Raw genomic sequence first — 144179 nt, 5'->3', positions numbered from 1 at the left:
TGTCGGTCACTTTGGTTCTCCTGCGGATCTCCTCATTTCTGATTCGATCACGCAGGGAAACTCCAAGCATGGCCCGCTCCATCGCCCTTTGGGTGACCTTGAGCCTTCTTATGAGGCCCATAGTAAGCGACCACGTTAACGCACGAGATAACTCAGTACATAAATAATATGTTGTAGAGTCAACTATCTAATTGATCTATTTTATACTATTTATAGTATCGATACTTTCGATAATATCGACTATTGAAAGTTCGCCTTCGCTATCGATAGCGATCTATCGCGCGGCGTGAACACCGGCGCGAAGTGGCTTAGAACAATTTTGTCTTTCGCAAAGTTGCGGTTTGGTTTCCGACATAATTAGACTTAGACTTGTGTAAAGTATAATTTCACTTAAATAGATTTCAAGTCAACTCAGTATAGAATATAGAATGATGATAATATTTTGAACAAAGAAGTGATGTAGGTACACTGACACTTTGACTTTAACAAAACGTCAAAAATCTATCAAACTCTATACAAAAAACATCGGATAACGTTATACTCGTAATTAGGTACGGTCGAAGCTAGGTGGTGCAATTCAGCCTGTCTTGTCTAAATTGCCTACTTCATAACTTAACCTTAACTTTTTAAAGAACGAATATCAAACTGAATGTAGGTATTCGTATGTATAGAGATTTCCATAGAATCCATAAGCGTTGAAAAGTTTGAGTCTACATGATTGTTTTAAACATAGTAAAAACATTAACTTATTTCTGAAAATATTTTATTAGGTCTATTTATTCAAGGTTCTAACTTATTTCAAACTTTCGAGAACGGTTCTAAATTATGAACAAATTTTCGAAAACTTTCAAAAGACTTAAAACTTTTAAACTTTAATGTGGAACTTTTGAATTTATTTCGATAAAATAACTTGCATGTTAAAATATCGTAGACTACAAACCAAATGGACCTTATTACAATAAAATTATTATGTCTAAAAACATCTCTATCGCTTGTGACATAGTGGCTATTCTACAGTACCTACCCGATTATTATAAAGGGTGAAATTTAAAATTGTTGACATCCTTTTAAAATAAGACTACTCATGATACATGATTTTTCTCATATTTATGGAATCATGAGTAGTCTTACATTAAAAGGATGTCAATGACTTAAATTTCACCCTGTGTAAATTCCCTTTGGCTACAAACCCACGATGTACAAGTTACACAACCAACATCATGTATTGTGTGGCCATCAACATTTCTTATGAGATTTTCCTAAATACAGCCCTCAAGAAATTTGATATAAAAGTATCGAATTAATTTTTAACAAAGCCGGAGTGCGCAGTAAATACGTTTCGAATTTTTTTCTTTTGTGGCGCCATAACAATGAAAATTCGTTTTTGAAATGCTGTACAGTCAGCTATAGTAAAACTTTGGTGTTTTTTTAGTTTTATTTTATGGCATTATTTTAAAATTACTCACAGGTTTTGAATTTTTCAAAAATGTTCTTGCTACTGTACAAACTGTATTACTTATTTAAGAATCTGGTTTAAGAGTCACAAAAAAATTCAAACAAATTACTTATTCTTATTTATTGCATTATTGAATTAACTGCTTTATTTTCTTAAAATCAAGCATTCTTAAAAATAACATCATCTAGATTCATTATTACGATTTAAATCGGTTTGATGTCAGTCTACATGAGAGAGACACAAAAAAATAGTTAACAGTAAAAGAAAAAATTAAAAAAAAATGTTTTTCAGTACAAAATTACAAAATTACTCAGCCGACTGTACGCTCCGTAAGCAAAGCCGAGGAAAATTATTTATTTATGTCAATGGACTACATCCAGAAGCGTTGTTTTCCCCCAAATTGGTTATTGTTATGCAGTTCTTTTATTACGAGGTTGTTAGTAAAACGAGAGGTCTTTTTAAAATTACCCTCAGTTTTTTATCTTACGATAATAAAGGCTTTAGGGCTAATCCTACTTGTTTATTGAAACGTTTCGCCGGCTGAATTATGGTGTATGGAATTAAAATGTGAAAAATGAAGGGGGCTTTGGCTCATGATTTGGATTTTAATGGTTACAAAACTGGCTTTGAGTTACTAAAGAAATACTTATCGAGTATGAAATTCAGTGTTCAGCAGTCGTTAAGTGAAAATCTTGCTGACAACTTAATAAATGTTCCAATAACTTATTTTAAGATAAGGTCAATTGAGAAATTTCATTTATAAATTTTAAAAAGCTAAAGTAACTAGCACATATTAAAATTACTGGGTTAAGTTCAAAAAGTAGGTAAAACACAAAAGACAGACAAAGTGACCATATCATTTTATCATAAATATCAATCAGGTGTCTATTCCAACACTATCTTATATTTTGAAGACGAATACCTGTCACAACTTATTAAGATAACCTAAAGATAAAAACGCGAGTCTTCTCATCTACAGAATCTCTCATTTTACAATGCTTCATTTCGGTAGTAAGCAAACGTACATCTTTATTTTTGAAGCAATATACTTCAAATGATATTTGTTTACAGCGAGTAATAAAACGTCATATTTTTTACAAGCATCAAAGTGAGTTGTAAATGTAAGCGTTTTCTTCACAAAAGTCATATTCCATGTTACCAGGAGACGAGGCATATTGTTTAACTTTCATGTCCATCGCAATCGCTATGAAGTTATATCTAGTTATATTCATATAATAATTTAAAAAGTAAATAGGTACGTTAAATAGTTCGTTCGTTTGTTCGTTCGTTTCAGCCGAAAGACGTCCACTGCTGGACAAAGGCCTCCCCCAAGGATTTCCACAAAGACAGGTCCTGCGCCGCTCGCATCCAGGCACCTCCTGCGACCTTCACCAGATCGTCGGTCAACCTAGTGAGAGGTTATAATAGTGATATTGAGGAACTTCACTTACATTTCAATCGTTGATTGATGGTAGATGAATACAAGGCCTAGCAGTGGACAAAATTTGATTGTGCAAATATTCAAAAGAATGGAATATTTCAAACCTATCGAAAAGTATAAAAGATTTGTAAGCTTTTTGCTTTGACGTATACGTCTATGCAGAGAGCAGAAATAACAGGAGTGGAACTGACAGGCAATCCCCTCTAGCAATGTAAGTAGACCAGTGGTTCACTCAGTTTATAAAAACTAGTTGCAGCGCCACCAATGACATATTCCAAATGTCACTATTGAAGAGTAACGTGCTGCGATAAAAATGGTGAATTGCAGTGTTTTTAATTGTAAGAAGAGATCTGAAACATCAAATCTTGAAAAGGACAACATTACATTCCATCGGTAAATATTATTTTATTTATTTCACATTAATTAATACACTAAATTTGCAAAAAACTAAATTTCTAGAAGTGTTGCCACTGGAATGACTGGAAAGCAAAAATTCNTTCATGTCAAGCATGTAATCGTAGCACTTTTCATCCTTCCTCTTCTTTCTACTCGCCATTAATTCGTGGATCTCTTTAGTGTTCGTGGTGTCTGGAAATTCTCTGGTTAGCGCCGTTTTCAGGTCATCGTAGGTTTTGAAGGGTTTTTCTGATCGTAGCCACGTTGCCGCCGTGCCAGTGAGCGACCTTCTAGCAATTAGAAGCTGCTGTGTTGACGTCAATCCGAATATTTCAGTATTGTCTTCAATCTCCTGCGCCCATTTTGAGACAGAGTAGGTTTTGTCGGTGCCACAGAATTTCGGTATGGCTTCTTCCACGAACATTAGGTTTACTGCACCTGAATTCATTTTGCTTGGCGTCGTCGTCTGCTTACTAATCGTCGTCTGGTGATCGTCGTAATCGTCGTAACCGTCGTGCGCGTGGTCGTCCTCGTGGTCGGTTTCACTGCTCCGACTTGAAACAGGTTCCTCCTTGCGTTCGTCGTCGTCGTCGTCGTCTTTAATCGTAAGGAAGTCGCCGGATACCCGTCGCAGCAGAAAATCGAGCGTCCTCTTGGTCGCCACGGTGAAAATCTCGCGATGACTCGCACGCACCACGTGCCGGCCGTCGTCGTCGTGCACAAGTTGTTCACGTATTTTTCGTTCACGCTCAAGGAATACCGTCGCCAATATTCTTGAGAGATCCCGGACGAGCCCCCAAAAATGTTGTGGGATCTTGTGAACGAAATATGAACTTGATTTTGGAAAATGAGAGTGCGCCCGCCGCGGCCAGTCGCAAGAATACTGTCTCCGCGTAATTTTCAAGTTTGGTGGCACTTTATACCGCGTTTTGCGCCATTAGTATATGTTGTGGGTGGCAACACTGGGTTGCACATGTATCAATCGTACCAACCGTAAAATAAACAGTTGACTACCAAACTCATGTCTTTAATTACAACATGGTGGCAGCGGTGTTAAAGAAAAAGAATTTAACAGTGTGGATCATAAAAACCTTTCAAATTGAGAATCTTTTGTGTCGTGCAGTCGAGTACTAATTATGGAACACGCTCGGCCACCGCCAGAATTGAGTTTGGAGGGCAGCTCCGTCGGCCGGGCCGACGCGTGGAAACGGTGGAAGACGCAGTTTTTACTGTTTCTGAAGGCATCAGGGGTGCACAAGGAAGATGATGGGGTACAGGCGAGTTTGCTCATCAACTTGGTCGGACCAGAAGGGTTCGACGTATATGAGACTTTTACGTTTGAGAAAAATTCGGACAAGGACGACGTCGCCATCTTGATAAAAAAGTTTGATGATTATTTCGGTGTGAAGCCAAACATAACGTTATCGAGATACAATTTCTTTACAAGAAGTCAAGAAACCGGCGAGTCCATCAATCAATACGTCACTGCATTGAAGTTATTGGCAAAAACTTGTGGATTTCAATCTTTGGAAACTGAACTGATACGTGACCGTATAGTGTGTGGTATAAAAAATACGGTTGTTCGTGATCGCTTGTTGCGAACAGAGGATTTGACATTAGACAAGGCAATAAAAATATGCCAAGTCGACGAGATATCGGTGGATAGCGGCCGTTTGTTGGAGACGCAGGGCGCTGGCGCCGGGCCCTCGCGCGTGGACGCGGTGCGGGCGCGCAGCTCGGGCCGGGGGCGCGGGCGCGGCTGGCGCGGGCGCGGGCGCGGCGGCGGCGCTCCGGGCCGCCAGCTGCCGGTCGACACGGGCGCGAGTTGCCCCAGGTGTGGCGGTCAGTGCGGTGAATCGAAGCAGTGTCCAGCTATTTTTGTGCAGTGTTATGTGTGTGAAAACCATGGTCATTTTGCTAGGATGTGTAAGTTAAAGAAAAATGTGAAGAAGTTATACGACATCGGAATGAGTCAAGAGTTAGATGAAGAAAATGACTGTGAGTCGTTTTATGTATCTATGCTTTATAATGTCTCTGAGGTTAGGTCCTTGTCAGAAGACTGGTGTGAAATACTTAATTGTGACAATGGATCAGAAACATTTAAATTAGACACTGGCGCAGATATCAATGTACTGTCTTATAAACGGTTCTTACAGTNAAATATTATTTTTCGTGATTTTTACGGTATCTGAAATTTTCAAGCACTTTTAGTCAAATGAGATGACTTTTAGTGCGAATCTGGAAGTTTAGTACTGAGATCCGAAGATGTATGTGAACATACACTTATGGGCTACAATTTATACTTGGTGATACAATTTATGGGCTACTGAAATGGAATAACATATTTTATAAATAAATCAAATTGTTACGCTCCCATTTTATGCATTGAGCATACTCATTTTCTTTCATCAGAATTGTGGTAAATTGAAAACCGATGATCAAAACAAATTTATACCCTTCCAGTTTTTAATTTACTTTTAAATTATAAGTAAATACTTGTACTTTGTTAAATAAAAACGGTTGTCATAATTAAAGGCACTAATTAAAAATTATACATAGGAAACTGATTCCTAAATTACAAGAACAACGGAAATTGTGTCTTTTTGTTTTTTTTATGATAAAAAGGTATATACATATTTTCAGCTCAGAGCATTTCTTAAACCTAATTAGCATACGTAAATAATCAATATTAAATATTAAATTCCACCTAAAAAAATGTTGAATGAAAATTTTATCACTTTGTATATTGGGGTGTGTCATACCCCACCTGGTACGGGACGTAACTTTTAGTCACCTCGTACACGGAGGGTTAATTGCGAATGCTGTGGCCAGGCGTAAAAGCTGTTTCGTGTAAATATCTCAATAAGCCAAGGAAGGGCCATGGGAAAAGCTGGCATATGAAACATGTCTGGCACCCGCAGACGTAATAAGCAGCGCTCAACTGAGTCATAAATAAAAGGAGAGCTGGCATAACAGCCGCTTAAGGCACGTCATCGGCAGCTGTCGCAGGCGAATTCTGACGCGATCCGATAAAAATATCTTCATCGATCGACCTGAGCGTTTCCGACTTAGTATGTAGATGCAGCATTTTCCAGATAAGATTGTACAGAGCTATATTTTTAGACACTCTCAATGCAAAACAAACTTTCTTTCTATAATGGTAAATGGCAGACGCTTCTCCAGGGGAGACTATTTTATTTTAGAATTTCACCTCTTTCGCAGATTTCTTAGCAATTTATCAAAAAGATATGTCGGTGGGAGGAAGAGGCGACGATGACGCCGCGCGCGCCCGGTACACGAGCTCTGATAAATCATCACCCTCGAAATGAATTTATCTCTTATCGAAGCGTTATTCTTTTGTCATTTAACGTATAGTCCAGTCAATGAATTCCTTAACGACGGTGTAGAGAGAAATCCATGGAACACAATTTCTGACCTCGGGACTTTCTTTAGCCTAGTTAGGTGGTGAACATAGCAAAAGTCCCCGCCCTTAGCCCTTGAGCCGGCAGGGAGAGGGGGGTTTAAAGGTACCACTTTTCAGTTTTTCGNTTCTTTAGTCGTTCTACAAAATAATACGCTCTCTTCTGCAAGTGTTACGAAGTAAATATTTACACAAAGACCGAAACACACAAAGGCCTTTGCAAAAGCTCATTCATGCAGAAGTTGTTCACAAGAAAATATTTATCGGAAAGAGCTTATGACAAGGATATGATAATGTTTCTAAAGTATTAAAAGTCACTGGACGTCGGGGCCTTCATAAATATTTAAAGAAAACCATAGGGATTTAACTTTCACGACCGAAATATGCTGCGCAAATTAAATATGTATGTAATGTAAATTCAGCGGTTCTAAAATTCATTTCTCTTAAACCCCATAATTATCACGGCTTAATTTGGATGAAGCTTAGATTAAAAGCAAGAAAAAAAAATGTACTTAGGTAGGTACCGACATTTATTATTTTCTCGACATGAGTAAGCAACGATAATAATAAAATAGTTCTAATTTCAAGGTTAGTAGTCAATAAGTTTTCGTGCCGGTTGAAGCCCAGATATTATTTGCTTTATTGTGTTCATAGCCTATTGAAAGACCTTTAAATTATTTTCATTCATAACATTCCTACACTACTTATTTTCCCACTTTTGCCGTCAAAGGGCAATTAACTTTCTCTTCAAAATTGATGTTTTAGGAGTACCTACCTACATACGAGGCGAATGTCTACTGTATTTTTGTCTATTTCATAAAAGAGAAAGAAATATATCAAATAACATAGTTGTACGCAATATGTGGTTCCTTTATAGATACCGCCAAAGAAACTACCGAAGTAATCGGAATTCATAGCCAACAGTTAAAAAGTTTGTTCCAAGACTAAGCACATCAAAGGGCCGTTAAGTCTGAAGTTAGGGTTACATTGATCACGTTTGTTGGCAACACTGAACTGTCATTCACCAAGCGAGTGTCGAACCTATAGCCTTGAGCAATGTCTACCCGGGTCCCAGAAACACCAATTAAAGAGGTTAATTAAGCTGAGCGAAGACCCTTGTTAGTTGCGAAGTCTTAAATGATAACAGCGCATGTACGTCCGCCAGCCGTTCTGATCTTGAGTAATGGAAGCAAACTTACAAACGCTTCTACCATGGATTACACGCGGACGCACGGATCAAATATGGTTTCAAAGTTGATTTGACGAGCCAATCAATTAGTCCGATAGGCTCATTCGACGTCAATTTGGTTATGGTACTTTGTAAACTAAGTATGTAATTATAATGTTTTTACTTACCCTGTTTATTAAACAGAACTTAAGCAGAAAAACATCAATAAACTCTCAATAAGATTTGTTTGAACGGTTTTCAAGATAAATTTTACTTTTAGCAAAACATCTTCGTTTCGGGAAATCTTATTGTCTTCAAATAAAAATATGACGAATACAGAACTGTATTGTTATGATTATTCTATTCTGTTATGTTCAAAGATACACGTGTATTTTTATGACGCGATTCGAGGCTAAAGCTTGTTATTGTTATTAACTAGTTTTAATTAATAATCAAGTAAACAATACGCGAAGCTAGTTTAAGCGGGCGTTTAAGCCTCAGCACGTTTCAATTTTCGAACTTAGTTGGTAGCACATTGAAAGCGCTACAAGAGAACAGTCTTGAGGGGATGATAGAGAACGTAATAATAGATATTTTTATGATCCGATTAGTTAAAAAAGAACTCTCAGATATTCTCAAATTTGAAATGATTCCAGGAATCTTTTCGTTTTCTCTTCTTAAGAAATTTTACCGACTTCATCGAATACCTATTTGAGAAAAAATAGCCAGAAATTCGCAAATGCCAATTTAGAAACTTCCTTACATTTACATTATTTTTTATTTAGAGACAACGCAATTTTCTCTCATTTCTTACCAAAAATGACTGGAACGTATGGAGACCCGTTGTAGTCATCAATCTATTCAATTTCGAAGACGAACTACGTAAAAAAAATACTCCCACATAAATGATGCTGTGTGATTGCTGGTACAAAGATGTAATTACTTCGTGGCCGTGACATTTAGCTAAGTAAGAATCTGTTTAGCAAGAAATTAAGTTACATCTGTCTTTCCAGCCTGTCAAAGGTTATATTTGCCAGCGCTGGTCAAAGCGTATTATTAACAAAACGTCATCTCTACCAACCACGCGCTTCAAGCCCTCTGTTTTACCTTTAATATTTAAGTAATCCAAACTCAACTGTGCCATACTTTATAAGTCGTATCGGATAACCTAACATCTACGTTTTACATAATACCAGACTGAAATGTTGGGCGAATTGAGGCTGCGGACTTTTCTTCAAAGGGTACTCGTATTAACTTCAGCAAACTGTTGACAACCCCAAATATTATGAAAGCTAACATTCGCCTATCGCTCAATTTATTTGTTTCTGCTACAACTCTCAACTCTCTCAAATGAAGACAGATATTTATCAATCTTTACTGTTGTTGTTTAATAAATCTAGACTTTATACACCATTTTGGCGACAAAAGCTTATCGAAGTTTATAACAAGATCAGTTAAATTGTTACTCTATATTGTTATTTCTAAATACGAAGATTTTTAGTTTAAACATTACTATGGATAAAATTAAAGATGACACTTTTTAAGGCAGCTGTCTTATTTTTTATGTACCGAAGTAAGTAAAGTTTATGAAAATAGGTTTAACAAAATAGAAAGAATGGCACCTTTCTCATTTTTAGAATCTCATTTCTTTAAGGGAACAACGAAGGTTAGTAAAATGAGTTTTCTTATTTTGAAAGTTCCCAATGAGGCTTAAATGTATTACTTTTAATACCTAGATGAAATTAAAATGTCAGCATTGATATAAGAATCCTCTCATCTCAAGGCATGTGGCATGCGTGTCTCTGATTATGTTTAAAAGCGTACGCATATGGACAAATGAAGTCTTAACTCGATATACGCGGCTATAAAAAGCTTTTAAAATCAATATTCCCACGACAAAGTGCCTAAATTAATACGATCGATGTCTCCACCTTTCTCGGGTAGATACAGGTACCGGTACTGACACGTTGAATCAATGAAAGGAAGATTTTCAAATAATCGTGAAGAGGTTTCAGAGAATTGTTTGGTGTGTTTGTAAAAGGTAATTAATCTTTGAAATTAATTATCCAATTATGAAAATTTTACCAATGGAATATTATTGGATGNATTGGCTATGTTGTTGCTGCTAATTGTAAATTGCGTTTGCAACCCTTTTGTGGTGTTTTATAATAAATAATTAAAGAGTTTAAGAGAAAATGTTGTTCAAAAAATAGGAAAATTTGTATTCAGAGCAATTACTGATAAAATGTTTGTCTGTTACAACTTACGTACTTTTGTTATAAAACCAAGCTCACAAGTTACTATTTTGTGTCAGCTGTAACTAAAAGTCGAGTTATTAAGCATCAAACATTTTTCGCAGTGACTATCCGAAGCGGGGAAAAGTCTGATCGAAAATTAAGCAAGATAAGTTACACCCGTGCTGAATCGCCAGTAATAAGGATATATCAACGTAGCTTTCGACACGTAATAAAAAGAATCGAGTCTCGATTCTCGATTGCATTAATTGAATGGACATACAAGCTCACCGCCTCATTGCGGAACCATTTCGCTTCAAATTTTATTGGCTTTTAAAAACAGGCTCATAAAAACGGCTCGGACCAATGGGTGAAATAGTAAGGTAAAATGATTACAGAGCAACGTTTTATATTGGTTTTAATCATTTTACCAAAGAGACATTCCAGTTCTGTGATCAAAGCAGATTTAATTAAAAATCTCGCAATAGAGGGCTGTCTAAATTCCTATCAAGGAAGGACGAGATTTTCCTTTTGTAAGCGAAGATTTAATGAAATCCCATTTGGTTTTAGGTGACCTACAGTTACAAGTTTACTGATTCAATCACACTTTGGGCAAATTAAATTAATGCTGCTCCTGCCGTGTAACTTACAAATCAAATAAGTCAATAACGAGTTAACAGCCAGAATTGACAATTTATAAGGTAACCCGTTAAAGTTGCCAGTTTTTGAACTTCTTTTTTTTTTGTTTAAAGTTAATTTATCAGTTACTTAACTAATCCTAATATCATACGAATAACGAATGTTATTTGAAATAATATTAACATTAGAAAAGCAGCAGTACCTAGACCTACACACCAAAACCCCTGATTATACATATTTTACACAATATGGTGTTTTCGTAACCCCGTCGAGTTTGGAAGAAATTTTACTGAATGAGCCGTTAACCAATTTCAATATTTTGTATATATCTTTAGAATTAGGGTTGTATTCACCGATTGAATCCAATTTATTCAAGGTATATATAACTTAACAAATACGCATATATTCTCGCAATTTCTTCAACGAAGCCGCATATTAAATTAGTCTGGACTGAAAGGAATGAAATAAAATGTAGGGGTGAATCTGTAAGAAAGTAAAGGCGAAAAAGTCTTGTCTCGCGCGAGCCAGATCTTTAGCCCCGTTACCAAATTTAGATTATTTTTGAAATTATAAATAAATTGTATTTTGTATTTGAATTAGCTGTAAATCCACAAAGCTAGCGAACTTATAATCCGTTACACTTCTCAGAATAATCAGATTCAAACAATAAACCCGAAAGTTTGGTAAAGCTAAATATGTAGGAGGGAACCAAAACCAGTAAACCCAAGTTATAATGGTCATTGTTCTGCCTTTCCTATCTAGTTTTAATCTCACTGGTAGGTACTAATTCTAGGTAAAGATTAAGCCACTTCAATATTATATCACCCAGAACCCTCCTCAGTATTCTTCGAGTCAGGGCAATTTATTAATTTCAAATCCGAGGACTTCTATTGCTCTGAACATTTTTTCACTCACAAGTCTTATTTTTTTAAATTAATCTTATAAAGCTTTTCTTAAAGAAAATACACTTCCGAAATTACTGTAGGAAAACACAACTCAATAAACTTTTGCATGGTGTAGGCGTCACGTATAATGTATCCGACTCTTGTAATGATTTCAATGAAACTAATTTTATTGTAGAGACGCGTTTACAGAGAAATGTGGACAAATAACAATTCCCAGAAGGGATGAACAATGGCAAATAACTGACGACTATCACTAGGTTTAGTTCCTAACAAAACAGTCAAACTGCTAATAAAACCCCAAAGACCCTTCTAACACATAATTGGCTTAGTATACCTAGTATAATGGCATGAATATTATCTTTTACGTAGTACTCTGTACTTTTACTGCTAGCTATTTGTATAATTAGATACATTCTAACTTTTACGTATAAGAATCGCAGACTTCTCTTTTGTAAAAAAAATACATTACACTGTAACTCTAATAGCTCTGGAACGGCGCTCCACAAACGACATGCACGAGGTCCATTTTATATTACCCAGCGATCGAGAATAAAAGATAAAACATCGATATCATAAACGATGGCAAAGAAACTATCCATTTGTAATATCGATACATTTTTATTACGGAATATGATAGAGTGAGCTGCATGTGCAAGCACAGGCGTGTCCGTGTAAGATAGGAGGCATTGTGCCTTATTTACGAGGGCCTTTCCTTGGCAGCGATGTCAACCGTTCACGGGTAGACGACGTTAGTGGGCGTGAACTGCCAACGCAAATTTATCGCGTGCACCCATACCGAGTGTTGAACAGCCAGATACTGGTGTCCGAGTAATAAAACACCACTTCAATGCGTACAATACCGTACCAACCTCGAACCAATCTCGAAGATGCGCCGCGAAAACTCGTAAACTTCCCACTTTTAATCGAATGGACAGGTAATGCCGACAGTCTCCCGGGTAATATTGCAGCTTTATGTTTGGGGACAGTAATAAATACCAGTAAGTAATAGTGTTTGGCTTTGGCTTTTCTTTTTTATGCGCTAACGCCCGCAATAATTTACTGCAAACAGCTGCTACTCGAACCTTTATTAGGAGTAAAAGAAATACATTGTTTACTCTCTGTACTAAATCCCTTGAGACTGTTTCCAGGGTAATGGAGTTCAAGCGATTCTTTGAAGATGTAATCTCAAGTTCAAGAGCGTATTCTTTCTTAATCTTTATAGTGGAAATCTTTACGGTTATTTGAGATCACTTTGTAGATGATAAAAAGTGTAAATAAAAGACATGGTGAACTAATACCCTTTAAGATTGTGTTCTTTCCGATCACGCAATTTATTTAATCAGATTCACCTACAGATTAATTTATCCCTCAATAAACTTCAGCTTTAAATCTCTTTAACTTTAAGATCTTTATCGTGCTCTTTAGTAAGCCAATGGCCCGGCTTAAAATTAAGCATTCGCCTAACGGCTAAAGGAGTCCTATTTTACTTAGCTACAAATAAATTAAGAACATATTTAACACAGTTAAGTAAAATACAAAAGCGCCTGCAACGTTTATCTCAGGCGTATATACGTCTTCCTTAAGTGTCTTCTATTACAAATAACAATGGTTCACGCAGAATTGCACTCCTAAGAACCAATTAAACTATGATCTTCAAATTAATTAATGTCTTTCTAAGAGTTTGAGATAATAACCTTCCAGTGGCGCCAGATGTTGACGGGTATAATAGCCAAGTTATGAATTTTAATGTCTGCTCGACGAAAATCGGAATGAATATTGAACACAGTAAAAAAAGGAAATAATTAAGCCAGAAAAGGATGTTTCCGCCACGGAATGGCTCAGCAGCGCTCCAGAGAGAAATTTACGAGGAACACTGAAAAATAATTAAGATAGAATCTCATTAGGGAGGTACAGTGTCCGTGCGCCACGTTAGACGAACGGCATTACAGTAGTCCAACGCATCCTGGGAAATCAATGCAGACTCTATAAATTGCTCCCGTTTCCAACGGAGACAGAAATAAAAATGCAAAATTCCTCTTTTGAAAATTTAATAAATCTACCTAAGACAAATGCAAACACAGCTTTAATGTTATCGGAGAGAAAAAACAGTATATTCCACTTTGGACTTTATCCAAATAGGAAAAAGGAATGTGCACTCGAAACAATAGTAACACTAAGTATAAATGCGGAATGCTATTAATTTTTATTAAGATCTTGAACCGTGAAAGAAAAACTGCTCTATGCGGGTTATTATAATTTACTCGATCAGAGGCCTTGAACACAGGAATTGTACATAAACAGTATTATGTATTTAGACGGTAGGATATGTTTTATTTACTTAAGACGGAATGCTAAGGAGATAATCCTTTGGGACGCAAACTGCCGGAGGGCAGCATCACACGGCCGGGTGACGTTCTCTCAAAGGGACTTCCGAGATCACCAACTAACAGTCAGCATATTCAGAAGGACGCAAGATACCGTCGAATTTCCCTCATGCACGCTTCAACAAATACCTTGTTAGCTCAATGAATGCGCAGTAGGCAACAAACGTATTTGCTACAATCGTTGCAGGTGAGGCATGTGGGCACACAAACAGGCGACCGTGTACCTGTATAGTTCTGCAACACGTTTATACTTTTGTTGAAGGAATTACTAATTTTGAAATAGGTAACGTCCATGTCGTTTTACGTAGAAAAGCCGCACAGAGTATGAATCCATTGTTTGATACAGTAGCACTTAACAAAATCGCCAATGCTCGCGCGAGCACGGTAATTTGACATGTGGGATGCGCGGAATGCACGTAACAAAGTACCCTCCCCCGAGTGCGCCGGTGCAAGCATTACCAATGGATAGCAACGCCTTTGTGTACTCATTCGAATGCCGCTCATATCGGCCGCTGCCACACCGCGATGCCCCAATAGCACCAACAACACTCCATATTAAAGGCCCCAAATTGCAGTTTAATTTATTCCGGGCGTGTCTCGGCAACGGAATCGCAATAACCGGGAAAACAATACCACCATTTATTGAGGGGCGCTTTGATTGCACTCATTGCTAGCTCAAATACTGGAGCATCAACGGTCGGAGGCTCGCCCGCGGCGGCTGATCCAATTTTTGTTGTAGCTCCCGCGAGCTCCTTAGCCTGCCTTAGCCTCGTGAGAATTAGGCGCTGAATATGAACCTATAGATAAAAGGTTACAGCTCAGCACTATCGACCGCGCCGGCTTTTCTCCAATTTCGGAACGTGGAGAATGGACAGTAAAGGAAAATATAGATCCATTGCATATCGTATTCGAGCCGAGTCGTCGTAAAAATTGCGAGTCGGAATTGATTGAATACCCTCCTCGCTTAATCACACCTATTTCAGTATAACTGGAGAGGTTTCAACAGTTTATACAGAGGTACGGTGTATGACTTTTCAGTCATATTAATTTTAATCAGAGATTCTCGCGCTTGGATAATAATTATTCATTACTTTAAGGAAACATTTACTGTACATAATATCTAAATTCAAAACTACATTAAGCAGAATAATCAATAATAAAACTTATCGTACAAATATTAATTTTTGCTCACTTCTCTGACCAACGTAAGTATGTAATTACAACAGGGCGTTAATTATATTTTCCGCCCTTGACTTGTTAGTGCTCTTCATTTTCTAAAGCTAAACCCAGCTGAATATTTACTGCCAGTACATTATCAAATCAATGAATAATGTATGACTATGTTTCAGTTTACATAAAGGTATAACAAAGTTACTGGCTCTTATCGAGTCTCTAATTAAAGAGCTTTTTGTTGTTTCCCCTTTCACAGATTGGACCTTACTTAGAACAGGAATATTCAAAGAGCAAAAAAGCGAACCTTTCCCAGAACTGTAGAGTTTAATTAAACAACATAGTAGACAACTTAAATATTTAACTGCGCGTTATTGGTAATGAATTACCAACACACTAACAACAAAAGATACAAAAGGAGTGATAAATTCATTTCATTAATGGCCGGATACATTTTTCCATTATTGCATTAAGTACATATTAAATTCCATAATGAATATTCATGGTGAAAATATTCAAACTATATTACACGTTACCTATGTTATAAAAAGGGGTTAAGAACTAATGGTACCCGTCCTTTGGTAATAAATCTTTGCTGTCTATCGTAATCTGGATTAGAAGTGTCTTCAAATTTTAAGGGCGCCATACAGGAAATACTGACATTATGTATGGAACATAGATCAGCAATAGAGATTAGATGGCCTTAGATTTTCCTCTAACAAAAATCTATTTTTAAGGATGCCTTTGAAACAATGTATCACTAGTAGACTTCTTTCTGGAATTTAATAATCGTTCTCAATATTGGAACATTGGAATGTTCCATTAGAATTAGAATGTTGGAACATTACCCTAAGCTCGAGAAACAATAGAAACACCAGTTGTGGCCCACAGAAACATTAACAAAAGGCAACTGATACCAGAAAACATTTTTCAGCATATACGCAACTCCTTTCTGCTCGCACTTTGCTGGTTATTGTGCAAAGTCATTACCCACTTACCAGAACCATCTGCAGAACAAAATGCCATAATGGGAATAATAGGATTCCCGTTTTAGAGAAAGTACAATACAGTCGCGAAAATTATGTGAGTTTGCATGCAAAATAGCAGGGCCGCATTAACGGAGGCCGGCGGGCGCAGGAGTGCCCGCCACACCGCCTCGCTGCCGAACTAAAACTTCCAACCATTGTTCCCAACAACCTACCTATAGCCAGAATCTTGTGTGCACTTGGCAAATGTTTCACACTTCATAAATTCTGTCTCGCCTGAAACTTGTATCGAAAGTTTTAAAGTTTACAAACTGATACAATGTAGGCGAGCCCTAAATGCATTCCGGCGCATTTAAGGCCTTTGTCGTATTTTGACGGCGGAAAGACGAAGAAAATATGTAACAGATCGTGGGAGGGATAACGAGTGAGTCTATAAAGGCTTTAACTTAATATTTTAAAGAGATTATGGGTCTTGTGTGGTTCCCGATTTATCTTCTTAACGACTTCCGTTTGTCGCGGGCTTCGGAGCGAGCGGCCGGGAGGCGAGGCGCGGCGGCGCGGGCCGGCTGATCGCGCGACCTATCCATCCACACAACCACTCACGCGTTTGTCGTCATTTTTCATCCCCGACATGCATATTCAACACAACAATAAATCATCCCGAGCCATCCCCGCGCAGCCAAACGAAATGACCTACTGTACTGTCGCTAGCTGGGAAAATATCGCACAAAAAGTGTAAGTAAACAAACGAAACCACCGAAATATAACGTTAATAATTACCCACCCTTTCGAGTCGTTGATAAATAGCGTCATTATTATCACCAGCACGGTGAAAAATGGTTCCCTCTTGATATTTATTCAAATAGCTAGCCCACGAATATTCTTTTTATGAAGCTCATGATTTTTTTCCTGCTTTTCCCTTTTCAGTTCTACAATCGCTATTGGGAGTTTATCAAATAATGTGGGATAATGCGGATTGTCACGATCTTATTGAATTCTGTCTATCTGTCTGTCTGTCGCATTAGTATCGAAATTTTGTCAGTGGCTTTATTAGTTACAATAGTAAACGAGTACTTATTACAATTAGTTTTCTCGTTTCCTTTATTCACTTGTCTTTGTTATCTTCGATTGGTTAAACTTAAACCAACCTTCTGAAGTTTTTTAAAATACAAACTCTATAGATATTTTGAGTTTCTGAATATTCTGCTGCGATGTAACACGTACCTAAATCTTTTTGACTGTAACTTTTTGCAGTTATTGAAAAATATTTTATACATTTATAGGCCCAAAATACACGCGCAGAGTTAGTGAAAATGATAGTTTCGGAGAACGTGCCACTAGTGGAGTAAACATGGGTCCATCAAAAACCAATCGGATGGCTCTTGAAAATCCGCAAAAACGTGTTTCTATTTCACGATCCTCCGGGACGATATACGCTTTCAGAATGGCCTATGCCATGTTTTTATTGTATTGTTATTTGTTTCAATATATCAATCCCATGAATATTGACATAATGGAATAAGTCATATACCCTTTTACAAAAAAACTAGCCATTTTTGGTGAGGGATCAGTGATTTGATGGATATGGTTGATGTTAGATAATAAAAAATAGCTATAATAGCCGCTGATAGGTACCAGTATATGGTAGTAGACTTTTTTGACAGCAGTTGTACCTTACACCCAAAAACTAGCCTTTTAGTTTTGGAATTTCATTAACAAATACATGAAAAATTCTTTCCCAGCATGTATTTCACAGTCTGGTGATAAATATAGTGTTATCTATGCGCGGACGGGTTAGCTGCGGAATAATTCTAAATTGGCCATGTGTCATAGAGCAGCGAGTGCGCGGCGCAGAACGGACGTGCTCTCGTTAAATCCGCACATTACTGTATGTGACGTATTCCATCGACGTAGGCCACCGCGCCCGAATTTCCTATTTACATAATTATTGTCATACGCGTTCAGGACACAAGCACGAATAATTTCACTAGCCATCATTTTAACAGCAGCTACAAAAGTAATAGCACACTCATTTACTTTTAAAAGCTTTTCAACTAATGCCGTTACATTTTTCACAAGTAAAACGTCAGACAATATTAGGCACGTAATGGCCTCAAGCTGCGTTTACGATTTCAAATTTTACAGTGACGAAGCTTGTAACTACCGAACAATTTTACTGCAGTAGTTGACGAATTTGATTACGCTCTATATTTCATAATTTCCTTTCTGCTCACTATTCCAATGGATGTCGACTTTTTTCTTAAAACTTCAACCCGACGACACGATACGGACCGGGAAAAGTTTAAATTATTCGAAAACAAAGAGTCCAGAATAACAGAGATTGCTTGTTTAAAGAAGTTTTTCCGCAACGAATTATTTTATGTAGGCATGTTGAGGAACCTGGATAAAGCATATTTAAACCGAGGCTTGTGTGGGTCTGCCATAATCTACGTGAAGAATATCCGAAAATATTTTATTTACCTACGTAAAACTATGTAAAGTGTTTTTTTTTCCTTTCGTCTACATCGCAAAAATATTATAGTAAATCAGATTTCAGTACTATTTTTAAAAGTAAATTTTAGTAAGAATTTGATAAACATTATTTACATGTAAGTAGGTAGGTACTACATTAACTCAAAGCTTTCATGGTTTAAAAAACATTTTATAAAGATTACTCAAATTTAAGCAAACTCGTAATTTGGGTTTTAAACATTTACTTACCAATAATTTAGATGTATTTTCGTTTGTGGAGATCAAGGCCTGGCTGAAATGTCGCGAATATTATTAGGTACTTTGTCGTTATGACAGTATTTTTTCAGGTTGAGGTGATTCTTCGAATTCATTGTGATCGTAGGATATCACTTTGCTGGGATTTGAATATTTTATTTCAACATTGATCTTGGTATTCGAACAACTTTGTCCGTTTCTTTGGACCCAAATCTATTATCAGGGCTATTTGTCATGCCATGGCTTTTGTTTTTGACGCTTTCAATAATAATCGAATACTAAGGACAGAGCCTTACTTTTTATCTTTGTTCTGGTAATTTATCATTTGATCCAGTATTCTAGAATACAACTATGTCGTCTACGAGACTTGAATACCTACTCTGAGGCTGAGTTGCACCACCGAAATTTAACAGTAACTATGACCACAGTAGATAAATTATATATATACTGTGCTATGACGATAACTGGTGCATTTTGAAATGTTTATTATACTTTTTCTTTGACTTTACTTACATAAGCTAGGCACACCTCCTAGATTGAACTATCGTAATTCGATTTAATCCTATTCAGGCGTCTACGAGACAAAATATACAGCAAATCTCTATATCTAGTAGCACGATACATCATTTTCATTATACGAATCATATCAATAACATTATGACTATAAATGTTACGGATTAGCGACAGCATGAATACATTTGATACGGACGAAACATTGAACACAATATTATGTTATTTTAATCCGAACATTTAGCATTAACGTTTTCGTGCTAATTAACAATTATAAAACCATGTCACGAATGATGTGAGCTTTATCATTATTTTTTAAAGTGGTGTGAAAACGCAAAGCTTATTACGGACCTTCGTGTATGTTTAAATACCGTGTGGCCGTCATGCACCTACTGAAGTGACATTACGTGTTGTATATTCATGACACCTGGGAGTGATTTCACGAACGTAAACCAACAGTAATGAGTCGTGACACTACCTGCGTGCTGTCAGGGTTACCCATATCCACAGAATAAGTAACTTTGTCACGAAAAACTATTTGTACGATTCATTTCTCTCAAATCAGGCACTAGAATTTTAACGTAACTTGCTGAAAGCTCAATAACAAATTATCCTTAGGAGTTGCTAACATAAGAATTCCAGCGATAAAGTGTGCCGTTTTGCCAAATATTCTATATCAAAATATACATTCTAAATGTGGCAAGCATAATTCATATTTGCGCAGAGAGCTTTCTTGAAAAACGATAGCTGGTCAATACTATTTCCGACTACATTAAAAACTTTATTGTAAGCCAACCAAGACTTGGTTGGGTATTTTACTTCCCCATTGAAAATGAGCACGATGACAAAAGCTGAGTGGGGTACATTTTTGGCACAATATTTATTTTTTTGTTATTTGTATTATTCTTTTTTTCTTAGGCCAAATACATTATTTCTATTTCTCCAAGTTGAAGTGGCAAATCTGGCAGCCCTGTTCTGGCTCTGTGGGCAGACGATTTGTTACTCGGATCTCGGCAGGGGCGCTGCTCTCCCCGCGGCTCTAACATTAAGTAAGCGATGGACGATTTAACGGCTTACCTGCGATTACACAAATAAAGCAGACTCTACAAGTGCTTAGACACGCCTGTTTGGATTATGACTAATTCAGAAACGAGATTCCGTTTGGTGCGACGATTCGCGCGGATTATGAGGGTGTTGATAACTTAATGAAAGTGGGAGTGTGAGTGATGCTCAACTAACTGTTAGGCACGTACCAGGGATATGTGGGACTAGACCAGAAATGTGGGGAACTATTCTGGAATAAGTCTAATGGGTTAATAAAGTTCAATCTTCATTTGTTTGTATTTATTTAGTAAAATAATTGATAGTGAAATGACAAACCATTTTCAAAGGCCTGCATTTTTGTCCTTTGGGACTATGAAAATCAAAACGTATTAATTATCCGATTTTCCTTTTATCTCATTTTCAGACGACCTTTGTCGTGTGGGCCTTAATAAATTTAATTATTATCTTCAATTAATCTTCATTTTGTGATGTTGCGGCGTTAATATCATTACAACAATTAATTAAGTCTCCTAATTGTAGTTTTATAATAATAATCCTTGGACATTTTTACACTGCGCCGCTAGCCCCAAACTAAGCAAAGCTTGTACTATGGGTACTAGACAACGGATATAAACATACTTAAATACTTTTTTTTTGTAAATATATAGGTACATATTATACATAGAAAACACCCAGACCCGTCACAGAAATTAAAATTCATCAGTTCAATTTCTGCCCGGCCGGGAATCGAACCCGGGACCTCTCGGCATAGTAGTCCGTTCTGAACCACTACACCAAACGGCCGACAAAGGCCGACTTTTAGATAAAGACAATGTCTGCCAATGCTTGAATTTTCTTGCCACGAATACACAGACAAAACGTGACGCGTGGTAAAAATTCTTATATTGGTGGTGGGTATAAATTCTTATATTTTTTTGTTTTGGGTTTCTGCCGACCCAATTCTGGCTCAACGTATAAATTAAAAAACATTATGTAAGTTTAGTCTGAAGTACCTAATAGGTTATAGAATTTTAGTAAGATTTTGAAAGTCAAGTCAACCTTGTTATTTTTATCAACTAGTCCGTTACTTGACGTAATTTCGTGAGTTCCGATCAGTAAAAAAGGTTTGAGATCGTTTTTGGGAATACATGTTCATAAGTAAGTTAACCAGTAGTTGTACAATAAGGTAAATTCGGAGAACTTCGTGACTGTGAGAGACTCTTACCAAGTTCAACTAATGAAACGAAAATACACAAAACGAGGTATATTTTCCCTCGGGGCTCGTTAATGGGCCGCAAAATGAATCGTCACAATAAGATTAAATAGAAAAAGTTGGGGTTGTTCCTAATTAGTTTAACAGTGAAGTAGAAGCGGCCGTCAAGGGTTATCCGGAACGAGAGAGACGTCGAGTCCGCAGCTCACAACTTTGTTGACCCGAGGTACAAATGCTCGATAGCCCGTCTGTCGACACTACTAATGACATTAAGGTTCGACAATCATATTAAGCTATTCGCCGATCTGTAACTTTCGAGGGAAAACACGGAGTGACACGGACTTGAGTCGTGACATGCCCGCAAACCGCGTACATTATTGAACGCGCCAATACCCGTAGCGAATATTTTATCGATATTTTGAATACTAAATTGTGCCCGAAAAGACGTTTCGTATAATAACACAGTATTTTTGTCTTGGCGCCACTTTAATATTCGTAATAAAATCACGGCTAAAATGTTATTTTTACTGTACAAATACGACATATTCTTAGCATTTGAGAGCTTTCTTAGCTATTTCGATTCGTTTACCTTCAACTATACTTTACTTTGCACTATAATAACAAATGTTATTTTTATTTGATTCAAAGCTTCTTTACATACTTGTGTGGGTTCTAAATTACTTGTAAAAATATTTTTCAAAGAGCCGTCTTGAAAAGACTAGACCCAAACAACAACATTTCGCCAGATATTTACAGATAAGATTTGGAAGCATTTTAATGAGGTAAGTATCACGTTCAGTTCTTGACTACGTTATCAAGTTCTTTATGTAAAGTATTTTTAATATATAATATATTTATTTCTTCCCAACAACTCCGATTATGTAACGCTCATACCGTTTTGTCTCCTAATTCACGTTAAAGACACTAGTAATTTAAAAAATGAGTCATCGTACTACGCATTAAAGCTTTATTTACAGTTACAGAACTGGTCACCTAAAATTGAAATAACTTAAACGAGAATTTAGTCCAGTAATTAAATGCTAAAAGTCCTGCAAATACTTTAATGCTAGCGTTACAATGAAAGCGTCCCTTAAATTAATCTGTCATAGTTGTTTCGGAGCAAGAATCTGCAGCTCGGCTACTGGAGCGGGCGATGGTCTGACACAAACATTTAAACAAACTTGAACAGTTTTAATTGAAGCGCCCTCGTCACGGGTCGCCGAGACGGTACGCCCAAAGTGGTTACAATGTATAACTATTTACTACTTCACACTACTCCCGGCCCGACTGTACCTACGTAGATCTCACGTTTTCCATTAAACCAAAATTGCCTCAACTTTACTCACGCATTAATGAACTCATAACAAACGTTTGTCGTAATTACCTCCGCCGGGTTGAAGAAAATCAAACTTAGCTTGTTTAGTGAGCTCGAAATTCTAACCAGTTTTGAAACAACGCGCGGTCGCGTCTATGGTAAATAAGTATGGTAGAAATAATTAATTAGCGCGCTCTATGTTTCGGAGTCTTATAAAGTTGAGATATTTCATAGAAAAAGTAAGTTGGAGGGTTTTGGGAGTTGCAAAGTTTTGTGCTAACTAATGGAGAGGCGTCAACACGCAACTGTGCCCGGTGGACGCTGATTAATTATGTAAATTAGTCAAAGGGGCTGCAGCTGTCGATAGGCCTGCCGCGGGGCCAACAAAACGTCGCGCGCCAACTTCCAAATACGACTTCGACTTGGTTTCAATGGTCAGAGATCGATCTTGTAGGAACCATTGAGTTTGCAAATTCGCACATGTCATATTAATGGAGGGTAAACAATATTGTTCAAATACAAAAGGATCACATTTGGATTAACGGTACATTGTAGTGATGATTGGAGCCATTTTCAACAAAAATGCAGCCTAGTAGGCTGTTGACTGCCCGAGCACTGTGCGATGGATTTTTTCAAATATTTCAGTGCTCCTGAAGAGCACTCGTTCATTTAGTTGGAACGAGTATCTACTATTCATTTTAATATTTTATTTTATAAAAAATCTCGAAAAGCTCTGCGACTAACCTATTTACAGTGTGCTACAAAATTACCTCGTTATACATATATTCATTTTTATGTCCCAAAGTGAACAAAAGAGACCGATAAATACAGGAGCGGTCAAAATTGCAACTTTTCTCGACTAAATTTATTCATTGTTATTAAACATGCAAGCTAAGATAAGAATATTCGTTAAAAATTCAGGTTCTGCGGACTTTGCAAGTGCGGGGTTCTATTGGAACTTTTCAAGTTTTTAGGAAAAGTTTTTAATAAAAGTGATGTTATTTTTATTGCTGCTCCGGCTAGAGAAAATATAAGTTCTTTCATATCGGGGACGGTTAAAAATGTTGAGTCGTTATACCATTGAAGTTTACCGTTTTGGTTTACATTTCAAAATGGCATGTATTTTTGGGAGCAATAAAAATAATTTATTAGCATGGATGTTGGAGCTCAGGGCCTTTCGGGGATCACGTCGCGGGCACACGATGTTTGTTATCAACAGGCAACAGCCAGAGACAGTCACGTAAGGCGCACGGACGGAACAGTTGCCGGCCCAACTGTTCCCGACGATCTAACACGGCTAAATATTGTGCCTTCAGATGGCTTATATTAGTGGAACACCTATTTTGTTCCTAAAACCTAACAATGCTTGTAAGTGTTGTAACAATACAGCCGAAATTTAAAGCTGTAATTATAACACATGCACGTAATTAAAGTCGCATTTAAAAGATAGAAGTAATAATAAAATAAATTAACAAGTTATTTCAAAAACAGTTGTCAATGACATCATGATACAGAAATGGTTAATAGGTTAAATTATCTCAAAGGCCATAATAACAAGAAACATATCGAGATTATAGATAAAAGCGCAACTAAGTAAATACAATATTTTCAATACGAGGGCCGACAGCGGCGAGGTCTGGTGAAAGGCTTTTCCATATTTTTTCGGTATCATCAATCAATCTCCTTGGAGACTTTGGTAGAGATCTTAAAAAATACAAATGATAAAGATATAAATAGCACTAAAGAAAACCGCCGAGCCTTTGTGTTACAATAAGATTTCCCTGTAGGCCAAATTTTGATTTGGAAAATACATTTATACTCGTACAATACAATCAGGGCATTAATTGTTTTGTACTAAATAACCTAGTGACATGAAAATTTAAAATTCAATGTAAAGTATCCCAGTCACATTTTGCCTATCCAAGCTACCTGAGGGATAGATGAGGGTCCAAGTGGAAGTGTTCGAAGGTCCATTATGAGATTTGCTTAGGAAATACAAACACAAAGTGCCATTATTTTGTTTGCATCTGTAGATTACGTGCTCGAATTGGAACTATAGTGGTTGTTAAGAAAACGTAGGTACCTTAAAATGGGGTGAATAACAACAATAATTGTGGTAATTGACTAGTTCATATTCTTGTCAATTTGTATTGAATTTTAAAGATATAGTTCCAAAATACTGGACTGTCCTGTCGATGACATTGACAGTGGGGCGCCACCGTCAATACCGGATCGCTGCCTGGTTCAGATTTTAGCCATGTTGGAAACCATATAGTTGAACGATGGTAGCGCCCTCCTGTCATTGAGTTTGGTGGGACAGTTCAGCGTGGTTCATCTATAATACAAAGATCCTTCTTTCTTCCACTGGCAGCTTAGAAACACGAATAAAAAAGAAAATCATCTGTCAAAACACTAGTAGGCCATGGACGCTATTGAACTGATCTTCAATTGTTATCAACGTTTTAAAAATAGTAATAAACTCGTACATTATGACTGTGGCCTGTTTTTTTTTACTGGCAAGGGCAACTAAGAATCATGAAAGAAAAGAAAGTCAGCTGTCACTTTTTCTAGTAGGTAGGTCGTATTCTGAATGAAATTCCGTAATTGATGAAAACAATTGAAAATCATTTTTCCGGGGTGTTAAAAAATCTGTAATTCCAATCAAACAATGACCAGTAAAAATATTACTGATAAAAAAAGATATTAAAACGCAATAACTGGACTTATTCTTAAACTCGAACTGGTAAAATGAAATTTTATTTAAAAAGTGTTCGTAGCTAAAACCTGTCGCTTGCATGACCACAATAACAAGTAGTCTATTATACGTTTCCAGCCATAATCTCAGGAATGTGGAGCAGCTCGGAATTCGTGAGGTCAACCAAGGAATGCCGAGGCGAACCGAGGTGGCCATCCATGTATCAATTAACATTATTATTGATGACGTAACGGTAAGTATCCCTCGCAGTATAATTTCCAGTATTTAGACAGACCAAAGCGAAGGTTTGCGGCAGTAAAAATAAAGTGGATCCGTGGAAGGGACCCAAACACTTAACACGTGCCTACGGTAAACATTCGAGTAGACTTTGCGAATTTCATTCCGGTCGGAAGAGTCGCAAAAGGGTCCACTTCTCACACTTCAATTTAGGAAATAGATGAAGTAATCAAAATAAGAAGAGTCCTTACAAAATTAATACTGATACGGAAACACTTTAACTGATAAGGGTCTCATGAGCAAGTATCTTCAATGAAATTGCGATAAATAACTAAGGTGAAGATTATGTTAAAGCACAGATAGACGTCAAATTAAATATAGTGGCTTCTCAGTGCTCTTTTGTACCGAAAATATAAAATTTGATCTGTTGTAGCTACTACAAATTGTAAGATTTTGTTTCCGAGCAAGCGCTACAAAATAACCGGACGTCGACGCGTCGCCCCTAGAGACCCTATTCGATCGAGTAAAACTATTCGATCAATGGTTAATGGTGTAAAGTAAAACCCATTTGTAACCTAAGTAGCTGGCACAGTTAATTTGATATGGCATAGAGGTCTATCAATCATTGACGCAAGCTCTGTTCCGCTCGGGGCGCCGACGCCCGCGCCGCGCTCATTCATCACACTTCGAATACTTAAGTGCTCCTCCTGCAACCAACCCTTACGCCCAGTTTTACATTCGATACAAATAATATCGCGAGATTGATACACACTCGTTACCCACTCGAGCGATCCCAAGTCTTTATCGACTCAACGTAACTCTTGAACACGAGCGAAGCATTTGTTTCTTGAACGATCCGATAATACGTCACTCCATCCAAATTATTGAAAATGAAAAATCATTTTCCCACATGACAATACTTTATTTTTTACATAAATAATAGCATTTGAAATGAAAATTGGTTATCAACAGAAAAGCACTCCGAAAAGCTTTCAAATAAACGGTAATCAATTCACTAGGTGGTTGGCAAATAAATCTCAATTTCGTAATCATCGTTAACCGCAACCGGCTTGTACGCAGGTTGTACTGAACAGAGGGCGTCGTAAACTAGTGGTGATCAAATTTCAGCACTTCGACAAGGAGCCGATGGGATCGTCATAAAAGTTAGCGAAGAGGAAAACTTACCCATAGCGGCGATGGATACGCCCTCATTCCGCCTTCTTTACACTTGACTCGGGCGCGAACGCGGCCGCCATTGTTCGGACGCCGCTACAGTTTATGCTTGGACAACGCGCACCGGAAAAGTTATTGCAAAATCTATTCCCCAAAGCAAAATCACGACACAATTCCAGCGAAAACATTTCATCTGGCACTACCTGTTTTATACTAGCTAACTTTACGACATCGATAAATGTAAGGGCATTCTTTTAACGATGATAATATCATTTTCTTTTACGGCTATAAATATTAGCGTTACGCCTTGATAACTTTTGTCGCGAGCGGGAATTAAAGGCGGGAATGTTTATTAAAAATGTAGATTTATACAACCTCGTGATGTGGTATGTAAACTATGTTATCCCTATGAATGTTCCCTGCGGTAGGGAAGATGACGTAAATCCCTTATTTGCAGCAGACAGCGGCCGATGTGAGCGCGACGAGGGCAGCCAAATTAAGGCATTCATCCGACCCGAGCGGATACACGTCTTTATCAAACACGTTATTAAACTCGGCAGCTGTGAGATATCCCGAATCGATCTGCTAAATGGACATGTCAATGAAAATTTCCAATATTATATTAGTTACAAACAATGACGTGTAAAAGTTTTATTCACCTTCATTAGCGTCATTCGAACCTTTTATACGAATTCCAAGTAACCTTTCTAGATTTCAGAAAATATTCCTCCGTCATACCTATCTAAAGATGGAGGCGGAGCACCTAACGTGTGCATGGAAATGTAATATCTCGCCTGCAGCTGACTCATGCCTCCACTAAGATGTCGATGTGAGAGATTACTAACAATGGAATCTTTTTGAATGAGCCCTCCAAAGCAGTTGTTCAAGTCAGATATGGAGCGCAGCAACTCTATTTGATCGCAATTTGGGCTAAGCCCGGTGATTGCCACATAAGCTGGCGAGCGGGGGTCGAGAGTCTGCGGCCAAAACACTGCATCGCGGAGTGCACTATCTGCGAGTGGTATTTAGTATTTCATACAGCAACTTAACAATTTGCAACATGGCAAACCTCTCGACTATTGGCCGCCCGAACACCCGAAATTCACTTTACGGCATGTGAAACATTAGTGCCGTAAAAGGAAATTGGTAACGTATTTTAGCTTAAGAAACTTTGGAATATTAACTTACATTAAAACGTAGGTAAATGTGCTCATGGGATAATATTGTGATGCACATTGTTTAAATCATAAAGTTAGAGAAAGAATTTTCGATGGCACAGGACGTGTAAATGGGAAGACGCATTAGGGTAGGGTTAGGCTCAGAGGAATGCTATTATCGCCATAGTGTAGGTACCTATTCTAAATTTCTGTTTGCACTCCAATACGGGAAAAATAACTTTTCATTTTTAATTTCGTAATTTCATGTTGATGTAATGATTGCGTGATCATAAAAAATATAATCACGTTTTTATATTATACTTTATTATTCATCTGGTGCCAACAAGACTGCATTGTCAAATTCAGCACCATTATTTTTATCCCACAAGCGGTAATGTCGTATATAAAAGACATAATAACAGCGCGTTTCATAACCCCCAGATGCGACAGCCCTGCGCGGTAACGACCCACGATTAATGCTAGTTGACTCCTCCGCCCCACTGGCAAAATGAATTCTATCAAACCTAGCAAATAAAATAGAGGACCGGAAACAATATCCAAGCAATAAATCATTCTCGTGCGATGTAATTTTCCTAAATAAACAGCCTTGTCTGAAGCATAAAGTGTAATGCCACATGGTGAGAAATTTACCATACGTCGCGTCGTGGGGGTGTCGATTTGACTTGGCCGTTAGGCACGTCCACCTTATAGATATGTACCTTGCAGGTCGTACTGATCTTCTGTTATAACTCTTATACCGACCAGCTCTACCTCTTCACAAACTTAACCCTTAATGAGGCAATGGCAATATAACTCATGATCCAAAAAAATTGGACTATCGAGTATAACGATGATCCATTGTTTCAGAAATTGTCAATGCGACGCAGCAATATAACCGGTCCGGTCGCTCTTGACAAACGTCCTGCAGAGATTATTCAACCAATCACTCAACTAACCTCGAGCATGCTCGATTGGTCCGTGTTCGACATAACGCGGTCAGTAAAATTTGTTCAGACATTTTAAAAAAATTGTCTATTGCATTTCAAACTCTATTGTATTTCAATATTATTATATTACCTACACTGTACACTTTACACGACTTTATGTAATGTCAATATACTTTTCAATAACCTTATATGACCGTGACATTCATGGTCGACAGACTTCACTGCACCGTTTACAAATTCGAAATGTTGTGTTGAAAACNTTCTATCAAACCTAGCAAATAAAATTAGTCCAGTCAATGAATGCTTTAACGACGGTGTAGAGAGAAATCCGTAGAACACAATTTCTGACCTTGGGACTTTATTTAGACTAGTTAGGAGGTGAACATAGCAAAAGTCCCCGCCCTTAGCCCTTGAGCCGGCGGAGAGAGGAGGATTTAAAGGTACTACTTTTCGGTTTTTCGCTTAATCCTCGGAAACTATGCGTCCTAGTGACATGACTGCTATGAACCAAAAAAAGCTTATTCAATTTGCTACAGGTGAGACAGTCAAGTTTTTCTATTTCTTTTATAGTTTTCACGGCATCTGCTCAAGAAGGTCTGTAATATTGGAAATTTTATTTTTGTCTTACATGTTCCTATCAGGAGAAAATCGACTAAATCAACATTAAACAAACATTTTAGACATGCGGGAGCATGTTAAGCCTAGTTCCAGTGAGGGAACTGCACCGTGTGTATATTTAGACGACCCAATTGGAGCCACTTTTGACTCCTCATCACTCAAAAACTACTGTGCATTAACACTTCAAATTTGGCTCATGTGTTGAGACTTGCAAGATAAAGATCAGCTTCAAATTTCATAAATATACCTCGAAAGGTTATTTAGGTATTGACGTCCAACAACACACGTCCACAACCGGTTATATTAACCGGTCCGGTCGCTCTTGACAACCGTCCTGCAGAGATTATTCAACCAATCACTCAACTAACCTCGAGCATGCTCGATTGGTCCGTGTTCGACATAACGGGGTCAGTAAAATTTGTTCAGACATTTTTAAAAAATTGTCTATTGCATTTCAAACTCTATTGTATTTCAATATTATTATATTACCTACACTGTACACTTTACACGACTTTATGTAATGTCAATATACTTTTCAATAACCTTATATGACCGTGACATTCATGGTCGACAGACTTCACTGCACCGTTTACAAATTCGAAATGTTGTGTTGAAAAGAAGTAGAAAAAGATAACAATAAAGTTCAAATATAAAATAAAGTAAAATCATACGAGATTTAAAATACAGAAGATAGTAATTGCACGTATGGAACGTAACACAGGAGTAATTTACCTAATTCATCGGCAATTGAATTCAATTTTCACTTAGCGGAAACTAAAATGAGTTTGATTTGAATACGAAAATTATTACATTACACATTAATCAAACACCATAATGGCAGGATATTAGTTTGGGAATAACGCAATTTAAAACGTAATTGCGCAAACTGTTACTAAAATAAAAATGACAAAGTTACTCTTTGCTTTGACTAGGACAGACGTTTGTTTATACATTAAGAGGAACATGGGTTTAATTGTGTTGGTTGTGCTCATATTGTGTCAGTTTAATTGCTTATTAAGTCAAATTAATAAGAACAACTTCGTAAGTACTCTTATTAAATTACATGAACATTTTACTGTCAAATATTACAAAACAAAAATACTTTTTCTAATAATAATTTCTCTTAGGGCCCGTATGTACTTTACTGGGAGGTGTTCAAAACATGCAAGGGGCCAAAACCGGGCAATTGTGGCCTAGCCCAAATTGCAGATGCAAAAAACATGTCGGATGTGGTCTTTCATTTGGAACTAGCTAAAGAATGCCCTATCACAATGGTAAATAATGGTATTAAACCCATATAATAAAACTTTAGAAAGTGCAACTGTACATTGATTAGAAAAAAACAGTAGGAATGGCTTTAATAACGAGTTATAATTTAATTTGTAAGGTCTGTTTAAATGTTAGATCTTAAAAAGTATCGAGAATATTTATGCAGATATTTTTCATTAATTGAAATATAATGTATTCTTGTAATATATTAATTCACGAATATGAGACCTAAATCAGTAAAACTATTCCTACACGTACGGAGAAACACAATTAATAGTAGGTATGAATAGCCCAAATTGCCGTCACACTGACCGCTATCAACTATTTTTCTATTGTAGTTTGACATTATTTCAAAGTTATATTTATAATAGTGTATTTGTCAAATGACAAAGTCCAATTTAATAACCTTTATTACATGACTCGAATACATATATCATTAAATTCAAATTAATGGTACATTCAAATTTCAAATTCTGTGTTAACTTAACGTGTCGTTTCAATTTAACGAATTTCAATTTAATGTTTCATAACGTTCATTTAACTAATCAGAAATTGATCAGTAAAATATAATTTTGTAACGATTTCATGCAATGGTAATGTGAGTTTGACACAAAATAAATTAATGGAAATTCAAAATTTGTATTTTACGGTTTACCGCGTCATTCCACAGTGTAGCGATTAACAACAACTGTGTAATTTACTCACAGGTATGTAGATTGTCGAAGCTTTAGTTAATATTACCTAAATCACAATAGAATCGAAACTGAAAATTTGTTGGACCAAATAATACTCGTATTAAATACGTGAAAGTGTCGAGGTTAGATGGATGAGTGTGTGTTATAGCACACAAAAACTACTAAACAATTTTTGATGGACTACAGTTACGTCGCAAGTCTATAATAACCCATACATGCAGACAACAATGATTAAAACTATATTATTGAACTTCACTGATATTATCTTTTCTTTTGTATAGTTAATGTACAGAATGACATTTTATACAGTTTTATTATACGATGTATAGAACAAAGCTACAACGAGAATTCAAATTAAATAAACAGTGAAAGATTAATAACAAGTTGTTTTTTCCCAGGCTAGAGTCACTATAAGCTCTCTGCAACCGAGTAATAAAACTAAAAAGTTATTCAACTACGGTCTGGATAAGCCCTGCCAGCATTTTGTCTTGGGGCCAATACTTATTAGTTCTTTTAATTTGAACAACAACTGCAAGATTAATAAGGTAAGTCCTTTTTTATACTGCAAAATCTGATTTAACAAGATAATTAAGATGACACGACAATATCACAAAATCTTAATGACAATGGTGTGAGTGAGTAAGCTACTTAATTAAAGCGCCCATAGGCGGACTGATTTTTAATTATTTTTAGGATTCCGTACCTCAAAAGGAAAAATCGGAACCCTTACGTTTTTGATCTCCATTTATCCTACCTTGTTATCGTTTTATGCAAGGTAAGATAAATGGAGATCAAAAACTGATCACAGACAACAACTTACCAATAAAACTCAGAAAATGACAGCTAAAATGTACCAGTGTTCACAAAACCGCTAACTGCAACATGGCCAAAAAAAAAATAGGCAATGACTATAAAAATTCATCAGTGTCCCAGAATAAATACTAGTACTCCGTCAGTGTGCGTGATACCTTAAATTGTTTAATGGCTTTTACAAAGAAAAGTGTAACACCCATCCACTATTCTACACAAACGTGCTCAAACAGTTACACAAACAGAATCGTAGCCAAGTTTAAATTGGAATAATTTATAGAACTAATTTTATACTGGTCGTATCGAATTCCGAATAAATAGGACCATGCCAAGTTATTATATCACTTGAATTTAGATTAGTGTTACTCCAGTAACTTTACTAAAATGTAAATACAAAGCCAATAATCTTAATAATTGATATAAATCTAATTTTAGCCTCGTATTATGACGAAGCAATTAAACGAAGTTCTATACAAACACAGGCATAAATTGATATCATTGATTACCTTATTTTAATTTGGCTTTGGTTCTATTCTTGGTTTGGTTTTATTCATAAGGTGGGTAATAATAATTAGATACTTTTTGTTCACAGGGTGATTACGATATTCATCTTGATATGTTGGAGAAATCAACAATGTTCCTGGGCCCGAGTTTTTTCTACGGCACCTATGAGTTCAAATTCATGGCGTTCAATAAAGTGAACAATTTCTTATGTGTCGAATCTTTGATAAGGATTGAAAAAGCTGACAAATCTAAAATATAATGTCGTTTGATGATTTTCTTTACCTAATATATTGCTTCTAATCTTGAATAAACTTATACTACCTATAGTATGTCACAGAAAAGTACGATACGTATTAAACTTTAGCCGTAACATGAGCAAAAGCAAACTAAACGGGAGGGAATGGTGAATTTGATAGAAAAATCCTCAATTGAAAACCGAACAGTAATTCGTTCGGAGCGCTGTCCCCGGCGGGAATGTTATTTTAGAGATGCATCTTCCTATCCCCAAACCGAGTTTCGAAATACAGCACCTATTACAGAATATTTGACTGTCTATTTCTCAACACAACGTTCTAGCAAACTTTATTATGAACGTAAGGTGCCCGCTAACAAATGGCTTTAAACTGATACTGAATCTCAGCTCGCTCGCTGCCCGAATTGCGGCGAATCTCTCATAAACGTACATTCGCCGCTGCTGTTGAAATCATTATGATGGTTATCATTCATTCCTATCCGTTCTATTCCCTCGGCATCCGCGAGTGTCGTCAGAGTTAATAACCATATAATGTAGTCGGCGAGGCGGATAGACGCGTAATATAACTAATTTCCGTGTCGCGATTAAAACTCGTTATAAATGGTCGCCGGGGAGAGCGCGGAGCCTGTCACCATTACCGCAAAAAGAGGAAAGGGATTCCACGTTAAAACGCGCTGAATTTTTACGGAACAAGCGCCCAGTATGCACAAAATAGCGGCGGCCACAGACTCTTTTTATGAAGCTTTATTTAGATAAAAAATAAACGGTACATACGACATGTTGCAAAACTTTTTGCTGTTCCTCATTTTTAGCAAGACAAAAATGTTATTATCTCCGAAACTCATTTTGACGTGGAACTAGCTTGCTAAAACTATGGAGTTAGAGTGAAATTGTAAATAACAACTTCCGCCGTAATAATACAAAGCGGTGCGATTACATTTCAACGTTACTTTTTTGGGAAATTAATAGCCCGTGTAGAGTTTTCCTTTTCATTTTGTCCGTAAATGTTATTAAAATTGGTGAGAAAAAATTAAATAACGTGTTTATTAGAGTCGAAGGTTTTAATTAAAATGGGTCAACATTTTCTGATGAATTGAAATAATTACTCTCATTACGAGTATATCATTTACAACGAAAAGCATTTAAATATAACTTTACTTAAAAGCCCAAAAATAATATCATATTAAATTATTAAGTATGTGTGTAGCTGAAAAAGTGAAAAAAGGCTAATTGGGTTATTATTAATCTTAGAAGCCAAACTTTATTGTGCTACATCAAATATTTTATGATAAAACATCTCACACGTTCAAAAATCTTAGGCGAAAGGCTAATTAAGTTAAGCCGACTTACCGTCACTAATTATTCAATTATCCATGTTTATCGTAACGAGCATTTCATTTCAATGAACGAGCTTTTCGCCGACGCTTAAGACCCATTCGACAACAAAGTAAGCGTGAAATTGGATGGATTTTCCCAGTTTACAGCAAAAAGGGCTTAGTAAATACATTTTTAATGAGCTGTAATAATTACGTAACAGATGACTCGTCTTAGAGTAAATCTGGGAGGTAATGGGGCTCGGTGGCACCTGAGCTTACCGCGGCGGCGCTAATTACGCAAAGCACAATATAAATTACCTCCAAACAATGACGCCCTCCCGCCCCCTCCCGGCCAACGCACTCGCTAAAAGGTTGGCCAACATTATATAAATGGCGCTAACGCCTGTTTACGCCTGTCCGCAACAGATCACAAGAAACAGCCCAGTTATGGTAACAAACTTCTGCTACCCCACGGACTTGGTAATTACGAAAAAATAACTTCAGCCTAAAGTGACATATAACGACATTTTCAGTTTTATCTTCCCGTTTGAGGTTATTTAGGGAGGAATATTGGCGACGGGTTAGAAATAACTTTAAGGTAAGAGCGGAGGAAACGGTGTTGACTTAGTAACAAATTCACCTTCCTGAAACGTTTTTAAAGAGAAAAATATTACACGGACCAGATAATTTACGGAGGAAATGATAACTTCAATGAAAATAAAATTAGGGAAATGGAGATTCATTCGCAATCATGGCTGACATAACGTTTATAAAGACTTCTGATAGTATTAAATATATCTGATCCTACTTCACCGAGATTTTTAATTTACAAACAAAATGAAACAGAAACCAAAACCAAAAAGTGACTGTGCAAATTATTAGTAAAATCTTATAGACCCTTACAATCTTCTAACTTAAGATGCCTCGATTTATGTCGAGTCAGGAAGTTAATTATTTTTAACGGACAATGAGTTGCCGAAATTGCCTCATTATCTCGAAATGAATTGCCATTTTTCAAGATGTAGGTTTTAAAATGGACTGAAAGGTAGGGATCATTTACCTACACCTTTTCCTCTGCTTGTTTTGAGCGTACATAGTTATAACGAACCATTTCATTAAATACGAAGATCTATGCGAATATAAGCGTAATAAATTGATTTAAGTGTATTCAGTAACGTTGCTCAAAACTTAATTTAAATACGAATATAGAATCAACTTCATTCAGTCATATCGTAATTTGAATTAATGCTTGAATCAGTGTACCTACCATGAGTTTACGTTAGGTGTGCTCGCTAGCGAGTACGTCAAAAATCTCTGAAGATTTTGTTTCTTGAAAGTAGCCGCTAGGGGCGCTGCACAATATGTCATACAATTAATGTCATTTTTTTACGCAGTCGCTAGCGAGCACACCTAACGTAAACTCATGGCACTATTACTTATTCTGTGCTCATGGTAAGCACACTGATTCAGAATGCGAGCCTACATCATCCAGGCACAAACACTATCGACGTAAATAAGTATGTTTATCATACAACATTAAACGGGTCGGCCGCCATATTTGCATGACGTACCCACTGCAACTTGTTCCAGCTTTGTTAGAGCCATGTTCCATTCTGTTAGCATTTTGGCAAGACGCCTACACTATTTACAAAACGTATTAAACTTCACCGCGACATTAACTAATGGTTTCTCATAACATGCCGTTAGAGGCCACTATAAAAGACGTTTCGGAAAATGTCGTACGTCTGCGGGATAGGTAACTCGCTTGTTTATTCACATCGGCTACAATTGGAAACGAGGGAAGCGGTAACGCGTACCGACATAAAATACTAAGTAAAAGCGTATATCGCTGCATTACGGTTGCCGGTAATGTTGTTATGCATGTTTGGAATAAATCAGCTCTTCGCTTGCTGGAATTCTTAAAGCGACGAAATGCGAAAGAATGAATTTCATGGGAATAAACCGATAACCGATTGGTTTGGAAGCAGGTCATTTAAATGCGTGACCCATCATTAGGTCCGCGTGGTGGGCCGGGCGGACCCGATGGGCTCGCATAATCGACCTGTTAACATTTCGTCGTCTGCATAGGCAGGCACACGCCGGCAAGCGTATTTGCAGCAGTTTATTTTTACTGCGCACCTACTCGAATTTGGGTCTACGTGACCGCTCCTGGAAATTGAAATTGGTAAATGGATTTCCAGTTATGCCAGGTGCGTGATGCAATGCGTGAATGTAAAGGTGGTCACTCACTGTGATTATTCGCGTGTAATGTAACAATGCTGAATATGATTTTGGGCGTTATGGCAAAGGTTTACGCCGAAAATCGAATTTTGCTTTGTGCTCATGGTGAGTGAGCAACTGAATATGATAAGACTATTCAACCATTATACGAGTAGGTATATATTTAACCCTTTCAAACTGATTGAAACTTAAAATATCAATTTCACTAAAATAAAACGTAATATTTTTTTTTAATTAAGTTAATGTAAACTTACTGTTTCAGGAGCAACGAACATTTTACATACCTGAAAAAAAGCAAACAGACCACTGTAATGGTTATAAAAACAAACAACAGTAAAAATCATAGCAATGACTCGTACAATAAAAATTCAGAGCCTCTGCTTTTGTTAGTTTTCAAAATAGTTGTTATGTTGTACACTGTCAATTTATATTTGCTGTTGGTATTGCATGCATGTAAATAAACAGAATTTACAGAAAACTACCAGATAGTAAGGTAAGTTAAATTTGTGTAATTATAGGAAACAATTAGCGAAACGCGTTCCTAACGACCAAAAACATATTTTAATTTACGCGAGCTCACAAGAGAGGGTTTGCCCGTAATGAGACAAGCTCTACTTTATATTTCCTTGAGTGATGAATGAAAATCAGCAGCGTTCCCGCTTTCAGAAAACACGCCGTTAATTAGTCCATTCCAATCTTTTCATTTTGAAAGCACTCAGAAAATACTCGACTAAAATACAAAACGGTCTGGGTCCGTGCTCCGTGTCACTGATAAATAGCTGGTGGGTGAGTGCCCTTTTTAAACTTGTACCCCTCTTAAAATCCTCTCATGCCAAACTATGGTGCTATACGACTTGGCTACTCCAATTGTTTGCCTTAAAGATCCACTGTTCGAGACCGTTGATTGACTCGTTATCTTACGCAACCATCAACTAGAGTTGTGAGCTTTATGTCCATTCCGCACTTTCCAAATTAAAAAAGTATATTTGCACTCGGCTAACAGAAATACGACCGTAATAAAATGTTTTTTCGTGGCAATAAGCGAGCATTTTACAGCACATGTCTAATGAGTTTTTCGTCAAAGCTGAGGGATCATAAATACACAAAAATCTAGTAATTCTTCTTTGTACACGTTACATTCTCATAAGTTCTTCGAGCCGGATATTTTTTCTTAGTTTAAAGTTCTCATTACTAGATAATGATCATAGACACTTACAAATAGTAATTTATCAAAAAGTATTTATTCAAAAGCAATTCTTAGGGTAATTCCAGGATACATGCCCCAGTGGGATAGGTGCCGCGATTTTAAGTACACTATGTTACAAGCAACTTAGCCCAAAGTTATAGTACGTATAATAGGAAGGGACCTCCCCGTACCACTTTTCGCCTCGCAACCCATCAAAGAGGGCGTTCGTTTAGCCAGTGAGAGCAAAAATCTTCCGCGGCCAGACCTTAGCGAGCGTCAAAATAATATTGGTAAGTATTTTTTAACGGATTATTTTTTTGTCAGCTGTAAAATGAAGCAGATTTTTATATAATTTGATAGACTATCTTATAAATTATACGGGATAGATATGTTTAATTCGATTTTTAGTGTTATTATATTTTTTATTAAAAACGGCACCTATCCTATGCTAAAAGGATAGTTGCCTAATTTTTTTTGGGTATAGATGCCCTTAGGGCCATGTACCATGCACCTAGGGGCATCTATCCTAACCTACTCTTTTTGTCACAGGTAGCAAGTAAGAAGAAAAAAAGAATGTAGTACCGCTAACTTTAGGAAAGTAATAAATAGGGTGCCCTTCTGATCAAATTACCTTTTTACCCGACTGCGTTAAAAGGAGTAGTATTATTTTTAATAAAAATATTAAATTTCATTTTTAATTCATTTAATAACAAACAATCTTAAATAATAATACTTGGCTAGTTTGATTTCAAAATGCATTTGATCCTTAGAATTCAAAAACTGTATTAACGAGTCATCTATCCCTGCATCAGGCATCTATCCTTTGAAGCAATCATACAGTGAGTCTTCTATCCCCCACATTAGGCGTCTATCCCACTTTTTAGAGGTCAATTAAAATGGTATTTACTCAGAATCGGTATAACTTAAACTAAAATAATTATAGGAATATCATAGACGAAAGACCAAACTTTAAAGATACTAAGGTCAAATTGTTGATAAAAACTTACTGACTGAGTTACAGAGCTGTTTCAAAAAGTGGGGCATCTATCCTGGACTTACCCTATACACACTCACGATATTAACAAATAGCATTTGGTGCTTGTTTGCAACAATCAAGCGAAGTGTAGTCCATTAACCATTATCATCATTAACAGTTAAACAAAAACCTATTATTGAGTGCAACCCTTAACAGTAGTGAAAGATTATTTAGAATCATAAATAATAAATAAATGCCGCATGGCAAATACCCTCATTGATAATTCAAAGGTATAAAGGTAGTATTTTACTCGTAAATATTCTACCCGGTGAGGTATTATTCCTTAAGCCCTTCCTTTGCTTTTATTTGTTATTTGAAACTACATTTTCGATTCAGTTCAAAATACAAATTGATGTTTATTTTATTTCGTAAGCCTCAGGGATTAATGGACACGTTTGCTTTTTTAAAATTTCATCGAGGCAGATATCGATATATAAGTTTATAAAAAGACTAAAAAGATAAACTGTAACAATATTCAAGTACTTTCAAAGAACGAAGAACAATACCTTGAAGAAATAACTAAGGTAAAGGTATAGACGAATGGAAATATAATCCGCTCTTCTGATTCGGATTGTGCTCGCAGCCAGGATGGAACTTAATGATTCGGTGGACCAGTAATCTCGATCGGCAAGAAAATAACCGTCTGCTTCGATCTAGCAAAGCTATTGAGATCAGATAGACGAGCAATTGTATTGAAATTATTTGGAACATTTCAATGCTTAATAAATAAACGGTCTAGCAATCAATATTCAAGCTCCGTAGCTAGTATTTACTGGAGCGTAGGGCGTGAGACTAGCCCAAAAGTACGCAAATTGGCTAACCCTTGTCTTAAACGGATGGGTGAAACGAATGGAACTATTACCTAACTTCAATAAAGACGCGTGTTTCAAAGACCAGTGAATATATCTTATCGAGCATTTTAACATTAGCCATCTACGTTATGTATAGGTACTAACAATTTATCAGTTTTTTTTTTTCAGTTTTAACAATTTTTTACATTTGGCCTTGAACTAGGATATTAGGCTACCTTTTCAACCGACTTCAAAAAAGGAGGAGGTTCTCAATTTCGACCCGTATGTTTTTTTTTTCTATGTTTGTTACGCGATAACTCCGCCAATTATGAACCGATTTGAACAAATCTTTTTTCGGCGTATAGGTAATACCTCAAGGGTGGTCCCATTTAAATTTAATAATAGAAAACACAACCCCCAAGGGTGGAAAATTGGGGATGAACTTTTTTATACGCAATATCTCCGCCGATTATGAACCAATTTGAACGATTATTTTTTTGTTGAATAGGTATTATCAAAAGGGTGGTATCATGCGAATTTAAAGAAAATATTTCACCCTATTTTTTAATTTTTAGTTTTTTTTTTGTGTTTACGCATTTGAAGTCGGTTTTATTTTTTTTAAAAAGTTATCTCGTAAAAATCTTTGAAGAGGGTGAAGTAGGAGATGAAAGTTTGTGTATGGCGAACCCATCATTCCTCAAGTTAGAAATATGAAAATTCATATTTATGCTTTTGGTAACAAGTAAAGAGTGCTTCAGAATAGTTTAGATTTTACGAGCATGTTTTAATAGCGGTTCGTGCGATAGACTTTCTAGGACACAACGAAATCCACTCAGGCGAAGACGTGGGCAAAAGCAAGGATATAATAAATAAGACTATCTTACTATCTAATTTTGTTATGTTGTCACTTTAGCTTATTACGAGAAGACTCTATCGATATTTTGCTCTAAAGGCCTGGTGCACTTCNTGCACTCCGCTTGTAGTCACTATTTTATCCCTGGAAATGATATTAGTATTCGATACGCCATAAACCCGTACTCGTCGTAGCCTACAGAAAATGGAACTGAGAAAACTTGAAGACTACCGAACTAATAAAGAAAAGAAAAGTAGTTAGGTACCATTGCCATATAAAATAAGTCTTTCAAGTATTCAGAAAGTAAGCCATTAAAATAGTATATAAATATTTCTGTACTTGACAACGTAGACGCCTCAAACACCAAAGCCTAATTATTATAATAAGGACTTCAGATTGTAATTGGTCGGTCTATTCAAATTACAGTTCGCCTCAGTTCGGTCAAGTTATTTCAAGGCCCAATTCACTCTTTGTAATCTGAGAGGAAAACAAACTAATTAAAAAATATAGACTTCAATAATAAGATATTCCGACATTGCTCGGCCAATATTGGCCTGATTTCAGCAATTTATGTGGGTACCGCTTTTATGCGTCAAAGTAAGAATATCCCTGACATCTGCGCAAAGTGGTAAAAGCTCGTCATAAAAATAAGTACATAGCCACTTGCTTCGGTTACTTACGTAAGTACTATATAAAAAAATATAAGACAGCGGCCGTTCAGCCTGTAGGGGCGATTGCCAATTCCTATACAATTTCAGAAACGTTGTACTTTCTTGGGTCCCCACATAAATCACGGAGCGAACCGCTTGTTGCATCAATACTGTCTGCGAAGAGGATTTTTCTTTATACGGTTTGGATAAACGGCGGGCAATTGAAGCCATATATTCGGTAAATGATATTTGGACAATTGCTGCCAATTTAATAATTGCGGCTACATTACTGCAGTAATATAGGGATGTTTGGAATAATGTCACACTATGAATAACACATTTTATAATGACGCATTCATGAACACACACATACGAACTTTGTGTAATGAAGCTGACACAATTCTGTAACCAACTTCCAGGTACACCAGCAGAATGAAACGCGTTGACATGGGTCACAAACAAACAATTGATTGTAGTTTAACCCCGCTAACACCGGATCTCAAAAGGTAGGTACTATAAACTAGACTTACTTTCAGTTCTAGCCTAGTTCAACATGAAATACTAACTAATAGCACAGTGTAGATTAGCAAAGGCTTCGGTATTAACGGACTGCGCATTAAACACAATCCATTATGACCTAATATTGTTATGAAGGATTTATTTCGCTGGTTGTTTCATCTCAGCACGACACGGGTCGGATTTATAATGACCCACTTTTGGAGATTTGTACCGCGTTTAGCATGCAAGACCGCGATAACGAAATAAGACGAACTTTTATAATTCAGCCTGACTTTTCTCGGTTTATTAATATAGCTCGCTAGATGTGAAAGGGATGAATTTTTCTAAAAATGCGATGTCAAATGTAACTTATTTGCACAGTAGGTACCTTATATGTTTACTGTGGATGTTTTTTGACAAAAATACGGGGCAATGAGGCAAGTAAGAAGAAGCGAAGCGAAGCCCCTAATTCTTGTAACTACTAGTATAAGGACACAACACAAAAGAAATCAAAATTCATCAAGAAGATTTCGGTTTCGAAGACATTTAACGAATCGCCTTTGTTTTAAAGGTAACGAAAGAAGTATTTCAACGAAATCATAGTTATTAAATAACTAATATGCCTAGTTTAAAAATAAAAGTTACAAAATTCATCATAAACGTGCTGGTTTTTCAACCATGTAAAAGAAGCTATTTTTGTGCTGTTTGTCCTAAGAGGCGGTCATGTCCCGCCCGCGAATAATTCCGTGATATTTCGCTCGGTTAAGGCGCCGATGTCCATTTTGTGGAAAGCGATTACGCGAAGGCCACCATTCTCCACGAAAACGCCATTTTTACCGCACGATTAGTTTCTACCAAATCCCAGTACTACTATAAATAAGGTTACGGTTAATACTTACAAAAAACTTATCAAGGGAGAATGGTACTTTAGAGATCAGTGTACCGAGAAGCCAATATGTCAAATAACCGGTGGTCATATGTTAACGTAAATTTAATTAATAATTTTCTACTTCAAGCTTCTCACTCAGCATCACTTCTCAAGTAATTTAATTTAACATTCCGAAATATAATACTCGTAAATACTCTCTAAAATCTTGAAGCTTGTGACATGGTATTGAAATTCCCTCCTCGGCTAGTCATTTCGAATGTCTGGAAAAATGCTTGTACCGTGACAGACAGACGTACTACTCTAGTGTTACAGTATTTTAAATACGCGACGGCGTCAAACGATCGCGGTAAGAATTCTGCAACGCGAGAACGAACAAGAGCTTTAAAAGTGAAAATCGCACAAACGCTTAAAGAAAGGAAAAGCACATAAACACAGTATTACGATCGTACTCGTGGCAATAAGTAATCATAAAGGCCGTATCTCATATAAGCAAAGTGCCTCGCCGTTACGACTTGCGAGAACGTGAGCAGAAAGAACGCGACACGCGCTTATTGGCACACCTGCTTACTCGCAGCGTTTAACTGCGTGTTAAAATAAAAATATTTGGGTACCATTTTGAGAGAAAATATTTCTATTGATTCAGCGCTAACCCTGCCTGCCTTGTATTCATAGCAATAAAATAAGACGAAAAGACCAGCAAGAAACGTTTAAAGCAATCCGATGAACCACAAAAATAAAACTCATTGAAGACGGAAAATAAAAACTCAAGAGCCGCTGCGATATTTATTTGATACCCAACCCAGCTTTCACCCGACGATCCAATTCCTTAGGCGTTAGAGGAGGACACAGACATTTTTTATTTCTTATTTTATACCTACTAGTGTTTTAGAGTCCCGGAGAAAATCTCGTCGAAATTTCGGGAGATTACGGTACCTTTTCTCAAAGTAAAACCCACCCTCGGAAGTAATAGGTTCGTAGCTACTCGTATCAACATAACATATCGCATTTCAGATTCAAACACGACCGGGAAACTATTTCAACTTATACTATATCTGTTACGTAGTACATTACAAGTGCACGTGAGCTGAAAATGGTAGTGGAAAAGTGGGTAAATTGAAGACGGCTAGTTGTCCTATATATTCTAACACCTGCTGCGGTGAAACTGCGAATTTCAACGAAATTAACCGGAATCTTCGGGAGATAGCGAAACGTACCATTTTACGATCCAGATAAATTAATGAACAACTTTACCGACGCAGACATTCCTCACAGATTTAATCCGGATGCTTTCCGTGATTAGATTCCTCTAGTTTTTACATGGTAATTAGTTTTGGCAAAACAATAAAACAATTTTGCGCAGTATCTGCATATCCTGACGGATATTTATTTTGAGAAAGTTTTATAAAAAGGATAGGAAAGGATTATAACCAGCCATTATTTGCGAAGCAAAAAGATGAACAAAGCAGAATTAACAGTAACTGAACAATCCAACTAATTAGTATTCCCGGGCGACACCACGATGCGACTTCATAATTTTCCTGCAAAACTTCAAGCAGTTCCACTCCACTTTCAACGGTAAGAATTTAAACAATCCCCTAATTTTACTTTCAACAATCTTATAACTTGACTCACCCTTCCGGGCTCTATTAAATATTATCGACTGGGCGATCTGGAGCATTGTGGACATAAAAAACACGCTGCCAAAGCGAAAATTTCTTAAACCAAAGTACAAATTTAGCGATTCAGAGAGTAGGTAGGACCTAAGTATGGTTGCAAGTTATATTATGTATTAGGTATATGTAACACTGTAACAGTAATTCAGATAAATAATTCACATTCATACATATTACCAATAAAAAGAACGGGTATTGACTAACGTCCACACATGAACACAGTTTATAAAAGTTCATGACTGATATTGGAAATTCTTTTCAACAAGCGAAAAAACCGTTCAACTGAACTCAAAACTTTCGACACCGATGATGTTAGCACATTTGCTGTACCGGCCATCCGAACAATTCCATGAATGTGAAGCAGTCAGCTTGACAAATTCCATTTTGAAACAATAAAGAGCTTCAGTGGGTTTATTCTCGGATAGACAGTTGAGCAAACTTAGCTGGTGATGGTACAACAATACTTCGGTGAGATATAGATGTAAGGAAACTTTGGTAAAGTCGACGCCAATAGAATCTGCCACGAATATTGAAAACAAAAACGATTGAAACATTAACACCGGTATGTTCTGCTATTATAGCTAAAGCAACTGGAGTCTGACTAACCTTAGTACCGAATGTGCCGAAATTTGGCACAGGCCGAAAGCAAAGTATAGTTATTTCTGAACTTTATGAGATCATTGATAAAGGTTAATTTCTATTTCAGGAAGTTTTTATTATATCATGTTTGTAACATGTTTTAATAAAATCTATTGGCGGCGACTGTACATTTAACTGTACAGAGGATGTGTATGTGTTTGTATGTATAGATGTTTCTTCCGTCCTTCTTCACAAGCCATTACGTAGCTCCGCGTTCATCGGTCCTTTCTCCCGTAATTAACCCAGCCTTGAAAACTTTAAACATTAGCTAATTTACCCGACGGGACCGCGATCCTGCTCGGTTTACATGCACATAGGGATAGCATCTGTTCTGATTTTACTGGATATATCAGGACTATGACTTCCAACTTTTTGCTTAACATGACTTACTTGCGTGTGGACGAGCTCTATGTAGTCAAGTGAAGATTTGTTGTGGTTTTTCTAAAATGGCAGGGTTTTGTCATGCTTTATAAAATGTATATATGGTATTGGTAGCCCTACATGCACATAATGTACGTATACCATGGCTTACGGTCGCAGAAAAAACTTAATCTGCCACCTAATCTAACAATTTATCTGCACTAGCTTTTTTCACCTTGCGTTTTAATTACCACGTTTATTTCCTGGTATAGTTAACGGCATGCAGAGATTACCTTTGTTGTTGGCCGTTTTTATTAAAAACATGTTTGTTTTATAGCGTTTTTCATAAAGTACCTGTTTACGAGTGCATAAACAGCGTACGGTGCTTTAAACAGCTAGCTTCTGATCGCGGTTTCACGTGAGAGGTTTTCAGTTAGTTTCAGATATATTTTTTAACAATTTGTGTTAATAAAACTGTTGTGTGTCAATGATAGGTATTATATTATTGGTGAACTCATTTCAATGAGATAATTATGGCGTTAGGTATTCGAATTTCACAACAGATTATCTGCTGATATCGTTCAACAATAAAGTAATTAGGTATTGCAGATACAAACGATAATTTCGCACGACAAAGCGATTGCTTGGCGACAGGTAATTACATAGAAATTACTGAACCACAATCAGCTATCAGGTTGTCATTGTGCCAGACAACTTAAGTAAAATGTCTGCAAACAATATTCGAGTCTACAAAATTAGATTAGTTTAAAAATATCAGTTTCATACAATACTTTGTTTAAAAGCTCCAGTAGATTTTGTGCGCTACTTTTGCTCTAAATAGTGAACCAGTTTAATCCTTAGCAAAAGTTTGCCGGAGTATTTTCTCCAAAATGTTTTGTTCGATCAAGACAAAAAGTAGCTCGGGCTAACCCCGATGTCTATCACTGCCAAACAGTTCAGCGTTCATAGACATTTCAAGATCAAAGATTTATTCTCGTGTAGATCGACCGGGGCTAGAATATCTGTCAACTCCTAAATAGATTTGGTATGATAGGAATAAGATAGATTGTTCTCGTAACATATGCCCGGGATCTTTGTTTCTAAGATGAAAATAATAATAGGTCTGAGACGTAAATATTGCCCATTAAGTGTAAGCGAACAATGGCGGAGTGTTTTTACTGGTGGAACATTATCAATCATAGCATTCCGTGTGACATAAGTGGACCCTCTTCATGCGAGCTCAAACTTCCATTACTCACGAGGCCACACCCACTTCTGATACGTCATATACGTTGATAATGACATACTAAAGCTGCATCCACAGTCACATCACCTGCTTGAGGCAATGCAGCAGATTCAAAACTAACAAATACCTACACATAATTAAGTAATAGAGAACAACTCTGAAGCGACATAATACCAACATCTGAAGCTTCTGCGTTAATAACAATTTCTATGCAAAAGCATAATTATTTCAAAGCGCCATTTATTCGGCAGAGCAGTCCGGGTTTTAATTATTTTTACCTTATCATCTCTCCCAGGTTGTGTTCTTTTTGACGCGTTACTTCCACCGCATTCATATGCAATTTATCGTTGCTTATTACACATGCAGTTATAAGTATCGCTACATTTCAGTTTTATGGATCTGATTAATACCCTCAATCCATTAAAGAGCTCTAGCGATGCGAGCACGCACATTTTTTAAACTGTTACTATCTAATGGGCCAAAAGGAGTCGATCGAAGCTATTTCAACGGCTTAAGTACTCATAAAATATCATTCGGCTGCTAATATTTCAAAAGAGCGTATAGATTTATCACAATTGATGTAATGAAAAATCTCTTCTTTCTTTCCATTAACCTCTATTATGTCTATGGTTTGTGGAAGAAAATAGATTTAAATAGGGCCAAATGCTGCAGTTAAAGAAATGAACTAAGAATCAAATCGCAGACGGTGATGGTTTTTCTAACAAAGTATCTAAGAACAGCAACAAAAGATGTTGTCATAACAACAAACAAAGCAATTTAGTCGTTAACACGGATGTTGCAAATTAATTATTAGTGTTTTTAATTAGGGGCCTTATTGAACGGTCCGTTGGTGGGATGATGGCGAAGTGGCGCTCACCCGACTAACGATGGTTTGTTTTAATTAAACGCGGCTGGCCTTCCAGTGCGGACTCGGTCTTTCTTTTATAGCGTCGATCCGATGCGAAAAAGTATTTAGGGCGACTAAATTCATTAATGGCGGGAAGTATTCGGTTGTATACAGGGTGACAGGTGTAAAGGACGGGTTGCCAAAAACATTAACATGCAAATGTGTATTTTTCAGGACCTTATACTTAATATAAATTAAGTATCTTGTATGAGACATAATATTATTTCTGAAATTCCTACCTCAGAAATGGCTTTCATTATAATTTTAGAAATAATTAAACGCATTGTTTAAAAAATAGGGTAGATTCACGAAGACGATGCGCATCGTTACGTCACCCTACGAAAATGAAACGAGGTAGAAAAAATGCGGCAATATTGTAAATTTTCCGGGATGAAAATTCACAGATTTGCAACTTAGACGCATGAATACATTGTTGAAGTTTTTACCAACCTGTTTTTACACCCGATATTTAAGTGCAAATGTGCGGGCGTGTGAAGGGGGTAGTTGATTTTTATGGCGGCCGAAGGGGGTGATTCCTGTTGCTTATGGCGCATATAAACCCCCTCGCGTCGGTTTAGCAACTCCGCGAATACTCCAGTCGCGCTTGAGCCAGATCGCCTCGGAAAGCTTTCAAATTACCGAGATTCGTCTCGTGAATAGCTGTCGTAATGACGAGGAAAATTCTCGTACAAACGATGTAATATTATAAATAGCATTATTTAACGACGCAACATTAATTCCGCCCGATCCGGATTTCTGACTATTGACATAGAAATTCAAATTAACAAGAGCTGCCTGTGCAATTACTTTGGTGTCGAGCTTATTACAATACAATTTAATAATGGATGTCTTGGATAGGTCATTGGGTTTAACAAATATTTGTGGTGTAAATATTTCTTTACGTTAAAAAACACCTATTGCATAAAATAAATATTATTGTCTTTCATGATCTTCTAAACAAAAGCACATTGTTTCAAAATGACACAATCCTATTTTAAACATCCTAACTAGAATAACATTATTATACACTTATTTCAATGTACTCTACATTAGAGATCTCAACAGATAATCATACAGCTGATACAGCCAATTGCATCTTTGCCAAGCAAGAACTCCCCAAATGTAAATACTTATATTATGACAATTTAAAAGCACGTAAAAGTAAAAAGCGGAGAACGCGAAATCTTGCGAATTCTCATGTTAAGGCGATTAGAGTCCTCAATCCGCGTCAAATGGGCATTTTGTAAAGCCTACTCCTCTTTTACTGCTGGACAGAAATAGTTGAAAAAAATATATGTTATACAACAGTTCAAGGACTACATTTGTGACGTTTGAATTTTCGCTACGTCTCTTTGTTTTGGATTAAAAAAATAAATACGGGACATCGATTTTTTACTTAAATTCCCTACTCCTCCAAAACGGTAAATTAAATTTAAAAGATTTTTGCACGAATAGATTAGGAATTCTTTAATCTTTAAATGACACGTTGCGTTTTTCAATCGAACATTACTTTCATTCATAAATTTTACTTTTGATAAATTCCGAACGTTTTGCTGTTGAGGGGGCCTTCGCGGGGTGCGGGCNAATATTGCATTATCATCCGAATTACATGTATATCCAAAATTTTAACTCAATCAGTTGTTGAAGGATTTCTAATAAAAAGACGAGGTTAAACACATTTTCAGTTTATTCTTCATAAGTGACAGAAAGAGAATGACAATAGACAAAAGAAGAAACATTTGCTTTTTTAAACCATAGACAATACTACTATGTGTTCCAATACCTACAGTTGTCGTCAGGAAGTTGGTCTAACAAATTCAGCTTGCAAGATTCCACCCGAAGTTACCTACATATTACATGTTCAAATTTCGGGAACGGCTGAACCGACAAAAACATTAGAAAATAAAAAAAATATATATCCTGTACAAAATGTTCATGGATTGTGATATTTTTATTAAATACCTTTACGCCTGAGTTAAATGACACCGACATCAAGGTTCATCAATTCAAGTTTAAAATAATAGGCAGTAATGTCATGAAAAAAGAGCTTCTATTCTGTATCTACCTATGCCCGTGTAATTTTGATCGGTGTCAAATCGGAGTTTTCGTGCGGGGTGCGCGGGTGTTTCGCGCGGCGTGAAGGTCAAACGCCCAAGGTCATTGAGGACTCTAATCGCCTTAACTACCTTCCTCGGAGGGGTTGTGTGCTTACAGTGAGCGAAGACGATTCTGAATATTTTTAAACTTTGCCCTTAAACGCAAAATGATGGGTTTGCTTGGGTAATTCAATATCAAATTCCGGATTTATTTTTATTCGCTCNTTATTTTTATTCGCTTAACTTTTGAAGCTTCAAGATACTACATATAATAATATTATTCAAATGTAAGTATCTACTTTAAGGAGTAATATAAAACAAAAAACGGTTAATTCTGTAGTGGTGCTGTATTGTTATTATTGACATCATAACTAGACTAGGTCTTCAAATGAAAGTTACGAAAATGTTCCTTCAAGAAATCTTACAGGATTATTCACAGCGCTTGACTTTATTTATAGTTGAAACAATAGTAGAGTTGTTTCGATGTGTTCGTAAGATTCAACTCGATAAACATGGTCGTAGTTCACCACAGTCTTAAGTCTCGTAAACAACAGAGCATCGAGGATAAAGTTTTCTCGATAGAAATAGTATTCCCAAGATAACAATAGAATGTTGTATAAAATGCCTACACACACAGATACAAGATACGAAGGTAAGATACTACATACTTTGTACGTCGGTATTTGTGCCACTATGTGAAGCAATTTAAATCATTCACACGGGGGTACACATAAGGAGCATAACAGCTATGCAGATTATAAAATACCTGCAGTAAATTAATTAAGAGATAGCGGTAAGCCCGCTGTCAGTTTAAGCATCCAGAAATTAAAACTATATAGTTCTCTTAAATAATGTGAGTAAATTGCGATTAACCAAGGAATTACTTCTGCAAAACATTCATTTTAGCCCTAAAAGCTTAATCCTTTAACGAACTATGATTAAATAGTGACTTTAAAATAAAATTTAAACAGTTGTGTCGTTTAAAACCCACTTCGTATTAAAACAGAGACAGGCTAAATTTAATCACTCAGTTCCTCCGCCCCTTTTCGTATGTGATATTTTGAGTCGAATCGCTACAGAAAAACTTAATATGAAACACGTGTAAATCTGCATTTAAGCAATTAAAAGCCCTTTGAAACTTTAAGCCGGCAGCTAGTTACTGAGTGCGACTTGTGGGTAAGAACAAAAAGGGTCTGAGAGCTCTCTACAATCCCAAATCTCTAAAACATTATTAATTAGGAAGAATATAAGTCTGGGACCGTAAAAGCTTTAATTCAAAGAGAAGTCAAAATCAGATTTCATTTATACAATTTGGGCTTGTTACAAGTACTTTGAAAATTACACTCTTACACTGCCTGCTGGTCGAAAGAAGTCCTTTGTGTGACTTATGGTACTTACGTAATTTATTACGTTTGTTACAAATTGTTCTGGCCTTTCCCGTTTCACAGTTTTAATAACACTTTACTTTCTTTTTACACAAGTTAAATTCTAACGTTACATGCAAATCGGATTGTTTGAAAAAAATATAATTTTGTGCTTTTGAGGTCAACTTAGGTCGTCGGTCCAATTAGATCGTATCAAACGTCTATCATGTCAAAGTCTGACACCTAGTTTGTGACCTTACAATCCAAGTTATAGAAAAAGAACAAAGATATCTCATGTCGCAGTTGGTATCTGAAAACTCATTTACAAGATGTCGTGACAGATAAGAAATCAATTAGGCTTGAATCACTGTACAATCATTGATTAAATCAACATACAATTTCGGTTGAATCCAATCCCCTGTGGCTCTTGAATGAAATTGGAAAGGACCTTTTAAAATAAATTCAAATCTATAGTAGTAAAAAGCGAAGAGACATTTTAAATTCTAGCTATAAATTGTCCACCTGCGGAGGCTATAAAAAGTGGCAATAAGAAACCACGTGGTCGGGATGCTTGCTCAAGGATGGCGAAAAAGGTGGCTGGAGAGTTAAGCCGCTAGACGTTTTATTTTTCGACCCATTTTACAACATTAACTATTACAACACTTGAGGAAAGTTCCGCTATTTTTAAAAGGTAAGTTTGACTAAAAGGATTAGGTCTACTCGTATTTACCTACATTAACATAGTGCTTGTAAAATAAAAGATAGCTGTTGAATAAATAGTTATATCGGACCTTACAATGTATAGCTAAATAGGTTTACTTCAGTGATTTTATAATTGCCAACACTGCAACTTTGTGTCAATCAAGTGTAAATTAGCCCTTTAAGACCCTACACAAAAAATACGTTAGTTTACAACTCATGTTAAAGTACTTAAAACATTATTTATTTACGGCGCTCTTGAAAACAGCTTGTTATAAAAAGTTTGTAATGGAATCTAAAGCATTTTAGTGTTCACAAAACATTTTGTTTTCGTTTACGAACAGGAGATTTTAAAAACAATGAAATAAAATTTTAATGGCAAGCGGCACAGCCCTACTGGNATCATTGCAAAGACACAACTCGTAGTATAAGATTTTAAACTTTCACGTTCCATATGATTCAAATAGAGAATAACGGGTCTCAATCTCTCAATGCTATATTTTTATGAAAGGAGTACCTGCTTACAGCCTTAAATAATTACGGGTCTCAGCTCAATGCGATATTTTTTATGAAGTGAGTATAAGCACCTCTTGAAGATTCGGCTGCGTTGCTACAGCCGTGGTCACAAGTAAGTCAGTCTCAGTTACCAAGAAACGTTTGTTCAGCGAGATCTCAATGCACTATAGTTGCAAGTTATCTTAGCGCGTTCGCCAATACCTAAGAAAGCTCTCATAGTTAGCAATTCAAACATGCAAGTGGGGCAAGTTAAGGCGTATAACAGTTGCTCTGCACCAGCCACTTCGAGTGGCGAGCTCTGCCCGTTGAAGTACATGTTTGAGTAAGTACGATCTTCGTGTGTTACCTGCGGTACGTCTTGCAAACTTAAACGAAAACTTTGGAACAATACCACCGAACNAAAACAGCTTGTTATAAAAAGTTTGTAATGGAATCTAAAGCATTTTAGTGTTCACAAAACATTTTGTTTTCGTTTACGAACAGGAGATTTTAAAAACAATGAAATAAAATTTTAATGGCAAACGGCACAGCCCTACTAGATTAAAGATCCAGATATTAATCTCGTAGCGATATTACGCCATTGTTTACTAAACAGCAATATTTAGTAGTGTCGTGACAGTAATCCGGGCGGTGCAGTCGAGCGGCGCTCATCACAAATTCTAGGGGGCGCCACGTTAAATGTAGGCCACGAAGTTCCCACCGCCAGCCGGAATATTGCTTTGTCACTTGGCGACGTCGCAGCATCCTAAGCCCAAGTAATTGGAAATAGTTGAAATAGACGACTCGAAGCTACATTGCATCGACCTGTCTATCTATAACTACAACCACAGCGCCTGTCTGCTTCGGACGGCTTTTATTAAGCGTTTTTTACCGTTAACTCAACAAGCGACAGATGTAATAAAACGGGAACAAATAAAAGTTAGTGGTCCTGACGGCTGATAAAGTGCGTACACGTAACCATTATTTTCGCGCCATGATTGGCCGACGAAAGCTGGAACGCAAAATTCTTGGCACTGAATATTCTTTTAGCATTGTGTATACGTCGGACTCATTTGGTTTATTGCACAAAAATAAGGAAAGGGGGGACTACGTCTCGGGCATTTGCAATTCTATTGTATTAAACGTCGTTTAGGATGAACGCAATAAAACGTTTTTCTTTTTTATCGCTCATGTGTTCTACGTAATTAAAGATAGGGCCGGTTCTCACTGATGATAAGTAAGCCCCATCGCCCGTGCAAGGACATTGTTAATCCGTTTCTGACCCTGCAAATCTTTTAACGCCTTGATCCCATGAAAATAACATCCAGTAATTTGAATTAACATTACATTATAAACGTTAAAAACGACCCTAGTTACATAACCGCGCTTAAGCCGATTTACGCAATTCAAATAAAACCAATGGGCACTATAAAGTTTCCCCCAATTGGGCCTAAAATAGCTTTCCTAAATCTGTCGTCCTACTGCCTATTAGAAATCTGCGGCGTACAAACGAAAAAAAATGAGGTAGCGCAAAAACCCGACAAGAAACCAGAGCAGTCAAATTAAAAAAGTCGTAATAAACGATAAGTGCCACCGGGGGACGCGTGGCGAGTGGGGTAACCGCAAAGCGCGAGACGGAACTTCGGAATAAAAGAATTTCGTAGCGCCTCCCGTAGCGCCGTAGCGTCGTAGCGCCCCGCAGCGGCGGTCGACGACTCGCGCCTTCATTATTATTGGATTCATTGTTTTTCGCTTGACGCCACAAGCCATGTTATATAATTTCTTGAATAATTCATGAGAGCATTCGTCGATGATAAAAACGGCGGTGTGTAATTTGAAGAGAATGTTTCACCTTTTAAATCACGGTCCTCCCTTCATGTCGAAGGCAGATTGACGTACACGTTTTCTTCGAATATCCGGTATACATAATAGCATTACGGGAATGTTCTGTCGAAAAAACGACGAAATTGAAAATATCGACTGCCTGTCATGTCCACGCATTATAATGGAGGACCTACTTCACATTACATTAAGCTGAGTAAATCATTACATTGATTGGTAATAACGTGATTGTGGAATATGGTAAATGTAAAACCGGTTTATTACGTGAAAAGATCGGAAGCATTGAAATACTTATTTCAATTGGAGCTTTGATTTCAAATACCTAAATGGTCTCAAATAATAAATCATTTCAAGAACAGTTCAAAATAAGAAAATTAAAAACGCAAACAATACTAAGAAAACGATACGTCATCTACACGCGTTCAATCGTGTATGAAATCCCAAAGAAAACGGGCGCACTGGTCTTGATACTGTGGCATTCGGGCTCAGATTTGTATGAAATTGGCAGTTGCAAACTACGACCGTACCTATACATACATATGTATGTATATAGTCACACAAATTGAAGTCAAACGATGCATGTTCCCACACCGCACCTACAACTTACCGAACACAATTTATGTGTAGTAATAAACGAAACTAGAACATTGAAGCATGAACTTAGTTTGGCAAATTCGTTCCAATTTTCGATTCATTGATTCAAGTCAATCGATTAAATAATACTCATTGGATTACCTCGTTTGGGGGTTCAAACAAAATTCACTGGAAATAAGGGTAGGGTTATTCGAATTCGCACGTGTAATCTTGCCTGTTAGAATTGGGATATACTCTAAAAATATTTATTTAAACTCATGAAATGTGTATTGTCATAAATAGGTATGTACGAAAATTCAGATTCCTGATTGTGATCCCTGATATTTAGAACTTGATGGTTAATTGAATTGAACTATCTTATCAGACCAACAGATATTCAATACGCATTCAATTACAATAATGCATGATGGAATCGTCCGGTGTAAATGGTAATAATAATGCCATAAGGCGATTATCAGCCGTGGCATGTCAATGAGTTAGAGATCGCATCGGCGGCTGTGTTGATTGATACCGGCCCTCGTGTACACTGCCTAACTAATCCAATACGCATTTAACCGAACAAGGCAAATATTAACATACATAAATACACAACACGAATTACTTAATTCTTTAATATTTCAAACGAGCTTTTCAGAACACGCATACAAATCCCAAGCCACTCAGTTTGACGATAAAACATTATGTTCATTATTATGTTCATTGTTCTCATAATGAACATCATAATTATGTCGCAGATTAAAGAGACATCACATTTATGAATAGAGCCATGTAAACGGTTGCAATTAAGTTGCTGAATTCACAATCCTTATTAAACTTTATTCGCATACATATTACATTTTATATTACTTTCGCCGGTCAATTTTACAATAGTTGAACTGGAAACGCATATTCTAGCAAACATGTAGCGCAGGTATTAAATGCAACGTAAAGCATGACAAATAAACGTTAAAATGTTACTCGCGTTCAGTGTAGAAAATCCCGATGAAGGTTGTAACCACGAAATGAGTGTTTTATTTTAAAATCTACAACAGCTACAGGCTGTACGGCTGTGGTCGGATTACGGGCCATTCTGTGACATAATTGGCACCAATATAGCGAAATGGCGCTGCGGGCTGAGGCACTGGCAAGATGCGCCGCTGATCAGTATGCGCCGCGCGCCTCCGCCACCACGACCGCCTGCAATATGCTGAAATTGCTACGTGGCCCACACATTCCTACAAAATCCACAACAAAAGCAATTCATTAAAGCTCATCAACGACAAACAACCCCACAATAACCATGTAACACTTTAATACACCAATTAATCATCGGTTCCGGTTGATTCAATAGTTACCTGAAGTAAATACAGCATCCCAAAATTGTGTTTGTATTTCCGGCACGTAAGCAAAGTAGCGATAATATGAATTTACGGTTCGGGTACTCAATTCGACGTTTTGTTACGTCGTATGAATTATATCAGAGTTCAATTGTAATTATGATACATTGTGATAAAGGGGTGTGCTAAACACAGTGGTGATCTAGAGCCGCTATTGTGCACGTGAGATAGATATAGGGATGAGTGGCTTAACCGGATTACGGCCGGAGGCGGTGGCTGATTATTCCGCAGCTTGATTTACGATGACGCGATACGGTAAGGCGTCGCCGACCTGCTTACCTAATAGAGGAGCGAGCCCGAAACGGACAATTTATAGTGTCACACATACCGATACAATCAATTCCGGACACCCGAGAAAACAGTGTGAAATATGAGACCGCTATGTGTCAATATCTACATCAAAGAGGGTCAGCACCGCCCAGACTGGTGTCCGACGTTTTCCGAGTCCGCCCTCGCAGCGGGCGTTTCGACAGGACAGAAAAAGTAATTTAAATGCGGGTCGTACTAGTGATTAGCCCGAAAACTGGAGAAGAGGCACCTTGACCCGCCGTACCTACATCTGCGGACGTGAATGGAACGCCTTAATAACTTCACCCAACTTTTATCTCTGCACTTCGGATAAAATTAATAATACAGTGAAAGTAAAACAGCTGTGTCCTAAGTTAAATTAATATCCACCACATTAATGTGGACTTCGCTACACAAATAGAAGTGTCCCGTTCGTTGTGGGCGGCAAATATCGATTTAACTTCAGTCATAAAGTAAAAGTTGACACAGCTTACTATTTAATCTGCTAGAAGAGAGTCCCGGCAATCCTATATCCAGGGAATTGCTAATAAGTTAATGCTCCATTGCTAACATAATACATATGAACCAGTGCCGCTTAGTTGCGCTACATCAAACGTATACTCGTAAAGGCTTTAGCGTTTATCCTTTATGGAACGGGGAGGGACATTGCCTTTGAATCTTTGGTAATCTGTAATACAAATTACGGTACAAATAACGTCTATGGCAATTTAATGTTGCCTTAACCTTTAATTTGGGTTAAAAACATTAGAATCCTTTACCAGGAAGGTCGTAAAGGTACAATTTATTGTACGTACACAATCAACATGAGAATCGGTTAGAAGATTATAATAGAACGGTACATTCAAAAAGGTTTAAAACGATTACGTAATTGTATTTTATCAAATAAACATGATTTCATATTCATGAACCAGTCACATTTTTCTGAAGCTGTCAGCGGCAGAAATAATGGGGGAAACTACGAAAAATATTGCAGATCTTTTATTATTGGAGTTATTTTATTTGTATCCGCTTCGTAATTTTCCGAGATTAATTCGTTGGTTTGGTAATTGTCTTCTTTTTTGTTTTTTGAATAATCCTTTAGGAGTGTTTCCTGCTTATAGGAATTCGTATGAACATATTATGAAATCGATTAATTCCTAGAAGTTTTCAATAGTAGTAGGTACATAATTTTACTCTACATAACTAATTCAAGAAAAACATCTAAGAAACAAGTTATTTTTTGTGCAAAACTCAGCGGACAAAAATTTCTTAGCGCTGGGTAAGAAAATCTACTTCTATAATCGTGGTGATTATGTTGAAAGGAATAACAATTTCGTATTTAGTAGCCCCTAATGGCACAGGTTTGTTCCATTACTTATAACACAAAGCGAATGACAAGTTCGTTCACAAAAGGTTATTTTACCTACCTACCTACCTACCTAATTGGGCTAAATGGAGGAAAGTTGAATGATAAGCTAGGTAACGGGAACTTTGCGACGGTACATAAAGACATATTGTGATGTGGAACTGTATGGAATCGTGCTCGAAATACATTAGTAGGTATTTTGTCATGAATAAAATTACTTATTTGGAGTTATAAGTTCTTGATACGCCTACCTACATACGTAATCTGTCATGAGCACAAAAGCAAAATTATGGCTTCATTTAACGAAAAAAAATCATAAAACATATGTAACAACACTTGTTCTTCCTAATTACATTGTTTACAAAGAGCCAACATGTTTTACGCTGTTCGTCTGTTCTGTCTCAGCGTGGGTAAATCTGCCTTTGGTGAATTCCAGAGGATTATGTTTGTCACTACCCATAATCGTAGTCATCGTCACTATTTTGTGCGATTTCCATCTGGTATTCCATAAGTAGAGTATAGGCCAAATAGTCTATTTGCCTCTGATTAATTAGACATTAGTGCAGCTGTAGTGGAGGCTAAATAATCTGATGATTATGACGTCACTGTATCGTATGCACAAAACAAATGAAAACTCCAAAATCATCACGGTAGTTGTGTCGGAATTGGTCCGGGTCGACGAAGTGCTGTCTCACGCCTCCGCCTAAAATGCTTAGGCTTATGTATCACTGAATGACGTCACTGTGTCACTAAACAAATGAAAATTCCAAAATCATCACGGTAACGTTGTCGGAATTGGTCCGTGCCGACGCAGTGCTCTCGTCACCACCTTTCAACGCGTAGGCTAGTGATGTTAAATCACGTCACTGTATCACTAAACATTTTTTTATTGGCGGTCAAGCTGTAGATCCTGGCTACACGGGAGTTGTAGCGGTAGAAACGAGAGGTGGGAATAATCCCGTTTAAACAAATAAAGACTCAAAAATTTTATTNATTCTTGTCACCTACCTGAATTGGGCTGGTTGTCGGAATTCGGCCGCGCCGACGGAGCGCCGTCCCTCGCCTCCACCTCCAACGCGTAGGCGCCCTGCTTCTCCCTGTCGAACACCACCTTGGTGAAGATCTCCCCGGTCTGCATGCTGATCTCGAAGAAGTCCTTGCCCTCGTTGCGAGGTGAGTCCACGATGTAGTAGTACACCTGGTGAAGAAACTTTTTGGTTAGGCATGTAAGAATTTTATTTAAAAAGAAAACAGTTTTGTAAATGGAATTGAAAGTTGCATTTTTTTTAATTACTCGTACGTCTTCGTACGGTTTTCGCATACAGCCAGTGTTTAATTTATAATTATATCAATTCTTTGTTAAAATTCTCATCAGTGTCTTTGATCAGATCAGAATCATAACTAGTCTAGAGAGAGATAATATAAAACCGTGCCAAANTTTAAACTAAAACTAATAGAACTCCTTGTGTTTCTTTTTTTTTTTCACTTATGTTCCAACTAAGAAAGGAATCCAGGCCCTGTTAGGTAATATGTGACCATGCGGTATGAAAGAGTGTAAGAATACACTCAAAGTAAATAAAATATAAAACACAATCAAGTTGTTATGTTTGTAAAAATAAGTTCTCTTTTTACATAATTTCAAAACAAGAACTTCAACGGTTGTCAATAAACAGTCGACGGGGTTTCAAGAAAGTTTTTATTTTTCGGTAAATCGAAATGTAACTTCGTCCTCGGAACTAGTTCAAGTCCATTCCAGCGGGGCTGTTTTGAACACGAGTGAATGTACGTAGATACGAGTATAACTGTGTATACAGGGTGGAATTTTGTAATGCCACCTGGAGGGAAACTCTTAATACTGTAGATAGAAAGTTTTACTCAAAGGAAACATTCCTTTATTTTGGAAAAGAAAGAGAACTGAATATTTAACGAAAATTTTCGAAAAGTTATTGCCATACCATTTTTGTAAATAAATAAAATAATTTAAGATTTCAAGATTTTTCTTTCATTCGATTTATCAAGTTTGCTATAGAGATTTCATCCCCAACTATCGATGCAATAATTATTTTTTAACAGATATTAGTCGGTTCGATTCTTGGGTGTAGCAAGCGCATTTTCGAAAATCTTTTAATGCAGTTTTCTTTCTTTTCAAAAATAAAAGAATGTTTTCTTTGAGTAAACTTTTCTTCTACATCTACAGCTTAAGAGTAGGTACTTTCCCTTCAGGTGGCATTTCAAAATTCCACCCTGTATATGCCGTCTATTCTATCGCTCTAAGCGAAGAAAATCCGGGATACGGGAAAAGAAAACAACCAGATACAAACACAGGTTTTTTCAGCAAGTTAAAATAAGTTCGATTGATAGAATGAAGGTTTAAATTTAAGTTAGTTTTCAATTGTATAGGATTACATTCAATCCTCGAAATCGAAGTTTAATCAACACAGTTGGATATAAACTGTCGATTTTCTGTCAATATCTCCCATGCAGTCAGTGAGTACCTACTGGCAAAGTACTGGTAAAGGATTTTAACTGGTAAATAACTGTTTACGTCAGTTTACCTTCAAGTTGAACGTTTCAACTGTTTTTGCAACTTTTCAGTTATTATTTCATGAAAAATATTTGACAGAATTAAAACTGTAAAGTTTGTGAAGATAGGCTTGTTACTTCTTCAGGCAAAAACTTCAGGACGGATTTTGATAAAACCTTTCAGGTAATATCAGACCAGCACATAGTAACTTTAGATGAAGTCGCGGGCAAAAGCTAGTGATAATTATTATCTCTTACATGGAGCCTGTGTGAAGACAGTCTATAGCAAAGTGAATGGACCGGCCTTTGCGAGATAACTTAGAAACTGAAACTTAGATACGCTGAACTTGGTCACACTTACCTACCTAGGTATGTGAAATCCTGTTCTTGCCTTTTGCCAATGTAAAGTAAATATTAACTGCAGATCGAGAAGGAGAATTTTATAATCTGATTGTTTTTAAACCTCTTGAGAATGAACAAACTCGTATACTTAGAATTATTTAGCTGAATATTTTGTTTATTATCTTATTTGCAGATAGTAAAGATATTAAATAAAATATTATAATAAATGTTTAATGGGTAATAAAGCAAACTATGCTTTTACTCAAATCTGGATAAACTCACTAAGAACATTCAAGTTTTAAAGGCACTAAAATTGAGGACCCACGAGTATCCGCGTCTTCGCATTCTGGCATCATGAAAACTTATAGAACGATAGCAAACTTTTACGATGGCTATGAATTATCAAAACTGTTCAGTTCCACTATCAAAACTTTGAGATATTTCATTAGAATGAAAAACTTGTAGAGACAACTTTAAGAAAATTTCAAAAGTTTCACCCTATATTTTACTAATCATGTCAGTCAATACAGAATCTATGTCAATAATCCTGAGGCCAACAATCGCCTCTCGGACGAACTTTATCAACTTTCCTAAGAACTAAGTTCAAAAGGGTTAGAAACAGCCCTTTTTCATGTTGTAGGTTCGATCTCGCAATGGTTCTACCCACACATTTAATCTCGATGTTTGAAGATTTCAGTACATCAAAAGATTTATTTGGTCTTAAATAATTATCATTGCAAAGACACAACTCGTAGTATAAGATTTTAAACTTTCACGTTCCATATGATTCAAATAGAGAATAACGGGTCTCAATCTCTCAATGCTATATTTTTATGAAAGGAGTACCTGCTTACAGCCTTAAATAATTACGGGTCTCAGCTCAATGCGATATTTTTTATGAAGTGAGTATAAGCACCTCTTGAAGATTCGGCTGCGTTGCTACAGCCGTGGTCACAAGTAAGTCAGTCTCAGTTACCAAGAAACGTTTGTTCAGCGAGATCTCAATGCACTATAGTTGCAAGTTATCTTAGCGCGTTCGCCAATACCTAAGAAAGCTCTCATAGTTAGCAATTCAAACATGCAAGTGGGGCAAGTTAAGGCGTATAACAGTTGCTCTGCACCAGCCACTTCGAGTGGCGAGCTCTGCCCGTTGAAGTACATGTTTGAGTAAGTACGATCTTCGTGTGTTACCTGCGGTACGTCTTGCAAACTTAAACGAAAACTTTGGAACAATACCACCGAACCAATTAGCGATTCCGAGGAGGTAGCGAAAATCTGAATGCTATCTTAGGTTCACAAGGTAGAGATGATTATTCGTGTATCCCAACTAATATTATAAATGCGAAAGTAACTCTGTCTGTCTGTCTGTCTGTTACGCTTTCCCGCTTAACCCTTAACTGGTATCGTAAATTGGACATACGTAACTGGTATCGTGGGGGCCGCGCGGCCCCCATGCTATGTTTGCTTCTAGCAAGCATGTTTTACCTACATACTTGAATAAATGCTCATAAATGATATATATCAGGTTTGTTCTATGTAATCATTTAGTTTTTATTGTATTAAAACTTCTTACTTATATACTTCAAGACATTACACACTAACAACAACTTTTTACGTAATATTTTTATAACGTTACAAATATCTATGAAACCTACCGTTTAGAAAGTTATAACCAAAAATATTATTATTTTAATTAATCCATAATAATGTGAACTTAATAATAAATAAAGTTTTAATGTAATATTTAATAAAAATAATAAGCATTTTATAAAAATAAAAACATAAATATTATGTTGACAAACATTAGCAGGTGCTGGTGGATTATCAGACCACTTGTATTTATTTTTTCATAGTAGCTGGGTTGACTAGGTCCTACAACATCTTCATTTTCATTCTCTGAAGAAAAAACTTGAAAATCAGAATCAATATCCTCATTATCGACCGAATATTGGTTATTGGGTCTTCACAATGACTTATAATTTTATTATCACTTTATCCTTCTTCTGACATGCTACTAATTACTAATTTGGAATCAAAAACTTCGTTCTAGGTATCATCTATTGTTTTATCACTTATAAGCCACCAATACTGCAAAAAAACAAAAAACAAATAAAAACTGCCATGAAAAAAAAACTAACGTAACTGGTATTGTGGGGGCCGCGCGGACCCCAACACGTGCATATCTTCGTCCTGGTGAATGATGCAGTGCTGAAACACCTGCACCAGACGCGAGTAGCGCCGAAATGAGAATACCAAAAATTTTGGCTGCCCACGATGCATAGCTTCTTAGAAATCAAAGAAAACGTCATGCGTGGGGGCCGCGCGGCCCCCACGATACCAGTTAAGGGTTAAACCTCGCAACCGATTTTGATGAAATTTGGCATAGAGATAGTTTGAGTCCCGGGAAAGAACATAGGATAGTTTTTATCCCGGTTTTTGAAACAGGGACGCGCGCGATAAAGTTTTTCTGTGACAGACAAAATTCCACGCGGGCGAAGCCGCGGGCGGAAAGCTAGTTTGATCATAAAAAGGATAAGATGACTACTTATGCTTACAAATATTTTCTTATGTAAATACCTATAGGCAATTTTTTTGAAAAAAATATCACGATAAACCTTTCAAGTTTCGTTTGTATACTTACAATTTTCTTATCGCATCGATGCCATTATGAAAATCAATGGGTATTGTAGTACTAGCATTATGCCATGTACACACTATATTATACGTAGTTTTTTATGCATAATTCTAGTCTAGTCTAGTTTCTGAAAAGAAGTATTGTTGTATGCTACAAGATCGGCGTGTATTCCGTGTGTATCGAGAACAAGTTCTAGTAGTGAGTTGGAGAACAGTGGTACCAGTGAGAAACGTAGTTAAAGACTTAAGACGGAGGGTAGAGCGATTAGTCTGACAATAAACACACACCCACATTCAGTTTAATTCATTCATTCACTATCAGGCCACTTAAAACTGTAGCAAAGCCACTAATACGGATAATTATTGTATTATACTATTGGGAAATTAAAAAATATTGCCCGATATAGGTAGGTATATCGAATTTCCTTTAATAAGTCAATAAGTCAGGATTTGTGTTCACTTGTTTAAAAAATGAATATTTTTTTAACTGCCTTAAGTAGGTACTTATCACTATTAAATAATGTAGTAAAAGCCGGGAACATACTAGACATGTTTCCTTTCTCTCATATACTTCAAATAGTAAACACGTTTTAAAACTAACACATAGATCAACCTGCACAAAAATCCGGCCAAAAAATATTCGTGAATGGCAATGAAATAAACTGTCTGCATAGGCATGCTAAACGAAGGCAATCTATTTAATAATTCACAATCGAAAGCAATCCAAAGCGCAATCACAACTGGCGAGAATTGCATTTTTGTTTCCACTGGCACGTAAATTATAGACAATGTAAAATCGCAATGGTAGCATATTTGCACAAAATATACACTGTGCGAACATTTCAACGTTTTCGTGTGCTAATTTAAGCTAGCAAGTTCCACGTTGGCTTGTGAATGCATCGCTACGGTTAACGTTAAGTTTAGATGCTACGGTAAGTAAGGAAATGTAAAGATAAGATAAGGAAATAACACTTTGGAGATGGTTTTTTATTCTCGAAGACAAAGAATACCTAGTGTAGAGTCAGTAAAAAAGTCGTTAGACTCGATGTGTTAAATATTTAAGAGAAACAAAGTTTTATCATTGTTCATTGCAGAATAAGAATCCGACACTGTAAAGTGGGTAAAGCTGGGCTATGTATTAGATATGCTATTGATAATGTTAGACATGTATGTATGCCCCTCATTACCTACCTAATTCACAAATTATGATCTCTCAAAACCGAACTCCTAAAATTCTTTTGACTGTATATTTTGAATTACCGAAGCCGAAGATTTCTAGTTTTTAAAATATGCTTAAGCTTCCAGGGTTCACCCTATTACCCTCACACTATTCATGCATAATACATAAGCTGTCAAACTTTTATAGATCTCCCATCTTCTCATATTACCGGTAGGGCGCTAGATGTACATAATATTTACAACCTCTATTTTTTATTGTCAATATTTCAGTGGGAAATCTTTACGAGTAGTTACTATCGAAAGTAACATTTCCAAACATAATAACTATGATACTGCTTGCAACTATTATTTTTATAGGAACCCATAAATCTTGAGTTATTATAATGAATACAGTGTTTGTCAACAAGGATCGACCGCTCTTTGTAATTAATCGTTTACCACCGTGTCTTTGTACGCCATAAAAACAAAATATTTTCATTTCAAGTGCCGCTTAACTTCCATGTAGTAAATAATATAATGTATATTTTGAAGACGTCAACTGGTATACCACATTCTTATTTAATTACATAGTCATATAGTAGTTGATAGGTCTAATAAAGTACCTATATACCATGCGTATGTATGATATGTTATACAGGGTGGAAACGATAAAGTGATCTCACTGACTCGATTATTTTTGAACTATACAAGATATCGAAATACTGGTACCTGTACCAGGTACTAATAACTGGTAACCTATTATTGATACCGTTTAAAAGAGCTCGTGAAGCACTTTCAGGATCAGTAACCAGTTTTTCCATATCTTGTATAGTTTAGAAATAATCGAGTGTGAGATCACTTATCGTTTCCACCCTGTATTATGTTTTAAATTACGCCTCTCTATGAGATACTATAGGCCGTGTATCCATTAGGCAACTGCTTACAGTTAATCCGGATCTCAACAGCAGTAAAAGCAGCTGTCAGCGGTGAGAGTTTAATCTATGCGAACAAAAGCATTCGCGACAGACTGCGATCAATATACAAGTAGGTAGTACTGTTTTAGGCCTTAGATAGTTATCACAATAGCTATTATGTGTGATGCTCTGTCATTGACAAACATTTTCAAAGTTGCATTGGATATTTCACTGTTTTAATAGGTATTTTCTTAAGAGAATGGAACTTTTTTTGCAACATCTGTCTTCAAGCTCTCCTGCAATTTAAGCTTCAGCCAAACGAACGCATGCAGATCGCGATGGCAGTTCGCGCGTCCTGTCATTGGCCTATGCACGCGCAGTGATCGCCATCGCTGACGTGACCTGCACGCGTTGGTTTGGCTGAAGCTTTAAGTAAGTATCACAACCATAATCGTTATAGTAGGAGAATCTAAGATGAGTGAATAGATCGCCTTAAATATCAAAATATCACTTAAGGTAAGATTTCGTAGCCGACTCGACATAGCAGCTGCAGACGACATGTCGCATCTTAATTTCTGGTTTCCATATTCTCGTAATACTATAAAATAGCTTACGTTTTTAGCGACACGTCAACTGAAGGTATTTCATAGAACTTCAAACTTGTACCAAGGCCGAACGCTGTCAAAGTTCGAAATAAAAAGATGAATTCTATCTCACTGACCTGGTTATTCGGGAACGTTCCATCCTTGTCGATGGCGTTGACCTGCGTGACCTTGGTCCCTATGGGCTCGCCTTCCAGCACTGTCTCTTGCTCTCGCTCCGTGAAGAGTGGGATCTCATCATTCACATCTTCCAACTGGATGTACACCGTTGCTTCTGAAGCCAGTTGTTGGGCGCCGTTGTTCTGAGGAAAAAAGTTAAGATGAGAAAAAGGCACTGGCCGTTTGATGAAAAAATAAATAAACAAAGATGATGTAATCTGAAAAAAAAAAGATATTTTCATCCACAAATAAAATCAAACTACACGTGCACGTCCATGATGGTTATTTACATGTCGCCCATTTTACTGAAAATAACGTTATGCATAATGTAACTTATTCACGTGTCCGTAAAAGACAAAAATTTTTTTTTTTTTTTTATCCACAACGAGGAAGCTCTTGGCCTGTATCTCACCTGATGGTAAGTGACGATCAGGCCGAAGGTGGAAGCGAGCTTCACCCGGAATCCTCAACCACGGAGGAACTGGCTATCTTACCTCTAACTGCCGGAACACAACAATGCTGTTAACATTGTTGTTATGGTGACAGACTTAGGTAAGATGGTGGTAGCTAGCCAGGCGGACTTAGAACAAGCCCTACCACCAACCAAACCGAACAGAAAAATCTGCCCCCACTGGGATTCGAACCCGGGACCTCTGCGTCTGAAGCAGGTGGTCTAACCACTAGACCACAGAGGCGGTTAAAAGTGTTCACAAAGTGTTCACAAAATATATTTGATATGTTTTTTTTTCTCCGAAATAAATACAAACACAAAATGCTAACGCATTGTTATTTATTCGTCAATAAAACTGGATTTTACAATACTAAGGGCCGATTTTTCAATCATCAGTTAACTTTTAACTGACGAATAAACTTGTCATTTTGACATATTTTCCATACTGAAACTGTCAATGTGCCAAACCTATTCTTCAGTTAAAAGTTATCCGACGATTGAAAAATCAGCCCTTAATTAAAAATTTCAATAACCTCATAGCCAGCTAGCCTTCATTGAATTGAAAAGTTTGAATATGCAATTAATTTCATTTTGAATATTTTTACTGTAGGTACCTAAAACAAACAACTCCAAATAAATTGACCGTAATAAATCAAAACAAACGAAAATATTTACTGACGAGTATTACAACGGTTCATCGGTATTTAAATGATTTCTTGATTAATTTATTTAGGCAAGCAAGTCTAAAACACTTCGCTTTATGATAATGTTGCACTGTCGCGATGGATTAAGTGCACGCCGAAGTTTCGAATTTTATAATGCTTACTTAAGTATCGGCGATTTTTATTGGGTTGTGACTTAACAACACAAATAGAAGTAGAAAACATGAAAAAAAAAACTTAATTGTCTTATCCTTATTGCCTTCGCTCAACAATTAACTAAACATAAACATAAATGTTCCACGGCAGCCCTCAGCCGCAATTAAATTGTGTTTAACTTTGTCCGACTACTATTCTCGCAAATCAAAGAAAACAATTAATTAAGCAGCTCTCAAAGGACTACAAAGTTTTGCTCTAATTAAGTAAAGCATTTAAACATATTTATTTCTCTACTTTTTAGAAATGGCATCAATCTCTGTTAACTACGTAGATAAATAAACAAACCATTTTTTTCTGTCTTAGATATGATTTCTTACAATTTAAAATCACGTGTCCACTGTGAATGGGATACATTAATACCCGTATGGAAAAGATAAAGCCTTGAAACAGTCGTCAAAACCTTTTATTAATTTACAGTTCTGTTTTACCAATCAAGAAAATATATTTGTTAAGTCATATTTAATTACAGCGGCAGTGTTTATCGTAGCTTGAACGGAAACCACAAAGATAATTACTTTCTACTTTATGAACACCTACATACTCGTATTGTACGATATACTACACCAAACTAATTAAGCCCTTGGCATCCTTTATACATATCATTTATTTACCTACTATTCCTTGGAAAATGTAGGCATACTTACCCACTTTTAACTTTCTACTTATGAAAGCTATATAATTATACTTCGTGGTAGTATTCTACATTTCCCCCAACAACTTTGAAAGGAAAAACACCCCCAAATACAAACAGAGCGTAAAATTTTGTGATATACCCAATCAGAAATACTTTCCTTTACATTGTTATCTGGTAATGAACATTTTATTACCTACTAGCTGATGATGATGATTTATACTTACGTCCCCTATTTTTTACGACTCGAGAAGATAAAAGCAATTTTCTTAATTTTTCCGTGATGCCTTCAGCAGAAATACGCTTCTCAAACTAAGTTTTTTCTTCCACATAAACAAAATGGGAATTTATGTGTACATAGATATAGGTACTTATACTTACATCAATAATTTTACTGAATCTTTCATAACACTGGCTGAAACATAGGTAATATTATACAATGTCCATTTGCGTACTAACCAAACAAACTCACCTCTACACGAATGGTCAAATTGTATTCCTTGATGCTTTCGTAGTCCAACGGATGATTTACTTTTATGTCCGCCCAAGTATTCCCATTGTCGGCTCGTTGTTGCAAATAGAATGTATGGAACTTATTGGTCTGTGCTGTCGATCCTGGCATCAAGCGGTAGAACACCGTCGGATTGTTTTCTATTCCCGAGCTGGAAACAGAAGAACCGTTATAAAATCGATTTTTACTCCAATATGAAAAAGGACAACTATTACTGAAACATCTACTATGGGCGCTTCACACATGAGCAGGTCGACATTAATCGGTATTAACTCGATATGCAGATGAGTGTTCGATTCGGCTTTCATCAAAATTTCGATACACTAGTGTGTTTGCGAATCGTTCGACCGGTACTTTTTGAAAGCTTATTTTTTTTTTTTAAATAGGAATACCTACTGCTGAATGGAATCTGCCGACCCACTCATATGTGTAGCGCCACTTACACATGACATTTAAACAACTCTAAATCAAAATATAAAAAGTTGATGGTAAAGGCATGAACTTGAATGAATTTATTAGTGGATTGTGTAACTCAATCGAGTAACCAATTTAAGTAAGGTCAAACAAAAATTTCACATGTTAACTACAGCGATTAAGTGGATGAAGTTTTCACGAAATGATGAAAATCCCAAATGAATTTTAAATTTATACCGACTGTGCCTTTTGTTTTATTTTTATTAATTAGTAACAGGAAACTAAGAGTTATTTGTTATCCATTAGGTTGGTACCCAAATCACTCAGTGCTATAAAGCAATATTTTATTTTTTATATTTGTGCAAATTATTTCATATTTCATTCAATTTCGGAGAAATTAGTGTAAATAAAGTTTTTAGTATAAAATTTATTAAACCTTTTTACAGGCTTCTGTTAGGTACATTTTATATTTTGTAATTTCCAAGTGTCTAGTTTCGTTTACCTGAATAAAAATTAGTTACTCGATAACAGTTATTCGATAAAATATTGATTAGTAAAGTGAGTTAGTAATGGTTTCGTCTCATAATTTCGATGTGAGTCAGAAATGTGTGGTTTAGGACGAACAGATAGACAATAGAGACGTGAACATCGGCCAGCACACAACGTGATCGATGCACTATCCAACTAAAATGCAGTAGTCGCTATATCGTGGCCCGTGGCACAGTGATGCACATTCATAATATATAAAATAACGCACACCCGGTATGTTTAACGTAGATCAAATGAACTAAGCAATTTAAGGCTGGTTTTATTGTCACGCGGACCGTCCGGTGCGGACCCGCTCCGCACGGCCAATCTGTATGAACTTCAGGAGTAGAGTAATGCGGTCCGGAGGAACCGCTCCGCTCCCTAGCAGTTCATACAAATTGGCTGTGCGGGGCGATCCGCATTGACAGTCCGCGTGTCACTAAAACCAGCCTAAATAAAGATGGCTTCACAAGATGTACAAGAAATCTTAGCCAGTCCTTAGGAATTGGAAGATATACATATAGCAACTTTTACTATGACTGTTAATACCGGAAGTTAGAACATAAATGTAATATAATTTCCAAAATCCAAATTCAAAAAGGAAGCAAGGTAATTTTGTTTAATAATCTGGAATATTAGAAACATAATGTTTTTACATAAAGATGATGTAATTCAGCAACTTTTACGTAATTTTAAAATTATTAATTTTCTTGTACCTCCCCTAAAAATAAATTCAGCGCTAAATAACACTGAAAACGATTTGAGCCCCCTTTTTGATGTTTCCCTGATGGGTACCTACATGATTACTTTAATCACAAGTAGAATATAATTTATGAGGTACTGAAAATAAATTAAATGTTCAATTTCATCGACGTTCCATTGATCAAATCTTCCAATTCTCAACCTCAGTTACTCAAAAAGTAATGCATTATGAGAAAAGGTCGATTTAATCAACGTCCTAAACACCGAGTCTTTTTCAAATAATGACCGCGTCGATTTCATAAACTTAAAATAATAAGCGCTATAATTTTCATCAAATGCTTAATTTCCGATTACAACAAAAGAGCAAAATAATTGTACCACAGCTAAGACAACAATTTCAACATTAAATACATACCCAATTCGCTTATGATCTACCTAAGCTACCTAATTTATAAACTTATGTAGGACTCAACAATAACACTAAAACCTCTGGCAAACAGTCAGGCTGCTACTTACTACACAATCAAACTAGTTATCTTCAAATGAAAACATCGCGTTTTTCTTAATCTTAACCTAGTTGGGTGCCAGAGGCTTTAGCATCCAGTTCAATTCATTCAATATAACTATGTAACTACTTCAGGATTTCAATAATTAACTTTGTTTATTGCTAACAATACACCTACTCGTAAGTTTAAGATTTTTATAACAATAAGTAGTCATTTTATTTTTTCATTTCTAAAATTACCTATCGAGATAAATCGGTTAATATGAGAATACTTGCTTTCTAATTGTTTTTACGTAACGACCCTTACAATAAAAGGGATCCTTTCATCTTAGAAAGTTTCTCGATAACAGAATATTTTTGAAAGCTAAAACTTCAACCCAATAATTAATTAGATANATGAATTACTGGGCTACATTTAATTTGAATTAATATAAGCTTCAAAAAAGCTTAGTTTGTAAAAACGCCGGTACAAATTGTAAGAGAGACGATTTCAGGTCCCGTGATAAGTTTGGCTTTTTGATCAATAAATTCTACAATTCATAAAGATTCTTGTTACCATAAATATAAAGATAATAATTTGTTACCAAACTAAATGATACCTACGGTCACATTACAAATTAATGCAAGCTCTATTTGTTCCTACAGGAATCTCTGACAAACAACAATAATATTCCTACTCAAAGCTACATACTAAACATAAAGACCTTGGACATGCTTTTTGACTTTAAAAAAATCCATAGAATCTTCATTTAAATGGTAATGCATTGATGCCTCAGCCTACATGCAATACAATAGACATTGATTCACTTATTTAAATAATAAAATTGTCTTCAACGTTTTTAGTAATTTCATCCTGAAATATCTACCTATAAAAATAATTGAAAAATAGATGTTTCAGGATATTAACTGTTGTAAGTCACTTAACATCATAATAACTTATCTAAATTAAAACAGCAAAGCAAGTTTTTTATTTAAATACTACGTTAAATTTTAACTGATAAACAAAATGTACGCAGATCAGGACAAGATCGTAAGTCAAACCAATCTTGCTTTATTCAAAAGGTACTTGAATTTAACTAGGAGCAATATGATCATATTCATTTGCGCAAAGCACACAGCTTTCCAAACGGCAAATAGAAATGTATGTAAAGCGATTTACAACAGTTAAATATTTTTTAATAGTGGTCAATAATAATTGTGAACCCCGTTCCATGTAAGCAGTGAGCCCTTATGCTGGTGAACCACGGTACCCGTGTAGTCATGACGATGCAGCTGAGTTACGGACAAACACATTTCTCGACAAGTCACCAGTGACATTACGATAATTTGATGACGTCAGCGGCGCACAATCAACGTTGAACCTTTCTAAACTTTGTCATGATCGGATTCATCAAGCATTCTCACAAATAACGGTTATTTGTTTGAAATATAAGTGAATAATTACTTGTAAATAGAGTCGAAAACCATTAGAGCTACTGTGGTAACATGTTTTCTCTAAAAATGTTTACTTGATGGATTCGATTATGACAGAACATCAGAAAAGGATCTGGCAAATATGTCACTCGTTCTGGCTTCTGTCTACCATTTTTTTTTAACTGTATCATATAATAACATAATTATGCTCTTTTAACTACTTCTTTTACAAATATTGTAGAAAAAAAGAGGCTAAACGAGTGTCACATTTGTTAAGTTTGCGCACGCCGCGACGCTCACACTGCGTGCAGGTGACGGGGCTGCGTGCGGTGCCCGTGCCGAGTTTAGACGCACCTTGCTTTCACGGACACCACTTTGGCACCCACGGGCAAATTCTCTCGAATGAAGATCGGGCCGTACACCGTGTGATCCCACACGGGGGGATTGTTTGCGCGATCCACTACGTCTATCTGGACCTCCACGGTTCTGGACAAGGGCGGGAAACCCTTGTCTTGAGCCATAGCCTCCAACTTGTACGTTTCTCGCTACCGGGGATAAGTCGATGGAAACAGACAAAACCACGTCGTTAGTAGTGTTAAGGAGTGGAGGTGCGGCGGGCCCGAGGGCCCGCTGCGCCTTATACCAACCTGGCTTTCACACTGGTCACTACGGTACCCACTGTGACATTCTCTTTGATGTGAACGGGGCCATACGTGGTCATGTCCCAGATGGGGGGCTTATTGTTCCTGTCTACCACGTCTAACTCAACGTCCACGTCCGCCGAGGAGGGCGGCGCGCCGCGGTCCGACGCGCGCACGCGCAGCCGATACCTGTCCCGCTACACATACACGGGTCAGAGGTCAGCGGGGGAAATAAACATAACACAACTAAAACATAAACACATCGCTAATAAACAATCAAAAAAATACTAAAAAAAACTACTGTCTCTCACATCCATTTTATGTTTTCATTGGCTGTTAAGGATGTACTCATTAAATTATAATAACAACCTCGCGATCTTCGCACATACATACGGTAAGCAAAACTAAAATAAAAATGAAAGAAGATCATAGATATTTTTGTAAGACAAAACCAGCCGCTCCGCCTTCCACGCACAGGCACCTTCCATACTTACTTACAGTAACACTCCTTAATGTAGCCAATATTTAGATGGTGCAAGAAAAGAAACTGGAAAAAAATGTTTCTGATATTTTACAAGTTTGTCTGTACATTAGGAAAAGACGAACTGTACATTATTTATAGGTATTACTTTGTACAATATAATTAAACTAAACTAATTTAAATAAATCAAAATAATTAAACATAAAGCAGGCAAATGCATGCAGCTCTGCATACAAGACATGGCGGAAAGGTCAGGTTGTCGCAAGAAGGTTTTATGACCTCGTATTTCTACAACGAAACGACACTCATTGAAATGAAATATATTACAAACGATGGACGTTACGATCGAACTGTACAAATTTTGCTTTTGAGAACGTTGCCCCTTTCACAGAAGGAATATGTCACAACTGGCCAGATGGCCAAACTGCCCGACGGGCAATCTGACCATCTCAATCATTAACTAACATTATAAATATTAATAGATACTGGTGCCCTGTAAAAAATTTCACAATTATCATGATAGTATTTTTACAGTTGATGAAACATGAGTAGTCGTCATAGACAACAACAAACGTGAGGGGGCGGACATCGAACCGCCCCCGGCAAAACAAAATCTGAGATTAGTAACAAAACATGTACGTACATATAATACTGATAGGTATTCAAAAGCGTAAGCTTCATCAAATTAATCTGTTAATTACAATAAAATAAACTTCGAAACTAGATTGTGCGGAATATACAGAAGTGCTGTTACAGAAACTGTACATGTTTTAGAACTAAACATAGGTCTTCAACGGTGTGAAATATTTACAGCAGTTTGTTACTGTCATGGGTATTATACACAAGTCGTATTTATCGGTAAGATAATAGTTATGCAAGATGGTGCTGCGGAAATAAATCTTAACGAAGATCGAGTGCGGAGCCGGCGCTGGCGGCAAATGAAACAAATAGTGCTGCAAGAAGAACAAGCCGCCCCGCGCCCACCGCGCCGCCGCGTTCAATGGACAACTACTCCTCACAGCCAGGATTGACCCCTCTCCACAGCAATTTACAGCAGCGGTAATTTGGAACTATTTACACTTGAATGAACTTAAAGTATGTGCCAATTGAATCCTAGGGTCTGTAGGTAGCACTCATCCACCAAACTTTATTAGTAAAGTTGATCTCTTTCATTCGTCACACTTCTCATATTATGCTCACACGGTGTCAAACTATTTTAGGTAGATTTATAAAGTATACTTACGTCCAAAGGCTTCTTGAGTACGATCCAACCTGATTCAGGTTGGATCTCAAAATATTCAATATCGGCGGGGTTAAAAGGTGCGCTCAAAGTATAAACTATGGCGCCATTATTATCGGCATCTTCGTCGGAAGCCGATACTCTTAAAATATTTGTACCAATACTGGCGTCTTGTTTTACATTCTCCACATATTTCTGGAAGACACACAACAACGTTGAACAACGCGTTCGACTTAAATTAACCATGCAAGTTATCAGCTAGTTTGTGTTGGGCATGCATTATTGTGCGTTGAATACTATGTACAATTTCCTTACTTGTCGGTCGAATAGTGGAGGGTTATCGTTAACGTCAGTAATTTCAACTGTGAACGAGCAGACACCTTCCAGGGAGGGTTCTCCCTGGTCCGTGGCCTTTACGGTCACCGATACAAACTTTCCATCATCACCTTCCCTGTCGAATACTTTGTTAGTGGACACTTCGCCAGTTTCTTCGTCAACAGTGAATTTTGTCCCCTTCTGGTTTGGTTGCTGTACTATCGAATATTTCACTTGACCGTTGACGCCTTTGTCTTCATCTGTTGCGTGTACTTTTATGACGGGACTGCCGTTTGGTGCACCTTCTTCCACTTTCGGGAAATACGTGGGACAGTCTTTGAAGATAGGTTTGTTGTCGTTTACGTCTGTGATAAAGACTACGACGACCGCAGTCGACGTGTGTATGGTAGCGTCGCCATTGACACAGCAAGCGCCATCGTCCATCGCAGTAACGTTCAGTTCGTACTTGTCTCGGTCTAGGGATATGCCTTTGTTGTGAAGTCGAATTACACCGGTGATTTCTTCGATGACGAACTGTCCGGAACTAGTGCCGCCACCGACGAATCCGAATCGGACATTGTCACCATCTTTGTCCGAGGCAACGACAGTGGTTACCAGAGTGTTTGGGCCAGCATTTTCGTCGACATTCGGCGTGTATACCTGTTGTGAGAACTTCGGTTCTTCGTCGTTCTTATTCTTGGTGTAAACTCTGACGGTGGCGGTTCCAGTCTTGGCCGGCTCTCCCTTGTCTTTGGCGGTGACCACAAACTCGTAATAAGCGTTGTTGTTGTCAGCATCCAACTGCTTGTTATTCGTTATAATGCCATTGGAATCCACGCTGAAGTGATCATCTGAAACATTATAAGCACAAATATTATACTAGCTGTCTCTGTTTAGGAACTATGTTTATCTGGATATTGTCGATAAAATAAAGTAAAATAATAATTGTATTAATTCTTGGGAATACAATAATTAACTGGCATAATATAATTTTGGATTTATGGAATAAATGCTATTCCGAATAATCCGAATTGCAGTACAAAACGCAAGCTCCACGATAAGAGCCATCTCGTGTCGGCTCAGAACAACTAAGATCAAACGAAATCCTAACAGATGGCGCTAACAGTCCCTTTGTAAAGTATTTCCTCAATAAACGCAAACATCTAAATCTAACATCTTCGCTACGCTACCTTTCCAAGATAAACAAATCTATTGATTCTCGTAAATACAATACTCGTAATTGAATTTAATTAGAATCAACACATTTACGGCCCAGTAGGTACATTATATTTTTAAAAAGCTTTCAAAAAGCTTCCATCCGAGATTCCGAGTATTTCCTTCTACTTTATAAATGGGTGTGTAAACAGTGTTTTACTCAAAATGATGTATAAGGAGTGTATTCAGTTTTAACAGACTTCAACAAAAGGTTCTCAATTCCGTTGGTATTTTTTTAATTAAGTTTTTTTTTCTAAACAATTGAAATATTATATTACATGTTCAGTGTTAGTAGTAGTGTCCAACCGCCTCTGTGGTCTAGTGGTAAGACCACCTACTTCAGACACAGAGGTCCCGGGTTCGATTCCCAGTGGGGGCAGATTTTTCTGTTCGGTTTGGTTGGTGGTAGGGCTTGTAAGTCTAAGTCCGCCTGGCTAACTACCACCGTCTTACCTAAGTCTGTCGCCATAACAACAAAGTTAACAGCATTGTTGTGTTCCGGCAGTTAGAGGTAAGATAGCCAGTTCCTCCGTGGTTGAGGATTCCGAGTGAAGCTCGCTTCGACCTTCGGCCTGATCATCACTTACCATCAGGTGAGATTCAGGCTAAGAGCTTCCTCGTTGTGGATAAAAAAAAAGCGTACTAGCAATAAATATTAAAAATAATCACCTGAAACCAAATACTCGATCTCTGCGTTCTTCCCGGAGTCGGCGTCCATGGCTTTGACCTTGAGGATGCTGGTGCCAAGCGGGATGTCCTCATCCACGTTATGAGCCTGATAGTCCGGCAGCTCGAACTTGGGAGCGTTGTCGTTGACATCTGTCACTCGTATGGTGAGCTGGAAAGTGGACAGGATAGGGGTTAGTGGTCTGGCAATACATTGATTGAATAAACAGGTCGGAACTAACGCTGCGACTCATGTGTGGCGAGGTACAGATTGACCGCCAATAATAACACAACCAGTGAAGGTCAAGTTAAGTCTTTAGACCCAGAATGAAATAGATCAAAACATAGAAAGATTTCATGTGGCAAATCTTGAAGAAATAATAAACGGACAGTATCTAATAATCATATTATCATCACCAACTTCTGCCCGCAAATACGCCCGCGTAGGTAGATTTCAGTTTGTTACATTGTAACATGGTAAAATGGTAGGTTCCAAATACAAAATTTTACCCCCTTCAAGGATTGTTTTGCGACAAAAGCCTATTTTTGTCTATAAACCTACACCAATCTCTCTCTTTGCGAAAACTATTTCCTTTCGCGTTGGTTTCCAGCGGATATGAGCGTTCTGCTTTTGCAACCTTTATCAGGTCGTCGATACTATGTGTAGATCGAGTCGACTTTTTGTGATTGTTAAACATCCATACAATTAAAAATACTTCTTCCAAATAAATGTTCCCTTCCATCTTTTTAAACTCCTACACACTTTTACAAAGTATTATTACTTAAATCTTAACTTCAAAGGTCACAAGGAACCCATATTTTCGTTTCCAACAAACTTCGCCAGGGAACTTGAGCCTAACGACGTTCTATAAGAACTTGGCAACTTTACTTACTTCTACCGAAGTTGAGAAACCTCCAGAGTCTTCCGTCGCGGTCACCACCAAGGAGTACACGTGAGGCTGCCGTAGGTCTTCAAAGTCGAGTTCCTTGGCCAGCTTTACAATGCCAGAGGTGGGGCCGATGTTGAAGGTGCCAGCTCCCTGTCCTTGAGCCTTCAAGGTGTACCGGATTTCACGGTCGGCGAAGGACTTCGCTTTGACCGAGATTATGCTGGAATATATAGAGAATAAAGATGAGATATTGACAAAAGGTCGTGGGTTCGATTCCCGCCCTAGGCAGTTCGATTTTTCAAGTTATTTAGCATTTAAGTCGTAGGCGAAGTGGCAGACAAAAATGTATCTCCAAATGATGCGAACTTTAACTTAAAATAATGTTTCTTTGAACGGTATCATTCATTATTATCAATCAAAGTAATTACTAAAAGCATCAGACATTTTTTATTCCCAAGTGATGTGGCTTTAATACTAAAAATACTTTTCAACGTTATCATTTATTATCAATCATAACAATTACTTACAAATAAGTATTTATATTTATTAGTTAAAAAAACTTGATAAATTGACAATATGATTTTCATGATTGATTATCCTTTAAATACATTCGTATAATATCGGCTTTCCATTTCGTGGAAAAGACTCGAAAAATATTGACACAATCACCACACTCAATGGATTATTAGTTTGTTTAATATTAATTTAGTAAATATTATAGAGTTAGATAATACAACGATAACACCTATGAGAATTCATATACATCTCAAAACATGTAGGAAGTTTTGCCNCTGGAATAGATAGAGAATGAAGATAAGATATTTGTCAGATCTAAGTAGCTCAGATGGAAGAGTCGCCCGGCGAGCGAAATGTCGTGGGTTCGATTCCCGCCTTAGGCAGTACGATTTTTTCAAGTTTTTTATAATTTGTCAGATTTATTAATAAAAACATCATTTAAGTAGGTACTGTACCTAAGTCGTAGGCGAAGTGGCAAAAGACAAAAATGTATCATCCCCAAATGATGCGAACTTTTAATACTTAAAATAATGTTTGAACGCTGTTATTCATTATTATCAATCAAAGTAATTACTAAAGGCATCAGACATTTTTTTATTCCCAAGTGATGTGACTTTAATACTAATGAAGTCGGTTAAAAATACTTTTCAACGTGATCATTTATTATCAATTACTTACAAATAAGTATTTATATTTTAAGTTAGAAAAACTTGATAAATTGACAACATGATTTTCATGATTGATTATCGTATAATATCGGCTTTCCATTTCGTGGAAGAGCCTCGAAATATTGACAAAATCACCACGCTCAATGGATTAATAGTAGTTTGTTTAATATTAATTTCGTAAATATCATAGAGTTACATAATACAACGATAACACCTATGAGAATTCACATACATAGGCGCATCTCAAAACATGTAGGAAGTTTTGCCATCTTTTGAGTCTTACGTTAACAAAATAACATTATTTGCCACCAACCAATTGAATGTGTCACACAGAAACCAACCGACAATTTACGAGTCGTAAGAATCTGGGTTCGCTAACAAGCGTTTATGAATTGAAATTGCTTCCTAAATACTTTCCAGCACAACTCTCCCAACAATTTATCTTGATCGATATTAAACTGAAGACCGAGGCACAATACAACTGAAACGACCGTTTGTTTCATAAACAATGTAACAGCTCTCCATAAAAGTGAATATTTCACAAAATAGAACTTAACATTTAATAATAATGTAATTTTATAGACATTAGTGTCCTTTATTTGAACATAGAGAGATGCAATTACGCAAAATGCTCGTGCACGTACGTGCGTCTTTTACTATTTATCTAGTTTTACTTTCTACTATTCTTTAAAGGTTAACGTTTATCACTCTATCATCAATGTATACGGTATTAAATATAAAAGAATTTGAACTTACTCAGAATCCTTTTTCTGGTTTTCAGCGATTTCAGCTTCATAGCTTGGTAGGTAGAATTGAGGAGCGCGCTTTCCACCGACGATGCTCAATCGTTCCTCTGGCGTTGACTGGAACCTCCTTTCGTCTACTCTTCCACTCTGAAATTGTTTACATACATATTTTATTTATATTTTCTAGCTTTTTTTTCATATAATTCCCTTTGTGTAACATATTTTAAATCTACATTTTACAAAGGGAGATGTCATAACTAGTGTTAAATCAGTTATCATGGATGATATCCTCTTTTAAGAGGTTCACTACGTACAAGTCTTTTATAAGCACATATTTGGCAGATATCAGATAATTATCTATCTATACTTATAATAAATCTGTAGAGAGGTCAATTCTGTACATGAAATATATTTTCAAAATAACTATCAGGGGGTGATTAGTGATCGATACTGATGCCAAAAATGCAATCAGTAAAATTTTTGTCTGTCTGTCTGTCTGTCTGTCTGTCTGTCTGTCTGTCTGTCTGTCTGTCTGTATGTTCCTTATAGAAACAAAAACTACTCGACGGATTTTAACGAAACTTGGTACAATTATTCTTCATACTCCTGGGCAGGTTATAGTTATTTATTGGCCTTTTTTGTGTATTTTATGTATTTTTTTAGTATTGCCTGTTATTTAGCATTATTATTGTTTTTATTTTATCAGGATATACCGCTTAGTTCAAAAGTTATTACGTTTTCTTTACAATAAGTAATTGGAAGAAAAAAAATTCTATAAAAAATTAAAAAAAAATCTTAAAAAATTTTTGACCTCTTTTTTGTCGATAAAAATAGGTCTAGTTTCATCTATTTTCATATGTACACTTTAACGTGACTCACACTGTATATATAAAAGAAAGTCGTGTTAGTTACTCCACTTATAACTCAAGAACGACTGAACCGATTTAGCTGAAAATTGTCAGGGAGGTAGTTTAGAGCTAGGAGAAGGACATAGGATACTTTTTATCCCGTTCGAAATAAAAAAAAAGTCTGTTTATTTATTGCCATTAAGGCGGAACAAAGTTCGCCGGGTCAGCTAGTTTATTTATATTTTCTAGTTTTTTTCATAATAATTCCCTTTGTGTAACATATTTTAAATCTACATTTTACAAAGGGAGATGTCATAACTAGTGTTAAATCAGTTATCATGGATGATATCCTCTTTTAAGAGGTTCACTACGTACAAGTCTTTTATAAGCACATATTTGGCAGATATCAGATAATTATATGTGATAACAATCGCCATAGTTAAAAATTTTAAGATGCGAATTTTTATCTTATAAAGTTATAACCATAAAGTCATAGGATTACAACTGAAATGATGAGTCATTTACTCATATTATGATACCGCATGTGCAGCATATTAAATTACTCATTAGTAAAAACAAGGTTTCTTTCTCGGAACTGCCAAAAAGAAATAAAATGGGTGAACGCACGAAGAAGGGCTCAGTCACATGGGGATATTGGGTCAGTTGTCTGTGAGTTCGTTTACATTAAAAATTAATAATTTCAACGTGGTTAGAATACGATTGTAAAGGATTAGGAACATGTTTGCCAATACAGTCACTTGTAAAGGTACTCTAATAACAAAACTTAGTTAATCATTAATCTTTCGTATTAATAACTTATGAAATTGAGTGATAGATGGATTTTCTGGTGCTGACTGTCTTAATAAACGGGACTATTCCCACCTCTCGTTCCTACCGCTGCAACTCCTGTGTAGCCAGGATCTACAGCTTGGCCGCCAATTTCAAGGCGAGAGTGAATAGGCACTTACAGGGCAGATATGTACCATCCTAGACTGCATCTCACTTAACACCAGGTGCGATTGCGGTCAAATACCTGCCTTGGCTAACATAAAAAAAAAAAACCCAAGTTTGTCTGTCAAGTTTATCCCGGGGGAAAGTTAAACTGTAATAATAAAGCTTCCTTTGTTCCAATGTGTGTGTAATCCTGTATCCAACTCACCTGATCTTCGGCCTTCACATACAGCACGTACTCCATATCCAACTGGAAGGGGTCTGTTCCCCTCGTCCTGACGACGCCAGACCTCTCGTCCACCTCGAACCTTCCTCCAGTCCTGTCGCGCACGATGAAGTAATGGATATTGTGGTCAGTGTCAGGGTCACGGGCTTGAAGAGTGAAGACTGGAGTGTTCGGAGCAGCGTTGAGTTGCACCACTGTCTGCATCGGCAGCGGTCGATTGATAAAGTAAGGAGGCTCGTCGTTGACATCCTTCACGTGGATGATCACCCGCTGGTTATCCGTGTCTGGAATTTTTTATGATGCAGTTTTAATTTCGAGTCAGATGGTGAAGGTCAAAGTAATGTGGATTGGGCTGTTATTATCCAATTACCAAAGAGTTGCATGACATTCTATTTTTGGAATAACTACAACTGTTTCATGACATCTAATTTTAGATGAGTTTTTCATGATTAAAGAGCGGCCAAAACACTAGTCAAGCATTATTTAGTTTGAAGATTGAATCAGATCTAAGTTATTAAAAGACTGATTTGGGCCTTAACTATTTTGATACGAGCAAATCCAAACACAGCTAGAAAGTGGAGATAAAACAATTTACTGGAACGCTTACATCAATGTAACCACTCTTAAGTTTCAGACATCTGCTCGTTTGCAGTTTACCAATTTAATTATTAATGACAGTGAGTCACGTAACAATTGACTTTAAAGTACAAGCTACTGTGAACATTAAACATAACAATGTAAGTTTGCAACCGCTGCAACCGTTGTACCTATTTAGCTGAGTAAAGTCGTTGACAATTTGAAAACTCATAGCATTCCGGTAAAATAGAAATGATTTTCAACTGTTTTCTTGTGAAACAAGTCACAAATGTTGCTCACAAATTCAGTCGCGAACCCTACAGTCATATACTCGTAACTGAAACAACATTGCTTAGCGACCGTAGTGTGAGCACTGCAAAGGAGCAATCTAAAATGTAGATTCCGAAATACATATTCAAAAATATCACATAAACGTCGAGATATTCCCAAAATATGGGGCAAAATGTTGCTTATAAAATGACAGTGGGTTGCTTGAACGAGTACCTACTTAATTAAAAGAAATCTAAGAGTATACAAAGTCGTTTCAAGGATTCTTTTTATTTTCAGTAGAGCACTTAGTAGCTAATTAAACTGTAAAAGTGTATACTTACATTTTAAGGCCACTGGAATGTTAGCATGGAAGGAAAATAGGTTAATTCATTAGTAGGAAGAAAGAAACCATCACCAGTTTATCTAAATACACAAGAAAATATTCTCATATCATAAAGGTTTGAATGCCACTCTCCTAAATAAAAAAAATAAAAAGTTTACATTAAAACTCACGTGCGTATAAACTTGCTAACAAGCTCGCTAAATAAAAAGAGCTCTCATTTAAAAAATAAACATCAATCTCATGATAAAGGATGATGGGCACAAATGTATGGAAAGTGGTACCCGCTCCAATAGCTATAACCAATATATATTTTAAAAGGCCTTTAGATGTAGGAAAATGTCTGCTATGGGGCCAGTTCTAATTCACGTTTTGAAAGCAGTAATTCCACTATATTATAAATGAAAGTATAACACAATCATCCATGTATACGAGTATGCACTATGACTACAATCTATTAATATAACCAAAAGAAACATTGTAAAGAAAAGGATTATACCTACGATGAACTACCCAAGCTATTAGCCCTTTATTCGCTTTCATCATCATCATCATGATCATTGTAGCCATAGGACGTCCAGTTGAACATAGGCCTCCCCCAATGATTTCCACAATGGCCGGTTGGTGGCGGCCTGCATCCAGCGCCTTCCCGCTACCTTTATAAGGTCGTCGGTCCATCTTGTGGGTGGACTTATTGGATCTTGTGGGTTTATTCGCTTTAGCAACCCATAATGAACCCTTAAGAAGTAATAAAACTTTAACCCCTTTATTAATAAAAGTTACACCCTAGTTGAACTCAGGCTTAAATTATCATTTGGTATGGAAATGTCATTTTAATCCAAGGTTCTTCCTAGGTGTAACTTTTTATTAATAAGGGGGTAGCAGTTCTTCAAATAAAAATATTTATTTCATAATTATCCCTACCAATAATTATAGAGTTAAGGAAGGATGCTGGAGCAGTAAACACTTCATGCCTCGCATAACCTAAGTACCATACGATGGACAGTGGACACGTATGATACTTAGGTTACACAAAAAGTATGTTTATCTTCGAACACAACCAGATCTGAGGCTGGTGGCCATAGTAAATGTTGTTCGTCTTGGTAAGATCTTTCAAATGACACTACAAACATAACTATTAGAGCCGGGTACCATTCTGCAAAGAAGTATGTTTATCTTCGAACACAACCAGATCTGAGGCTGGTGGCCATAGTAAAAGTTGTTTATCTTGGTAAGACCTTTCAAACGATACTAGACACATATCTATTGGAGCCGGGTACCATTTTGCCCATTGTCCTTTAAATGTGCGTCATCATTTTATATTTTCGCGTTTATATTAAAAAAAAAAATTAACATTTTCTACTGGTAAGTAATCACCTTTAACTCGTAACTACCTACATACCTATAAATAGTACCTTTTAATAATGAGTTTGCTTACACAAGTTTACATTTAAAATCTAACGAAGTTAGTAATATTATTGTCACGTGAATGAAATTTCCTTTTTAACCTATTTACAATCATCGCATTTCACTTGTAATAGACCTCCACATTATTTTAGGCATCACTCCGTATTATCTTACACAAACAAGAGTCATTATCAAACATTGCGTCTAGCGTTGTTATATCCTGCTGGTATCCTTTTTGTCCGAGGATTTCCTCAAATCCCCAGTATAAATCCGCAGTTTGGTGTAATCCTATTCTAGGGATCTAGTTTCGGTAGTAGTTTCACACACAACTGAACACCACAGTACATTGACCTGAGTAGCCTGTAGATCGCTTATCAGTTACTGAGTTACTGAAATTAATTAATTTAGACCGATGGAAGATTTTGATAGCGCTGAAAAATTGTGTTTTGTTTTGAATTATTCAACAGCCACAAATTTGGGGAGAAATGGTGTCTGTTTGTATTTTCAGCTCCATTACAGAACGAAAAGAGCCGTTGGTGTACGCGCATCAACTAAATAAACATCACACAACAAGGAAAATCAATTTTCGGCATTGTATTTAATATTCATCATGGTGTATTTAATTTGGCTTCATAAAATATTAATAAAACCATCAGCGCATTTAAAACATTTGGTTTTTAAATGATGCCGCATTTTCAATTACACACTTTCGGTGCCAACAATACAGTGGAATGTTCATAAAAATTGTACGGACGTTTTAACAACCACCTACGCATATTTTCGCGGTTTTAATAATCTGTTGTGTTAAAATATTGAGTTTACTGACTAAGGTATAAGATAGGTATAGGACGCAGATAAACAGTTTCACATAATTCAAGATTGTCTGGCAAACAACAAAGGGGAATGGCCTAGTAGGGTGCATCTGTAGATTCGAGTAGTATACGTTGGAAGTGAGCCAAAAATCCTGACATATGTATGTAACAACAGGCATAACCACAAGTTTTCTCCCTAAAGCGACTAGGTATTCGGTTGACTGCTATTTGTTTTGGGCATCAGCCCACAGTTCTTTTCGGCATTGATTTGTTTACGCAATGCTGCTGTAAAGTCGTTTTATTAACTTTGCATAAGTACAGTTATACAGGTATATTAAGAGAACATCGAATCTAAACATTGAAGCACAATAGATTAAAAATCCATACATGAGATGAGCTGCAACAACGGCCAGTGGAAACTAACAAAATAAAAGATATTGCAGTTCAACCACAGTGCATCCATTCGGTGTAAAATTGTTGCACTCTATTGTACAAATTTCAGTTGTGTTCGATTTACCCACACGGCGCTATTTACGTATCAGGCACGATTTTAGATTTGTACGTTCTCGAGAGGAAGTGGAGAGCGGGGAGCCCTCCATCCCCTAATGCCCCCCATTTGGCGGCCCGCCAACCATTGATAACAAGAGCCTGCACAATAACTTTATCATAACCAATCCGAATCAATTCCTCATTCTCATAAAAGGATAAGTTGAAATCGAAAACCTGATCAGGATCAGGTATGGTAGGTACGTTTTTAATTAAATTTTCGTTTCGGATTGGAGGTAGTAGCACGGGCGAGCGTGTTGCAAATTCAATTTTGATTCCTTGATTGTTGAGAGAACAGAGACATAAATGACATTCGTTGGATCCTGTGAAATATGGCGGATTTTAATATTGGATGTGAGGTGTGAGGGCAGGGGTCGTGGGCGGGCGGGCGGCCGCCCTGGCGCAGGGCGCATGCGTACACTACGCCACGACCGCGTGTTTTCCTCGTGGCATTCACCGTGCACGTCACCACAGATGAAAATCTGTTACTACTATCTTTAGTTCAGCTGTGTCGGGAACTATTGTGATAACGCATTTCACTTCTGAACGTTTTACATGCCAGCTGTTTCATTCGTGTTACAGCCACTCGATATGGTTCATTCATATCATGTTTGAACGGTATTACATTTGATGTCCTTTTCAGAAATAAATATCCTTTTAATATCTTTATTTTCAGATGCGGAGGCAGAGGCACAATGTATAACTACATACTGTACTGTTATGAATATACTGACTTGTATCACTAACTGATTAATAACGAAATGCAAAATAATAAACCAAACTGTGATTTAACTGCACATTTAAATAGACCATACCTACTTATTATTATTATAACTGTAAGAACGGAAGACATAACTTAATAAAGTTTATCAAATTCCAAGGTCAATGGTCATCATCACACCACATCGCTCTTCAAAGTTTTCACACAAAGAAAGTACGATTAATCACTGGGGAGACCATAAACAAACTCTTGATTAATGACGGCTCTTCTCAAAGGAAATATTTTAAGGACAATGCTTTATTCTCGCAGGACATCTCTATTCCATCCTTTATGTGCCGTACAAAGGATAGTGCGATCGTTAGCGGGCGCTAAAAAGTGGAACTATTTTACGTCGACGCGATAACGGTATCAAAATTCTAGAAAAATCTATAATGTGCATGCAAAGAGGGTATTAAATCTAAAGCGTTCAATAGGGTATTGCGGGAGTGACTGGCGCTGCGCTGGCCAGACAATGAAGCCATGAAACTTTAATAAGTTGGATCTACCTAGACTTTACGAGACTGATCTATGAGCTGGAACGTAACACCGGTATACGGATAGGACCGTAAAAGGAACACTGATTTTGTTCGGCAAAAGGTGGCCTTTTGTTAAGGTGACTCCAGTGGACTATAAGATTCGATAAAGTACAGGCGAGTTAAGGATCTGTAGTACGATAAAACGTTTATATTGAAAGTGTTTAGCTACTATTTTAGCAATTAAAATGCACTGTGTTTTGTTCATGTAACTCTATTCTATCTGCAATGCAAACTGCAGTATCTATCATATTGGAGAGAAAAGAGATCGTATTTTAGTGTCTAATGGTTCGAAGGGAATAAATACATTTTTTTTTTTATTATGTGCATGATATACTCAAAGATAGTCCTACATACACACAGCAGGGGTAGTAAACACCGATATTGATGGGAAGCCACGACAGAGCGGCACTTTAAAAATGTTCTCGTACCTCTTCGGAATACCGCCATTTATACGGTTTTACTTGGTATTAAAATATTTTATGGTAGAGTCGAGGTGGTATGAACATGATATTATGCCTGTAGGAGCAGTATGTTATTTTGCGTTGACTGAATAAACATAGTTAATTATTGAGAAATAAAAGAAGCTAATTTCAACACATTAATCTCTACATTAATAATTTCATCATCATCAGCACCATCCGACGACCTCATAAAGGTATCACAGGTAGGCGCTGGGTGCAGGCCACCACCAACCGGCCATTGAGGAAATCATTGGGAGAGGCCTATGTTCAGCAGTGGACGTCCTATGGCTGAAATGATGATGAAGATGATTAATCATTTACAAATACATTATATTAACTATAAGAAACAAGTACCTATACATATACAGGGTGGAAACGATAAGTGATCTCACTCGATTATTTCTAAACTATACAAGATATCGAAAAACTGGTTACTGATCCTGAAAGTGCTTGACAAGCTCTTTCAAACGGTACTAATAATAGGTTACAGAATAAACTGGAACTATCCGAAAATTCAATGTTCCCAGCTTCCATACATTTGGTAAAATTACATAATATTAAAAACTACACAAGATATCGCAAAACTAGTTACTGATCCTAAAAGTGCTTCACGAGTTCTATCCAACGGTATCAACAATAGCTTACAAAATAAACTGGATCTATCCAAAAATTCAATGTTTCCATCTTCCATACATTTAGTACTATCACAGTCATGGCACTCATCTCTTGATAATATTATAGCAAGTAAAGCCTATAAACTAATGTTTTCTAACAAATAATTTCAAATAAGATGCAAGTTACGAGTTTATTCATCCGACTTTTTAAGTTTATTATTTAACAAAAAATAAATTACATTTCTAATATTGTGGTTGGCATACATTTAGTATGGAAGCTGGAAACATTGAATTTTCGGATAGTTCCAGTTTATTCTGTAACCTATTATTGGTACCGTTTGAAAGAGCTCGTGAAGCACTTTCAGGATCAGTAACCAGTTTTTCAATATCTTGTATAGTTTAGAAATAATCGAGTGAGATCACTTATCGTTTCCACCCTGTTTGTATAAAATCGAATTCACAAACACAGTAATGCCATATCAAGATCAATAGATCTCAATAACGTTACCTTATTGGACCCGCCAAATGGAATTTGCCAACTTTTACTCTACCAAAGGTGGTTTTATATGACACAAATGCATAAATTTCCCCAGGAGTTGGGATAAGGTCTCGGTCTTTCACGGGCACTTCGGGCTCCAATATTGGGGACAATAAATTCTGCAGAAATCTGCATACTTGCATAACCTGGACTTACGGGATGCCATTACTCTTGTGCCCGCAACACTTCACACTGCATTTATATTGCACTTTGAAAACTGTCTTCACGTTATTGTTATGAAACTATTATCTATCTAGTCTAGATAAATAAAAATGAATTGATGTTCGTTAGTCTGATTAAAACTCGAGAACGGCTGGGCCGATTGAGCTGATTTTGGTTTTAAAATGTTTGTCGTAGTCCAGGGTAGGTCTAAACGGTGAGCAAATACGCGCGCGATATTGTTTTTCTGTGACAGACAAAATTCCACGCGGGCGAAGCCGCGGGCGGAAAGCTAGTGAGAAATAAATCTTGCATTTTGGTAAATACCACTTTAAACATTTGAATAATACATAAAAGAAAATAGTCTGCTCCACTACGAGTACACCCTACCTGTAATCCATTTCGCCATTAGCGAAGCATATTAACGAATTAAATGAATTAAGCAATTTACTTTTTACGTGGTAGTTTTAAAGCCACTTTAGTCCCTATGTTTATTACTCCCCAAAGCCTAACAAAACAATAATTGTGGAACGAACCCCTAATTATGATTACAAAAGTTAACGTTTCATACGTTAACTTTTGATAGAGCATTAAAAGAGATTTATCATCAAAAATGCATGGGCCACCAGGCATACACGAAATGATATTATGATAATAACTTAATAGCTCCCCGATTTGTTTTTAAAAACGTACAAAGGCCACAGACACACACAAATCGTTAAATCAATACCCATTACAATACGTATTACGTAGTTAATTAAGCTCAAATTCCCAAAGATAGTCCTAATCAAGAGCTAACATGAGTGTAAACTATTAAAACTTCCATTAATTTATTATGACATCAAGGGTTCCCTTGAATCGGGACACTACAGGTATCGTAAATTTAACACAGGTACGGCAAACTTCGTCAATGGAATTTAACCGTTTTTGGGAGAGTGGTGATCTTTACTACTGTAGTACGATACCCTTCCACATCAGTTGCCGCAGCCCCGATATTTACCTGAAAACAAAATAAGACAGCGTTAGTTAACGTAAATAACGAACCTTCTTAAATAGAAGCTCCGTTGCGAAAATACAGCCAGTTTCATTAAATTTACATTATAAATTACCGTATTTGCATAATTGAAATCAGCAGCGGTGCTCGTCGCCAACTTACTTTGCTACTATTTCAAATATTTTTACCTAACATAGCAGTGTGTTTTTTATTATCGCTCCAAAAATACAATAATAATATTAGAATGTAATTTGAATTATTTACGACTGAGAGGTTAATCTAATACAAGTGGGCTTCGAATTCTCTGGCTTGTTCAGGACGCTTGTTGTGCTAATGGAATGATACATTACTTGCATAAATACGAATATAAATTATGATATTCTGCTGCCCTATGACTAAGTTATGTTTTATTACTTAGAAGACAAATCAGTTCATAGGGTGAAGTAGAACAGAGACGAGACATTATCAGTCAGTGTAAAATTGCACACTGCATGGCTACTGAACAAAAACATTATACACTAATGCGTAGCGATTATTAACGTGTTGCGGCATACCAGGCCAATGGAACTGTTTTAGCAACAATTGTTCGCGACATACCGTTAATTAATGTCAGACCAATTAATACGCATAAAATGTCACACCATTTTATGTCACGAATTCAACGGCGCAGACTAATGCAGTCCAAATAGACGGATAATGAGAACATCACATCTTTGCTCTCTGTAAACACACTTTGTATGCCAAAATTCGTTCCCATAGAGCAAGCCATTTCAGCGTTGGATGCCTTTGCTCATTTGTTACCGAGGGTCATTTCATTCATATCTGTCACTTCACCCCGCTTCAAGTAGGTAACCTGAAAGCATAGCGATATTTTTAAATTACCATGTCCCCTGCGAGGCTTAGACAAGAGAGAAATCGTCGTTTCAACGGTTGAACTTTAGATCTACTTTGCGCTACGTAAAACTTACTTATTTGTAAGGTTTCCGTAGATTATGGAATGGATCTGATGTATTTTTTTACATAAAACTTAAACTGCCACTAAACATAGGTTTTATAATAAGGAGCACAATTTGAATGAGTAAAATGTAAAAGCATTATTGAAAATACATTGTAAGTTAAGGATCGCGTGTGGCGGTCAATTTGTCGGGTCATTGGGGGCGCCGGCGACGAATGGGGCTCCGAGCAATTAAAACAGCGATGCATGGCTTCATTAGACACGATACGGGCAAGGGCCATAATGCCGACTCACAAACATACATGCAACTAACTTTAGACTTTCTAACAACTGTCAGTAAATGGTATAAATTATAGGTCTATTGTTTAACTCAGTCAGTGCCTTAGGTATAGGAGCGGCATGGGAGGGATTTTTGTAACGTCAAACGTCAGCGAGACTTCAGATTTCCTTCAGAATTGTATGCTTACGTCACAATATGTCAATGTCACCCCTCCCGTGCCGCTCCCATACCTCAGGCACGAGTTAAGCGCTAGACCAAGTTTATTTTTTTCTTCTTTTTTTTCTTTTTTCAGCCAAATGACGTCCACTGCTGGACAAAGGCCTCCCCCAAGGTTTTCCACAATGCACGCCGCACGGTCCTGCGCTGCCCGCATCCAGGCTCTTCCCGCGACCTTTACCAGATCGTCGGTCCACCTAGTAGGAGGCCAAGTTTATTTATTTTGTAAAAAAGAAGACAATTTGTCTCATACACTGCACGCTTCTGTTACTAACGATAGGCTAGACAGTTTAAAAACTAACCCAAACAAAAGAAATAGCCCACAAAAACTTACCTCATTTCCAATACCACAGAATAAGTAATAGTACCAAGGTACAATACGAAAGAAGTTCCAAGAACATTCTATAATAGAATCTAATAAACTTCATAAGTTATATCCACAGTGTATGGAGCATTGAAACACGAACTAATCCGAGAAACCAAAATTTATGTCTTTTAATTTCTTGGTATTTTTCTTTAAGATTCCTTTTCAGGATTCAATTAAGGAGCTTTATAACTTCAGAATGATAATATTATCACTGTGAAACATTCATTAGAATGTCGTACGAGTATAAGGCTTAATATTATGATTAAGTAGGTATTACTTATTTCAGTCTACACTCTACTACATAATAATATGTATTTAAAAAGCTTATTTACCATATTCCCAGAACAAACATAACGATTGAGAAATAAATCAAACAATCCATATTCTTTAATACCAAGTAAATGACAAGAAAAAGCGAGTTCAAATACAATCGAAGTGAAATATCGGGAGTTTCAGTACCAAAACCCACATCACATCGGGGCAATAAAGCTAACTTACTGCCTATAATCTAAACTTTTATGCCCACGGATCCTTTATTCGCTTTGTTTTAGAGGCACATTGGCGGCAGCTGAATTATTGTTGGAATCGTCCAGTAGCGGATTGACCTGTTTTTTATCGCCACAGGTTGACCTAACTCGATTTCACAACAGATGTAACAATTAGGTGCAAATAAACAGACAGCAGCATTTCATACAAACTCGTTCAATACGACTACCACGATTAAATTAGGTGAAAGACGTCTATTACAAGCGGAGGATAAGATCTTAGTGTCAATATTTCAAAAGCAAAATAATAACAATTAGGTACCTATTTGTATCCTCGTGCCATTTTTGTCCAACAATATTAATCTCCAGTTCCTGATATTACTCGTAGTACGTCGTAAAGATTTAATGGAACTGTTAAACTTGTTTTCGCGAAGTAACTGGGATGGAAGCGTCTTTTCCCATTTTCACAATCAATTTAGTCGTGATTAAATCACGAAAACATGTTTTGATGTGCTGAAACATTTTAAAGGCGATCTAAAGGCTTTTAGAACTAAATATTTCATAACGTAGAGCCCAATTTCGGGACTATTTTGCAACCAACCCGCCCCGGGCATTAAAAGCAGGTCGGTGGACAGACTCACAATGAAATTTAATTTAACAGGACTTTCAGATGTGTAATTGAAATTTAACGAACTCAAACGAGAATCTGGAACAATTTATGTAGGTACACATCGCAGGGTTTGGAGGTGTCTCTGATTCTTTGTATACCTGAATAATCGTGACCAATGAGCAGTAGAAAGGATTCGGCAACGGCCAAGCCTTTAGCTTTTTGAAACGTGCATACTCGTTTGTTGAAATAGCGAGCAGATACGTATTTTGAATCTAACGTGCATTGTATCGTGAAGTGAAATAAATTCAAAAGCTATAAATGCAAAACTGTTTTCGCAACTGATAAACGCCCTGGACATCAACATTGCTCGGAATATTGTGTAAAACTTTCAAACAGATACAGCTCATTCAGTCCTTATTTTCAGTCGCTTCGCTCTTAGGAGCATAGTCGGTAACATCTTTTTCAATGGGATAATCGAAGAATACTGAAATTTAGAGATCCAAAACACGATGACCTGATTTAAATTATGTTATGTAAACATGAAATACGGGTTTATTAACATGCATTCAGGCAGTGCGCTACAATAGACAACGATGTAATAAGTTATTCATAGGGGATGGTAGCGAGCGCGTCGGAGATAGAACACACACCCAGTTTCAATCACGTCCAATCAATTCATCACACAGTGGAGGCTTTAGGAGGTGTACTATAGGTATACAGTTCAGGTAACGACATGGCGACACCTCAACCCTGAGGTAGTGATGCGACTGTAGCCAAAATTTACTCGAGTCACTCGAGAAAAGGCAGAATTCGCTTGGTAAAGCTATCCACTCAAGTTCACTGGACTCTACCTCTGTATTTCTTTTCGCGTTAATTAAAACATAAGCTATTTTGATTAAGCACCGTTTTTTCGGGTTGCATACGCGTAGATAAACTCGAGACTCGAGAGAGAAAAGGCAGAATTCACTTGGAAAAGCTATCGATTCAAGTTCACTCGACTCTACTTTTGAGTCGCTCTTTTGTCTAATAGTTACTAAGTATTTTCAAGAGTTTTGAGTGTAGATACTAGAAGTCTTCCAGAGACTTGGCCCGTGGACCAAACTAAAAGTGGACCGAGTCGCTGGAAGACACCTAGTACTGAATTGAGTGAGTCAATGGTCGAGCGAATCATTCGATCACTCGTGTAGTAGAGTACTATCGACTCGAGTAACTGCTACTCGAATGACTCGAGGCAGTAAAATAGGACACTAGTCGCAGCTCTAACCCCTGGTAACGTGCCAGGGTTTAGCTAGAGAGAATACTTTACATAGCCAGACAGGTACCTACTAATCCTACTATAATGTTACTCCTACGTATAAATTTTACTTAAAGGATCAGAATACCTTTATTACACACCTATTTTATGGATCTTAATTCTTAACGCCCACACAATTGGCGTAATAAGGCAAAATAATCTAAACATAAATAAAATTAAGGCTATTCCCTAATTACCTTTTCATTATAACAATATTTATAATTTATGAGATTATAGGTAAGTAAATGATTGATACAGCTCAAGTTGAGATTAACATTATTTCTCTTCTCTGGTTTTATATAATATAATAATTCATGCTTGAGTGCGAATTGAAACCTTATTATCTTATCAAGTAAAGCACTTTTAGGCAGGTAAATAATAAAAGAAATAGCGTTTAGTATTTTCTGGTATTTGCTTCATAATATTTACCATTAAAACAATCAAAATCCACTGAAACTAATTTCAGTTCAGTATAATAGCCTCGGTCCAGTAGTTTCTAACTTTCTAGCTTGCTGCAATGAGTTAAATATGTGGCTAAACTTAGTTTAATTGCGCTGTAAAATAGACTCGGAATTCAAAATATTTTTATGCCAATTATTAGAAATGTATCGAAACCACAATCCCATGGTAGAGCATACTGAAGTTTTAAATTTAGTAAATTTTCAAGACATAAATAAAACTTCAATCGAATTTGTCGTTAATATTCAACCATTCCAAGAACTGGAAACCCGATCAAGTTAAATCGAGACAACCCACATTCGATAATTTTGAGAATTAACACGAGCTTTTACTTTGGTTGTTCTCAATCAAAACAAAAGAGTTACCTTTAAAAACAAATGTTATAAAAATAACATCGTTTTGTTGCTATTGTGTGTTGGAATGTGCCTTTCAAAAAACGCATGAACAGCGCTATGCGAGCAATCTAAACACTTTAAATGCGTCAGTCACACTTAGATGATGGAACCGTAGGTAGATGTTATCAAAGGGTAGCACAATAGCCCACACATGACACGTCGAACAAAGGGAATGTAATGGACAAAAATACACGCTAGTGGACATCTGAAATGCCTGGAATATTCCATACAATTAGTAACACTCCTCCGTGGTCCGGTGGTTAGTTAGATTATCTTGATATGGGAGACCAGAGTATGATTTCCAGATGGGTCACACGAATTAATAAACAAAAGTTACTTTGCGTCTGACACTAAAACCTGTTATACATAGTCACCAACTAAAATTACTAACAACCTTCCAAACAAACGTTTTATTAGGATTAAACTAAAATACTAACCCAAGTAAATAAATTAACATTAATTACCTTAATTTTCATTCAAATAAACCCCTAACGAACTTAGTAGTAGACTATTTATTAATGAGCAGGTTGCAAATAAATAAATCTCCATTTTATCCTTTATTTTGATTACAAAGTAAAACATTTATAATAACATCAGCATCGGTGAGCTGAATTCCCAGTATTGTAATAATACGCTTTGGTTTCCCAAACCCTACAGTCTCACCTCAAAATCTACATAATAAAATTATTACTCAGTAAAGTAAATACTAAAATAAATACATATTTTTCATCATAAAGACCAATATTAGTTTATTGTCTGGTTTGAAAACATTTAAGTGCGTTAAGTAGAACGTCATATTTATAGAACAGTTTAATGGTGCCATCTGCTGCTGTTACAAATAAAATAATGGCCTACTTTTCTTAGAGAATCATCGAATGTATCCTAATGGCTTTCTACTACTATTTCTTCAGTGACGTAATGTTATCTTACTAAACATGTCAAGGAACCAACGCTACCAAAGATTATACGGAATACAACGTCAAATGCAAATTGTGGGTACAAATTCCGCCGCTATTTGTTCTTATTTAATTTTTATCGAACGTTTAACCTAAGTTGTAATACATCTAGCTAGGTGATCTAGGTACTTATGTTTAAGTATGTTTCTGCATCAATTATCCACCATAGGGCGATTCAGTTTAGCTTTCGGCCATGAAATCGGTGTGATTGTGGAACAAAATCATAATTTCGATTTTGTCGACCGACAGCAGCACATTTGTCAACTCTTTTGTGATAACAACTTTCCATGAACAATTTACCAGAGCCCNCAGAGCCATACGTAACAAAGGCACCATTAACGAATGGTACCGCAACAATACGTTTTTCAGTGAAGTACCGTAACATACAAGAACATTATAATAGATTATATTACAAAAATCAAAACCAAAATGTTCCTCTTTATTTGTTACCATTTCAGATAACTTCAACCGTGTAATCGTATAGATTGTTAATGCAATTTCATCGGGCGTGTATTCGTCTGAAAATGTGTGTAAACAGTAGTTTTAATTATAAAATACAGTGGCCAATTTCTTTGTCAAGCAAGCACTTTTTATTTCCTAAATTCCTATTTAGCATTGCGCTCTCTTGCCAGTTTATTGTTAACACCTACACTACACTACTTGAACGCTTCATGACTACAAAATCCGGTCAAACGAGAATATACGACACCTCGCAAAGCTTTAAAAATTCCTCGGCAGCTAGAAGCTGCGACCGTTAATACGTGCAACAGATAATGCCGCGAAATATTAACATAGTCAAGATATATTTTAACATTGAAGCACCTGCACAGGTGCTCTAGGCACGTGCCTTGCTAATGACATAGGTCCAGCAAGCAGCTCGCTCCAGCTAATAGTGGCACCCGTTCATTACCGAGCGAAGTACACCGTAGTAATAGCAACTTCTGCGTACATCCCCCGTTACTGCCGACGTAATAGTACTAAATTATCAGCTATGAAATTGCTTACTTGCATCGCCTATCAATTCCGAGAGCTAATATTATTAAGCGCCATTAAATGAACCTGTTACGCATCGGCAACTGTCAACACCAGATCCAACATATTTTTTGTCGAGACGGAAAGCATCTGTTTACAGCTGTTTGAATCAATTACGACAAAATACGAGTATGAATGAACGTCAATCTAACGTTGCAAACAGATCCCAAAAATCACCATTCGTTAGCGAAGAATGCTTTAAAGTGTCGGCATTATGTTCACTTCAAATAAACCCGAGTCGTTGCAGAAAAAACGAAAGTATTTGTAAAAAAAACTAGTTACTACAAAGTCGCTAGTTCTGTAAAAAGAACCCTAAATATTGAAATTGCGAAAGCGCCAACTGCATTAGTTATTTCGGGACCGTCGAAATTGGTTTAGCTAGATGCGAAAACGCGGATCGAGCGCCATGAGACACTTTCATTACTGTTGTGTCCGGAGTAGCCCGGACTCCACAGTTCAATGTCCGGTTCTCTATTTTTAACGCGCACTAGCTTCAATACGTAAACTGCACACGTGTTCGAACGAACAATGCGCCGTAACCAATACTCTCTGACCTTTCAGTAACGACTGCTCTATGCTAATAACGTTTCGCAAAAGTATTAGATTCGCACGAGGCACCTCAGTTACGGCCAGTTTAAAGCACTCGGAATTTCCAGTCACGTATCAGGGTAACTCTCTTAATGAAGCCATTCAAGTCATTAGGCAGAAACTCTTGATGCACCGTTGGCGCTCCACCCACTTAGCTTAAGCTTCTGAAGAAAAATGCACCGGCTACTTTTGAACTGCACTCTAAGTTCTAATATTATTTCATATTTTTCAGCTCTATAAGTTCACATTAATTTCTTCCGTGATTTTTCTCGGAGCTACATAGACATAGGATAGGTACTCGTCTTTTCATAAATATTTGAACTAATTTGAAGTGCATCAAATCCAATAAAAAAATATATTCAATAAAACGTAGTCACATTATATTTGACTACAACTTAGCTTAAAGCTGAAATAATTCATCAAAGTTCAATACCCTTTGTCATTCTTAATTACCTAAATAAAGTTAGAATAATTTTTATACAGAATATCAATATCGACCAAATGTGAAAGCGCGTCGTCAAAGCCATCGGTGAAAATCGAACAAATGTAGGCATGGTTACCCATTGTATTGTACGTACAATACTGTCCCTATTTTAAAAGCAGTCTATTCTAGTGCATTTTACTTTGTATCCGTTGTAAGTAGCTACGTATTTTAAACAAAGGTGGAGCCCACCTTTTAAAACCGGACTGAAGTACAACTGAGAACGATAAATTAAACCAGAAAACCCCTGAAGAGAAACTAAAAACCTGGGCGTGATTAAAAGTCTAAAAAGGCCTTAAAATTTGAGCAGAGCGGTGGGATAGCTGCGGATAATAGCCGAAAGATAAGCAATTTGTCTGGCAAAGGAGGCGAATGCAAAAGTTTTCGCTCTCGCTGCGCTGTGATCAATAACTCAGTCTCGAGAATAAGCCTCGCCAGGCCGGCTGAGTTGAGCCCGCCTAGGTGTTAAGTAACCCAAACGTTACGAAAATTAATTAGGTTTAGGTAGCTCTCTTAATGCGCGCATTAATCGTAACTTCAAACTATGATCTCACGGTTAGTCTTTGTTTAACGAGATATTGGATCACGGGTTATAAATTAGGGATTATGTATTTTGTAGTTGTGGTGGTGTAATACATTTATGATTGGCACAGGGCACTAAGTAGACTAGACTGGTGGATTATGGTAAGTACCTACCTACTAAAATTACTAAATATTGTACACAGATTAAAATTACTTCAGGTGGTTGAAGTAGAGACATAATATTAAATACAATTAGCTAGTCTGGCTACCTACTCTGGTATTATATTGATTAAGTTCGAAGTAAGTAGTTGTAAGAACCTATTTCTTACTTCAATATAAGTAAATAGTACTTAAGCACTAAATAAATGTGATCTAGCCTCTATGACAAATTTCGGCCTACGCAAAAAGCTTAATAAATATCAAATTGCGGCCATTTTCCACGCGAAAAGCTGTAGCCCATAAGAAATAATTTGTAGCAAAATCATAACACGATTTATGGTGACGTTTAATCCATCAGCCTGAAAACATGAAACCGTAAAATCCAAACTACCGCGTTTATTATTGTGGCATCTGGTACTTACAAAATACTACGGTCATAAATAAGTAGTTTCACTCTTTTTTCTTTGTTTATGGTTATTTACTTCCAACTGGCGGCTTCTATAGGTCGTTATTGTCTGTAATATTTCGCGTTTATAATTCACAAACAATACCTAATGTAATCCAAATTTCCCATCAGAATTTCGTTACCTTTGTCACTTTATTTAGGTCTTACCAAGTAGGTACTTAAAAGTGTCAGGAGCACTAAGACAAGGTAGACAAGTCTTTCTCAGGTCACTTTCAAAGTGTTTGAGTGCTCTCTTTATGAAACATAAAATACAAATACCTACTACCTAATTTAAATATTCTCAGAAAGAAGTCAAACTGTACTCCAAAAACAACTCAATTAAATTATGTAGTGACTGGTAACTTTAGCCATCAGTCAGTAATATAATTACGAATGTTAGGCAGTATTGTTTCGCTTTGATTTTATTTTTCAAATAAGCTTTTTATCTTTGACTCCTTGTTCGCAAAGCTTGTTTGAAATATAAAAAAGTCAAAGTAATAAAAATATAATAAAATCTTATAATTTATTAAAATACTAAATTCGCAATTTTTGGAGTCAATGGCTAAAGTTACTCAGATTGACTGTGTAACTTTCAATTAAAATTAATTTAAAACCGAATCAGTTCAAGCAGAAGCCGGTAGGTACTTAATAAGTTGACCGATAAACCAACCCTCTCAATGCGACACCACCAATCGTGGACCGCTCGCATTTAATGTTCGGAACACGCCCACGGAACAAAGGCACATGAGGAAGGAGCAACTTCCTAAACTCATCAGCTGGCCGCCGGGCACGCCCGGCTTTACTTGCGACGAAACTTTCTTATATTGCCACAACTTCCTGCTTATATCATAATAAGTGCCCGTTAGGAAACGCTACGTGCGATATATCATATCTCGGACTGTGGAACAAGGTGAGAAGATAAGTTTTGAAAGGGTTAATACTAAGAACTTAAGAAGCATTATCGGTCAAATATAATTTGTTAAATATTTCATTCTTAAATCGTTAAATGAAAGTGGTATTCTAAAATTACGCTTGCATATTGCATAACAATAACATACCTGCCCGCAAATCCCAAAACTGATTGCATAACCGCGCTATTGATAGGAAGTTTATAAAATGGATACGTCTTTTAGTATCGAAAACAGGTCACAATCCAATCATAACGACATATACCTACGATCTGACATTTTCTATTTCAGGACAAACAGTATGAAGCTGATTGATGTTAGCAATGAAATTCAGTTTAACTTTAAACATCTGTTTATGTGTAAAATCAATAAGCATTCACTTTGACGAGAAATTACCGGGAAAGTGCAAATACAGCTGTATAAATACCGAAGCTGTTTTATTTCTACGGTTCATCATTTTCTTTTTAACGTCATCATAAACTTTAAAAACGTTTTCTTCTACTGTTCGTATGGGTCAGACTTAAATGGATTCTGATAATTATGTTTCGTTGTTTGTAGTGCACGAGAGCACTCCCAACACATTACCAACACAGTTTTGTACAAGTTGTTTGGGAGGACGTCAATAAAGTGGCCTGCAGCGGGACAACAGCGACCGATGGCTAAATACAATTAATTACCGTCGAGTTAGTTCCGAACCAATAGACTATGGCAAGCCAATTTGCAGTGTTAGTCACCGAATGCGAGTTATCATTTCTGGGTAAGATTGATGTGAAACCAAGGATTGGTTATTTTAGAGTTTGCCGGTAAATAAGTACCTAGGTACTTACCGATATTCATAAAAAATCTTCGTAAAAGATTAGTTCACATATTTTTTTAATTCTACAAATTCGTTTATTAAAAACTTACGTATGCCGAATCCGACTTTTCGAGTATTAAAGTTATGTAAGTTAAGTAATATAAGTTTGTAGTAAAGAGCCTAGAAGCATTTAACGACCGTCGATAACGTCGATAACATGATATTTGATAACGATAACACCTACGAGTAACATAAGATGCCACTGTCTTTCTCTTGAAGTGCTGCATGCTGTCTTCTCTACTTAAGAATAGGGTAAGTNTTACTTGCTAGGAAACTTTCTTATATTGCCACAACTTCCTGCTTATATCATAATAAGTGCCCGTTAGGAAACGCTACGTGCGATATATCATATCTCGGACTGTGGAATAAGGTGAGAAGGTATGTTTTGAAAGGGTTAATTAATATCGGTGAGCATTAGCGGTCAAATTGAAAAAAATAAAAATTTCAGATATCACTTTCTACTATGCCGATGGGCCAAAATATTAGGTAAACAACTGCTAATACAAATACTTAGGTAATAAAAATTGATTATTCACCAATTAAATTGCAATCTTAAATCGTTAAATGATATGGTATTCTAAAATTACACTTGCATATGCATAACAATAACAGATCCTGCCCGCAAATCCTAAAACTGATTGCATAACGGCGCTATTGATAGGAAGTTTATAAAATGGATACGTCTTTCAGTATCGAAAACAGGTCACAATCCAATCATAACGACATATACGATTTGACATTTTCTATTTCAGGACACACAGTATGAAGCTGATTGATGTTAGCAATGAAATTCAGTTTAAACATCTGCTTATGTGTATAAATCAATAAGCATTCATTTTGACGACAAATTACCGGGAAAGTGCAAATACAGCTGTATAAATACCGAAGCTGTTTTATTTCTACGGTTCACGATTTTCTTTTTAACGTCATCATAAACTTTAAAAACGTTTTCTTCTANAAGATATACAAAAACTTGACGGTCTCGCCTGTAGTAAATTGAATAAGCTTTTTTTGGTTCATAGTAGTCATGTCACTAGGACGCATAGTTTCCGAGGATTAAGCGAAAAACCAAAAAGTGGTACCTTTAAACCCCCCTCTCCCTGCCGGCTCAAGGGCTAAGGGCGGGGACTTTTGCTATGTTCACCACCTAACTAGGCTAAATAAAGTCCCGAGGTCAGAAATTGTGTTCCACGGATTTCTCTCTACACCGTCGTTAAGGCATTCATTGACTGGACTATATGGGTCAGACTTAAATGGATTCTGATATGTTTCGTTGTTTGTAGTGCACGAGAGCACTCCCAACACATTACCAACACAGTTTTGTACAAGTTGTTCGGGAGGACGTCAATAAAGTGGTCTGCAGCGGGACAACAGCGACCGATGGCTAAATACAATTAATTACCGTCGAGTTAGTTCCGAACCAATAGACTATGGCAAGCCAATTTGCAGTGTTAGTCACCGAATGCGAGTTATCAATTTCTGGGTAAGATTGATGTGAAACCAAGGATTGGTGATTTTAGAGTTTGCCGGTAAATAAGTACCTAGGTACTTACCGATATTCATAAAAAATCTCCGTAAAAGATTAGTTCACATATTTTGTTAATTCTACAAATTCGTTTAAAAACTTACGTATGCCGAATCCGACAAATTTTCTAAAGTTATGTAAGTTAAGTAATATAAGTTTGTAGTAAATAGCCTAGAAGCATTTAACGACCGTCGATAACGTCGATAACATGATAGTAATTGATAACGATAACACCTACGAGTAACATAAGATGCCACTGTCTTTCTCTTGAAGTGCTGCATGCTGTCTTCACCGCACGGAACACAAATGCCGTTTAGATATTTCTGCTGGTAACGATTTTGCAGCATTTCCACACCGTTTACGGACTGACTTACTGAACACGACTAGCGACTAAGAACGAATTTCTCACAGTTCTTCATTTATTTATGTGCAAATGATGGATTTTCTTAGAATACTTACCAGATTAGTTTAGCATAAAACACATTACGACTTAATCGTAGTACAAATCGAACAGCAGCAGTAGCCAAATTAATTCCTAAAATAAATTAGCAATAATTACAGTTAACATGTTAATATTAGCTAAATCAATGAACTCGGCTACTTAATTCGCAGTTTTAAACTACACAAACAAACAAACCTAATTTAATTCTAACTCACTCAATGAGTTAGGTGTAATTGCGTCCACAATAGTAATTAAATTAATTAATGAAAATAAAGTTCACATTTGAAGGTACGAAATTGACATATTTGCTCAGTTAACTACTATTACGATAAAACTGTGCAAAAGTAAAAGATTAAAAAGAACTTTTAAATTATGAAGATATTTAAACAAACCTTCCCTGCAAGTTCAGTGTAAATAAGGCTAATGTAGTAAAACAATACAATCACAAAGCATTGTCTATTAAATACCCATGTAGACAGAAAGGGTGTCTAGAAAGGTGAACATGTATTTTACAAGTACCATCAAGGTATGTCTCGAGTCCTCAATGTTAGGGTCACCACTTGCGGAACTTTGCTTTAGGATTGTAGAGCTTATTTACCTAAGATTTAAGTTAAATTGATTGTTTTGACATTTTGAGATAAAAGTCTATTAAGTTAGACTGTTACACACAAACACAACTCTTTAAATTAATGAAGACATCATATTGCATAGTGATAATATTATTATTATGGTAAAACGATAAAAGTTAGAGCTCGCATCAGTAGTATACTACAGCTACAGTCCTGACAACAGAGGCTATCAATAAATGTTAAATCTTCAAATCTATTGAAAGCTACTTCATTACTAAATCAATAGAATACCTATTTTGAGTGTTTAATTAACCCGGCGCCAATGACGTGAAAATAATTGCAAAGACGATGACCCCGGGTCATATTGACCCATACTTCATCGATCATTTTTCAGGAAATCGAACAAGTAATCTTAATTTTAATTACTGTCTATGTTTATAGGGTTCTTTACTGAGCTAATAAAACAAAAATAAAAGTAATACATAATGTAAATCAATTTTTTATTAATATTTAAACAAAACATGAAAAAATCATCTATAAAAACATAATGCGTCTATATTTTTTGTTTTTGATAAAGATTTTTAGTATTTATAGGAATCAATAATATTATATAGTGAAAAAGAGATAACATCAACTTCTTATGTACAGATACAATGAGATCAGTCTTCTACTTCATAATTCAGAGCCATGGAACTGCTGCAACTGGTGCAGTATGTAATCAAATGGTCTGGGCATATAAATGTGGCATGACACACTTGCCGACGTCGTACTAATGCAAGGTCGAGATTATCCGAAGACTGAGACCACATACTTGCGTCTTTTTCAGATTCGTTGTCATTTCTAAGTTCTGGCTGTAATCAGCCTGAAATTCTTCACTCTCGGAATCCAACTCTTCTAGCAACGCTTCTTTCTTGCTGGGTCATTTAACAAAGACATTTTGACTAAAACTTAAAAAAGAACAACATAAGCTATCACTAAACACAAAATAAGCGAATAAAAGTAGGCCACAAAATCACCGCGCCACCGATGACGCCGGGTCATAATGACCCGTTTTAATTTGAAGCCTGTGTATTTCGCTGCGCAAGCGGAGTCACACTGAGTTAACTAACGGAATTGACTTAGGGAGGTTGTATCTCCAGCTATACGAACGCTCGAACCACAAAATGGACGCAAAAAAAAATTATGAACGTTTGAAAATGCATCGGGTCAATATGACCCAGCGTCATTGACGCCGGGTTAACACCTGTAGAACCTGTAATTAAGTGTCACATTGCATGTTGTCTCCACTCTGAACAATTTAATACAATTATGTCTATTTACTCGTAATAAATTTTGCGCCATATTTCATGAGAAAATCTTTATGCCTATTTTGATGGATGGACAGCCCTAAAGTAAGTCCCTCGCAGACGCTTCAAAAGGGCGTTTTACGTAGAATGCGTGCACTGACGCCGGGATACGATCCCAACAACCATTCTTCCAGAGCGAATCACTCCCCACCCACCCTTGCAGATAGCGAGAAAATCCACACAACTTTGCAAAATTGCTACGAAAATATATAAGGCACGTTTAGCTAACAGACGAGTGAGCGAATGAATTTTTCAAGATATTGTAGCACCCCGCCATGTTTTTTAATTTTCTTTGTTTCAAGCGTTGATAGAAGGATACTTCTTGATTTCTTCTGATTTTCAACATGAATAATATTCCAGAGGCGGTTTAACGAACTATGTCAAATTTTTTTTGCTCGTCGTTTATTAAATAGGTACATGACCCGTATTACTATGATAAATATTTTGATATCGAGTAGAATAGACAGACACATTAATTTACGTTTGACAAAAATGACCGTATTTATCAAAACACCTATAATTATTAAGTACACGTCAATCTAGAATTACTATTTTACCAAAGTAGGTACTAAATTATTCAATGTAAATCGAAATGATAAATCAAGTAGCCAATGTCACGTTTACAGTAGGATCAATATCCAATAATAGCCTCTATCACCAGAGGAATTAGAACACTCTTAAGAATTAGATCGCTGTAGACGCGTGAAGTGACAACACGCGCCGTCTGAGATTGTGAAAGAAAGAATACTCGGGCTCACTAGCATGCCATTGGAGGTTGGGATAGGTCTTGGCTCTACATTTTTGTCGATAAATAACACATTTATCAACTACATTAGATAGATGTTTGTGCAAGGATTCTACACACTAAACACACTAACATGACATCCTGGCAACTTGGTTTCATGTCAATNTTATGTGGAATCATGTCGACGACGACTTAATATGTCGGTGGGTCGGCGGTTTCGGTTGACGTGCTTTCTTCCATACGGTACTTGGAGCAAACCAATGCTACCAGTTTTTAGAACTAACTTCCTTACATGTGATTGCCTTATTGACTGTGACATTGCAATTTTATTTTTATTTCAATCAACCGGTTCATTGCCGGGACAAAGAATTTTTCTTGCTTGAGAAATAGCAATTTGGCCCAGCGGATTTCGGAGCGCCAAGTACAAGAGGACAAAGCGAACGTAATAAACCTCTTCCATGGAACGAAAATATAAACAGAGGTGGGTTTAAACATAATATAAGTATTTGAACGTTCCTGGAACAGCTGTAGTCACAACGTCTTTAATCGATAGTGCTCAAATACCTGCTGATCAAATGTTACGTTAACAGCGATACTATATTTAAACGCTTTGAAGATACATTAATGGATAATTTGCGTTATTATTTTGTATAAGTACAAGCGTAGGGCTTTCGTCTTACAACAAAGGCTTCTACGCCACGTTTCCAAAATTATCAAATAGGTAATTAAGTTTTCATTAGTACGTATGAGAGCACAGAACTTTGGTACAGCTACCTATTAATTTATAGAAGATTCTGTCTAGCTAGATTCAAAGTTCAAACCTAAATACTCAAAGCAAGAATCTTGATGAGCATTTACCTATAAAGGTCAGAAAATACTGAGAGTCTCTAGATATCGAAGAAAGAATATTACTTCAATCCAAAAACTTCTTACATAAAAACCGGGCACACATACACTAGGTACCTACCTATATTCCACAAAACCGCTTCCTCCGTCTTCTTATGACCACCGTAAAACAAATAACTCGTGTGGTGTGTGTAATTGGATTTCTTTTTGAGTACATTTTGATGTTGCATGCGATAACGCAAATTGTATGGCCAACGAATTGCGGCAGGGGACTGAACGCTACCACCTTAGAGCCGATGCTTTACGTCCACGGTTGTATGAAAGCTATTATTGGAAATAGCCCTTTGACTGAAGTGTATTAAGAATACATTAATGAAAACAAAAGAAGTAAAGATTACTTATGCGTATGTATGTATTATTTTATTGCTTCTAAATTCACCGAGTATGATAAAAAAAGACTCCGAGCTTCTATGAAAGCGATTAATTTCCTTAACTGAATTTAATTGGAAATTAATATGCGCTTCAAGTCAAGACGCACGGCCTTCCTACACAATTTAGATCAAAGGAAAATCGTAGTTTAGACGAAGACGTGACACTTCCTTTGAGCGTTGAGACTGACAAGCGTCTCTAGTCTGACGAAACTCGCGTAAAACTCAGATCAGCGGTGCTGCCGCGAATGATCGTTCCAAAATCACTGCGAACCCCACAAAGTTACTGGCGATAAAGACGGGTTTCGCTTGAGACGATTGAGTTAGCAAAGTAATACGGTGCGGTTGCAGAGCACAGATCCCCGTGGACGAGGGGCCTAAGTTTACAGCGCAAACCGTAAATTTCAGCGCTTTGCACAGTTCAAGATACGAGTAACTCGCACGTTCATTATGCGGTCAACTTGAATGTTACTAGCGCTGTACTAATAACTTTAAACTTCGTGTCAAGCGACCGAAACACTCCTGATTTTATACTGGAAGGATCTCGTTAAGTCAATTAATTTTATCGTCGATTCGCTACTTGTTGCTTGAGCCATGTAAATTCGGCGGAGTTGTAAAATATCGTTTGCTTTTGGCAAGTAATAATTTATCAAATATAATTTAATCATCTTTTCGTGACTTCAAGAATCGGTTTGTATTTTATTAGTAGTAGTAGTAGAAACTACAAGTAGGTAACCTAGGATCATTGTTTTTGAAACTTCAATTTCAATAGGTATTATTTGGAAAGTTTCACATAATACCCTTAACTTTAGGCCCCAAAGTGTGCCTGAAGTTACCTCTTATAAAGGTACTTTTGAATTTTCAAAATCTTAAAACTCTTACGCATCCCAAACGCGCAGGTTTGGCAACTTTCAAATTGGATCAGCGGCGACAATGGCGCCCAATCAAAACTCGCCACTTGTTAGTGCCTCACCACAAACAAGCTATTATCAGCCGTGACTGCTAAACTTTATTATGCCAGCGAAAACACGATCCCGCGACAATAGATTCAAATCAACGCATATCAATATTATCAACCCAGATAAATCATAACAATTCAGCCAAAGCTGCAATTTGGAAATGGACAACGACATGAGATTTAACAAAATCAAATTCATTGTTGGTTTAGTTAGCACATTTTGTTCCAGTATTTTGCTTATCACTATTCAATATTACCTAATAATTATTTATTAATAAGTTGTTATTTCAATACCTATTTCAGAAGTAATAACAAAATTACAACGTTCTCAGGGATTAATTTCACGCAAAGCTTAGCAATTAATACCTCTAGTTGTAGTTCTCAGATTTCAATTTCCCTTTGTACCTACTTTAATGACAATGTTGAAATTCTGCTTTGTTACATCTGTTTTAAAATTATTAACATAGTAGAGCCATCCCATTTTATACAGCTCGACCAGAAACAAAAAACCATTGCGCAATCAAAGTCCGTTTGAGAGGAGCATAAAAGGATTTACTGAGAGACAAGTACCGAACATAAATGTTGTTTTTCGGCCGTGGAGAGCCCAAACAATGCAACAAGCCCGAATTGAGCTCCCAAAACAGAGGGGTCGGGCTAGGAAAATAATAACGTCACTATTGATTTTGGTGCCGAGAACAATATCAATCCGTAAGCGATGTCGGCGACGCTAAATCGGCGACATCCGCTCCTCTCCCCCAATGATCTATACTTACACAGATTTCATCGAATTCACGAGAGGTCGTCATATCATGTTCCACTAACGTTTCTATGGATACGCGATCAATTTTACGCTGGGACGGGATAGTCCCTGTCTCATGCCTTAAAGCCCCCTTAATCGGCGATTGACACATTAATTAGTTTTGAACAAATTCGGACTTGTGTTATACAACATAAATATACAGTTTAATTGCATCCTAACTCACCAAAATATCCTATGCGTCGAAAGCTTCGTAACTCGTAACATAATAACAGTTTTTTTCTACGATATTTTAAGCTTAAGTCCAATTTCTTATTGGCTATGATTTATACGTCAATTTACTGACTGCAAATAAAAACTAAAGTATCGTAGATATTCGTTAGTGGAACGTTGAGTACCTATAACTCTCCTCGAATAAAATCGACATTTTGTTGGTATTGGAATTGAAATGAAATAAAGGGGCAATACTATTTTCGATGTGCAAACCGCGAACTAATATGTTATCGTATCCAGTATTTCTATATTTACGGCGGACGGAGCCATTGCAAGTGTGGTACGTGCAGTCTGGTGCGGTGCTGCCCCATGCAACAACTGCAATGCGGAACCGGGGCTATATTTCATTTTTAGAAGCGAACGATCGCATTAAATAACTCCTATTGTTAAAATTCTACTTTATTACCGGCTTAACGAAGTGTGATGATACTCGGGATACCCGTACGAGCTTGAATAACATTTGACGAGGGGGTCAAACGGAGTTATCTTCTAACCGCAAATCGGACGCGCAATTCTAACCCCTTGAATATTGAAATATTAATTCCATTTTTATGTGTCGTAGTGTTCAGTTTGCCGGGTCACGTTGAAGTAGTAATATATCGTCACAGACATTTTGTATATCGTTTTGGCATGCATCCAAGAAAGAACTGATAAATATGTACCGTAAGAAATAGAAGTGTTTTGATGTCTAGGAGTCAAGAGACAACTACGGAATGTCTTATAAACATTCCACGAAATGTAAATACGTTCAGTAATTCTAGACTAGACCAAGTGCGATAAGAGAATTGACGCCAAAAATTTCGTGAACACAATAAGTGCTTAAGGGAGAAAAAGTATTCTTCGAACATAAAGGAATCTAATCAACAGTACAGTAATATAATATTCACTAAGAAAACTCATTTTGCTCCCTAAATGCTTTCTCAAGTTTCTCTGTACTTTGCGTCAACATTTCAGCTATTTGCCTACTCCGCTACACAAAGACATCAGAATAAATGTTACATTTCCGTGAGCGATTTATCCGAGTTGACCTCTTCGGAAAGCGCTGTGAGTCGTCCTCGCACTGTCGGTCTGTGACAGTCTACGAGTATTAGGACGTCCGCACACGGTCCGTCGGGCATTCGTAGAGTTCACGGAATGTACCTACTGTGCAGTTTGAGATAACGTCGTGTGGCCCGCTTCTCTCCAGAACAATCACGCGAAAATGTGAAATATAAAATGTTTAGTGGATATAAAATTTCCAGTCACTGATAAAGTGCTTATACTTACATGCTTATTAGTAAGTGACTGGTTAAATTCGTTACTTTATAACAAAACATGATAAATTAATACGTTTTATGTTTTTCCGAGAAAGTTTTTAATCCTGGAAAAAATCAAATGATAGATAGAAAGATGGTGAGACAATTTATTCTGTGCGCAGCATAAGGGATGATCGTCATCAAAAATTTATGTTTGCACACAGGATCGACTCCGTGACGTGCCGTATACGAAGGCTCTTAGGTTAATGCGTGCGCTCGACAATATTTCCCAAAGATTGTGCCCAAATATATCACTCGCCCCTCGATAACGCTCCCGTGTTTCCGCTGACTAGACGTTAGGTATCTTCACTGTACGCATCCAAATAATAGCATTAAATAAATTATCCCTAAGCTCCGAACTAGTACTCGTATACAGACGGAATGAAAGAGCCTACTAAAAATGCGGCGTATGAATCCTTCAGAGGCGACAAAAAGCTTAGTAATATTTTTTAACTTTGACTTACGCCTATTTTTGGGAACAAAGTGCTTCCCAGCAAAATACCCGACTTTACGCAAGTATCGCGCAGTAATAAATGCTTAAATATTTCCTAATCCCAACCAAGCTACGCCAATGTTTACGTCGTCACCTCGTAATAAACGTATATTAGCGACTCCGTATTTCGGTTAATTGGGTGTCCAAATCACAGACATTTATTAACGTCTCGAATAAATAACACAACACGCGGACAAATGGAAACAAATGCTTTTCAACTTTAAAGCAAACACGACAAGTTGGTGGTTCCCATTTAGCTGTGGAAAACACTTTTTGAAAGCTCAAGGTAACAAGACGGCTCTCATACGTCGTGTGAGAACAGGTGTTCTTCTGTGAACTTTAACGTAAGCAAAGTCACTCGTAAAGTAAGCGTTTAAACTAAAATGTACGAAGCTATAACATTTTCCTATTTGAGAGCTAAAGTTTACATTATTCACTTTTAGATTTAATATAAAGGTTTGTCACTGTGCCCCGGGAGAGCTGAATGCATTGCTTTTAAAATTATGCTATTAAAATGCAATATGTTTAGATTTACAGCCGTACTAAAGCGATTAGAAATTTATACACCGCAGACAGTGTTGCATGAATATTACCTTAATAGAGGCATTCGGTCCCTAATTGTTTCGAGTCCAATTAAGTCCATGCAAATAGAATCGATACCAATACAATACAACACTTACAAAGTAGGTAATTAAACGCAATTTCAGACAAGATCTAAAATGTTAACAATAACAACTCGAGCACGAAACTATTGATTGTATTAGTTTCTTAATAATGAAGCTTTAGATTAATTATCTTGTAAAGTTTCTAATTAAAGCCGACACTCTTTAAAACAATTATCGCGTCTTTACCTACATCAATCAACTAACAATATATTAAAATGTATTCTATAAAGATAATATCTTATTGAAGTTCAATACGAACTTGAAACTAGAGCTAAACCAGACGTATTTACTCCAGCCAATAATTCAATCAATAGAAGCCGTAGAAATGAAATCGATTGGAAAAAACAAAACCACATCACTGCTGATAAAGTTCAATAAGAAGCTGTTATAAGCAATAAGTTATCTCGATTGCGAGCGAGAGTTTAAGATCGATACCAAGCGCACCGTCTCACTGGGTTCTCGAGTCGACAGAACCGCAGGGTGCTCTGATGCGAGATAAAAGTTACGATACGAGTTACGATCTTTCCTCATTTTGATAGTTTCATTTATGGATCAACTACACCGCATCTAGGGAAGGCGTTTCTTTACGAACCATGAATTACGACCGCCTTCCACTGATTTGTTGTAAATACGGTCATAATGACCTTGAGTTATCGTACCTCCGCCGAGCCCCGCGATCGATACGTCCCAAAGGTTCAAATATTCGCCTAATCTTGAAGACTCGGTTGCGTGTTCCTTTCAAACATTTATCATTACAGACATCGAAATTAGTGGGATTCCTATACAAGTAGTAATTTAGAAAAGGGTCTGAAAAGAAAAACATCAGCAATACAAGCCCGTACATTTCTTGAAAGATTCGGGTATTAAGTTAGAACCCACGTGGGCAGTTCGCGTAGGTGTTTCGTTAGAATTTAAAACCGCCTGAAATTGAAAAAGAAACAGAAATTCAATTAACTAACTTCATAGAACAAAATTTTTCGCGAAAGTAATATTTTTGTTTCAGAGTTAGTAACTGTGAAACAAACAATAAAAGCAAGCATGAAATGCGATCACGAAATTAATTAATAAAATGTATTAAGTGCGATGTGCCTTAGCGCCTCAGAGGTCTTAGCACGTTATCATTGCGAGGAAATATTGCAGACGGAGGTTAAGCCACCCTTACTCGATGCTTGCGGGGCGGGAAAGTATAGGACGGGGCGTGAGGGGGGAGCACAAAGCCGCGGCCGTTGACACGTATCTCCCGCTCTGTTTATGTATCCCATTGGATTTTTTCCCTATGCGTTTACCGCGAAGCGTAAAGTCGACCGCTTGGAGTTGGACCGTTTTTAGCCGCGAGAAGAAACGGTGCAATCGTTCGAAATTTAACTGCCGTGACTTAAAATAGTGTAAGTACCTAGTACTGTTAGTTCGAGAACGAATTGAATGATTGTGAAACAGATTTAACACAGAAAACTTAAGTAGGAGGTAATCCTCTTACTTGGTGCTTTTAAGTAAAAATGCCAGAGTTCGCTCTTTTGAGAAAATATTCACTGCGAAGCGGGCTATTTTCAAAATTCTGATGTGTGCTGATTTCCTAACATTCCCAGTGAATGCGAGCTAAGCGACTAAATACTAAGCAAATATACAATTTGAGAGCCAACGCATCGTCAGCCAGAGTTTTGTTTGTTTATTTTCACCCGAGAAATAACCACACTCGCATTTATTAATGCGGCCCTTCTATTATTTACGCTACATCCAAACATAGCCGTATTAGTAAACCGAGAACGGATGTAATGATGACGAGACCCGATCCTCTACGGAGAAAAGATTATTCAAATAAACAATCGATGCAGAGTGACGAGCAATCGTAGTCGCGCGTGTCTCAATTCTTAAAATCGGCTCAGCAATTATCTTTGAAGTTCGAATGTCATCGATAGGTCTTCAATCTTCATCCAATTTTATCGCGATGAGATCTTTCATCTCATAAACTATGAATGCAAAGAGGATTCATTGACCTTTTTATAGCCTTCGATATTGATGCAGACGAATTAATAATAGAGTTGATAATCTAAATTAAGTAAGAATCAACATTTTTAGACAATTAGTGGCGCCATATGCCGGGGCCGGGGGTTAGTTATCTACCGCTGAGCAATTGTTCAAATTAAGCGATTAAACGACAGCTCGCCGAGTGGCGCCCGACGCGGAATGAAACGATCTCATAATAATAGCACAGCAGAGATGAGTGTACAATGAGAAATGTCTTTCACAGGGGAGTGCTGGGTAATGACAAGTTTATGTTGAATGAAAATTTCATAGACTGCACGTTGAAGTTGTTCCTTTAATGTTTTATGGCATTCTGAAAAGGAGTTCAGCGTGATTTCAATGTATTACTTTTTTAAAAGACTACTATTAAATAGTAAATAAACATTAAATTGCTTGTGTTTGAAATAAGTTCATCAAAGAGAATCGAACCCACGACCTTTCAAATCGGCTCCGATGCCCTACATCATCATACGAGTATAATCGGTATTGTTGTAATGCAATAGGTATTTAATTTTGTATCTTTTAAATAATCAGGCATGCCATTTTCCTGTAAATGGATAATTCATGGCCCGCCACTGTTTTACGAGTAATTGCCACTTTAAAATTGATATTTCGACTTTCAATACTCAATACTCAATATGTTTATTGCTTCCTTAAGTACATTTAGGTGTTACATCAGGTGATCCGTTTGCTCGTTTGCCTCCTATCACATAAAAAAAAAAAAAAAAAAAAAAAAAAAAACATATATTTGGAGATCATTAAGGACCCTGTTGGGCGCTGCAAACTTAAAATCTAAGGAGAGGAGGCTTCTTTTTATAGATAGAAAGTTATAGTTTAGTTAGGTACATCGTTAATTAATTTTATCGTCTAGATATTCTTTTATGGTGTAATAGCATTTCGTAGTTAACTTATAAATATGTAGAACTAAAAAGACATTATTATTTTTTGACAAACCCCCCACTTAGGGGGGAAAGGGAGTATTGAAGTTATGAACTGAAATGCAAAAGAAATAGTATACATTCTGTGATAAGACAGGTATACTTAATTGTTAGTCCCCGCTTATCAAATATTATTTGACCCTTTATCTACGAGCATGGGACTATAATTTATAATAACACGTGATGTGACTCTATCACAAGAAATAATTCATACAAGACATTCATACATTCCTTCAGATCTTTGAAGGTTTCAGTGTAGCTGCCAATGGTTTTTTCAGGTCGTAGGCGGAGTAACCATTTAAATAATAATATACATAACATCACACATTATGTAGAGTCAAATGTTCGCTTTCGCCTCTCTCCTCAAACTTGAAATTTCACTCATACACATTACTGAATAGGCACACGGGAAATGAAAATGTTCTACCCATATCAATAGACCCTTGCAAACTTAAGTAACTTAAGGCGATTAGAGTCCTCAATCCGCGTCAAATGGGCATTTTGTAAAGCCTACTCCTCTTTTACTGCTAGACAGAAATAGTTGAAAAAAATATATGTTATACAACAGTTCAAGGACTACATTTGTGACGTTTGAATTTTGGCTACGTCTCTTTGTTTTGGATTAAAAAAATAAATACGGGACATCGATTTTTTACTTAAATTCCCTACTCCTCCAAAACGGCTATGTTAATTTAAAAGATTTTTGCACGAATAGATTGGGAATTCTTTAATCTTTAAANGGTTAAGTAGGTACTTGCGATTTTTACCAGTATTTACAATATTGGTAATATATTATTATTTACTTTAATAATAATAACAGGATCACTGTAATTATTATTAACTACTATCGCGCATTAACTTTTTAATTATGGCGAAATTCGTACCGCCTATGTTTATCAAAAATAATGCCTATATTAGGCTTTCAACTAGCTCTTATAGTAATTACATAGTTGACAGTTACTAATCCCTTCTACTATTGTTATTGTTTTTGTAAAAACTTAAAAATCGCAAGCAACTCATTGTTCAGAAATCGATTACGACATCACTAGCGATCGCGCACATCACTACGCACGAAACTAACAGAAAACGGTTGCGATCGCGCCCGGCGCCTACCCCACTTGACTACCATTCCTCTAACCGCGAACATCAAATATTTGTATACGTTATTTCATGTTATAAACGCTGAGTATCGAAGAAAGCGAGTTTCAATCACAAAATACATCACATCCATCTACATGGTCCTTCGAGCCGGATGCAAAGCAAGGAATCGTCGTGATCAACTGCATAAATCGGACACGCGAAACCAGCAGAGAAGGCAGCATTGAATACACGGTCAGGTCAATCATCCTTTCATTTTCCTATCATTGNTGCCCGACATTGGGATCGGTCAACCACCACAATATCAGGCTTATTACAGACAATAGTCCTGTCTGTGATGATAGAACGATCCCAATAGAGCAATGCATGACCATTTTCGAGAACTGGCACCGGCTGGTATCGGTAATAAGGCGTCTCAGATTCAAGAAGGCCGTACTGAAGTGCAAGTTGCTAATGGATGATTCTGGCTACTAGGTTATGCCTGTGCAAGTACTCACCGTTAGCAAGATGCGAACAACCAGAAATTATATGCCTGAGTGACTCTCCGGGACGGTGGCATGCTCGACAAATGTCGACCGTACCGTCCTTCAGGATATATTTTCGGTAATTGTTCGTCATCATGACCTCGTCAGCAATTGCACAAGCAAAACCCTCGGTTTTCCCAAAGAGGTCACCGAAGCGTAGCCAGTTCACCGAGGCGAGGAGGTCTACATCAGGACCTGTAAGGGCCCGATAGAACCTCCCGTGCAGCTCCTTGCTCTTCCATACGTCCTTCCGATCCGCGACGCTCAGGACCTTTGGCTTGCGCCAGTTCTCGTTCGCCAAGGAGAGCGGCGTGAGGCCTTTGTCAACTGCCACAACATCGCGATGCATTCCGCACTCATTGGCAAGGAAATAATCCCTGAGACTGCACACTTCACGGTTGTGGAGGTTCTTGGCATTTAAAAAGCCTCGACCACCCCACTTCCGTGGAATGTACAGTCTCATCACAGATGAACGTGGATGTAACATGCGATGTTGTGTGAGATGCTGACGTACCTTCCTATCCAGGGCGTCAAGTTCAGTCTGAGTCCATCTTAGTATGCCGAAGGAGTATATCAATAGAGGCATATTACCCAACCGTTGAAAGCTCTTACTTTGTTGCCACCAGACAAAAGACTATTAAGAACTTTTATCAGTCGGCTACAAAAGCGTTCTTTCACCGATTTTTTGATGTCTTCTACCGATATACCTAACGATTCTGACATACCAAGATACTTATAGGTCTCAGTTTCGGAGAGAGATTTGAGTGTCATTGTCTCAGAAAGTTGTAAATTCGGGGAATTCACAACTTTTCCCCGCTCTACATGTAAGACCGCACACTTGTCTACACCAAACTCCATCCTGATGGCGTTGCTAAATTATTATTATTATTAAATTGCTTGTGTTTGAAATAATTTCATCAAAGAGAATCGAACCCACGACTTTTCAAATCGGCTCCGATGCCCTACATCATCATATAATCGGTATTGTTGTAATGCAATAGGAATTTTATATCTTTTAAATAATAAGGCATGCCATTTTCCTGTAAATGGATAATTCATGGCCCGCCACTGTTTTAGGAGTAATTGCCACTTTAAAAATGATATTTCGACTTATAAATATGTAGAACTAAAAAGACATTATTATTTTTTGACAAACCGTGCTCAACAATGTCCCCACTTAGGGGGGAAAGGGAGTATTGAAGTTATGAACTGAAATGCAAAAGAAATAGTATAAATTCTGTGATAAGATAGGTATACTTAATTGTTAGACCCGCTTATCAAATATTATTTGACCCTTTATCTACGAACATGGGACTATAATTTATAATAACACGTGATGTGACTCTATCACAAGAAATAATTCATACAATTCCTTCAGATCTTTGAAGGTTTCAGTGTCACTGCCCTTTCGTGTATTAATGGTATTTTCAGGTCGTAGGCGGAGTAACCATTTAAATAATAATATACATAATATCACACATTATGTAGAGTCAAATGTTCGCTTTCGTCTCTCTCCTCAAACTTGAAATTTCACTCATACACATTATATTATTACTGAATAGGCACACGGGAAATGAAAATGTTCTACCCATATCAATAGACCCTTACAACCTTAAGTAACTTAAGTAAGTATCTTTGTCAAAGGCTAGAGTCCTAAATAAATTATGTAGTGCGACCCAAGGTACTAACAAGACATCGAGTCTATGATTTTAGGGTTTCTCAAGTATTTAATTTTCCCTGAAGGTCTTTTTATCTAGTCCACGCTAAGACATTAAAAGCGTCATAATGGATTTATTTCAAGTCTATTTAGATAATTATACACGAGTAAACTACCTACGCTTTCAATACCTTAAAAAGGATTATCCATTGTTGCCTTTGATCATAAGATTGTTTCAATATTACTTGCGAATAATGATGTTCATTGACATCCGCCATTACATAATTCCGTATCACAGCGAAAACAAACCCTGTTTTGTTTGTATCAAAACTAGAAACTTCGTGGTAACACGTAATGTTTGATATGTTTAACAAAAGATCCCTCCCTTCCTGGTGTACGAGTGAGGTTTGACTATCTATGCGAATGTTGAGATCTTTGACATACCTATTCTACATGTCATACTAAGGCTGAGTTGCACAACCAACTTTGACCGTAACTAGAACGATAACCAGTGATTTTTGTATGGAGTTTGACAGATTTTTGACGATTCTCAAAGTTAAAGTAAGATGGTGCAACCCAGCCTAAGAGATAGCTTTCCTGTACCGTTCAGCAGCTATCAAACAACTTACTTTACTTAGATAGATGCCAGATAGTTTATGTATATGCGGGGAATACATTAATAGAATAAGTTAAATAGGTACAAGTTGAAATTACTACACGTAGTACAGTCTCTACAGTATTCACTCTACATTCACAAACGGAATTAAACTCAGATATTACGCACGCATATTACCACGTACTGTAGGGGATTAATTAGACAGACCTATGAAGTTACCCTGGTAACATTTGTAACCATATTAACAAGCAAATCTAAATATATAAAAGGAGAAACTGACTGACTGACTGACAGATCAACGCACAGCCTAAACGGCTAAACGTAGGCACTTGAAGGGACGTAGCTTAGGTACCGTAGAGGTGCACTAAGAAAGGAACTTCCGAAATTCCCACGGGAACGGGAATTAGCGGGAAAAACGGGATTCACGCGTACGAAGTCGCGGGCGGCCGCTAGTACTACGCGAGAACCTACAGAAGATTTAGGTATGTGTAAAGATGTATATTGTATAGTGCGAGGATAATCCCTGATGCATTGAATGCATTGTGTAATAATAACCACGCATCGCACACGCCATCAAGCCGTGTCAAACGTGCTCAACAATATCACACCTATGTGTTACCACACGCAGAATGCAATAATCTCGCACACATACCTATGCACATATTTGAAGCTCGAAGCTCTGAATTACCCGAAATTGATGCGATAGCCGATTGAGTTACGAAACAATTACTGAGCTAAACAATAGTTTACATTATTGAGTAATTTGTCCCGATTAGTGAATTATCTCTAATGGGAGTGCCCATCTTTATTAACAATGCTATTGTACACACAGAATAGGCAAATTTGTGAACTACAAAAAGGTGTGGAGCACTATTTTTAAAACAGGTCGTTTGTTGAATACTCAATGGCGTACAATAAACCAGACACACGCGACGCAGCCGATGCCGCGTGTCAAAAAAAGATAAAAGAGTATTATGCTACCCAGATACACATATAGATTATCTCAGTCACATTACACAATTACATCTCCTCACGATGCTAGACTCTATGTTGAAGTGAGTACCGACCGCGGAGCTATCGTCGCTCCCGATCGTTAAACGGTCACGATTTTACTTTTGTGGGAACATTTCGTAGATATCTAGTCCACTATATGGCACGAGTAAAAGTAATTTTCCGAAAAATAAACACCGGACTAAAAGACCCTAACGATCAACTAAATCTTGGATCGTTAACAGTTTATTAAAGCACATAATTCCTTTGAGATACACTCCAAATTTTATAGAGCAACTAAATTTGTCATAACGTAATGGAAGTTCTCTGTAACTCAATATGACAGCATAGCACTAAAATCCAGCTACTACATCTTTCCGCCATGTTGCCTGTTAGCTTTGAATGACGTGGCATTTAAACCCCCAACAATATCCCTTGTGTGGCAACTATTTTTGCGGGAATAGTGCACTAAATTGCAACATTTCGCGCAACTGCATTATTATTAGCGGCCATTATTAAGAACATTGAGATACTTAAATGTTTCTTATAGAATACAAGTATTAAGAGCACAATTTTCTAAAACATCAATTACCCATATTGCCACTCTAGAACCTTGATAAATTAGGCAGCCTCGATACTTAGGTTTCTCTTTATCTTTATAGACAGTTCCCCCGAGTTTCGTATATCATTTATGAGTGCCAGAAATTCTAGGCCACCTAAGAGTAAGGATCTGTCTCAAAGACGAATAACGGAGGGCACATTTGGGTGCCTGGATAAATACCTACTACCAGCTCTGAAATTTTGCTTCGGTGTTACTTTCAGCGCGTTACAAGGTTCACTTTTTATACGAAGTAAGATAAGCTTTCGGATTCTGGGAATGCTTTGTTGGTTACATGTCTGTTTGACATTATAAGCAGGTGGGTTGCCAATTTGCTCAGACAAGATAATACGGAACAACATCCATTGTGTTTCACTAAAATACCAAAGCTTATTACCGCTCTATTTATTAATATTACAGCTTTATCAGTTTTTCAAGAACTTAATAACTAACATTATTTGAATAACCTTTTTATTTTATTTTGGCGTCAAGATACTGCTTTTAATGAATACATTAAACAAGTTTGATTTACAACAATGTACAAACATTATTTGCCATTTGCAAATCCGCCAACATTGTAGTCCAATCCGAAAACTACGCCAGAAAGTCGTCCTATTAATAAGATTATTTCAGATTACCTCATTCAGACTATTGATCTCGTTTGCCTCGTGTTTACTGGTAACATTATATTTTTCGCTTCCGTAAATTCCCTCATATTGCTCGGTATTGGGATTTGGGACTCATTACCTCCTCCCACAACGTGTCGGAGACAGGAGCGCGCGTGGCAAGATTATCGCATAATTATATGGAATATAGGATAAAATAGATAAATAAGCAAAGAAATTGAAGAATATTAAGCTTCTGCACGACTTTTTTTTTTCTATTTAGTTAAGCAGCTGTTCTAGTTCAATAGAGTCCTAGTATCACTGCGACCGGTATCGATATAATGTGATTGCCACCAATTTATAGTTCGCCTCCGAGTCCTATTAAGTATCACAGTATCTTTTGGGAAGCGATATCTTACATCCTGTGGGCTTAGGATTGTTTGAGATATTACAGCTTCTTTAGCTTTAACCAGAGAGGGTGGTAAGAGACCTGCGCACTCAAGGCGGTAGAGTCAACAGATGGGGCGAGTGTTGGCGAATCCCAGACGATTAAGTTCGCTATCGGGCTTGTTGTAATAACCAGTAGTAGGTAAAGTCGATAGCATACGTATCAGTCTGTTAATTTTGTCGCAGTTACGTAGATATATACGTCTTCAAAGCTTAATTGGCTACCACGGTTTACGAATGCACATTTTACACACACAAGAATTTTTTGACCTTACGCATCCTTTAATTATGATATGCTAAATATTTGTATGTATAAAAATTACTTAACGTTCAGTTTTTGTTAATGAAATGTAAAACTGTAGAGTCAAACAGTGGCAATATCGATCGCGTCCAGTTTCCAGGTGAGCTCACCGCGCACCCGGCGGTAATTGAACCGCGGACTTCCTTCCGGAGACGCGCCCGCAATCATGTCCAGCGGTGCAGCGACAAAACGGGATCATGACAACAAATTACCTTTTTTGTTCGCTTATGACAAACGCGAATCTTTTACTTTACCGTAAATGGCAGGATAGACAAAATCATTTTTCTTTTTGTATCCTCAAACGTTTGTTTATTTACATTAGCTATAACATTCTCTCTTTGTACGAAGAAATTCGTACCTACAATACAATCTAAAGCAGAAAAATGTATCCAAACTTATTACTTCCACACAACTTGTTATGGGTAAAATCATGTTGTAAAAGTCCGGTTTGTACCTACTCAAAGCAAAGAAAATGTTTAAGAGAAAAATCTCAACTGCAGCAATGCGCTGAGTGTACTGAAATAGAAATCTAATTAGCTATGAAGGAGTTAAAATAAGCTTACGTATACTAACGCTCCGCACAACTTCTTATAGGATTTCGTTTAGAGTTGGAGAACTTCAGCATAAGTTTTGTGCACACAACTTCGCCTCTGTCTTCCATACGGTACATCATGGGCTGTTCAAACATCAATTAACATGCTTTGTTTATGTGGTATTTGGAGTCAGTTTGTTCCCTCCGCTTTACAAACAGTCAAGATGCTTTCCAAAGATTATTCAACTGTTACGAACGTGTCTGACACAGAGATAATATTGAGATATAAATGGTCGTCGTGATGATTAGAAAGATAAAAGCTTCTTCTAATTTCGACATTAAGCCCTTTTATTAGATAAAAATAAAAAGGTAGAAATGCACGTTGTTATTTTATTGAACTTTCGTTTTAAATTAAAGGTAAAATTGTTAAACATTTACAAGCGGCTGGTGTCGGGTGAGCAAATGAGCTGCGAGTAATTACCGGTAATGTTTGTATCATTACAATTTACAATATGGCGTTAATGCTCTCGTAACCGTAGCTGTACCGTATGTCGCTACAGTTCCGCCCCATTGGTCGCCGTCATAACTTTACGGTAACGCTTATCGTCAACGCTATCGAACCGTAACGACTTTGATGAGGTGACCAGCCGGCGCTATCTTGGCAATTGTCCTGGCGACATGTGCAGATCGATGGTGGCATATTTGCGCCGCCTCCTTTAATAGGGCTGTTTCACACTAGCAGTAGCATGTCTCATCAAACTGTTATTATATAATAACCCAGCTGCTCACTATCTGCTCTCTTAACATCCGTTTTATTGATATTTCAAGCCTTAGAAGTCTGTACCGCCTTTGCCTAATTTCCATTTTCTGCAGCCTCTTTCGACAATTTACACTCACTTCCCTTTTGCCCAATTTAATAAAGTAATAACGTCTCACCGCTGTTTGTTTCTTTTTTAATTTATGCAAAATATAAATGACATCTGTGTTACTTCCAGGCCATTTTGTCATTGCCTCATAAAAATTTAAATGAAATATGTCAATTCTCTTTCAGAATAAAATTGGGCACGACAAACGCGGAGAATTTAAAAAAATAGAAGTGATTGTGCAATAACGTTTTGTCACAAACGACGAAACCTAAACATAGATTTCAGATAATCTTATGTTTTATTCAGTTATTTCAAATGTCTCTATGCTCCACAATGCTGGGCAAAGGCCAAGGAAACTCCTCGTGCGGGCGTGATACAACAAGCAGCATAATTTCAATTACAAAAACCAATATCGTATCTCATTCGGAATACGGTGCATAGCATAGTATGCACGTTTCCATCTTGTGGCAATCATAGACACAATTCAATTTATTCAAGTTCCAATTCCGCTGCACGCCCACAACACGCGGCCACTCATCTATCTACATGAAAAAATAAACGAAAGCCCGTAACTCGATGAATACGTAATAGGTTAGTATTCACACGGTATTATAATGGTCGAGAGACCACAATAAAAGACGGGATTTGTCCAACCATGTTTATAAGATGATGGAACGTAAACACTAACGATCCCATCGAGATTTATTCGTTTAAAATGTAATTCATTTTGGAATATTTTAATCTTTTATTAATCTATTTTCGCTCCCTACGGCTTTTATAACTCGCCAAATAGATACCTACTCGTACCTAAAATGTTAATTAATATCGCTTCGCAAAATTTTCTTTGACGGACTGTACTTGTACCATATTTTTTAGATTCGTACAAGATTTTAGGTACAAGTTCTTATAATTAGTAGAACCCAATACACATTATTATCTTCACTATCAAATGCTCTTAAGCAAACTTTATTAATCTCACTTCCACAAATTATATGGAACAAACAATACAAACTATAACCGCCTTCCCGAAACACGGAGACCCTCAACAAGCAACTGCGCATAAGAAATCAATATTGAAAAAATCACAGGTCAACCCCACAAAATTATTTTCTATAGTCCATTCTGTTTTTTAAACGGACCCACTAATCTTTGACAGGGCGCACGTGTGGCGCGCTTGTTCATATGCTCCGGCGGCGCTCGCATTGTTTGGAATTTCTCGTTCAATATGGGGCGTAAATATTTCGACAAAGATCTAAAAGGGAAAGCCTATAGTAGTCGGAACAAGAGATATCCGCCGCTGTTGTTTTAGCCGAGGCAGGTATAATGTGGGCATAATTAGATTTTAATCATAATCCCTGCGAAGGCTTAGTTGGCGATCCTTATCTGTACTAAAACAAAATCGGGTATGCCCTAATTTTGTGATGCCGACTGAAGAGAAGTTCTTCGGAGACATTCAACATGTCATCTAAGTTAGAGACGTAAGTACAGCGTTGTGTAATAAGTTCTTACCTAGGTAATGATATTTGTCGCATTGAAATACGACTGCACTTGAAGTCTATTTCTAGGTATTTTATCCCATATATGTAAAAAAAGACATTATTAATATACCTACTAATAGTTTCGTACTATAGGGTCATGTCGCCTGTTTGCGTTCACCGCGCCCTATTTGCTCCCAAAAAACGGTTCACTTTTTTTTCTTTGTTTTAACGTCTCAAAACATACGCGGGCAGAGCCTAGTAACATAAAACAAAAGAAAAGACTATGAAACTATGACGTACTATCTGCGGGCGAGATGCGCGGGCGCAACAAAAAGGCGGCAACTGCAAGGGATTGTCGCACACGTGCATCCGCCCGCCGCTTGCGAAGTTATTTTGGGATGCACTAATAAACTGTAACACTGCTTCTTTGGGCATTTTGAACTGAGCTTTAAATGCTTTATGGGGGTTTTCATTACTGGTTGGGATTTGTAATTTTTTTAGACTTTAGCGCCATGTTATGAGTTTGTTATAGAAAGTAAGCCTAAGGTTTTGATAAGTATAGCCAAAAATATATCTAACAGTTTTGTGTCTAATGGGTAATAGGTGTTATTTTGCAACAAATATGTGTATAATTTAGGTAATAGGTACCTCCAATGTAGTCTGGTGTGCCGGCAACTGCAAAATTTTAATATACACATAGGTAACGTAATGCAAGCAATGGTATTAAATACGACTCCAATTTCAGACTAAATTAGGCATTCCCAATCAATTGACAGCTGAAAATTGAAATACTGTCGGCGACACAAATCCATCAATACAATTTGAATGCCTTATGCCTAGATGCATAAAGTAAAATATGTATCGAAATTACGCAAATGTTTCTTTTGTTGATTTCTTAGTTATTTTGTGGTTAGCTATTTACTATGTAAAAACCTAGCACCACCTACTTAAAAAAATAAATCAAGTAACCTGAATGTACGGTACGATCGTGCTCGTACACTGAAAGTCTCGCCCGCACCTATCACACCACACATTCACAGATAAAACAAAGATAGCTCTACATTATTGTTAAGTTCAATTAATTTAATACACTCGAAGCGGCATCGTTTATATTGCTTTTGAAATCATTGTAATTTGAAACGTTTTGTCTTATCTCGGTATCAAGAAATCGAAACGATACAAAAAGATAGCTTAATTACCCGCCTACAATCTCCAAATGTCATCCATTGAAGGCCCTCAATAGTTGACGAATTAATGAATACCTTCTCACATAATACATGGCATCGGCCCGACAGCCGGTTGTAGAGCTTTGAATAAGCTATCCTACCAAAACTTGATTTAATAACGAAACGCGTTGAGTTATTAAGAATCATCGTTTATGCTTATAAGATAAACACTTTTTTATCGTCCCGCGCCGGTCCGTTCTCTTCCCTTAATTATGATATCAAAAGCCGCGTCTTGCTCGCTCTGACGCATGCACATGCAGTATGCGCGTCTCTTTCTAATCGCAGGACAATCTCCACCCGCGTTGCATCACAGCCTTCGTCGATTAAACACGTTTCTATGCGCGGTCTCGTATTTTTACGTTAAGCTATCCTACTAATCTCCGGCCCTCATAGAAAAAACAAACTATCCCGCTTCTATTTAGATTAGAACCTCGTGAGAGTACAGTGCGATGACTTGCAATACTTTCGAAGCTAATAGACAGGTTCAATTACATACCGCAAACACATATTTCATAATGATATCTGATGATGCATGAATGTGTGGAGTATCGACGGTTTATTAGGCGGCTCGATAGCGATCAATCGACAGTGATGGGATGGATGGAATACCCGTGATTTACTCCGCTCCCGCCGCTTAGTGGCATGAGGGCGTGAGAACGCGGAGTGGCCTCGGAAGCGGCGCGCACGCAAATGAAGTGCAATCTCGCTTGTGGTGAAGATCGCAAACTCGGTTAGGGAAGAGGCAAGGCGCGGATCGTCGGTCACGATTGCATTGTTGCAAATAATTCCATTAGATCACTGAGCTCAAGCGTCTCTAGCCATCCGAACCGTGGCATTGTATGACGATAAACCGTGAGTTTACCCGAAATAAAAACTTGATCAATAATTTGGTTAACCGGTGCTTACTACCGGAAATGAGAGAAAATGGTTTGAAAATGTTTCTACAAATTGCTCCAATTAGTTTTTTTTAACTAAACACCTAATGTAGCACCTACACATGTTTTGAACAAATAAACGTATTTTTATCTTTTGTTAGGATATTTTACTGTAAATTTAATGGATATAGAACTTGAAAATTAACCAAGTACTTACTGACTAACAACGTCACTTCAACGACGGTTGATGGTTCTCTTAGCCTAAGTTATGAAACTAAGTTCCTGCATGATCAATATTATAGTTAGTTCATACTCGTCTAACCAGCTTTTAAAACCGAAACTCTAGCAAACTTTAAATAGGTCGAGGCATTCAAGCTGACCTTTAAGGTAACTGACTCTACATGTGTGTATCAGTGTATGCCTTCTAAGAAACAGTAATCAAATAGAAATAACCGAAATTAAAGACCCGAGTATCTCACAGTCCCGATCTATCACTCACGTGCCGGGTTAAAGGCTACGGCATGATGCGCCAGCGCATAGTTCACACTTGTGCGTGAATACATTATTTCTTTATACGTTGCGTTTCCTGTGTTTGTGTCTATGTGTAACTTTTTAACTTTTTTATAAACAACATAGACAATGGTGTTATAAAAAGTCATTTAATAATTTTGTCCCTAAACATAATGAACTCTGAACCTCGTCCTAAACTGCCAAGACTCCTAAAGATTTAGGTTTTTCTTGTGCTTTTGTAAAGTAAAAGTGTGTTGGCTACAGTCTAGTTAGTAAATTGTATTAGCAATGTCATGTACATTTTGTTAGACACTCAGTTCCGAAGAGTAGTCTAAATTAGATTTGAAAGGATTAAATGGGTTTGAACCAGTACGTGCAATGAAAAGGTTTCCTTGAGATTTCTTTTCAGTCTCATTCTACTCGTACTGGGTAGTTAGATTAACCCTCTCGCTTGAAGATTACACACAATAAATAGTACACAATATCGTGTATGACTCACATAATATGGTGCACTACCCTGTCAACGTGTTATTTAATACACTTAAAAGTGCTTCGTGTTCGATGTAATTTATAAAATGTAACCGTGGGCACTGAATTATGTTACGAACGAATTTACTACTTCACTTTAAAAAGAAAGGCAAAATTTTCAATATACTTGAAAAATCACTCTCCTTAATTGTATCGTTGTGGTTCTACGAGTACAACAGCATGTGCTTAGGTTTTATAAATTCTGCAACGAAAATTACACTAACGTTACCGACCAAATATTCTGTTCCAATATCCTATCTATCATATTGTTAACAGCAAGTATGTAGGTACTGCTTGTTTACCGGACTGCTGAGTGCTTAATTGTGAGACACGTACTAAGTATTTGCTCAACACTTGACCACAGATCCAAAGGTTAGCTTAACCCATGTACCCAGCGAGAGCCGATGGGAAAGGCAAGGCCATTACATTACATCCACGCTCTTTCTAAGTGCCCTTTAACACGACACCGACTGACTTTCTTGTGTAACGTCACGTGCAACCACTTGTCATGACTCTACAACCTATCCCATAAACGATACCAATAAAATTAGAAACAGAGCTTCTTTTTCATATTATTATTTAATCTTAGGATTTAGAAATCAGCGGGCGAGGTAACCCCCGCCGGGCCGAACACGAATCGATCGTACGCACAAGTTCTTACTCCGATACTTCTAAAGGTCAATATCAAACACAAATTACTCATCTAATGAACGATTCCACTCGAGCCCTCAGTAATTTGTTTGTATCTGACCGTTTGTTATTAATCGAATTACTTTATATTCCTAACCGTAAATCATGGATAATTTATTTACGCTTCTAACATCATGTTGAAAAATGGTTGTGAATCACAAACATGGCAGTGACCACTTTGTGCAGTTAGATATTTAAAAGTCCCAGAGGATGATCTAGCGTGACGACCGCAATCCGTGTCGAAGTATGTTTAAGTTTCGCAACCGAGGCTCTAATCATCGGGCACGAATCGTCAAAATGGTTGATGCACGACAAGAGCATCAGGCGTTAACGGTCCAGCGTCACCCGCGAATCGGGGCTGCGTCGGACGGACGGCAATCAACGCGCTTACCTTAACGAAAAAGTAATTGCATCAATTTAGCGGTCACAAATCCCGAGTGCCTAAATAACAGTGTTAGCCGACACGTTTTCCCAAACGATTAATCATATGGTTCTAGCATCAGAATTAAACAACGACAAGTTATTAGCGGGAAAGGTGCTCTATAAAAATGTAGAGTGATGAATTGGCCATCCGTGTCAGTAATTATGATTCTATGATTCACGCGGCGGAAATGGCGAGCGTTTCAATGTTATTTAGTATTCTACTGTTATTTATAAACTGTCCAAACTGGAGCAAGTGTAATCTGGGAATGTTTATTCTGGGGATTACTGTACTGAAAGTTTACACTGCTCTTTACTGCTCTATTGTCCCCATGACAAACGCTTTAGGTCTCCTCCAGATTCCATCCGTATATTATTTTGGATAAGTATAAAACGTATTCATAGGCTGGTTGAAATGCTTTAATTAACAACATTTTAACAAATTAATATAAAGCATAATAATAAATAATCATAATGAATGTCATTAACAAACTTGAACAAAATGTTTCTCCGTAAACTGCAAATGCCATAATATTGCCAATTTACACAAGGCATTATTTTTAAAAATCGAGTGTCTTATTTTTTACCTACTTTAACTCTTTGAAAGAGCCGACATATTATTTAGTAATTGTAGTTATTGCATTCCCCAGAGGATAATACACACTAGATTACCGTAATTAAATAACACCCAGGAATTCCGCGAGAATTATGAACAGGATGAGCTAAAAGCTAGGTATTTTTTATCTTCATTTAAGTCTGAAATGTAACATGCAATAGCAGTGACTACAACTTTTCTCACGGGTAAATAATATGAAATAATGCTGTTTGCACTTGCAAAATTCTAGCTAACATCCTTTTTAATTCTAAAACCTTTATTTATGAGCATTCTTATTCCAATTCCATTTCAAACATTGTATTTCCACTAGCTTTATGAATCAAAAATGTTTTAATGGTCCGTTTATTACATAATTTAATTCGCCGTTTGTTCTCTGTAGTTCAAAATGCAAATTATCAAAGTTAAACACTCAATAGGGTAAAACATTGCGGTTTGGGTCCGACCACACAATCATGGTCGAAATTCCGCACTGCAGACATATCTTTGATAAGTCAATTTGCTTTTATTCAAGTACATTTCGATTTTCGCATGATTAATTTTAATTTTCTACTCAATAAAACCAACAAGGTCCAGGGACATTCGCAGTGAGGGCCACGGCCACATTATTGCCCTCGGAGTATTTCCCCCGGGTGGCAGAGTGCTAATAATTGCACCTTACATCCCTGAGGTCTACTAAATCTTAATAAAACAGAGAACATAATATACCTACCCCTCCCTAATCTGTATTCAGGATCTAATAAATTAAGCACACGTTATCCTAGCTAGAAAGATTCCGACGAAAACACACGAATAACTCAAAAGTACGTTTACCTTTAGCCATAAAAGAACATTGTACCTATAATACCAAAAGAGTACAGAAATGCTTTAATTAAAATGTGAGGGCGCGGCCAGAGCAATGCAATGTCTAGCAGCTATAAAGCGATGTATGGCTAATATTAGAGGCATTCATCCACCTGGCTTAGTGAGTAATTTCGTTTTATACTACAGCTCCCGCGACCTCCCGACCCCACTCCGAGGCACGACGCGACGTTCTACTTGACACGGCCTGATAATGAACCACATCTACCTATTAAGTAAGAAAACACTTAGGTACACGGTACACAAGAAAGGGTGCAATTAAGCATTTTAATTGAATCTTGGATGCCCCTGAGTTTTAGACGTAATGAAGTTCCTGATCAATTTGAATGGAAGCTTACAGTTAAGATCCGCATACTTTGATTGATTACAAGAAATGCGTAAGCTTTAATAACCAGCAACGGAGTCCGATTTAATCATTGTCTTGATAAACTTTTTATAATTACAGCTTTGCAGCCGTCGAAGTCAATAGCAACCCGAGGCGAGTGAGTAGCATTATTTATTAAACCCAACCGTTTCTATGTAGGGCGGTGAGTGCCGCAACTCGCTAATACAATACAAGAGTAAAGTCCGAGTTAGTATTCGAGACGTCTCTTATAACTTTAGCGAGCCTGCTTAACGTCGAGGGGAGAACTTACGTCTGGCTCTAAGTTCTAACTATGAATGTCAATCGTAGACCTGGAGTGGTCTAAAGTGCCCTCATTGCGAAACCGAACAATGTGAAATGAAGTGCATGCACTGCGGAGCTGGCACGCCCTAGGGTGATCAAATTGCGACTTGCGAAAAACACCCCTTTGTGGGTTCAAATGGCACAGAGAAGCAAGCTTGCGTAATAATAATAATAAGTAGGAAAACTTTTTTCTTTGTTTTAATTACCTATTCATTTTAAAGCCAATCCGTCTAATTTTCTCCCGAAATAAAACAGAAATAAATCAAATAAAATTCAACCAAATCTATATGTAAGATATAGTAGAAAATATAATATTGTTTCAGTTACATAATTTTCAGTAACAATGCCGTGCAATATTTCGAACGGGCCGAACTAATACAGGAGTCATGAAATTTTGTGAGGTCAGAGTCAAAATTGGAGCTGACGCGAATATGAAACGACAGAATTGACGTCAAGTGATAACAGTTTATGGGTGATGTCTCTCTTCGCAGAAATTCCTAACCAAACACACGACCCATTTTGGCCACGAAATTGCAATAAACATGAAGGCTGTTTCTCTACTAATAGGTAAGTCCAAAATGGTGCCGTAAAATGTAAGCAACAAAGCAACGAACACACCGTTTGTATCAAAACATTATACGAGCAAACAATGTCATGACTACGAACTCAAATTGACCGTAAAACGGAAACACATGTTTTAACTTTTAATTGGCAAGCACCCCTTTGTATTAACAAAGGTATTGACTATGATGAGGTGTTTAATTTTGCACCTGAAATTCGTAATACAACAATATGCTACGAATTCATTTATTACTGTTTGTTTAAACACAGAAAACATAAACACATCAGCAAATTCAGTGAAGTTTCGGCATGGAAAAGTTTTTTCTAACTTTTCGTTAAAATTTTCCTCATTTGAACTCAAAAATGTTACAGAAAATATTCGTAACATGCGGGTTGAAACCGCGTTACGGGTACCAAACATAAGAAACCATTCTCATTCAACATTACTGAGTTTTCCCTAACAATGAAAAGTTTCCTTTTATGCCGGCTTCCAACTCTTCGTGTACCGTATCGGCACGATGCTGATATTTGAGGATGAGGTCACGCGAGGCGTGTAAAACTAACGGCAGTACTTTATCTCGCACCCTCGCATCGAATATTGATGGCTGGCCACTGGCGCACCGCAGTGCGATTGACGGGATCGTTTGCCTCATTAATTGAGGATAATCGGTGCTGTAGAGCTTTTTGTTGTTTACAAGCGATTGTTCATCGTGAATTTTCTAACCCCATCAAAAGTTATAGCGAAAATATCAAAGTCATACCAGACCATTTCACATAACGGCCAATGTAAGTGGCACCAATCGTATCCAATCTAGTTGAACGCATACAAGACACTTAATAGCTTCAAATATGGATAGGCCATTTGTTACACGGCAAATAAACGCGATCTCACGTCAGTTGAACGTGTAAGAGCATCGCGACGATTCCGTTTAGGAAGACGAGCAAATGACCGCAATGAAATCACAATCATAGTGAAAGCCCACAAATGGACAGCCAGATCGTGGCACTGACACTCTCGCCGATGCCGTGATGTTTACACATCTAATTATAGGTGAGAGAAGTGCACGCGTTACTCGCACTCACGAGTCACGATGTAAGATCATTGTTTAAGATATTACTATGTAGTTTGTCGGTGTACCACGGAGAAGAAAACAACTGTTGATAGTAACTTGGAATCCATGGAGTTAGATTTTCCTAATTCATTAAAAAAATTAAGGCACACGATCCTAATATGTACTTCAGAAATTTTAGAAAAGAAGCTTTTTCGCATCATGTCAGAAGTAACTTATTACAAATTCCCCATTTCCAAGTAACATCCCACATTGCTTTTCCTAATTCATTTAAAAAATTAAAGCACAAGATCCTGATAGATATGTACGAGTACTACAGAAATTTTAGAAAAGAAGCTTTTTCGCATCATGTCAGAAGTAACTTATTACAAATTCCCCATTTCCAAATAACATCCCACATTGCAAACCCCAGAAATAATCAAGGCCGACCACACACAATAGAGTTGTACATTTATTAAGATAAATGGGGTAGGGCGAATAAATTTTATTAACTTGCGACTCTCCCAACTCTCCGAAAATAAATAAACCAAGCTACCAATAGGTAAGGGAATTTGAAAAGGTTTTATTTTACACGATACACGTTCTATGTATTTGTATACTTCTGTTTACTAAACTCGAAATAACAACCATATTCTGTAGATGTTACACGCAATAAACCCTCTGCTTTCTTTAATTTTTTCCCAAGGGCCATTATGTGTCATATCAATTAAAATTGTTTAATTGCTACTAACCACACAAGACGCATCCTCATCAGCCGAGAGAAAGAAACAAAATGACTTTAGGACGAAGGGAAGTTCAACTGTCATGCTAAATTAGTCGTTTAACAAATTGTGATTATAAATACAAAGCCTACTTAGTCCTAAGTAACAAACAGCTTAGCCTCAGACTATTAAGCAAGCTTGCAGCTTTAAATTATCTTCTAACTGTAATAGTAGAATATTCCGCGGCAGTAGTTAATTAGACGGGTAATATTTTTCAAAGCTACTTGTTTGAAGACTTTTTGCTAGTCTGGGATTATTTTTAATTGATCCATATCCCAGCCTCAGAGGAATTTCGGAATATGATAGTTCAAACCAGTTCTAACTCGAGCTGGTTAGCGGAGAACAGATGTGTTCATAGGCTGGGGTCAGTCAGGCATAGGAAGTGCGCATACGTAATTGCGGCGGACACAATGAGGGGAATTGGCCAGTGCGTCGATTGTTGTGCGACCGACGCCCGCGCCTATTGCCATTGATTGAATGAATGAACTTAACANTTAACCCTTAAATTGGCACTCATTGAACCCTTGCTTCAAAAATGGTCAAATTTGGGATTTAGGTATTGTTTTGATAGATTAAGAAAAAAATTTTTTCTTTTTGAAAAAAATTCAATTAGTATAGAAGTTATGACATGTCACTCAAAACGGACATTGCCAATTATTTAGCATTACATCCATGTCACTTAGGGAGGACATTGCCAGTTTAGGAAAACAAACGTAAAACAACTTTTATTAATAACAATACAGAAATCCCTGATAATCAGCCTCTGGCTAATCCAGCGCCTTTTGCAATCCATCCGGACTATTTACTGTTGATTTTACATAAATTTATCAAAAAATACCCAGACATATAAAAAGAGAAACTGACTGCCTGATATATCAACATAAAACCCAAACCGGTGTGTATAAAGACACAAATTTTGGCATGTAGGTTCCTTATTAGGGTCTAAGGGTGTTATCAGAAAGGATTTTTCCAAAATTACCCCCTAAGGGGATGAAATGGGGGTCCAAAGTTTGTAGGGCGAAACAAAATTAGTTGCACTATTTAATTCGAAACTTCACAGGAGTACTCCTATGGATAAATTAATAAACACGTGTTTCAGGTTATTTCAGAATTCAACTCCTAAAAGGGGGAAATGGGGTAAAAATTTCTAAAAATCAACATGAGTATTTATTACAGATACATGGCGTTGTCCGTTTTAGGTGACATAACATTTGTAACCTTAAAATGAATGAAAAAAAATCGATATTTTTTTACAGTTTTGGCAATAATCGTCAGTTTTATTCGTTAATATTCTAAAATCAGTCAATAAAGCACAAGAACAAGTGTAATACCCACAGTGTTGCCATATTTATCAACAGCGAAAACTTGACCTTGCTGTTACAGTTATTCAACTGTCTTAATTTTTAAAATTCGCGGTTTTTTATGGAACTACTGCCCCGTGTTTCACATAAAATATCATGCTTTTTATAAAATATCCCTTGAAAGTCGATAAATTGCTTTAATTTAGATTCTGTAGGCAATTGTTTGACATGTCCTTTATAACGGGCAGAAACCATTTAAGGGTTAACAAACTGCGTAACATAACAAACGAAACGGATAGTAACCACTGCGAGTCAACCATCATCACTGATGTCCCCTTTCATTTACGTGTTTGCTACATTATCTATAGCTAGTTAAGCCCTATTTAAATAAAATACAGTAAAAGGTTAACCCTCGTCATGAAACATACGTGTCCCTATGTACTCCATCTTAAAAGAACCGTATAAATTGGATTTCAGTCGACTGCACCCCACTCGGATGTGCCAATTTCTACCCAACGAATCGCTAGATTACCGCCGTCGCCGGTCGCACCAATATTAAATTCATCAATTCAGTAAACGCCGAGTTCGTAAACGAATATTAATTTCGACACTTCAACCAATCGCAAAGAGATTTAGGTTAGCACAGATTGTTATCTCTACGGTAATTTGTTTGTTCGACTGTTACATAACGTAGATTTATTTGCAAAATATTCAATATCGCTTATTTTCGGTTTGCAAGTAACAAAGCACAAAGTGAGTGACCGGAGCTGATGTTATTCCGCTCTCCGATATGCCACGCTTTGCAGCTTTGCTATAAAAAGCTTGCTACAAGTGTTCAAAGAAAGTTAGGTACTTTGATCTTTCCGTTGACGACTCGACGTTCACGGTTTTTGTCACATCTATGATCATACACTCGTGCAGAAATTCTAATTAGCATATTGCTATTAATCCAGAAAAAAAACATTACAGAAGAATAGTTAGTGCATAAACATTACTTGAATCATCATCATCATCATCTCAGCCATAGGACGTCCACTGCTGAACACAGGCCTTCCCCAATGCTTTCCATGTTACTCGGTTGGTAGCGGATTACTTGAATGGTTCTGGCATATTCAACATCTCATAAAATCCTCAGATAATAGAGTAAACAAAGACTCCTCTAGCCGGAGTATCGCAAAATTGATACTTTCTTAAAGGATACCTTCCCTTGCTGTAACGTGCACCATCTTTCTTACGGGATTAAAATGCCACCCTCGCCTCACATCGCACCTGTTCCGCTTTATTGCTTCAGAAGTATTATACATACTCGTACTTACTGAGAGAATTACATGAAAAATAACGCTGTTATATTTTTTCATCGACACGGAATCAAAAGCTATGTACTGAATAGGATAACAATAACAGATCAAACCTAACGAGAGTTCCTGAAAATCTCTTCGAATCCTTTGTCGATTGACGGTTCAAAGAGAAGCAATGCTGCAAGAGAAGAGAATTAATTTGCCAATAGTGCTCGCTTTTCAACAGACAAAGGTACTTTGACGGAGCTCCCTCGAGTATCCAGCAATGCTCTACAAGCAGCATTGCGGGCTTGAGCTCAAAATTGTTTCATCTATGTTTATTTTTGGAGCGCGCAAATATTGAAGGGTTGTATAATGAAATGATTTAACTAAATATTATACAAATTACCGTCCGTCCAACGTAAATAAGACCCTGTCCGCTCTCTATTATCTATTGAAACATCCCATACAACATAATAATGATTAGATTCCTAGAGGTGCGGGGTGTTCTGGCAATGGTGCCTCGGGCTCGGCCACCCACCACGGCTCGCTGTCTGTCCAGAATGTTAATTAAACAAGTCGGATCACGATTTATTTTGATAACACGAGATAACACCAACTGGGATTTCGAGTTTCCTGATTTTGGATATTTTCAATGTTTGTGAATTTTCGTCATCTTTAGAATAATCAATATGTACCTAATTATTAATGTACGAGCAGTTTTGATAAATTAATTATGGTACGGAGATAGACTGAACCTCAAAAAAGGAAGCACCTGGGTAATTTGCCGCAACAATTCTTGAAGGTGGTGAAATAGGGAAAGTTTGCATGAAGAACGAAAAAGGGGAGAAAAACTCATATCAATTCTTCAGTTAACGATCGTGTTTAGAGCAAGACAGATCGAAATACACGAGTGCGAAGCCGCAAGCAAGAGCTATATCTGATAAAAAAACCTGATTGAATTAACGTTTTACCATTTTTCTTTCAATATTTGAAAACCGGTCAGATACGTAATTACCAACGAATATCTAACATTCTATAAAAATACTTGATCATCATCGTCATGATTGTCACGGCTAGATGGAATTGGCTGAGGCCGTGCGACAGGTCCCCGATTATCCACGCATTGGGCACGGTGGTCGCGAGCGCAACCTGTGGCTGCTACCATTCGACGCGACAATGCACTTGCGCGTAATGGGAATAATGGGAATTCCACGCGCACCGATGCCACCTCGTGCCACTTTTGATTTCTGACAGCGATCTAGGAACGCGCCGTGGAATCCGCAACGAGTTTTTGTAGCAATCATGTCGGCTGGAATGCGACTAAAGAAATGCTTCACAATAAACACACAATGTGAGGTAGAGACCAAGCAAGATAATCTCGTAAATTACGATTCTTGTTGACACCTTTAGCTCCGAAAAGTTAGATTAAACATGTTTACACTTTTATTAAAATTACGTGTACCTACTATATTGAATTAGTAAAAGTAACCTTGCATATTAATTGGTAATCTTATTGGATTCTGCCAAGATAACTTCAATTTAGAAAACAATAACAATTTAGATTGTAACGAAAAAACAAACAATTTCTTTTGCACAATTTGACCGTTTTAGATCGGAATTAGCGAGCATTGCTTGCGGGTCGTTTCGAGCGAACCTAACAAGATCTAATTTGTAAGTAGTCACTAGGTTAACGATAACGAATCACAATGGGAATCGTGATGGGAGCGGGCCGCGGTGCCGCGGATGCTGGTCGTGTCTCGTGACCGGACCTGTCGTGTTCATGCTCCGCTGCCTCTGCACCATTCGCTGTGACAGGTGCGTGGTGAACTGCATTGGATCGGAACTTACGAGTGCCCACCGTAATCACAAATGGGATTTACTTTTAAAGTGATTTGGCTATTAAAGATAAACCCATAGAGCGGTACCCAGATATACTTATAATTTTATCGACTATCATAAAATCGAAATGTGTACGATCAAATTAATGGCAGTTTTAACGATTTCGTTGTCAAGAACCTGAACGTTAAACATGTTTGCTCTATAAAAATTAAATGAGGGCAATATCAGGCATAAATGACATGCAAATACAAACGACAATTTTGTCACCGGTCATTGTTAATATTTGATAAACATTGGAAATCGTATGTGTATAGAACTTCCAAAGCAAATAGCGTGCAAGGCAAATACCACTAGCGATGGTGCGATGTTCTATTGTTTATAGTTTGAACAAAAGAATCTGTGAAATAATTCAACAGCTACGAAACAATCTAGAAAAAGGAGTTGGTGGTGCAATCATCTTAATTAAAGTCGGGTCGTGACCGAGGGCGAGGGCTGCCCGAGAACTTCGGAAGGGATGCACGCCCCTTGCACGACTGCGATCGCTTTTGCTCTCATAATCCCGATGAAGTAATCATTTCTCGAATAGGTACCTACTACTTCCTTCGAGTTGTGCGGTAATTTTATGGCGCTTAAGTTTTATTCATCGCGGTTTTAGCGGGTGTTAATTAGGCTTGACTAATGCTAATGAGATTCATAAATTAAACATTAAACTACCTAACCCCTCGTTTTCATTGAACTAATATTACAAGCAGCAGAAACATAATAATGTTTGTGGTTATAACTCTGGATAAAAAGTTGGCCGAGATATCAATCGAGAATATTGAAGCATTTCAAAACAATACCCATATCAATTTCCAACTCGTTTTGCAATAACAAATATTCAAACGATGTCGATGTTATCAATCTGGCATAAATAAGTAGGTAGTTTGTTTTTTGTAAACAATGCCCGCCGTAAGATACTCCCACGCATCCCTATTCTTTCCTTGTCATTATCCCAATTCTCTCGATAGAGACATTAGAAATTATAAGTGGTACACCTGAACAAAAACTATAAGGCCTCTGGGGGAAAAAAGTAAAATAATATAATGTGATGCGAGACGATTTGCTACAGTTCGGGCGCGCCATGTTATTTTTATTAAAGTTTTTTGTAGAGGCACGCGTTTATTGCTTTGCGTCTTGCGTCTGAACAAGAATTATACTGCCTTGGTGACTACAAACGATATTCGTTTATACCTACACTAATTCGATAACTTTTTAAACCTTTTTTCTTTACATTGATCCACACTTTTGCATTTACATTGATGATTTGATTTGATGCTTGATGATTCATATACCTACTCGGTGCAAGTATTGTTTTGCTAAAATATCTATTCTAAGTAGACTAGAGTAGGCCCATAATAATATGATTATGCTATAATCTAAAGCTAAACTCACCTCCGTTTCCAGCGTTGGTGATTGTCACCCAAAAGTCAATGGTCTTCTCAGGTCCCAACTCCTCATAGTCCCACTTCTTTTTAACTTTCACTACACCACTTGGTTCAACGGTAACCCATGGATTTTCGTCCCGAATTTTAAATGTCTCGCGGTCGGTTTCTTTTTCAAGCGTAAAAACTGCACGTCCTTCTACTTCACCGTCAGCTTCGGTGAATTCGATACGTTTCGTCGGACGGACTGCACGAGTAACGCGACGCTTCTCGCGGTGAAGCGTTGGCAATTTCTTTCTATTGCGGATCACGAATTCGAGAAAGACGCGAGCAGGTCGGCTCTTACGCGGCGGAGAGCCAGTGTCGTGAGCAAGCACCCTCAACTCCGCCTCGTGGCTGTCAGGTTCACCCGCCAAAATTAACTCCCCCGTCTGCGGCACTATAACTGCCAGATTGCTCGGGTTAGTCAATGAATAATACACCCGATCGCCGTCAGCATCGTAAGCGTGAACCGTGCCAATACTAGAGAATCTCTGCCAATGAGCCGAACCATTCGGACCATTTTCATTAGGTGTCCCATTCACAGCAAAATAATAGATCTCTTGCTCGAAAAGGGGCTCGTGGTCATTTTCATTAGTGACGTCGATCCGGACGGGCAGGCTGACTTTATTGGCCCCGTGAAGGTCCGTCGCTTGAATAACCAACTCGTAGAAACTCTTTTCTTCAGTGTCCAACGGTTCCGTAGCGATAATCTCTACATCGCCCTCCGTAATGACAGATTTGACGGCAGGAATTTCGTGTGAACCTTTACTTTTATCTCGCAGCGAAAACACGGAGTCTTGGTTCCCCTTGAGAATTTTGTAGGCGATGGGGCCTACGTCGACTAATGCAGTAGCCTTGAGTGGGGGAAGGTCAACGGCAGTGCCTGCTGGCGCATTTTCGGGAATCTCTCCCCGCAGGTGGTCAGCACCAGCAAAATGTAGCATCGTCCTTCTGTCCACGACTAAGAGGTGGATGGAGTGGGCGGCGCTACTGTATGGCGTTTGCTCCAAGACGGCGAGGTTGAGCGGCTGATTAAGTAGCGGTTCTAGGTCAGCTGTGGTCATGAGTAGGCCGTCATCGAGGAGTGTGAAGAAGGGAGCGTACTCGGGGTCAAGGAGCGTGTATCTGGAATGGTTGCCGGTGAAATGTCGAACTGCGTGCCCGGGCCGGACATCGTGCGGCACGAGGATGAGCGCGTGTGCTATGCTCAAGGCGCAGAGCAAGGCCCCGCCTGCTAGCACAGTTCGCGCCATTATTGTTGTGAGTTCCTCTCAGTCAGTCCAACATCCCATGCCTAGAATAGAATACATCGTTCAGTGTAAATAAATATTCTTCAAATATTAAAGAGCCTACTTACACACCTATTGGATGTTATGAATATGAAGATAACGTGGTGACAAAATGGCAGAGCTGTTTGTTTATGTTAACCTACAGTTAACTCCAGAGATTAGGTAATTATCGGACAAGTAGGTACCTACCTACCTACATACATATTTAATCACCTACCTACTTGGATAGGTGTTTTAAAAATATTAACTGCTGGCTTAATCCTTACTGTGTTGCGTTTTTTAAAGACAGAACTTTATATATGTATATGATAACTAATTAAAACATTAAATTAATTAGGTATCCAGGTAGGTAATCGTACTTCTAGTCTTTCATTATGATTATAACTTGAGGATCCATCAATAGAGCTAGAAAATATTACTTACTATAGGGGCAAGAGGTAACTATGGGGTCAAATAACACCTCAATAGGTTACAGGTAATTTAACATTAAGCAAAATAGTAAGTCTCAAATCTTTCAACAATTAAAATTCTAAATCACGTAGGAGAGAGCAACGCGTAAAACCGATAGCGCCGCGCTCTCTCTGAAATTCAAAATGCCCAAATTAAAAAAAAACCTTAACTACGAGGTAATAGGAGGTGGGTATTCTAATTAACCGGAAGATATTACCTACCTAGTTAAAGCTTCGTTATCGCGACGAGCACTAACATTGAAATAATAAGATTGTTAATTATCTTAGGTGGAAAGTGTGGAAACCTCAGATCAAAGTTCTATGATCTGAGGTGGAAACCTATCACAAAATTCCAAAACAGAAGCGTAGGTAGTCAATGCTTCATCATCAGCCACCTGAGGGCAAGTCAAATCAACTCTGATTCTGAGTCAATTCTGATCTAACGTCCTAACCTGTGCCTACCACAAGCTAAATGAGTGTGTGAATAGACGAAAACAAATCAGTTTCGAAAGAACTGAATGACAGTAAACAGGTAGGTATGTTTTTAATTAACTATCGTTGCAATTATGTGTGGCATGCGACAGGATGACGAAAACGCGCGCCGTCGGTGCACGGCGGCCGACGCGTCGGTCCTAGCGCGGGCGGGCCGACACGTAGGGCGGCAGGCAAGGCGCACACACGCGAGCTTTATTTAGGCGGCAGGCGGCGACGCCGGCGTCTCGCGAGCCGCGCCGCCGCCGATCAATACCCCCGTTGCGCCGTCGCGCGACCTTTTTCCGAGCCAATCTCGACTCTCTGCACGCTCCCGTTCACGACACCATCAAATATTCACACACTCATTTTGCTGAATAACACAGCTCACGCTATTTCTGCATACCCAAACACCGTCTTCCAATTCTCAAGATTCGACGCAATCCTACTCTTAACGATGTGAGATATCACCACCAGCCAGCCAATAGTTTTCAGAACCAGCCGTTGTCACCACGCTATTTCACATTTCAGACACCATCAAACACCACTACACGACTAATTAACAACATTTTCATTCACCAATTAGAAACAATCCATGATTAACCTAAACTTCGATAGTAAACATGTGATCTGAATGTAAACAAATTAAAGAAATCCCGATAAATACGAACTCTACCACACTCAAGAAGGTGGTTAATCACAATAGAACTAGGTTTTAATTAAATAGTTGCTTTCAAAATACGTACTTCATGAAAGTGATACACTTTTACGATATCGGAACGTTTGACAGATGCAGTCGAAAAGAGACATACAGTCCGCACCCGACAGCGTCTGAACGAGACTGAATCGCAGCCGGCCGCGGCGCGCGCGCGTATCGAGCGCGCCCCGCCCGGCCCGCCACCCCCGCGTGACCACCCCTGTCCCGGCCCGGCTCCTACAAGCTTTGCCACCCCTCCGCAAAGCTGCATGCACTATAATTCCCCTTTCTTTTCTATAATAATATCTCATATTTGGCAATATGCACCAAATGCTACCCTGAATCATGCGTGGCGTTACGTTACGTTTTTTGTGTCAAGTAAATATTTTCGTTGTAGGAGTAGATTTACACAATCGTGTTAAACTTACTTAGCTACAGCCATTTCTGCTTCTGTACACAGAATAATAAAAGGTCATAGACTCCCTCAAAGAGGTCAATCAGGGATAAAGAGCTACCTACCTAAATTACCATATCTGTTATGACATGAAAAATTAAGTAAAAATCAATCTCTATTATGCTATTATGGTCATCATCATCATCATCATCATCATTTCAGCCACAGGACGTCCACTGCTGAACATAGGCCTCCCCCAATGCTTTCCATGTTGATCGATTGGTAGCGGCCTGCGTCCAGCGCTTCCCTGCTACCTTTACGATGTCGTCGGTCCACCTTGTAGGTGGACGTCCCACGCTGCGTTTTCCGGTACGCGGCCTCCATTCCAGAAACTTTCTGCCCCATCGGCCGTCATATGGTCATCGCGTCGATAAAATTGCACTAGGAATAAATAAATACTTGCTATTGGATTTCAATGCCTAAGTATTTTTGCACACTTCAGACAACTTTATTCTTATTGGAATTTACTCAACTGAACCTGGCTACTGCCAAACCTTCTGCATGCAGCTAACGGTCCATGGCGAGCGGCTGCTTTCAATGCAGCGCTTCAGCTGCTGCGTCGTGACGCGGCGGTTTTAAATAATTGAATTCAAGGGAAAATTAAATCGTTTAAAATCTCCTTGGTTGTTGCGATGTTTACCTACTCCGGGCGATGTTACCTGCCCCCCTAGACAAAACGCACTTTTTGATCGAATCGACAATCGAATCCGTCAAAACTCCATACAAAAAGGGGCTTTTCGACCACTTTTCGACTGGTTTGCGATTATAATTTGCACTTTGTCTAGACCCACTGCACTTATGTAGGTATTCTGTGGTAGGTTAGTAACAAAGTAGGTATGTTGGTAAGGTGCGATTTCGAATGCACCAGGTGCGTTGGAAATTCAGCATTATTATTATTACCATTAAAATGTCGGCATCTGATCCAGATCAAAGGAGTGCAATTTCTGTTGCTACTATTATGTATTCTGTGCCTGCACCAACTTCCACGGAATAGGAGCTAGTGGGTAGGTAATTAATTTGACAGGTTCAATGTTTTTACTGATTTAAAATCAAGTGTACAGTGGGCCACAGTTCCAGTTACCCATTTCAATAAGAATTCCATTTGTTTTGTGTAGATGCTTGCTTTTATAAATAATAATAAAATGATATGTAAATATAATTATTATTTGAATATTTTAAAAGGTCACCTTACTAGGTTTACTAAATCCTGTAATAACCAAGGTGAACGGCTGACATTATAATGCTATACAAAAAACAATTTAAACTGCCTAGCTACATCCGAAACTATCCGAAACTTTTGAATCGGTTACGGTTACAGTTTCGGATATTTTTTTATTTCGGATATCCGAAAGTTTCGTTTACGGTTACGGATACCCATAACATCCCTGGTAGGGTAAGTGCGCTAGTTTTCGTCCAATTATCGGAGTTGCCAACTTTGTGATGCGAAATGAATATCTTAAAATACCCTTACTCATATGTATCATTATGTCGTTTTAGTCCTTATATAGTCTACTTTACGTTAATATTATATGATAATAAGTAAATACCACGGGTTTTTTTATAAAAAATATTTTATGCAAAAGAGGCGATTTCACTAGTTTTCGTCCAAAAAAATCAGTTTTCGTCCTAGCGTACGCTAGTTTTCGACCACTGTGTAGAAAAAAGGGTGCAGTTGAATTATTAACTTAAAACCAATTCTACAATACAGTAACTATGGATTGTGGTATATCATTTGAAAGGTAATTTTGTTAGCTTTCAAATGATATCAAAAAGATTTAAATAAGTTTCTTACCTAAATTTAGGAAAATATTTCAAAAGGTCGAAAGACAAATGGATGAAAAGTAATCTACAGGAATAGCTAATTTTGGTTTTCGTCCACCCCAGTGCTTGCTCATGACGTCATGGACGAAAATACAACAACGTTTAAAGCTGTTTTTTGTTTTCGTCCACATCTTTTTAACGGTTTTTATGGGTTTATCACTGTTAAAAAGTGGACGTAAACTAAAATGTTTAATGTAATAGCAATAAAGATCATATTGGAAGAAAAAACATTGTATTTTGTAGGTCCATTGAAGTAAAATGATTAATAAAAATATTAATTAGGTGTCAGGGTTTCCGTCCACGTGGACGAAAACCAAAATCTTGCAAAATTGTTATGCTAGTATTAGTCCACTTAATTATCTAAGATTTCTATACAAAAACTTTAATAAACCCTTAAAATAGTGTTTATTATGCTAATAATTAGACATACGTGCCAAAAACATTACGTAAAGTAGCTAAAACAGTAATTAAACATACCATGAAAGTTCCCTACTGGCACGTTTTTTTTCTAACTTGACTACGTTTTCCATTCACCTGTGTGCAGCAGCAACTTCCGTAGATTTTTTTGGAGTTATTACTTGTCAAATTACATTTTCATGCAGGCAGAACTGTTACTTAGATATTATAGATTGTAACAAGTCCAAACTTGCACGGAAAGTTAGGTTTATATTCTAATTTTCCGTATTTGTTTGTGGCAAGTCGGTCAAATGGACGAAAACAGGAGCTGGATGGAAAACCGGCGCAATTACCCTACC

At 37.2% G+C, this 144179-nt stretch overlaps 1 protein-coding gene across 4 annotated transcripts; it reads right to left on the bottom strand.

Moving 5' to 3' along the window:
• Positions 1 to 58772: 58772 nt before the first annotated feature.
• On the bottom strand, positions 58773 to 141285 carry LOC114352029 (neural-cadherin). 4 transcript variants are annotated; one of them, XM_028303463.1, is made up of 13 exons: positions 141199 to 141285; positions 138212 to 139537; positions 82728 to 82739; positions 81523 to 81824; positions 79526 to 79662; positions 77589 to 77805; positions 76699 to 76867; positions 74815 to 75665; positions 74503 to 74694; positions 72785 to 72975; positions 68537 to 68726; positions 66065 to 66247; positions 58773 to 58970 (listed from the first exon to the last, which is right to left on the bottom strand). In XM_028303463.1, exons 2-13 carry the CDS (start codon positions 139494 to 139496, stop codon positions 58773 to 58775), a joined length of 3927 nt encoding a protein of 1308 aa, XP_028159264.1. In that variant the 5' UTR covers positions 139497 to 139537; positions 141199 to 141285. The 4 variants fall into 4 exon arrangements, with proteins under 4 accessions (XP_028159264.1, XP_028159265.1, XP_028159266.1 ...); XM_028303464.1 differs by lacking the exon at positions 72785 to 72975 and adding an exon at positions 72492 to 72682; XM_028303465.1 differs by lacking the exon at positions 82728 to 82739.
• Between the last annotated feature and the right edge of the window lie 2894 nt (positions 141286 to 144179).

This window comes from Ostrinia furnacalis, unplaced genomic scaffold (assembly GCF_004193835.3).
Source record: "Ostrinia furnacalis isolate ACB-3 unplaced genomic scaffold, ASM419383v2 OfSCF1242, whole genome shotgun sequence".
Lineage (NCBI taxonomy): Eukaryota > Metazoa > Arthropoda > Insecta > Lepidoptera > Crambidae > Ostrinia > Ostrinia furnacalis.
Note: the sequence above shows the minus strand (reverse complement) of the source record. Positions and strands in the feature narration are given on the sequence as shown.

Bases quoted from the DNA above. Each gene is read 5' to 3' on its own strand.
- LOC114352029 (XM_028303463.1), bottom strand. From the start codon at position 139,496: ATGGCGCGAACTGTGCTAGCAGGCGGGGCCTTGCTCTGCGCCTTGAGC. The intron at 72,976-74,502 runs GTAAGTATACTT...GTGTATGTGTAG, and splicing joins TACTCAAGAAGCCTTTGGAC to CGGGACAGGTATCGGCTGCG. The intron at 58,971-66,064 runs GTCAGTGAGATA...TTTCTTCACCAG, and splicing joins GAACGTTCCCGAATAACCAG to GTGTACTACTACATCGTGGA.